This window comes from Pyrus communis, chromosome 15 (genome assembly GCF_041283825.1).
Source record: "Pyrus communis isolate YQ-2024b chromosome 15, ASM4128382v1, whole genome shotgun sequence".
NCBI lineage: Eukaryota > Viridiplantae > Streptophyta > Magnoliopsida > Rosales > Rosaceae > Pyrus > Pyrus communis.
The window spans coordinates 32,001,114-32,128,105 of NC_142579.1; the positions used below are offsets into that span (position 1 = coordinate 32,001,114).

At 36.7% G+C, this 126,992-nt stretch overlaps 12 protein-coding genes, 2 long non-coding RNA genes, 1 other non-coding gene and 3 pseudogenes across 48 annotated transcripts; 13 read left to right on the plus strand and 5 right to left on the minus strand.

Annotated features, from left to right (window-relative positions):
• Positions 1–16,620: 16,620 nt before the first annotated feature.
• On the plus strand, positions 16,621–17,786 carry LOC137747154 (ethylene-responsive transcription factor WIN1). The gene is made up of 2 exons (XM_068487555.2): positions 16,621–16,835; positions 17,004–17,786. The coding sequence occupies exons 1-2, from the start codon at positions 16,756–16,758 to the stop codon at positions 17,635–17,637; spliced, it is 714 nt and encodes a 237-aa protein (XP_068343656.1). The 5' UTR covers positions 16,621–16,755; the 3' UTR covers positions 17,638–17,786.
• Positions 17,787–18,253: 467 nt separating this feature from the next.
• LOC137720384 (small nucleolar RNA Z107/R87) lies at positions 18,254–18,347 on the plus strand. Its single transcript, XR_011066508.1, has one exon. It is a non-coding gene; the product is annotated as a small nucleolar RNA Z107/R87 (small nucleolar RNA).
• Positions 18,348–21,397: 3,050 nt separating this feature from the next.
• Positions 21,398–30,169, plus strand: LOC137718365 (uncharacterized). Of its 11 annotated transcripts, none has more exons than XR_015957255.1 (8): positions 21,398–22,036; positions 27,858–27,950; positions 28,274–28,378; positions 28,526–28,869; positions 28,996–29,123; positions 29,200–29,424; positions 29,562–29,679; positions 29,825–30,169. XR_015957255.1 is itself a non-coding variant. In XM_088686834.1 (8 exons), exons 2-6 carry the CDS (start codon positions 27,939–27,941, stop codon positions 29,242–29,244), a joined length of 411 nt encoding a protein of 136 aa, XP_088542960.1. In that variant the 5' UTR covers positions 21,398–22,036; positions 27,858–27,938; the 3' UTR covers positions 29,245–29,424; positions 29,562–29,679; positions 29,825–30,169. The 11 variants fall into 11 exon arrangements, 3 of the variants coding, with proteins under 3 accessions (XP_088542960.1, XP_088542958.1, XP_088542959.1); XR_015957256.1 differs by having other exon boundaries at positions 29,223–29,424; XR_015957252.1 differs by having other exon boundaries at positions 28,526–28,650; positions 28,771–28,869; positions 28,996–29,424.
• A 665-nt stretch (positions 30,170–30,834) lies between these two features.
• LOC137719154 (phospholipase D alpha 1-like) lies at positions 30,835–35,281 on the plus strand. Of its 2 annotated transcripts, none has more exons than XM_068458403.2 (4): positions 30,835–31,104; positions 31,191–31,374; positions 32,268–34,161; positions 34,637–35,281. In XM_068458403.2, the coding sequence occupies exons 2-4, from the start codon at positions 31,276–31,278 to the stop codon at positions 35,068–35,070; spliced, it is 2,427 nt and encodes an 808-aa protein (XP_068314504.1). In that variant the 5' UTR covers positions 30,835–31,104; positions 31,191–31,275; the 3' UTR covers positions 35,071–35,281. The 2 variants fall into 2 exon arrangements, with proteins under 2 accessions (XP_068314504.1, XP_088541217.1); XM_088685091.1 differs by having other exon boundaries at positions 30,890–31,104; positions 31,188–31,374.
• Positions 35,282–37,015: 1,734 nt separating this feature from the next.
• Positions 37,016–37,765, plus strand: LOC137732391 (flavonoid 3',5'-hydroxylase CYP75B138 pseudogene; annotated as a pseudogene).
• A 3,186-nt stretch (positions 37,766–40,951) lies between these two features.
• LOC137742570 (flavonoid 3',5'-hydroxylase CYP75B138 pseudogene) lies at positions 40,952–41,707 on the plus strand (annotated as a pseudogene).
• Positions 41,708–45,038: 3,331 nt separating this feature from the next.
• LOC137730817 (amine oxidase [copper-containing] gamma 2) lies at positions 45,039–48,598 on the minus strand. Its single transcript, XM_068469803.2, has 4 exons — positions 46,902–48,598; positions 46,564–46,677; positions 45,658–46,208; positions 45,039–45,561 (listed from the first exon to the last, which is right to left on the minus strand). The coding sequence occupies exons 1-4, from the start codon at positions 48,207–48,209 to the stop codon at positions 45,351–45,353; spliced, it is 2,184 nt and encodes a 727-aa protein (XP_068325904.1). The 5' UTR covers positions 48,210–48,598; the 3' UTR covers positions 45,039–45,350.
• A 263-nt stretch (positions 48,599–48,861) lies between these two features.
• Positions 48,862–56,808, plus strand: LOC137730810 (phospholipase D alpha 1-like; annotated as a pseudogene). The gene is made up of 5 exons (XR_015956513.1): positions 48,862–49,231; positions 50,121–50,680; positions 51,562–51,567; positions 54,557–55,884; positions 56,280–56,808. The product of XR_015956513.1 is annotated as a phospholipase D alpha 1-like (transcript).
• On the minus strand, positions 50,088–54,558 carry LOC137730826 (uncharacterized). 21 transcript variants are annotated; one of them, XR_015956505.1, is made up of 6 exons: positions 54,078–54,558; positions 53,319–53,980; positions 52,882–53,220; positions 52,682–52,727; positions 51,344–52,584; positions 50,088–50,579 (listed from the first exon to the last, which is right to left on the minus strand). It is a non-coding gene; the product is annotated as an uncharacterized LOC137730826 (long non-coding RNA). The 21 variants fall into 21 exon arrangements; XR_015956504.1 differs by having other exon boundaries at positions 52,682–52,783; XR_015956493.1 differs by lacking the exon at positions 52,682–52,727 and having other exon boundaries at positions 50,088–51,081; positions 51,344–51,419; positions 52,017–52,055; positions 52,370–52,436; positions 52,882–53,980.
• Positions 56,809–59,958: 3,150 nt separating the features above from the next.
• Positions 59,959–60,955, plus strand: LOC137718476 (uncharacterized). The gene is made up of 2 exons (XM_068458037.2): positions 59,959–60,329; positions 60,434–60,955. Exons 1-2 carry the CDS (start codon positions 60,152–60,154, stop codon positions 60,676–60,678), a joined length of 423 nt encoding a protein of 140 aa, XP_068314138.1. The 5' UTR covers positions 59,959–60,151; the 3' UTR covers positions 60,679–60,955.
• A 4,976-nt stretch (positions 60,956–65,931) lies between these two features.
• LOC137746096 (uncharacterized) lies at positions 65,932–67,837 on the plus strand. 2 transcript variants are annotated; one of them, XM_068486163.2, is made up of 3 exons: positions 65,932–66,063; positions 66,457–66,613; positions 67,357–67,837. In XM_068486163.2, exons 2-3 carry the CDS (start codon positions 66,462–66,464, stop codon positions 67,523–67,525), a joined length of 321 nt encoding a protein of 106 aa, XP_068342264.1. In that variant the 5' UTR covers positions 65,932–66,063; positions 66,457–66,461; the 3' UTR covers positions 67,526–67,837. The 2 variants fall into 2 exon arrangements, with proteins under 2 accessions (XP_068342264.1, XP_068342272.1); XM_068486171.2 differs by having other exon boundaries at positions 65,938–66,063; positions 66,460–66,613.
• Positions 67,838–68,619: 782 nt separating this feature from the next.
• On the plus strand, positions 68,620–72,847 carry LOC137709028 (uncharacterized). Its single transcript, XM_068448175.2, has 5 exons — positions 68,620–68,938; positions 69,426–69,685; positions 70,403–70,493; positions 72,327–72,402; positions 72,506–72,847. Exons 1-5 carry the CDS (start codon positions 68,877–68,879, stop codon positions 72,557–72,559), a joined length of 543 nt encoding a protein of 180 aa, XP_068304276.1. The 5' UTR covers positions 68,620–68,876; the 3' UTR covers positions 72,560–72,847.
• LOC148690868 (uncharacterized) lies at positions 70,999–72,333 on the minus strand. The gene is made up of 2 exons (XR_015957313.1): positions 72,179–72,333; positions 70,999–72,069 (listed from the first exon to the last, which is right to left on the minus strand). It is a non-coding gene; the product is annotated as an uncharacterized LOC148690868 (long non-coding RNA).
• Positions 72,848–87,004: 14,157 nt separating the features above from the next.
• Positions 87,005–90,647, plus strand: LOC137707665 (EIN3-binding F-box protein 1). The gene is made up of 2 exons (XM_068446577.2): positions 87,005–87,391; positions 87,938–90,647. Exons 1-2 carry the CDS (start codon positions 87,367–87,369, stop codon positions 89,854–89,856), a joined length of 1,944 nt encoding a protein of 647 aa, XP_068302678.1. The 5' UTR covers positions 87,005–87,366; the 3' UTR covers positions 89,857–90,647.
• Positions 90,648–94,165: 3,518 nt separating this feature from the next.
• LOC137741804 (CBL-interacting serine/threonine-protein kinase 24) lies at positions 94,166–98,766 on the minus strand. Its single transcript, XM_068481524.2, has 14 exons — positions 98,066–98,766; positions 97,800–97,862; positions 97,573–97,644; positions 97,356–97,463; positions 97,171–97,245; positions 96,971–97,024; positions 96,684–96,809; positions 96,219–96,308; positions 95,807–95,929; positions 95,458–95,577; positions 95,225–95,341; positions 94,964–95,020; positions 94,785–94,859; positions 94,166–94,564 (listed from the first exon to the last, which is right to left on the minus strand). The coding sequence occupies exons 1-14, from the start codon at positions 98,225–98,227 to the stop codon at positions 94,469–94,471; spliced, it is 1,338 nt and encodes a 445-aa protein (XP_068337625.1). The 5' UTR covers positions 98,228–98,766; the 3' UTR covers positions 94,166–94,468.
• A 12,488-nt stretch (positions 98,767–111,254) lies between these two features.
• On the plus strand, positions 111,255–113,202 carry LOC137743318 (uncharacterized). The gene is made up of 3 exons (XM_068483188.2): positions 111,255–112,406; positions 112,502–112,674; positions 112,775–113,202. Exons 1-3 carry the CDS (start codon positions 111,780–111,782, stop codon positions 112,968–112,970), a joined length of 996 nt encoding a protein of 331 aa, XP_068339289.1. The 5' UTR covers positions 111,255–111,779; the 3' UTR covers positions 112,971–113,202.
• Positions 113,203–114,723: 1,521 nt separating this feature from the next.
• On the minus strand, positions 114,724–116,350 carry LOC137747810 (equilibrative nucleotide transporter 8-like). Its single transcript, XM_068487973.2, has 2 exons — positions 115,734–116,350; positions 114,724–115,571 (listed from the first exon to the last, which is right to left on the minus strand). The coding sequence occupies exons 1-2, from the start codon at positions 116,221–116,223 to the stop codon at positions 114,877–114,879; spliced, it is 1,185 nt and encodes a 394-aa protein (XP_068344074.1). The 5' UTR covers positions 116,224–116,350; the 3' UTR covers positions 114,724–114,876.
• Positions 116,351–119,115: 2,765 nt separating this feature from the next.
• Positions 119,116–124,258, plus strand: LOC137742482 (uncharacterized). Its single transcript, XM_088686074.1, is given in 9 exon segments — positions 119,116–119,546; positions 119,873–119,931; positions 120,490–120,647; positions 121,050–121,260; positions 121,817–122,128; positions 122,239–122,325; positions 122,702–123,281; positions 123,284–123,321; positions 123,440–124,258. Coding segments are annotated over 9 exon segments (2,163 nt in total). The 5' UTR covers positions 119,116–119,269; the 3' UTR covers positions 123,881–124,258.
• The last annotated feature ends 2,734 nt before the right edge of the window (positions 124,259–126,992 follow it).

The following is a 126,992-nucleotide window of genomic DNA, read 5'->3' on the forward strand; positions in this document are numbered from 1 at the left end:
TAAAAGTGAAAAAAAAATTTCAGTGTGGCATTCAGTAAGATGATGTTACTAATACACGTATAATAAAAATAAGTGACTGAACATATTCAAATGAGACTAATTTTTTTGCACCAATTATTAATGCATAAATAATATTTTAAAAAAATAAACAAGTTCATACCATTTTTATAACAAAAATATTTATAATTCACGTGTTATTACATAAATAATCGATCGCATTAAAATAATCATTCGATTAGATATGGAAGGGCCTTCTTTTTGGTTGGGTGTTTTGGTGGGGCTTGTTATGCTAACTTATGACGCATGGTATAATTCCAAGAGATATGCCTTATCTCGTTGAGCAAAGACAAAGATTGAATTGGTAAAAAAAATCCACGTGACTGGTAGCCAGTGAGTAAAATCCGTGCCATGCCATTGCCAGCGTGTCCTAGTCGACAAACAGCCCAGTGGACATGTCCAATTTCGTACATCAAAATTAAATGCTGGGAACTTTTATCCTTGGAATTTTCGGCTTCGTGGACGAGATTCGGATCTATCTCCGGGATATTCTTCACTTCTGAGTCCCAACTCTTGAGTTTATAGCTTGGAAGTCATGGATGTTGAAAATTGTGGTAGAGGCTTCGCTTTTTATTTTCTTTTTTATTTTTGTTGTCCTTTTTATTCTCCATGGTATATTCTACTATATGTACATTTTTTAACCGTTGTTGCGTATTGAACTCATATAGTTTTCGATCAAAAAAAAAAAAAATTATACAGTTAAAAGCAAATAGTTACACATAGACCTGTCAAGAAATTAGATACTGACTAATAGGATATGAATAACATTAATAGAATAAGTTAACTCAATTTAAATCAGTGTAACGTATAAATGATTTCTAGACTTTTCTATCCAATCAAGTTTGAATTTTTCTATCTTGTAATTTAGTTTGGTCTTTGAAAAATTTGATACGATGTTCGTTAACTCAGTAAAGAGGATACGACCCTGTTTATGAGAAGTTTGTTTGATTATCGTATTGATTTTGGTCGACCCATCTTTCTTAACAAATCTAATTTAACACAAGAGATTTGGTCGAAGTTTGTTTTGTATATAGTTTTGATTTCGCGACAAAACGCGTTAAACAATCTATATAACATTGTAGGATTGTAGAAAAGACATTGTTAGACTCCCTATATGTAAAAAATCATGCTTCATTATATGATGATGTGATATAGTTTCATTTTATAAAACGTCATAATCTAAACTATTTGTAAAAAATATGAGGTCAAAGTTACAAGCAAGTTGAGGAAAACCCGGATAATGGAAAGAAGTAGGAGGGCCTTGGGCATATTCTCCTTTGGGTTCCCTAGAGATCCCATCCCATGTATGTCACGAGCTTACCCACGCAATTCAAAGCCGGTGCTCGTTCCAATTTTTCTTTTATTTATTTATGTTTTTATGTTTGCATTATTTTTTTTTTCTATCCTCAATTGTTTATTTTCCTATTACAACTTATTATACTAAATTTTTATTTTTTTTTTAAAAAGGGAGACAACTAGTGGCAAGTCACGGTTATTTATCCCTTTTGGGGATCGAGAAGACTTACAGGGATATTTCAGAACTTACTATACTAAACTCAATCAAAGAAATTATGAAGAGATTTGAGAAAGTGAGACAATCTCGCTAATACAAGGCATCTTCCTACAACCTTAAAACTTTTGTTTTGTTCACTTCGCAAAATTGTTTGTTACCAACCATGACAGCCCAAGTCAAACTTTTCTCTTTTTTGGTTTTCTTTACAGCAATACATTTACATTATTAGGTAAAAATTGGAACTAAACCATACAATAAGTCACCAAAAATTATTTGGTATATGTAATATGTCGAACTTCAAATCACACACTTACAAATGAATAACAATATCACTAAATCGTAGTGAAAGTGACTTTTTTTTATTTTATTTTTTATAATAATAACGGTGACTGGTAAAAAGTAAAAACCATATATAAAGTACCCAAAAATGGAATAAAGCTAATGTTCAAATCACTAATTTATTTACTAATTAGCATTTGTTTGATATCATTCTGGTCATTGGAATTTAGCCCAACTACTCCAATTTTGGTCAACTTGAGAAATATTTTATGATATCTTAGCAGAAATCTCACGTCAATGCTTCAGCATCTATAGGGAAGATTTTCAGGATATTCCTAAATCCTAATTGAATAAATTAAAAAGTTTATATATGTGAACTGTTATTAACATTTCAAAATTTTATTCTACATTTCTGATAAGCGTAATTTTTTTTACTCATTATATAAAATTTAGAGTACAAAATGAAATTTTTGTAATGCTAATAACAATTCATTTATATATTTAATATATACCGTAATGCTTTCATCTAACGAAACCGGTCCAGCAATTGATTCGAATATGGGCCTTCAACCAGTCCAACAATTCAGGCACTTCCGCGACTCTACTACAACACTCCTACGAAATGGGCCAGAATTCATTCTCATAATAACCTAACTTTTGAGGGCAAACAATGAACAATCCTACAAACATAGTCCCCTTGAAACGAGAAGTGTTTTGAATGCGGTTGTTCTATGCGACTACTCATTCGTGAAGTTAGAGTGCTACCATTATCTTGAGTATTCTTCTGATTGAATTAGAATTCGGTTATTTGATGATATGATGGGAGTTATACTGGAATTATCTGTAAAACTCTTTAAACTAGTTTTTGAAGTGATCCATCCCCTCATGTTATCCAAAAAAAAAAAAAAAAAGTGCTACCACATAGACTGATTAACTGTTTCATTTCCTTGTGAGTGTGCTACAACATAGAACAAGCAAAAACAAGAAAAAGCACTTCTCGCTTAATGTATAAATTATTAAGTATACATTAAGCGAGAAAAAGCACTTCTCAGCTTTCTTTGTGATTAACTGTTTCACTTCTTTGTGACTGCATTCAAACACTTCTCGCTTAATGTATAAATTATTCTGAAAAACAAGAAAAAGCAAATTTTATTTTTAATTATCAATGGGATTATCATTTGGGAAAATTGGCTCCTAGTTTTTTAGAACATACTTGACAAGTTGGACACCGATATATACGGTTCATTGTGCCACAGATTAGTACGCAGTGCGGAATACAACAATAGAAACTTTGCCTTCGAGAGTGAACACTGACCATGTATTAGTGGCTGCATGGTGGCTATAGATTTTGGACACTAAAATCAGCCTTTAATGAAATCAAGAGACATGCAGATATTAAATAGTGCGTTAGTTACATTGTCTTAAGCTTAATCAAGTAGTCCTCCTTTTTTTTTTTTTTTTTTTTTTTTTTTTTTTTTTTTTTTTTTAAGGGGAGACAATTAGTGGCGAATTACAGTTATCTACGTCTTTTTAGGTCCGGATGAGACTAGTTAGAAATTTCATTCCATCCTTGACCATGATCAAGCAGATTCACAGTTTACAAAATATCAAACCTAAGACCTTCCTTTTTTTCCTTTAGCTACATGTATTTAAACTTGGAAATTTTGAAATTAGCCCATTATTCGTATGTATATATGTAAGATTTGTTTGATTGAGATTAATGAAAAAAGAGTTTTCTTTGTCTTAATCACGACTAATTAAGCCTGCCAGGCTTTTACTCCGACTTCACTCATGGAAGCTCTCTTGGTATCAAAAATGTCGTTTCATATACAGGGCCGGCTTTAAGAATTTGGGGGCCTTAGGCGAGTTTTTGAAGTGGGGCCAGAGTTCTCTCACTCCTAACCCTTTGTACATTGACATATGTAAAAAAAAAATCACTAAACACATGAAAAGTCTATTTCTGCATCAAATATCATTCAAAATTAATATTAGAAAAAAGAAAGATATACAAACATTATTCAAATATTACCCTTCTCGCGTTTTTAGATGCAAATGCACTTATTAAGTTTACATAATCTAATTTTTCAACCAATTCAAACCAAAAGAGAAGTCCCTACCCAGTACGCTAAATTCCAATCATTTTTCTATTGTTACAATGTTGTTACATTCAATAAATGAATGAATGGTTGGATTACAAAGACAACATCTTATAGCTAGGGAAATACTAGAGTGAAGAGGATAGTAATTTTCGTATATGCGCCTAGGCGGACGAGGCGGATTTGAATAATTTATTATATTTTATATAACTAATTAATTTGAACATTAAATAATATCATTTCTCAAAAAGGTGAGAGTTTTAGCCTTTTAGGTAGATAATAAAGATATATGTGGTGTGATCTTAAAATAGGGTAATAACATCCCATAAAATAAACATAAAGGTGATATTTAAGAGAGAAGCAAAAAAAGTAAAAATAAGATGGTGATGACTATTTAAAAGGGAGAAGACGTGCAAATATAAAAGAAGATGGTGGGACCATCTTAAGTAAAATCATGCAATTAAAATGATGTTGGGAATAGGTTGTCTTCTTCCTTGCACGAGGCTGACCCCGCAACAAAAGATTTCCAGATTCCTGCGTATATAACCCCGCATAGCTCCCGTTCATCTCCGTCCAAACCTACCTAGCCGCCTCAAAATTGGGGGCCCTTCCAAAGTGGGGGCCCTAGGCGGGCGCCTACTCCAGCTATCCTCAGGGCCGACTCTGTTCATATATACTATGTTATCTTTTATAGCTACGTATCACATTGGAGTTTTGGGATCGATATATTCTTGACATCGGACCTACCTTCGAAAACACAACTGATCGATCAGGTCTTTTTCCTAAGTGGATGACCTTACTTTTCCTGCAAATGTCATTTAAAATATATATGATCGATATTTTTTTTTATCTTGAATTACTTATAAATTTAATGGAAAATAACATATTTTTTGTTCTTATATATTAGTAGGCTATATACATACTAATTATCCATATGTAATATATATCAAGACCGACACAGTAGATGAAGAGTTAAGAAAATGGACAAAATTAATGGATGGGAGAGAGACTTCGAATGACCAAGTGATAAGGTGGGAGGTGGTCATTCGGCCATCCCTTTCTGTTTAGCTAGTTATGGCTTGAACTGAAATGCCTCCTTATGTCATGTTAATTTGGTGGTGCAAACCCTAGAAAGTTGAAAACGATCCATGTTCTTGTTAGGAGTACAGTGTTGTGTGGATCATTTTTGTTGATGTGTCTAACCCATGTCCTGCTCTTTTTACATTTCCTTTGTCTGGTGCATCTGAAACTAGTCCTAGAAATTAGTATGTTAACATTGAAAATGATGAATATAAAGTATGGAAGATGCATAGTCGTGCACTTATACAGTTAATTACTGCCACTTTGTCACATGTTAACATTGAAAACGATCCATGTTCTTGTTAGGAGTACTAGTTCTCAAGATCTTTGGATCCGTCTTAAGGGACATTTCTTTAGAGTCTCTAGGACAAGTTTATTTCAAACGAAGTTTGATTTACAAACCATTAAAAAAAGGCTCAAACTCTTGTCCTAGTATTTGCAGAGAATTAAAAAGGCTAGAGACTATCTTTCTACTGTAGGAGTGTATTTTGAGGATGAAGACATTGTCATTTTGGCTCTTATTGGACTACCTCCTAAATATAACACTTTTAAATGTGTCATAAGAGGCAGAGAAAAGGTTATCTCTTTGAAGAAGTTTAATCCCAATTACTTGCAGAATAAGTTATTATGAAGCCAATACTAATGAAGGTCTAACTTTCAGTCCAGTAACACCTCTTCATATGGGTACCCATTTAATTCTGGTCAATCTAACTATATATGGATTCAAACCTTACAACAACAAGAACAAAGGCAAGGGAAAGTTCAATCAGGGCAATAGGCATAATATGCCTAAGCAGCCATATCACATTCAGACTACGATTCTTCCTACTCCAAATGGATAATACTTTCCTCCTTCTTTATTAATGTTACATAATTTTATTGTGCAAGCATAATAATTTGAAAAGTTTGTCCTCCGATAATCTTTAAAATCAACACTAATGGTTCGTGGAATGATTGGTCCAAACGTGGAGGTATTGGGGTGGTGATCTGGAATGATCAAGGTGTGTTTGTGGCGGGTTTGGCAAAAACTTTTGATCATATTGGCTCTTCTCTGGTTAGTGAGGCGTTGGCTATTAGAGAGGGTATTTTCTGGCGACTCTAAGGGGTTTTCAAAACTTCATTTTAGAAAGTAATTCTCTCTAGATTGCGGCAGCACTTAATGAATCCTCAATCAATTTGTCTATTGTTGATGCACAAAACCAGTGAGACTTTGGAACAACGTAAAGTGTCAAGTTTGTTACCTTCGCTCGATTGCTTCGGTTACCTAGTGAAGATAATATGTGATAGAGATAAGGAAGCAAACACAAGATGTACGTGGTTCATCCTAAGTTTGCCTACGTCCATGAGGTAAAGGAGTTCTCATTAATAATGAAGGGTTTACACAATATATAGGTTCAAACATAATCATCATTAGTGGATCATAATGATGAGTTTAAGTACAGTAATGGCATTCGTCTTTAATTGTAGGAGAATAGTCTTCTTTTATAGTTGAAGAGAGTCTCCGACTTTCGTCCGCGGTTGATGTGGAACTCTAGGAGCTTTATTCTAACGTTGATACGTGTCATAATGTGATTGGCCTCCTGGATGGAAGGAAACTTTTGTGCTTCGGCATGGGTGCCTCAGCATGAATCCCTTAGTGGGTTTCTGAAGGTATGAAGTTGACTGGTGCTTGGTAGTTCCGGGATTGGTCAAGTATGGTACAAATAGCGATCCTTTAAGTTCCCGGGTGAGGAAATCTTCTCAATTGGGGACTTGAAAAATCCAAGTCATTGAGTAATCACGAAACTTATGAGTATCGAACTGTAGTAGCATATAGTAGGAGTCCCCCAGTTTCCAAGCGAAGATGATAGCCGAAGTATTCTTGAGTCATTGAAGAAAAAAGACTTCAAAGATTCTCTCCTTTTTTTTTAGATGTAGCCCAAGTATATATATTTTTTTCTTAAGCCCAATTCCTTCTTTCTTTTTTGTGAGAAGAAAAATATGTGGTTTACGCCTTTTCCTTTGTGTACATAGCTTGAATGGTTAAAGTTAGTCATAGGAATGATTTTGCTTCACAATATCTTGATCAAGAGTGTGTGAAGCTTTTTACATGTTGTAGTGTTGAAGCTTTTTACTTTCGGCACATAGCTTGAGTGGTTGAAGCTTTTTCTTTGGGCACATAGCTTGAGTGGTTAAAGCTAGTTGTAGGACACCATAACTTGATTTTGTTTCACACTGTCTTGATCAAGAGTGTGTGAAGCTTTTATCATGTTGTAGTGTTGAAGCTTTTTTCTTTGGTCACATAGCTTGAGTCGTTTAAGTTTTGTAGGTGAACCTTTATGCTTGAAGCTTTGTAGGTGAAACTTTTGGGTTGAAGCTTTGTAGGTGAAGCTTTAGGTTGAAACTTTGTAGGAGAAGCTTTTTGGTTGAAGCTTTGTAAGAGAAGCTTTTTGTTGAAGCTTTGTAGGTTAAGTTTTTTGGTTGAAGCTTTATAGGTGAAGCTTTTTTGTTGAAGCTTTGTAAGAGAAGCTTTTTGTTGAAGCTTGGTAGGTGAAGCTTTTTGGTTGAAGCTTGGTAGGTGAAGCTTTTTGGTTGAGGCTTTTTAGGTGAAGCTTTTTGGTTGAGGCTTTGTGGGTGAAGGTTTTTGGTTGAAGCTTTATAGGTGAAGGTTTTTAGTTGAAGCTTTATGGGTGAAACTTTTTACTTAGGCACATAGCATGATAGTTGAAGCTATTCCTAGAGCACCATAAATTGATTTTTCTTCACAGTCTTGATCAAAAGTGTACGAAGCTTATTACGAGTTGTAATGTTTGTATTGTTACAAAAGGGAAATGTCTAGAGCAGATGCAAGAGGGTTGAAGAGCTTGATCTTTGTATACCATGCATTGAAGCCTTTGTTGGCTTGTAATAAGACTTTGTTGGTGACTATGACCTTTGTTGGGTGTAAGGGTTCCCCAGCTGAGTTAAGTTAAGCTTGCTTATCACCCTTTTGAGTTGTAAGGCTTGAAGGTTTTTGATTATTTGTGAATGCTAAGAGTTCACATGTACAAGTTGTACCACTCATCACCTAGTTGGTGGGAAGAATGGTGAGTTGCTGAGACAAAAATGTTTATTAATAGTACTAGTTGTACTCTTCATCGCCTGATTGGTGATACGAAGGTGAGTTCCTTCGTTACCTAGTTGGTGATAAGAGTGGGAAGTTGCTGAGAGTACGGGTTGTACCTTTCATCATTTTGTTGGTGATACGAAGGTGAATTCCTTCATCATGGTTGGTGAAAATAAGGGCAAGGTGCCGAGGCACATTGTAGCAAGTGTTGTATGACAAAAAATATGTTGACATCCCTTTGAAGCTTAGTTGGCTTATGTATAAATGTGTTGAAATGTATGATGTTTATGTTGATTGACATGAGTGATGCTTATGAATGTTTTGCTATGCATGAAGGAATCCATACTTTGGATATGTGAACCATGTTGGTTGTAACACGTAGTTTCACTTACTTTGTGTCAAAGTATGCATGTTGAAGTTCTGAGTTAGAGTATAGAAGTATATCAACGTAGACCAAGTGTTCTAGTGTTAGGAATATAAAAAATTCAGACGAAGTTGTCTAAATTTCCTCTTCATTAAATATTTGCTGAATGGCTTGTGTTACGAAAGATCTCAAACAATTGAGGATCAAAACATTTATAATGTGTATGCCTTCTTATAATAGCATTTCATTCAGCACCTAGTCCCCCCTCCCCCCCAATTTGAAAGAACGAGGCTTGACCCTATGGTCATAATAGTTGAAGGTACGTTCACCCCTGGTTGTCTTGATATGAACCTTTATCCTTCTTTTAGTAATGAGCTTGCTGAGAGTAAAGATCATTCCTTTTACCAAGAGACAAATAAGTTTGGTGACTTAGCGAGTAGCTAAGTAAAGCAAGAGATGATGCAATGAGTGTCTGAATGACCAAAACCTCCTCACTTGGTAGAACTTGACTTCTACTCCTCACTTGTTGATAGGGGTTAACCATAAGAGGGTTCTCTTGGTATGTTATTGTCTCGGTAAAGGCATGATTGTAAGCTTGCATCATTACCTCAGAGTAAGTCTTCCAAGTGTTAACATTGATCATGTACTTGAAGAAGCATTCACGCATGTTTACCGTGAAGGCCATAAGTGTTGTTTTATCATCTGCCTCAGTGCAACGAGAGTACTCGTGGTTGAAGTGACTGACATAATCAAGCAATGACTCGTCCGATTTCTGACGAATGGTGTATAACTCATCAGCAGAGTCTAAACGGTCGGCTTGGAAAATGTGTTGAACCATGAATAGTCTTCTTAGCTCAGCAAAAGAATCCACAATATTAGGTTGAAGACGACAATACCAATTGAGAACTCCACCAGAGATAGTTGAGGGGAAATGAGACATTGTTCTTCATCATTGTGTCTTCGATATGCCATGGTAGATTCGAAGATGTAGATATGCTTAATTGGATCATCCCTCCCATTATACAACTGTAAGCCAAGCTTCTCTTTAGTTTTTCCTTGTAGATGGGTGCAAATGATCCTCCTTATTAGAAGGCCTGGCCTTGGCTGATTCCAGTCAAGTATTTTGGGCTGACGATCGGCTTTCAGCCTGTTCACTTCTTTGATGAGCTACAAGATAAGGGGGTCCTGAGTGGAGTCAGGCACCACTAGAACTCTTCTTCGTAAGTTTTCCTCATCTTTTGAAAGTAGGAAAGTTTGGTCAAATGACTGTTGCCTTTCCCTGGATTCATTGTATTCGTTTCTAAGACGTGTCTGTTGAAAGTCTCCTACACCTACTTATCCCCTCAAAGGCTTTCCGTTTCTTTCCTAGATTGGGGGCTTTTCTATGTTGTGGTAGGGGACTAAGCCCTTCAATGACCTTTAGGTGTTTGATCCTTGAGCTTATGTGGATGGTGTTTTCTTGACACTGCCTCAAGAAGTCTCAACAGTTGTGATAAATAGCCTTCAATCATTCCACTCATTCTGCAAGAATGTGCCTCCTTCCACTTCTCATGCTTGGGGTCAAAGCAGTTGGGTTTTGCATTAACCAACACATTTAGTTCGCTTCTCATTAAGAATATCCATGTTGAAGACCGGTGACCCTCTATGTTGGGGGGGCACCTAGATGATGGTTAACATCCACAAGGGTGATGGGCTCGTGAGATTAAGTTTTCTTATACTCGTAAAGCATCTCGAAGAGTTTCTCATACTGTTCTTGGATGATCTCATTCTTCATTGCTATCTTGTTGTTCTAAGCCTCAAGCTCTTCGACCTTAGCTTGAAGAGTAAACTTCTTTCTTTCCTTCATTCGCCATTTCACACTAGGCATGAAGGGGTGTCATTTTGCGTGCTGTGGCTTCCTTCACTTCCCATGTTGGAGAGGGATGCCTGATCAAATAAGAGTGTATGAACAGTGGAAACCAGTTTGACAAAGCTAGAGAGAGTATGAATAATTGTCATTCCCACAGACAGTGCCAAATGTTGATGCACAAAATCAATGAGACTTTAGAACAACTTAAAGTGTCAAATTTGTGACTTTCGCTTGGTTGCTCTAGTCACCTAGTGAGGATAATATGTAAAGAGATAGAGATAGGGAAGCGAACACATGATGTTTGTGGTTTATCCTAAGTTTGGCTACGTCCACAGGGTAAAGGAGTTCTCATTGATAGTGAAGAGTTTACAGAATACATAAGTTCAAGCATAATCGTCATTAATGGGTTCTAATGATGAGTTTAAGTACAGTAATGGCATTAATCCTTAATTGTAGGAGAATGATCTTCTTTTATAGTTGAAGAGAGTCTTCGGCTTTCTTTCGCGGTCGATGTGGGACTCTAGGAGCTTTATTTTGAAGTTGACAAGTGTCATGATGTGATTGGCCTCCTGGGTGGAGGGAAACTCTTGTGCTTCGGCAGGGGTGCTTCTGCATGAATCCTTTAGTGGCTTCCTGAAGGTATGAAGTTGACCGGTGCTTGGTAGTTTCGGGATTGGTCAAGTATGGTACAAACATCTATCATTGGGCATATTATTGAGGATTCAAAGGCTCTTCTTACCTCAGTCACTGGAGCTATTTTTACTCATGTCCATTGCCAAGCAAATGGTTGTGCCCACCAACTAGCGCGCTATGCTCTTTTTTCAAATTCCAATTGTACGTATAGGATCATGTCCCCCCGGACCTGATTTTGGATCCTCTTTTGGAAAATATTTTGATTTAATGGAAATAAAAAAAATTCCTTTTGATTTTTCAAAATTTAGAATTCCTGCTTCCCGCCGGGATAAAACAAATACTCATGGTGAAATCAGTAGACACGTACAAAGAACACACTAAGCTGTTGCTGGCATGGATCATGTCATGACGTGAAAATATATGTGATATCTTTGGACTATATTACAACAGTTTAAATGCATGGATATGAAGATCGAACAGAAAAAGTATTTGAAAAGGTCATACCATATGGAAGTACACAATGAAGCACATGGAATTTATAAGGCCTCGTGATCATGTCCCATCAATGCATGCGTTCAGGAAGCACGCAGTTATATATCCTACCTACGTAGCTAATTATTTCCATTTAATTTTTCAGGTTACAAAACAATATGTATATACAGTGGGGATCCCGAATTCCAATATCTTGGGATCTTAGTGTAAAAGCCTTTAAAAATTTCGGACGACGTGGTGCGCCGGGGACAGGTGGTGGTGGTGCGCAGTGGGGTTATACCATGAAAGCTTACGTTGAAAAATTATATGAAGAGCTTTAGAAAACCATAGAATCTAAACGCTAGCAGAGAGAGAAAACAAAGCTAAGAAAATGATTCTCATTATCATGTTTTGGATCAATCCCATTGAGAGAAAGAACACTTTAATCAACGAATCAGTACAAATAAGTTAGTTTAGTAACTAACAAACACTATTTTTAAGTTGGCACTTGACTAACAGTGTGTATACTAACATGGAATAAGAATGGAGGGTCAATAAAGCCTTGAAGGCTCGGATGTGTAGTGTTAGATTTTTTTTTAAAGGCGTAGTTCAAGACGACGTCATTTTGGTCAGATCATTAAAATAAAGAAGAAGAAAACAACTTGATAACAACCCAGGCAAGCTATTGAGGATTGCTACCGAATTATGCTAATACCCATTTAGGTATTTCATTGAACACTTGTGGGCGTCCTCGAGTCACAAACCAGACGGCCATAGTGTCCTCCGAGTACCTTCCCAACCATTTTTCCAACTTCCATAGGATCTTGGGACCAGTAGTTACCTTAGTGGATCTGCCACTGTGTGTGCGCGCGCGCATGCATTGTTGAAAGTATGTATGTCACATCCAGAAAAGAATGACCTTGCATGCTTATATATTTGGGCTACTTTTCATATTATCAATGACTTTATAATGAAATCTTAACTTTCTTCACAATTTAGAACAGATTGTCCCGTGTGTGAAGCATGATGGCCACATGTATTAAGGAAAATTTAGTTGTAAAAGATAAAACTTAGTTTTGATTTTTGTTGAGATACTTTGTAATAGTTTTGGTAGTTAGTGTTAGTTAGAATGTGTGGTCAACACTAGTGTTAGTTAGAATGTGTGGTTAACACGTTTGTGGTACAAAGGCCTTGTACAAATACAGTTGTAATATTTCCCCATTAACAAGTGTTCAGTATCACCCGATTTGAATTGTCTATATATTGAGCTTGAAAATTTGGCACACGTGAAGGGCGCGTCGAGAGCATGAATTCTTTATTGAAAAATTAAGGGACCTTACATGTGCTTATAAGTAGCTAGGCTAATTTTCGTACTATCAATTGATTTTATGGTAAAAAGTTAACTTTCTTCATGCATGTGTGTGTGTGTGTGTGTGTGTATATATATATAGAGTGAGACCGATTATGATCATATATAATACCTGGTTCACATATCAAAATTCTCCATAAAATAAAAGCTGAAACATTATTACGTACCATATTGCATGTGTGTAATAGAAAATCAAAACCTAACCACCGTTTTTATATTATTAATTTTTTAATTACAAATAAGAGTTCCGAATTAAGGATCTCTATAGTACTTCTGCCCTTCACCCTCTATACATCCACCATTTCTTAGTTTGATCGTGGAACCTGAACATATGTAAGCCAAAGATGCAAGGAAACCAAGGACTAGTAATGATGAATTAAAAAGTGATCTTCATCATGTGATTTCATTTCAATTTGTAGATCTATCACGATCATACATTAATTTTTAATTTGTTTATGTACTTATTTAACATTTTTTTTATTATTTCCCAATTACTCGCGGTCTTGCATTAGATCCATGTGTTTCGCTGTTTGTGCCACCTACGTCTTCCAAAATCTTAAATATGAAACCTAACACAATGGGTGAAGAACTTTAATCGGCCATTTAATGAGTTAACGTGACGTTTGGAATTGACATCTCCACCGTATGTGAACCTCTTTTTATCTTACGTCCACCTCAATTCCGTACGGTTCCATCCTCTCTGTTGTCTTGGACTATTTGCGTATGGCCTCTGTTGCTGGGCACTGAACTTGTGCGCTCGGCAGTCGGCAAGGGTTGCAGTACCACACTCCCCAGGAAGAGTGCCAGTTATTATTGGGTTGAGACTTTTTAAGCACCTTTTTAGGAGATGATTGTGGTATACTGTATACATGTACCAATTTTATGTAGCAGGTATTTTTTGTAATGTACCAAATAGGTATTGAATCATCGTTGGAGCTATATATTTACTATATAGAATTTCTTATATATATATATATATATATATATATATTTTTTTTTTTACTTCCCTCATTTTGTTCCAAAATACAAGAATTTTATACAGTAAACTTGATCCCCGCAAGAGCCCTCTCATCTTCTCCCTACAATATACGAGTAAACCCTATCATCTCTAGACGAGAAAAAATAGAGTATTAAGTAAACCATTAAAAGAAGATTTGGATCTCATCTGGATCCTCTTTGTGAGGATTTTAAAAATTCTCATAATCTATATGTTCATCGTAAATTATGTGATTAGAAATTATTTAAATTTTTTTTATCAATTCAAACTTTCCATTATGGCTGACACACAATTGTAGTAAATTTGTTTTGTTTTTTTTTTTTTTGGGTCAGTACAATTAGGGGGCGTTTGTTTGCCCTCACTAACTCGGACTGAACTGGACTAGCTATTAGTCCAATACTGTGTTTGTTCCATACTGGGACTAACATTAATGAGACTAAAGGGGACTAGCATGGACAAAACCCTTCACTAAGAGGTCTTAGTGAGACCCCCCAATAACCATGGGACTAGCTAAGACTATCCTCTATTTCTCATCCTTGTCATGCTCAACGACCACTCCCGACAGACTCCTCGTCATTGCCGGTCACCTAGATCAATCTAACTTCCCGACTCTCTTTCAGATCCATTTCACAACCAACTTTCATATAAAATATACCAAATTGAAGCTGGGAGTGACAAGATTACGATTTTACTTGAATCGAGGCCAAAATATGGTCGAATGTGGCCGGAAAATGGCCTGGAAGTCTCGGCCTGTTTGGGCTTCTTCAAATCCATGACAAATTCGAGCATGCAAAGCTAAGATCTCGGTCCAAGGGTGGTGATGAATTTTTTTGGCGGTGCTAACTTCATCCAATTTAATGAGGGTTGGCCAAAAAACACATCGGGAAACCTGCAACTCGTCGGGAAAATTGGAGCCGTGAGGTTCCGTTTGAACAACGCATAGCTAGATAGGGAGGAAGGACAGAGAAATAGAGACTGGAATCAATAAGGAGTTTGACCAGGAATGAGAAAGAGACATGAATTGAGAGGTCTGAGAGGAAAAAAAGAGGAGAGGGTGGGACAATGAGAGAAGAGGAAAAGAGTGGGACGGAAATGGTAGGAAAAGATGGAGAAAAAGATAAGATCATAATAAAATATTAATAATTTATATATTAAATAAAATAATATTAGAATTTGTTATTATCCAGCTTCTTAGTCCAATACTGCACCAAACGCTTTACTAAGTTAGTCCAGTTTAGTCTAGTCTAAGTCAGTCCAGCTTAGTCCTTGAAGCTAATCCAGTCCGAGATATATAGTAATTGTACTACGTACAACAATACAATTAGTTATCCAGACACTGCAGACTGTACACTGCCTGCAGTTGTCGCCTGGATTTAATTAGCTGTCAGTTTCAAAGCTGAAAATCCGAGGCTCATCAGTGTAACTAACTAGCTACACTACATACGGAAGCAGACTAGCAGAGAGGGTACAAGTTAGTTAATATCGCATCGACATCGATTTTTATTCGATATGCAGATATGGGAGATGGACTGAATGTTAAGTCCTAATCTGAAATCTGTTTCCTATCATTTCAAAGCATGCATCCATCGACCTTTTATTGTTGAAAGTTCATCATGACTGTTCACTGATGCGTCGATGTGTTTCTGAATATTTATTCACGTCCAGTCCTTCAATTTCATTTTTCCAGTCAACAAACGTGGAGATAAATATCTTTTGTTGCGTTTGTGCATATATTTATTTATTAGATAGTGCTATTTATATAAATATTTTTGTTTTTCACACAATTTTATCAATTTTTTTATCGAATCAAATAAATTGAAGAAAAGTAATGATAAAAAATTAACAAATGTGTATAAAAGGTAAAAGTAAGTGTGAATAAAAGTTTTCCGTATATTCTATGTAGTTCATTCATGCAATAGGAGGTTCAAAGAGTTCATTTTAAAGGGAGATTATATTAACACATCTCAAATTACTTCTCCCACATTTTTTTAATTTTTTAATATTTTTCTATTAAGTGTTAATGGTGTGTAGAAAATATTAAAATATTAAAAAATTAAAAAGGTGTGAGAGAAGTAATTTAGAATGTGTGAATATAATTTCTCTAGTTAAAATCTTTATATGAAATTAATAGTGGAGGAAGATATTACAATAAGCCCCAAGTCCACGCAGTGTCAAAGTTAGAGTCTAAATAATATGTACCAGTAGTATATATATCAAGTGACGGAAAAGTTACAATAAACTAGCTACTTAGCTAGAGAGACATGATATTAATTATGAACATGGAATTTGGACAATATATATTTAGATATTTTATGATTACTGTTTACATATTATTCATTCATGCAATTATTTGTTGAAAATGCCCTAAAAACTGTACTTAAACGAATTATTGACATTTAATTAGTTGAATTGAGAAAAGTCGTGAATCAGGAAAGAAAAAGAAAGAAAATGTGTGCGAGCTAGTTGATTTGATTCCTAATATTGAGCCATTGCATTACATATTTATTTTATTAGTGGACATTTCCGATACTCAAATTTTAATAAACATACAAAAACAACATCAAAATAATTCATGTATACTCACTACATGTAAAGAAAAATATGTCAATGTGCAAGTCGCTTTAGTCTTGAGAGAGAGAGAGAGAGAGAGAGAGAGAGCAGCCGGTGGACAAGTGAGGAGGGAACTGAGTATTTATGAGAGGCTACTGTATTATGGAGGTTGTAGTTGACAAATTAATTACAGAAGCACTGCAGAACGTACATATATGCTGGGCTTAGTTCGCCGACACCATTGCATATAGCCTCTCCTCCTACTCTTTTTATTTCTACCTATATCTATCATCATATGTAAGCTCAAATTTTCTGCACTTCTCTCACCTCTCAATCGCCCTTTCATTCCTCTCTCTCTCTCTCTCTCTCTCTCTCTCTCTCTCTCTCTCTCTAAGTTCGATAAACAAACAAAATGGTGCAATCAAAGAAGTACAGAGGCGTCAGGCAGCGTCACTGGGGCTCTTGGGTCTCAGAAATCCGCCACCCAATACTGTAAGCAACCCTCACCAACATATATGTACCATTTGGTTATTTCTTCTCAACCCTCACCAACCATACATACATACATACATGCATGCATATATATATGTATGTACGTATATGTATATATCATCTACATATAATACGTACATTCGCGTGTGATTATGGTGACTACTGCAGGAAGAGAAGGGTGTGGCTAGGGACGTTTGGGACAGCTGAAGAAGCTGCCCGAGCATACGATGAAGCTGCCGTTTTGATGAGCGGACGAAATGCCAAGACCAATTTCCCAACATCTATTACAACTCAGAGTAAGAGTACTCGTGCCACAGTAGGATCATTCGATCACCCAAAAACTAGTAGTGGTGACTTGGATTCACCATCCGGACCGAAGGGTTTGTCGGAAATCTTGCATGCCAAGCTAAGGAAATGCAGCAAGATACCATCCCCATCCATGACCTGCCTGAGGCTCGACAATGAGAGCTCTCACATTGGAGTGTGGCAAAAGCGGGCAGGTCAACGCTCTGATAACTCCAATTGGGTCATGACTATTCAGCTTGGCAAGAAGAAGAATAATAGTAATGTTGATACTAATAATGCTGATGATCAGAGTGTTGTACCATCACAGCTAATGTCGAATTCAGATCAGTCGGTTTCGATTGCAACATCATCAGAGACGGCGCCCGAACTCATGGCAGAGATTGATAAAGAAGAGAAAATTGCGTTGCAGATGATAGAAGAGCTGCTTACCAGAAATTGCCTAAGTCATGATTTATCATTTGGAATTCATCAAGGGGAGGAAAAAATTTATTTGTAGTAGTACTACTCTTATTTAATTACTAGCTACTTGTGTTTGTTTGGTAAAATTAAGAAAGTATAGTGTTATATATAGACTTTTTTTATTAGCACCCCACATAATGTTGAATGCATCCCACATTGAAATTTAATCTTAAGTGGTTTATGTAACCTACTATGCAATGACAATTTCGACCTTATGAGGTTTAAAGAAAATAAGAAATTTCTAAATACACCCCAAATTACTTTTAACGTATTATTTATTTTCTTCAGCTACCAAGACCCCTCTCACCCTCCACTCCATTGTTGAATAAAACTCTAACTATTGAAACTATAAACATGTTGATTGAGAAAAAATTTAACGAATGGAACACGATATCAATATTTCGGAATTTTCACATGAGGTAAAATTTCATATTTGTCATTGTCTTAATTATTCAATGACATCGGTAATTATTTAAGTCTGCTTTTGCTTTCCATACTACCCAATTTCATAGGAGGCCAACCCAGCAACGCCTTTTCCATTCTTATTCATCTTTTGGGGTTTACTTTTGATCTGTTAGGTTCCTCCTAGTTGCCATTTTTTAGTAGAAATCCTTTTTTGTTAGCAAAAGGCTTAAAGAGACAAAGAAAAGGAGATTGGCTGTGATGACCTAATGAAATTCAAGCTCAACAGACCGGATTGTAGAATTCTCTTTTTAGAGAATGTTAGGGTTTTAATCCTAAGTCAATTTAATTTATAAAATTGAAAATGAGTATTATAAGATTTGAAGAATATGGGATGTATAGAAAATGTGGGGTGTATGTGGAAAATATTAGGTGTATGAGAATGTGGGGTGTAAGGGTATTATGAGAAAGTATGTGGTGTGTATTAAAAAAGCAAATATAGGATGTATTAAATATGTAGGGTCTAATCAACAATATATAGGGTGTTAATAGAATAAGCCTATATATACCTATCTAAATAATCTATACACACACAGAGGTAATGGGAAAGATAATATATTTAATTATGTAGTCGTCAAAAGGGTTAAGTGTAATAATTGTAACCCATTAGTGTCCAATTGTTTTTAGCCATCAACTGCATAAAGGGTTTGGATATTTATGTGCCAAATTGAGAATAATAGATCACTATCAATTTCTGTTCTTCTTGATCACGTAATTGATTAATTTCTTGGTTATTCAGTTTGTTTGTTTATTAATTTTTCTCTTGTCTTCCCCACTCGAATAAATCATTATAAATAAGTTAATTAAAGTTCTGATTAGTCGTAAGTGGTGAATTATCTTGATGCATAAGCTTATATAAGGTCTTTATATTCAATCCACCACGTCATGATGAGTTCAATTCTCTCTTACCTTATTGTCGTTTAGATTAGTAGTATCATTTTTAATTAAAAAAAAAAAATCTGATTAGCCAGCTTTGGAATGATTCTATACATACCTTTATTAGGCTCTATATGTTTCTCTGTGCTTGTTGATTACCCTAATTTTTGGCATGTTCTCCTTGTATGTATCATGATTAATCTTTTTTTTTTTTTTTTTTTTTTTTTTTTTTTGAAAATTAACGGTCTGTTTGATAACTATTTCGTTTTTTATTTTTAATTTATATTTTTGGTTTTTGAGACATGGAAAAAATATATGCGAAAAAGGATTGATAGGAAGGAGGAGAAGAATAAAGAAGAACGAAATGACATAAAAAAAACTTGAAAGTGCAAACTTAAAATAGTTTTGATTTTAGATTTTTCGTTTTTTATACCTTCCACTCGCACATTTCTTCTATTGTTCTATATCGCACCCAAATCCTTCCTCCACTCTTCTTTTGTTTGTCATTTTCCCTGTAAGTATATATAGCTCTCTATTTTGTATCCCAATCACAACAAATAACTAAATAAACAAAACGAAATTATTATAGAAACCAGCCCTAATTTATGTAATTATTAATTATGTACATATTTTTTCTTCTTCATGGGAATATATTAATATATTATGATCAGTGCTTCTGCCCTCCATTTACGTCTTCCACAAGAAAAGCATGAAATTAAGACCTTTCTAGGGTGTGCATATGTCGAGTGTTGTAATTTTCTGCTATTCTTATATCTCAATATTGTCATCGTAATTAATTAACTCTGTCGGCTGTTGCATTACCGTCACTTTCTACTCTTTTTTTTTTTTTTTTGGTAAAGGATGTTCATAAGATGCCATGCACACATGATCGTCTTAACAATATTTCCCAACCAGATATTTAGTTAACATCATTAGTTATCCATCAAACATATATGTTGCAGTTGATTAAGAAAGAAACATCATCAATGTTTTGTACGACTAGTGTCATGAACTTTTCTATGAAATTTAGTTGACATCATTAGTTATCCGTCAACATATATGTTGCAGTTGATTAAGAAAGAAACATCATCAATGTCATGAACTTTTCTGTGAATCGATCGAGCTTCTAACGTCAAACTCTTACGTAATAGATTTTTCGGCATATTTGAAATACCGTTATGTGGTGGTATATATAGCATGTAAAAAAAAATTATAACTCGTGCATCATTTTTCAAGTAATACATCCTATAAATAGGACATATCAACATTGTCGCCCGCTCATCTTGTTAGCCCTAATGAGACATGCATTCATGCATTATGTAAATTTGTAATTAGTTACTGTGTACAGTTTGTTTATCAATTTTCCTACGTAAAGATTGTAAATAATCGTAAGTTTCCAAGGATATATGAAAATTATGAGATAAATATATAATATAGTGCTGGCCTCAAAAGTGCAAACTACAAAGTATGAAAGTGATCGATGGAGACTTCAAATAAAAGCCATTTAGTACGTAGTTGGTTTGATCATAAATATTTCTTTGCTCAAATTTCTTTATATCTTTGAAACTGTCTTGTTTTCTCTATATATGGGGTCCCCACCTGGGCTCTCACCACATTTTTGTAAACTAATTATCAACGATGCATGATTAAATCACATTTCGCCCTTAATTTATTACTTATAAAATTAAATTAGCCGATGAATGCTGTTTTAGAGTCCCACATTCTTTCTTTTCCCTTTCTTGTTAAGCAAGACTACACCAAATATCTTTCAAATTTATCTTCTTTTGTTTTACATTACTTTTCTTTCTTGAATGGTAAGCAAGCATCGTTAGATATTTTCTTTTTCATCTCGTGTCACAACTAATAGCAGAAAGAATTGGTGGGAACAAGAACATCAATGTATTCATTTGTGTCTATAAATGGCGAAGGAGAACAGAAATTGGAAATTAACTAAAAAAGCATGTGGTTCAATATCTTAGTGGATGAAATGTTGAGTTTTCACTAATCTGTCCAGCTTCGAAACTCCCCTTCCTCTAAAATATTGTAATACTTTCGAACCCCCACCTCTTTTCTTAACAATGATAATTTTTTTTTTTTTTTTTTAAAGTTGACTAAAATAATAATTTGACAAATCTCAAGTTGAATTATTGATTATTCAAATATTACCAATACATCATTTAAACACCAACGATATATTGATTGAATATTGACAAATATGAATTAAATATTGGAAACAATAAAAAATTGAAAATGAATCATTTCAGCCGAATTCTCAAGCTTGTATCTATATCACACTAAAAACATGACCCACATGACATCAATTCAACATTCATATAAACAAAAAATAATGTCATTTGTTAGGAGAAAAAATAGTAGTCAACTTGATTGTTAGATGGACAAAGAGACTATTAGCCTAAACTTTAAGAATTACTTTATCAACTTTTTAAAAGATATGGAGCAAAGTGTGTAATTCATAATAAGTAGTTTGGGCCTACCCAAAACTGGACAGAGAAATTTGGACCCATAAAGGATGAAAAGACAGATTTGGGCCTACCACTTGTGCCCTTTAATCGTTATTAAATAGCCCAAACTTCCTGTCCTATCTGGGTCCGAAGCTACATTCATGACGTGGCCCACGTACAGCCTACCATTCAACGGTAACTACCATTCTTTCACAACCCGCGAAACTGAGTCAGCACCGAGTTCAGCTACGACTCGTCACTCCCCACCCCCCTCACCCTCCTCATTCCCCTTGACTCGGTGTGAACTCGGAGTCCGCCATGCTCAAAGGCAAGCTCAAACTCCTGGAAAAGGCCAAGCGCGTTTTCCCGGACCGGATTGGCAGCCTGGTCGCGGGATTCGAAGACAAAGAGGAAGAAAATGATGGGTCCGACTTGGTGTTCGAGTCGGGCGAGGAGCTGGAGACGATTCTGCCAAACGGGTGCGGGTCCGGCAGAGAAAGAGATTGACGAAGACGATGAGGATTTTGATGATGAGAAGGTGGATAGGGAATCGGATTTGAGGGTCCGGCAGAGACCCGAAATGGAGGTGTCGGGCTCGGTGTCGTTGTTGGCGGCCATTGCCTCGGATGATAAAAGGTCTGATCTTGCATTTTTATTTTTTATTTTATTTTATTTTTTGTAACTAGTTACATTACTGGTGTATTTTTTTTTTTTTTTTTTTTTTTTTTTGGTATATAAGAGACATTTTACTTAAAACTAATCTAAGTGTTACGAAGGGAATTTGAACTCGGATGCATAGATAAATATATTAACTATAGTTAACATATGGCTATGTCCACTTCTCTATGGAAGGTGTAACTTTAGAATATGTAAGCCGATATTTAGGATGAAGGAAAACAGTAGTACCACACTCGGAACCTTTGCCTTTGTGGGTTTTGTTTGAGTTGCAATAAAAAAACAAGACAATGTTGATAGTTTATTGATCGTTGTTACCTACATTTCTGCAGAAACCATATAGATCATGTTGTTAAGAGTACATCCTCACATAGCAGCAACGTATCAAAACCACCACCAAATTAGATTCTTACTTAGTTGTTAAGCTTGTGATGTGTAGTGATTAGTTATTTGTATTATGTTGAGTTGGCACACATATTTGGGATATGGTATTTATGTATAAATACCTTATGTATGGTTCTGTTGAATGAATGAATAAACACAATTATATTTCTCTCTCTAGAATTCTCTCCTTCTCTCTCTATAACAGTTTTCCCTCTTTGGATTCTGAGTTTCGTTTGAGTTCTCAGAAACAAAACCGTGAGGGCTTGGTCGGGGCCCAAAGCGGACAATATCGTGCTATGGTGGAGTCGAGTCTAGGATGTGGTGGGGACCCAGGCCGGGATGTGACAATTGGGTATCAGAGCCAATCCCTGACCGGAAGTGTGCCGACGAGGACGTCGGGCCTTAAGGGGGGGGTGGATTGTAACATCCCATATTGCCCATAGAAGTGAATCCTCTAAGCCTTATATGTATATTCTCATCTCTACCTAGCATGAGGTCTTTTGGGAACTCATTGGCTTCGGGTTCCATCGGAACTCCGAATTTTAACGAGTTTGCGTGAGAGCAATCCCATGATGGGTGACTCATTGGGAAGTTCTCGTGTGAGTTTCTAGAATTGTCTAACCGACTCTGATTCGGTGCTTCCCTCTCTTCTTGAAACTTCCTAGCGTTTCTTGAATTTTCTTACCTCCCAAACAGATTGCTGCTTCTCTAATCTCAATCCAACAAATCTTGATATGACGACTGCTGCAAACTTCTCCAATTCTACTTCTCAACCTCCTGCAAACCCTAATTCCCCAGCGAATCTCCCTCACAATGACATCTCCAACCTCTCGATCATGTCAATTGGATCGATTTCCACTACAAATGTCACTGGAATGGTTCCGACGAAGCTCAATCGTCAGAACTATATCACTTGGCACAGTCTCTTCATCTCTGTCATGAAGCGTTTCACGCTTCTTGGACTCATCAATGGCGAGGACCTGTGTCCTCTTAAATTTGTTCAAAATTCCACTGGCGAGTGTGTGCTCAATGATTCTTTTGAGGCCTGGTGTGAGCGCGATCAAATTCTGACCATTTGGATCAACTCTACGCTTTTTGAAGATCTTCTTCCCTTGACCATTGGCATGGAAGACTCTCGTTCTCTTTGGCAATCTCTTGAACAACGTTTCTCTGGTGCTTCTTGCACACATGTTCACAGTCTTCGATCGAAGATCCACACGATTTAGAAAGGTGATTCTTCCATGACCGACTTTCTGAATTCAATTAAAGATATCTCTGATAAACTTGCTTTTGCTGGTAAACCACTGTCTGAATCCGATCTTGTGGCGTACATCTTGTCTGGACTACCTGATGAATCTGAGTCGTTTGTTGACTCTATTGAGACTCGCAATGAATCTGTGACTGCTAATGAACTTCATGGTCTCTTATTGAGCAAAGAAATCTCGCTCCAAAAATGTAAAACTAGAGCCTCTTCCTCATTAACTGCACCATTTCATGCTTATGTTGCTCAATCCGCCAATTCTGGAGACATCTCGAACAGAGGCAACTGGAACAATAACAATTTTCGAAATCGGAATCGGTCTAATCAGAATCGTAATTTTGGGGGAAACAAACCTAACAACTGGAACAACAACAATTCCAGTGGTATCCTTGGTGCTGGTCTTTCTCGCCAAAACTTTGGTCAATCCTCCTTCTCTGGTCGTTCTGTACAATGCCAGCTATGCCTTCAATATGGTCACTGGACTCCCACATGCAATCGTCTCTCTCAATTTACATCCACCTCAACAAACACTTTCACTCAAGCTCTCACAACAATGTCTGCCATGACTTCTGTTGCACCTCCTAGCTATTGGCTCACTGATAGTGGTGCATCTCTTCGCGTCTCACTTGATCCCTCCATACTCAAGTCTGCCATTCCCTATTCTGGAAGTGATCAACTTTTTGTTGGTGATGGAAAAGGTTTGTGCATTTCTCATACCGGTTATGCCCTCATTCACACAAAAAATGCTTCTTTTCAATTGAATAATGTCCTTTTAGTTCATCATGCATCACATAACTTGTTATCTGTTTACAAGTTTGTCTATGACAATTGGTGTTCCCTGACATTTGATCTTTGTGAGTTCTATGTCAAGGACCTAAGAATTGTGAAGATGCTTTTCTAGGGCCCCAGTGAAGGAGGCTTGTACCCCTTCTACTGGAATGCTTCCAATGGTGTTTCTGGGATTGCAATCTCTCATATTGCTCTAATAATTGCTAAGGCTGACATCCATATCTGGCATCGAAGACTTGGACACCCTTCTAGGGGAGTTTGACATTTTGTTATGCATAAGAATAATCTCCCTGTAATTGGTTCTGTTAATAACTTGTTAATGTGCACTGCATGTCAATTTGGGAAAGCTTCTAAGCTCCCATTTTCATCTTTACCTTGTACTTCCACTAGACCACTTCCACTTCAGGTTCTCCACACTGATGTATGAGGTCCCTCTCTCACATCTTCATGTACTGGTTACAGATTTTATCTAATAATAGTGGACAATTTTACTAAATATAGTTGCCTTTATCCTCTATATTTCAAGTATGATGTATTCTCTACTCTCAAGACATTTCTTTTAAAGATTCAAACTCTTCTTGACTTCAAAGTTCAAAGTATAAGATCAAATACAGGGGATGAATTCTTGAATAAGTCACTCCAAGGTTTTCTTAATGATCAAGGCATCACCCATCAGTTGAGTTGCTCTCACACTCCTGAGCAAAATGGGTGTGCAGAGAGAAAGCATCGACATGTTGTTGAAATGGGCAGAACACTGTTATCTCAAAGTGGTTTACCTGCAAAGTTTTGGGTTGAAGCTTTTCAAACTGATATCTATCTCATTAATCGGTTGCCTTCTCAATCTTCTGTGATCAGTCCTTGGGAACTCATGTTTCATGCTTCTCCTAAGTATCACACACTGAAGACTTCTGGATGTGCTTGCTACCCATGGTTATAGCCTTATTTGAGCGACAAATTGGACTCAAAGAGTAAACAATGTGTTTTTCTAGGTTATAGCTTAAATCATAGTGGCTATAGGTGCTTGGATCCTATCACCAATAGACTATACATCTCAAGACATGTGGTGTTTGATGAGTCCTTATTTCCTTAAAAGCATCTTTCTTCTCTGGTTTCATCTGAGCAATCATGTTCACAGCAGCAATCCGATCCTCCTATTTCTCTTTCTCTTCCATTACCAGTGTCACATTCTGAGAAACAAACAAAAACTGCAGCTTTCAATTCTGAGCAACAAAATACATCTTCTCATGTCCAAATTTGATTCACTCTCTAGCTACATCTTCTAGCACAGAAGCATCTCCCACTACCTTATCTACATCAGATTCATCTCAGTCATCATCATTCCATCCTCCAACTCTTGTCAATAATCACCGTATGATTACAAGAGCAAAGGCAGGTATTCATAAACCCAAGGTGTTCACTGCTACTAAACACCAACTCCCATCTTTAGTTGATTCTCTTACCAAGTTACCCACTACTCCATCGACTTTTCTCCAAGGCTCTAAGCACTCTCACTGGATGAAAGCTATGCAATCTGAGTTCCAAGCATTGCAGTCCACTAGAACTTGGGAATTGGTTCCTAATAATTCAAATTACAATCTTATAGGTTGCAAATGGGTTTTCAAAGTTAAGCACAAAACAGGAAGGCTTGGACTTCTTAGAAACCTTTAGTCCAGTTGCAAAGCCTACTACTATCAGGATCTTACTCTCCATTGCTGTTAACTATGATTGGTTTATACATCAACTTGATGTAAGTAATGCCTTCCTCCATGGTCATTTAAAGGAAGATGTACATATGATTTAGCCCCCTGGTTCTGTAGATCCTTCCAAACCTCATCATGTCTGCAAGCTTAGGAAATCACTCTATGGTCTTAAACAAGCTCCTCGAGCTTGGTATGAAGCTTTCTACAATGCTATTCTTTCTCTGGGATTCAGTTCATCATATTATGATACCAGTCTCTTTATTAAAAGGGATACTTCTATTACTTTTATATTGGTCTATGTTGATGATATAATCATCATTGGAAGTTCAACTATTGAGTGTCAATCTACCATATCCAAACTGCAAGCTTTGTTCCCTGTTAAGGATCTGGGAGATATTCACTATTTTTTAGGCATTGAAGTTCAAAGATCAACAAAGGGCTTGCTTATGCATCAGTATTAGTATGCATTAGACTTGCTCAGAGAGACAGATATGCTTGGAACTAAACCTTGTGCAACACCTGTGTCTACTTCCAAACTGGATCACTTAGGCACACTATTATCTGATCTCACTCATTATAGGTCCACAGTTGGTGCTTTACAATATCTAACTTGGACCAGACTTGATTTAGCCTTTGTTGTCAATCAAGTTTGCCAATATATGCATTCTCCAAGAACCATTCATCTATAGGCAGTCAAGCGCATCCTGAGATATCTCAAGGGCACTGTTGATTCAGGACTTTGGTTCACTAAAGGCACTCAATGTCTCATTGCTTGGTCTGATGTAGATTGGGCGAGTTGCCCTGTGGATAGAAGATCCACCAATGGCTATTGTGTGTTCTTAGGTCCTAATCTAATCTCTTGGAGTGCTAAGAAACAAGCCACATTTGCTAGATCATCAACAGAGGCTGAGTATAGGTCTCTTGCAAATACTGCTGCTAAGTTAACTTGGGTGTGCAAGATTCTGCAAGATATATCCGTCCCTTTGCTCAAGACACCGATCATCTACTCTGATAACAAAAGTGCCACTGCTCTTGCATTCAATCCTATTTTTCATGCTCGAACCAAGCATGTTGAAATAGACTATCACTACATCCGAGAGAAAGTTTTACTTGGTCATATTGGTGTACAACATGTTACTTCACTTCTCCAAATTGCAGATGTTTTCACCAAGTCTTTGGTTGCTGATCAATTTGCTGCTCTTACTTCCAAGCTATTAGTTTGATCACCTTCCTTCAACTTGAGGGGGTGTGTTAAGAGTACATCCTCACATAGCAGCAATGTATCAAAACCACCACCAGATTAGATTCTTACTCAGCTGTTAAGCTTGTGATGTGTAGTGATTAGTTATTTGTATTATGCTGAGCTAGCACATACATTTGGGATAGGATATTTATGTACAAATACCTTATGTATGGTTCTGTTGAATGAATGAATAACCACAATTATATTTCTCTCTCTCTCTCTCTCTCTCTCTCTCTCTCTCTCTCTAGAATTATCTCCTTCTCTCTCTTTAACAGTTTTCCCTCACTGGATTCTGAGTTTCAACACATATCGGGCATTACAATTTGTTGTTTGTATTCTTCTTTTATTCTTTGTCCAGGTAATTTTCTGCTTTAGGATTTTTATCTATTTTTCTTTTCCAATTAGCTTTCTCAGCCAGAGATAAATTTGGAAAAGTTACAGAGAAGCGCTCGCTCTGGGCTTCCGGATGGAGGAGTTTTGCATGCAATGACGTGGAAGGTACTGACTTTGTTTCACTAGCTGCTTCTGCAATGTAAACTTTGTTACTGTTGTTTTTTTCTACTAGATTAACAAATCTTAAGAGTTCAGACCACAAGTATTACTTAGGAAAGGGTTCCTCAGTCTTGGTTTCTGAGGTGAATGTGTTGTTTTGTTTTCTATGCGTATGTGTATATCATTGTGTGTGTGTGTGTGTGTGTGTGTGTGTATTGATTTTTCAAACCTTTGAACAACAAAAGGCTAGCGATGACAAGTAACTTGTTGACTGATAATTTAGATGCGTGTATATATTTAATGATTGTCCTTACATTTCATGCACACAGCTGCTTTTGGGTTATCTACCTCCTTCCTGGGATTTATGGGAAAAAGAACGGATTGAAAACCGACAAAAATATGCCAAGCTTAAAGAGGAGCTCCTCCTGAGTCCTGTAAGATGCTCGCCAAGTTTCCTAGTGAACAAACTGTACAGTAGCAATTTATTTACATAGGTTTATATTTTACAGAACAATAGCTATTCATCAGAAGCAATAATTTTGTTAGTGTTTATTATGCACTAATCAAAATCTTGAATCTAGGCAGTCACAAATCACCACGAGAAAATTTGGTGATTTCAGTTATTGCAATCGGCCTGCTGACGGCAATGTTGATGCACCGCTGAAGCGATATGAAATTTCCGAGGAAGATCACCCTTTAAGCCTTGGTAAGGCTAGTGTTTGGCATCAATACTTTCTGTTAAAATGCCTTTTTCATTATAAGGCTGTATCTTGGCTGCCTTCGGTACGATTAGGTGACGTTAATCCTGCTACATGTTTATTTATAGCATACAGAGATTGTAGAACAGATAGACCGTGATTTGAAACGAACACACCCGGATCTGAAATTCTTCTCGTGGGATTTATCATTCAGTGGGAAACACAGGGTATACGATTCCCACAAAATAAAATATTTCTTAAGTTAGCTCCTTGTGTGTGTTTGTCTCACATGTCCAGCAAATAGATGACTGACGGTGTCACTAACTCGATCTTTGCTGCATTTCCCTTTTAAGGAATCAATGAGAAGCATTCTTCTGCTACTTGCAAATTAAATGCAGCAATCCGCTATGTGCAAGGCATGAGTGAGGTCTTGGCGCCAATATACCATGTCCTTAGTACTGACACGAATGAGCAAAATGCGGTAAGAGAATTGCCTGGAAACATTTAAATGTTTTTGTCTTATAAATGTTTGACATAACTTGCATATATTGTCCAAGTGTAAAAAGAAGCAAAGCTGCAGGATGGTTTCGTTCTGCAGGTAAATGCAGAAGCAGATAGCTTCTCTTGTTTTGTTCGACTCTTGAGTGGCTCAGTGGATCACTTTTGCGAACTGGATAACAGTGCAGTTTGTATACTCTGTGCTCTCTCCGCTTGTCAGAGTTATTGAAAGCCAACGGTGAGGAACTGTGGAAGCATCTTGAGTTCAATACAAGTCTACAAAGGTAAAATTATATCAGAGCGAATTACAAGATTCAGTTTAACCATTTTTTCGCATTTTTGTGGGGAACTAAGATGCCATTTTCAACAGATTGTGTTGCGCCTAACTTCGTGGCTTTTTAAAAAATGCCCTCCCTTACAGGTGAAACAGCAATACTTTGGATTCAGATGGATCACATTACTACTTACACGAGAATTCAACTTCCAAACCATCATGAGAATTTGGGATTCACTACTGAGCAGCCCTTTTTGGTGCGCAGGTATATCTCCCTCCCCATCTCTTTGTGTGCTAGTAACCCAGTAGTCAGTATGGCAATCAGCTTTCCTCTTTTTTTTTGTCAATTTTAGTTTGATGATGCGCCGTTATGAACAAACACTGATTTCTTCAAAAAACAACTTCTGCAGGATATGCTTCTAAAAATTTGTTGCGCAATGCTGCTATGCATGAAAAGTAGACTGTTAAGTGGTGATTTTGTGGCAAACTTAATACTTATGCAGCGCTATCCAGATATTAACATCGAACATCTTCTCCATGTAGCTCGGGATCTTAGTTATGAACCCATCTTCATATCGTTCGTCTTTGTCCCTGTAAATCCAATACCAACACGCACGATTCTGTACGCATTTTTCACTTACCGGTTCGTAAAGATGAACAAAACAACTGTTGCTTTAGCTAATTTGTGGCGAACAATTCTCAATGATATGGAAAATGTTTTGCAACCTGCAGCCAATCAGGCTGAATTTCATGAATTTTCAGATGCATGAGTATCTCACAAACGTAATCAATTAATTAAGGCTGGTTGGCTCGCTCACGTCCCTGTAAGAACAATCACAGATTGACCCTCAAAATCAGCTGCAGAAAATTAATTAATTTGCAATTTGGCACCTTAAATAAAAGCCTTTGTGATCAACTAGAAGGTTTATTTATTCATGTTTCCTCAACTTGGCATGTTTCCGTCAGTTGATTTGACTTCTAATTAATTGGATTACGAATTTTTTCATAGACCTCACATTTTTTTATAATTAAATTTTATGTGTTAAACACAAAGAAAACTCGGAATTGAAATAATTTTGATACATCATATTTCAATAAACATACAAAAGTCAAGAATAATTTCAGATAACAGGTTGACACAATGAATTGTATCACATAATTTATATGATCACGCGGTACAATTATCATACCTAATACATTTTAGAATTATGGTACCTAATACGTTTTCCATCAAACTAATCACCTTTTTCAGCAACCTATTTGCTGTTAAGAAGCCTCAAAATTTGAATGCGACAGTTAGGATAGAATGTTTATCCAAAATGGTAGTCAAAACTAGAGCAAGTTTTGAATTTTAAATACGAATTTAACGTAATCTCCGCCATTTGATAACATGCTAATCCTATTGCGTGGCTGTTTACCTGCACCACCACTGCATATCTTAGTATTTTTATTCTGTTCACAATTGTTTCGAACGCAACCACTCCAAAATAACAGAAAAATAAAACGAAACCACTCGGAAATATACGCATACATTATCTTCATTTTTCTCCACCATGCTTCAATTCAGACTTGTTTCATACAATATACCCATATATTAATATGATGTCTGTATATATATGTAGACAATAATTTCAGGAAGTGACAACTCAATACAATCTCATTTGTTATTTTTCGTGATTTGGTTTGACTTGTATGTTCTTGGTCTCACCTTTTGTTCCAAAATTTAGAACTTCTTGTTCCTTGCGAGGTAATTAATGCTTCATTTTTGTTCAGCAGCATAAAAGATACTTGTGATTTAGTTGATTGCCGAATCTGCTAGCTAGCCTGTGTTCGATTTGCGGATACAGTTCTAGAGATCGATATGGCGGCGAAACCAGTGCTACTGCATGGAGTTCTCCATGCAACCATCTACGAGGTTGACAGGCTCATGGCTGGTGGTTGCTGCATTTTCTTCTGCAAAGTATAAATCTGTTTGTCCCTTTTCTCTCTGAATTGTGTTGTTTATCATGTTATTTCAGTTTCTAATTTTTCCTTCTCAAAACTTGATGATCAAGTCATAATTTATTTTTCCTTTAAACTTGTTTTGCTTTAGATTCATATATTATTATCTCTAACAATTCAATCATGATCCAAAAATTTCTAATTATTTTCTTGTACAATAAATTATTATGGCGTATTCATCGTTAGTTTTATTTCCGCATGAGAGGTGATAGTAGCATATTCCGACGAATCATTTCTTCAAAAAGAAGAAGAGTATATGTGAAAACACTTATTTGAAATATCACTTATCAAATTTGATTGTGGAATACAATTTTTTTTTGAAGAATTCTCCATGATATAATCGAACTTCCATGTTTGGCTGTGTGATTTCGTCCTGCAAAGTGGCTGCAACTACAGTAACATTTACTGTATCTGTATTCCAACTTTCAGGGGACCATCATCCTAATTACAAGACATTTTCAACCTTGAGTCAATAATGGCATCTTGATCTATGCCCATAAATGACCCGCAAGTCGCCATGGCATTATTGATTTTTATGATAAATTCTACTTGATTTTGGACTCATGTGATGCTTGACCACTTAAATTTCATTTTGCGACATTTTACTAACTAAACATTTTGATTTGTGCTTAAAAAGCTCGCCGTTAGTTTCAGAGCATTGTTATCGACACTCTAAAAATGTCATATGCACTTCTTTCTATTTAAATTTTATCTTGGTACTTTCACAATTTCAGACAACAAAAAAAAAAAAAAAAAAAAAATCCTCAACGGGTTGTGTGACCTGCTTTGACTTGCTAAATGTAATGTGAGAAATCTAACTTCAGTAAATGTCATGATTCAATTTCATTGCAGTTTCTTGGAGAGTCAGTAGGGTTTGGGAAAGGTTCCAGACTCTATGCAACAATTGATTTGGAAAATGTAAGAGTCGGACGAACTAGACTGCTTGAGAACTCAACGAAAAATCCCCAGTGGTGTGAATCTTTTCATATTTACTGTGCACACATGACTTCAAATGTTGTTTTCTCCATTAAAGAAGACAATGCTTTCGGGGCCAAAGTGATCGGAAGGGCTCACATGCCGGCTGCAGAACTCCTCAACAGCGAAGTAGTAGATAGATGGGTTAAGATCATCTATCACAACAAACCTCTGCATGGACGTTCGAAAATTCACGTGAAGTTGCGTTTCTTTAACGTAAACCAGGAGTCGAATTGGTCTCGTGGAATAAGAAGTCCTGAATTCCAAGGAGTTCCATACACATTTTTCACTCAGAGGAATGGTTGCAGAGTTACCCTTTATCAAGATGCTCATGTCCCTGAAAATTTCACCCCACAAATCCCTCTTGCTGGTTCCAAGTGTTATGAACCGCACCGATGCTGGGAAGACATTTTTAATGGCATTTCTAATGCAAAACACTTGATATACATAGCAGGTTGGTCTGTATGTACTAAAATCACATTAGTAAGGGACCCAAAGAGGCAAATCCCGGGAGGTGATTTGACCCTCGGAGAGCTTCTTAAGAAGAAGGCAGATGAAGGAGTGAAAGTCCTAATGCTTGTGTGGGATGACAGAACTTCAGTGAAGTTGCTAAAGAGAGATGGAGTGATGGCTACTCATGATGAAGACACTGAAAGTTACTTCCACAACACAGCAGTTCATTGCGTGTTGTGTCCCCGAAACCCTGACAACGGGAATAGCATTGTCAAGGATTTACAGGTGTCCACCATGTTTACGCATCACCAGAAGATTGTCGTGGTGGACAGTGAATTGCCTAATGGAGGAGGGTTGGAAAAGAGGAGGATTGTGAGCTTCATTGGTGGCATTGATCTTTGTGATGGAAGATATGACACACCTTCACATCCCATTTTCAGGACTTTAGACACAACACACAAGAATGATCTCCATCAGCCTAATTTTGGGGGCGCTTCGATCACAAAAGGTGGTCCAAGGGAGCCTTGGCACGACATACATTGTCAGTTGGAAGGGCCTATTGCGTGGGACGTCTTATTCAATTTTGAGCAAAGGTGGAGGAAACAAGGTGGGAAGGACTTGCTTGTTGAACTCAGAGAGCTTGATGACACATTTATGCCACCATCTCCGGTTATGTCCCCTCAAGACCATGATACATGGAATGTTCAGCTGTTTCGCTCCATCGATGGAGGAGCTGCATTCGGATTCCCTGACTCCCCCGAAGATGCTGCCAGGGCAGGCCTTGTCACCGGGAAAGATCACGTGATTGATCGAAGCATTCAGGATGCTTACATCAATGCCATTCGGCGCGCAAAGTCTTTTATCTACATCGAAAATCAGTACTTTCTTGGAAGCTCTTTCGGATGGCATTCAGATTATGCTACCCTTAAAGTTGAGGAGGTTGGTGCTTTGCATCTGATCCCAAAGGAACTGTCACTAAAGATTGTTAGTAAGATTGAAGCCGGAGAAAGATTTACGGTTTACATTGTGATGCCAATGTGGCCAGAGGGCATCCCGGAAAGCCAAACCGCTCAGGCAATGTTGCATTGGCAGAGGATGACGATGGACATGATGTATAGGGACATTGTTCAAACTCTCAAAGTCAAGGGGATTGAGGCAAACCCTAAGGATTATTTGGCATTCTTTTGCCTTGGTAACCACGAGAAGAAGCTACCCGGAGAATATGAACCTCCGGAAAAACCAGAACATGGATCAGATTACAGTCGAGCACAACAAGCAAGGCGGTTCATGATCTATGTTCATGCCAAGGTGATAATAGGTAAGCCAATCTTATATCACATTCTTCTTAATTAATTATTCTAACTTTTAATTTAACTTAAAGAAAACACGCATTGAGAAAATCTCACTTCTACTCAATTTTCTTCAGTTTTGTTCCTTTTTATTAACATAGTTGATTGTTCTAAGGGTGTAGAATCATCAGGTAGAGCTTAAAATTTAGATTCTAATCTTGGGTTGGTTTATCATTTCGAGTTTAGGTTCCAAACTTCATATTCGCCCCAAATGTAATACTTAAAACCTGAAATCAAAGCTCCAAAGCGTGATTATGAACTCTAAATTATCAACTCTTTTTCAATAAACGGATCAAAGTAGAACAAAGTTGATAATAAGTGAGATTTTCTCGAAACATCCTTTCTTAAAGAAAAAGTGGACGTCCCTACAATAGAATCATGGATTTGTATGCAGGACAAACATATACTGATTCAAGTGTTTGAAATGCGTTGCATAATTTGCAGTTGATGACGAGTACATAATCACTGGGTCCGCAAACATCAACCAAAGATCAATGGATGGAGCCAGGGATTCGGAGATTGCCATGGGGGCCTACCAACCCTATCATCTATCCACCGGAAAGCCAGCCCGGGGACAAATTCATGGCCTCAGAATGTCATTGTGGTATGAACACTTGGGCCTGCTTAATGACATCTTTCTTGAACCACAAAATGTGGAATGCATAAGAAAGGTGAACCAAATTGCAGACCAGCATTGGGACCTTTATTCATGTGACACATTGGATGGTGACTTGCCAGGGCATTTGCTTAGCTACCCCATTGCAGTTACTGAAAATGGAGAGGTCACAGAATTGCCCGGAACAGAATTTTTTCCGGACACCAAGGCTCGAATTCTCGGGTCGAAATCTGATTTGCTTCCTTCAGTCCTCACGACTTAGGAGTAAAAAGGTTTCTTCTCATTGTAAATATGTGTTAATATAATAAGAAGTTACCTTACACAATTACAAAAGAAAATTACCGTAGATCGGATAATTCGCTATGTTTTTATCACAATTATTATTTTTATTAGCTACATATGTGATTGCAACATAAATTTGATCAAATATAATTTGTATCTAGTGGAAATTTTGATGCTTGTATTTTATCAAATTTCACTCTCTTAGTCTCTTTCTTTCGCCCTCTTCCCCACCTACCTCCTCCTCATAAATTTGTCCTTGCGTTATATTTTTATTATTGATTTCCCTCTCAAATTTCCTTTTATTTTGGTTGAAGTTGGCTTTAGTTTTCAACATCACTTCTTTTGTTGATAAGAAATTTCGAAGATAACTATTGGTTTTGATGAGTGAGACCATCTTCATGAACACCCTTTCACATCTCTCCCTCTCAAAAACCCTATTGGAAAAAGAACATGAACATATTATCAACAACCATTTTTACAATTATTGGGATTTGATATTTGCCTTTGGCACCATTAACATTAACACTTTAAAGGTGTTGCCAAAAACTTTAACACTTTAAGGTAGTCCTTCGTTACTCTTATGGTAATACTGTCACGTAATGAGTGAGATACTCACATGTATATTTCAAATCATAAAATTGAAATAATACCGTATTAGATTTTTGACTTGTCTTAATTCCTATTCAAAAAAAAATTTATAGTCTAATCATATATTGCATACAGACGGTCGTTTACAAGAATTTCTCACTAAATTAAAAGAAAAGTGACTCATATTCATTATCACGAAAGTATTTGAATCTTTGTCAATCATCTATATTAGGTTAAATATGTTGCCCGTGCTATCTTCTCATATCTTCCATTTTTTCTCCTCCTTTGAATCGCTGCCAATATAATCCAAGCCAGATATGCTTGTTCCCTATCTTACTCAAACTATAAAAATATAAAATAATTCCTAACCAGTTATGTTCTGCATAATGTTGTTTATGTAGTCTTCTTCTATCCCATATTCTAAAATTTGGCCAACATCCAACCACAATCCAAGGCCTTTTGCTTATTGGCTTTTGGGAACCTAACAAGCCACACATGTAACATTCTGACTGAGTAATGTTAACTGCTGAGGCATGCATGTGCTTGCTGCAAGCTTCCTACATATTTTATTTCTTAATTTTTTTTTTTCATCGAAGCTATGAGAAAAACTAACATCGCGCGGATATATGATTATTGTGGTTTTTTATATCAATAATACACAAAAACACTGTTATGTGATGTTTTATATAATTAATATAAAATACCATAATGATATTTTACTCATGTCATATAAGTTGCTTTCAAGCTCAAAACTTTTAAAACTCTATTGGCGCTCAGTCGTTTTCCTATCTTCAACTAAATCTGACTATCAACAACTCCAATATTTTGGCATGGAACGGCCTGACATGTCATGCATGACGACGGCTGCGTATATCAAAGAAGGAAAAAAAAAAAAAACCTAATAATTGAGCCCCATTATCTCAAGCTCCATTATATTCAAGAGTGCAATCCACCACTCTTCATTTCATCTAGGTCCAACAAATATTACCCCATTTCCTGCAGCATTTTGACTGATTTACCACATCAAACTCATCAATCACGATTCACAAAACGAGCCTCTTTCGGAAACAGCATCTTGATCGTTACGTCTTTTGTGTAGGTAGGAAACTTGAAACTTTATGTGGTTAGGTATTGGTGTTAAGAGGGTGCATTGCACGCAGCTACCATTCCATATTAATACTCACATTGCCTAAGATTGTGGTTATGTATTGGTAATTGTACTCTTGTACAAAGTACCTAACCTCCTACCTGTATGAAAGTTACTTTCCACATGAGGATTCGTTTTCCCTAGTTTCCAGAGAGCCAATTAGTACAGTAACACAACTTTCCATGGACAGGATATGGTGGTGGGTGGGACTGACACTTCCTCCAACATAACTGAGTTTGCAATGGCTGAAATCATGAACAAACTAGATATGATGGAAAAAGCCCAGCAAGAGTTAGAAGGCATAGTTGGCAAACACAACATTGTAGAAGAATCCCACATCAACAAATTGCCATACTTACAAGCTGTGATGAAAGAAACTTTGCGCATGCACCCAGCCTTGCCTCTGTTAGTCCCTCATTGCCCAAGTGAAACATGCATTGTGGGATAGTACACCATTCCAAAAAGATCTTGGATTTTCATCAATGTTTGGGCCATACACAGAGACCCTTCGATTTGGGAAAACCCGTTGGAGTTCAATCCAAAGCGGTTCTTGGATAGCAAATGGGACTATAGTGGGAAAGACTTCAACTATTTTCTATTTGGGTCAGGCAGAAGGATATGTGTTGGAATTGCAATGGCTGAGAGGATGGTGATGCATTCACTTGCTACACTTTTGCATTCTTTCGATTGGAAATTGCCAGAGGGAGAGAAGTTGGATCTTTCTGAGAAGTTTGGGATTGTGTTGAAGAAGAAGATACCTTTGATTGCCATCCCAACTCCAAGGTTATCGGATCCAGCACTCTATGAGTAGAACAATGCTGCTATCAAATTCCTTATAATACTTCACTTGAAATAATTAATACCAACTTAAGCCCAAAAATATTTCTTGAAAACTGCATGTTTACGATAATGTTCTATTGTGAGATATCGATATATATATGTGTGTGTGTGTGTGTGTGTGTAGATTATGAATTTATACCAAACTTATGTTCCTAGAAATTTCTAGGTATAAGAGCATTTGTTATTGTGTGTGTGTGTGTGTGTAGATTATGAATTTATACCAAACTTATGTTCCTAGAAATTTCTAGTTATAAGAGCATTTGTTATTGAAAACCTCAAGCTGATGTCCACTTTCTACGGTTTTCTTTTCTCAAGCATTTCCAGATTTGACTTGTTTTATTCTTCTCTGTTCGAATGATCAAAAGTGATATCTCAAATTGCTGAAGTCTGAAGGATAGGACTAATTCCCAGTGAAACACGAAAAATTACAATAAAATTGTGATATTGAATCGCCTAGATATTAGGTTGAGACGTTGGTATCTCATTCTCTTTAAAGAAATTCAAGGCCACTGTGGTTTAACAAAAGTTCTCGAACCGGTGCAGCAGTATATATCCTAACTTGCCCCCTCCAGAATATAATAGTCCAACTGTATCATCATGTGACTAAAACCTAGCTGCACAAAAAGGAAGAGTCCACAAAGACACCCTTCAGTGGCCAATAAGTAAAAGATGGAAAAGATGGAGGCATGAAGAACAATAGATGTAGAGGAAAATGCTAGTGGGATGATAAATAAAAATATGATGGAGAAAATACTACTAATTATTGTTTATTATCACCCTTAAGTGAATAGGGTAATAAACCGATACTTAACAATAATAAGAGCTACAAGAGTTACAACAGGTGAAAGGTTAAAAGACTCCACTTAATTCCGTACTAATAACAAATAACGACAAACAAACTTAACTCCCCACTAGCAATCAAATAATTATAATTATAATTTATTTATTTAATATTAAAAAGGATTTTTATAACAAATGACCCTTAGAATTGGCTCATCCCAACAAGATGGTCCTGAAATTGAAAATCGATCAATATTGTCCCTAAATATGGGTGCTGCAAATCAATGTAGTCATCCCGTTAGTATTATGTCAAATAATCTGTTAGTATGTTGATGTGACATATTTATGGACCCATATATCCTATTAAATTGCAACACGTGGATTATATCAAGCTATTATTTTTAAGAATGATCAAAATTCTAAAAACAATAAACCTGAGTAAATAGAAAGAAATAAACAAAAGTTTAGTCATTCTGGCTTTTAGGATCTCTCGACTCTCTAGTTCCTTCCACTGTTTTTGATCTTTTGGATCGTAATCGAAGAACCGATTCTCCCTCAGACTTGGTCTCATCTTCTCCTGGTTTTGACCATGGTCAATGGAACAAGAGGGGTGATGCTAGCATGTGATTAAAATTTTAATCTCATTTTGTTATGAATCTTATTGATTTTGGTCTTTTCTGACTTATCAGACCAGATTATGCATAGATAATGAAGATTACAGAAAATTGTGGTATCTCTATACCTATGGGATTACTGGCGATGTCTAAACAAAATAATAATAATAATAATCTTGAAAATCAAAACTGGAAATTGCGAGTGGGGGGTCGTGGAAGAATGTGGGGCGCCAGGGAAGGGAAGATGGGTGTGCGCAGATGGAAGGTTCGATCGGAGAGGGGGGGGGGGGGGGGGGAGGAAGAAAGAAAGGGGAAGGCGTGAAGGCGTGAAAGAGGGAGAGAGAAGTCACCACGTTGTGGGGGACTTTGGCAGCTTTGAGTGGGTTGGGGTGCTTGGGGAGGGATGGGAACGGCAGCTTTAAGTGGTTGGGGTGGCTGTGGCTTGCTGATCCTTCCTCTTTTTTTTTTTTTTTTTCCTTAAAGCTTTGGAAAAAGAAAAAAAAAAAACTCATTTCTATTTAAAAAATAAAACATAATCCACATGGTGCATTTTAATTGGATGTATGAATGCATACATGTGCCACATCAACACACTAACAGATTATTTGACAGGATTCTAACGGAATGACTACATTGATTTGCAGCACCCATATTCAGGGATGACATTGATTGATTTTCAATTTTAAGGACCATGTTGATGAGATAGATAAATTTTAAGGATCATTTGTGATAAAAACCTTATTAAAAACGCACCAACAAGCTATTTAGTACTACGATTTAGTAATATTCCTCCTTACTTGTACGTGAGAAACTACATTAGTATGGCAAGCTCATTGTAAATATTAGCTTTACTCCCACACCCCCGTACTGTAGATACTAATATTTGTTGAAGAAAAAAAAAACAAAAAATGCACCAACAATTATTAATTAAAAATTGAAAGGTAAAGTTTGAAAACTCAAAAAATATAACTTTTAGATTTTGGTTTGTAACTATGAAACAAATATGCAAACAAAGTGAAAATGCAAACAAAGTGAAAACCAAAACAAAGCCGATACGGTAATCATTTTCAAATTGGAAGTTTACGCCTACCCAATTAACTGCATATGATCCACTATCATTTTCTAAATGAACGTTTGTGGCTACCCAATTAAGTGCATGTGGTCCATGAGAGTCTCCATGGTTTTGTTGTCTGCACTATTTTCATGTTTGGATTTACAATGTCGCTGTCCCTTCGAAGCTCATCTTTCATCTCATCCGTTTATTTTTTCCTACATCATGATTTCTTCTTTTCAAAAAGGTATGTACATGACAAGTTTGTGGATAAATTCGAGTTCTGTATACCCGAGTTTAAAAAGAAAATGGAAATTTGAAGACCATCCAATAGTGTTTTTTTTTTTTTTTTTTTTTTAACAAATGATATTATTAATATCTACATTAAAGGGAAAATGAGTGTGCTTACTCTCACAATGGGCTAACGATAACGTGGTTCAAATTCGCTTTTGGCGAGAATCGAACCTAAAACTTATCACTTACAAGTGAAGAGGAATACTATTAGACCGTGGTACTAAGTAGCAAGACTGTCCAATAGTTTAACCTCCAAATTCGTAAGTTTTCATTCAATGTTTTTGTGTGCATTTGGTTATGTCTTCCCTTGAAACATTATGCATTGAGACAATCTCAAATTTAATCTCACCTATTGACATGGTTGATTGTTTTACAATCTACGTTAAGTTTTTAGCCTTACATTGGCAGCTAATCGCTTAGATTTTAGGTTTCAAGTTTAGAGTTTTCAGCCCTACATGTATGGAAGTTACTTTCCACACGAGCATTTATTTTCCCTTGTTTCCTGAGAGCCAATTAGTACAGTAACACAATTTTTTGTGGACAGGATATGGTGGTGGAAGGGGGGACTGACACTTCCTCCAACACAACTGAGTTTGCACTGACTGAAATCTTGAACAAACCAGAGATGATGGAAAAAGCCAAGCAAGAGTTAGAAGATGTAATTGGAAAACACAACATTGTAGAAGAATCCCACATCGACAAATTGCCATACTTACAAGCTGTGATGAAAGAAACTTTGCGCTTGCACCTAGCCCTGCCTCTGTTGGTCTCTTTATTGCCCAAGTGAAACATGCATTGTGGGAGGCTACACCATTCTGAAAGGATCTTAGATTTTCATCAATGTTTGGGCCATACTCAGAGGCCCTTCGATTTGGGAAACCCGTTGGAGTTCAATTTGGAGAGTTTCTTGGACATCAAATGGGACTATAGTGGGAAGGACTTCAACAAATTTCCATTTGGTTCAGGCAGAAGAATATGTGTTGGGATTGCAATGGCTGAGAGCATGGTGATGCATTCACTTGATACACTTTTGCATTCTTTCGACTGGAAATTGCCAGAGGGAGAGAAGTTGGATCTTTCTAAGAAGTTTGGGATTGTGTTGAAGAACAAGCTTCCTTTGGTTGCCATCCCAACTCCAAGGTTATCAGATCCAACACTCTATGAGTATAACAATGTTGCAATCAAATTCCTTAAAAATACTTCACTTGTAATAATTAATACCAACTTAAGCCAAAAAATATTTCTCAAAAGCTGCATGTTTACGATAATGTTCTCTTGTGAGATATCGGTATATCAATTATGAATTTATACCAAACTTTTGTTCCTAGAAATTCCTAGGTATAAGAGCATTTGTTTTGAAAGCCTCAAGCTTATGTTCCTCTTTCTACGATTTTCTTTTCTCAAGCATTTCCGGATTTGACTTGTTTTATTTATCTTCTTTGTTAAAGTGATGAAAAATGATATTTCAAATTGCTCAAGTCCTAAGGGTAGGACTAATCCCCAGTGAAACTCGGGAAAGCTAAGTTACATGGAATGAATATCAAGAATCTTCTTGAATAGAATTAGTCGATGCCCCTATGAAGACGATTTTGAATAAATTGTTTCAGTAAAAAGGTTAACATTAGGATTTGGAGGTAACTTGAATGTTGTTCAATGAATCTATTTGTTGGTTTGTATAAAAATAGATGTAGCATGATTAGGGTAAAAATATTGTTAGTCGACGGGCGGCATTATTTTTTTATTTTTTATTTTTAAACAAACGATATTATCTTCACAGTGGACTAGTAATAATGTGATTCAAATTTATCTTTAGCGATAATCGAATCTAAGACCTCTCACTAACAAGTGAAGAGAAATACCACTGGGCTATTGTACTAAGCGGCAAAACATGCTTAATTTATTTCTACTCAAATGATACCACTGAAATTAGTATCTTTGATGTTATCAATAACTAGAAAAAAGAAATGGGAGCTTTAAGTTTAAGGGAGTGTATTCTATATGACTCTTAAGCCTCGTTTGGCAACTCGGACTGTACAGACTATTTCAATCGGATAGGACAAATAGTCTAATACTGACTAAATTAGTCGGGTTGTCCATCGGATAATACGTTGGACTATAATTATTTTTTTTAAATCACATAATAATTGTTGTTAAAATGAAAAAAGGGAGAAAAACAGAAGGAAAAAAAAAGTAATTAAATATCATTAAGACAAAATTAAAAAAAAAAAAAATTAGAAAAAAGGGAATGTGAAAAACCCAGGTCTCTTCCCAGCGTGTCTTCCTTTCTTCACCATCTTACCCACGCTTCAAATTCCACCCACCCATACGAACCCACTTCCTCATTTCTTCAATCACCCAAAACCCACATCGATTCACCAACCAAAACAACTACTGATTAAATTGAAGATTCAAATTGATGAAGAAAAGAAATCAATTCGTGGCATTGTCCGAGTTAACCGGAACCGTAGGAGCTGGATCCAACGCTGTTGGCAACGGAAGATGATTGAGCTGCAAAGCTTGTTGTTGTTGACGATCGATTGGGCTTCTTGATCTCAACTACCTCTTCGTCCACATCGTCGTACTTTGACGTCGATGGCTGAAATGTGACGAAACAGGAAGCGATTAATAATACCAAGCTTTTGGGTTGTAATAATTGTTCAGTGTCAGCCGTACTAAATTTGATGGATGGTATAATTAAGCAGTGCTTATTTAGCATGAGAGTACACCAAACAATGGCTACTGTATTATTAATCATATCCGGTGCTTAATATGACATGCCAAACTAGGCTTTAAATTCAAGTGTATTCAATCTTGGTTTTGTTGGAGACTATACAAGTCACCCTGTATTGAATAAAGATTTTTTACAACTTTTAAAAAGTCTACAAAAATCTTGTAGTATTATATTATGACTTTTTTACCAGCCTACAAAAGTCTAGATGTACAATATTTCATTCATTTTAAAGGATTTTAAAAAGGGAGTTTTAACGAAACCCTTCACTTTTAAAGAAAAACCACATTTTTACCTTTAGTTGGTACTATTCATTACACATTTATTTGTCATTTTTCATTAAAAATAAATTTTTTCGGACTTTTCATTAGTTTTCCATTTTAAAAAAGTCATGGACTTTCAGAGACTTTGATGTGTTTTATGGTATACTTGTTGTCATAATAAATCCAACCTCTCCTCCTAAATTTTTTATGGATTTTGTTTTATTACTTCTAATGATTACTTCACCACCCGCCATGATGCAATAAGAATCAAATATCTCCACTTCCGCAACACCATGTCATCACCATTGATGCCGCTACCGTCACAATCATCTCACTTCTTCTACTAGCACCTTGTCATACAATCATCACCGTGTCACATGCTCCTAGGACCATATTTATGCCTCCACCGATACAACCAACATGATCGCCACTTGAAATAATACCATGTTCACTTGCCCGCCACCACCACTCCCTCCACTACCTCTACTACCACTACATTGTCACAACCATCATCATCATAACCTTCTACGACCACTTTATCGTCGCCACCCCCACCTATGTCTATTGACACTGCCATCATCGTGATAGCCACCTTTACTTCCCTCTTATACGCCCATTACCACCACCACTACCCCCACCCCATCCCCACTCCACCCCCACTCCTCCACCACTCTAGCACGATGTTAGAAACACACAATTTACAAGAATTTGGAATAAAAAGATATAATGTTTTTGGGTTAAGGATTCTTTCATATGTCTAACAATTTTGGTCATATCAGGAAAAAGTAAATTACATAAGTGTAACATTACTTACTCCTAATTGGTTTCTTAACCAAAAAAGAGGAATAATTATTACAAAGTTTGTTAAATTCTCTTGACCTCTAAAAAAAAGGCGAGCATTAAACTCTCAAAAATATATAGGAGTTTATCAAGAAAAAGTGTGGATTTCAATAAAAGTCTATGAATTCTACAAAAGTCGTATCACATAAAAAAGGTTGGAGCTCTACTCTTACAGAAGAATTTTCATGCAACAGTGATGTTGGTATATCTTAGTCGATCACGTACTACTTTATAATATATATTGTGTATATATAGGCATATCAATGTTGAATATAAGTTCCACATTGGGGAATTAAGAAAATAAAAAGCGATATACAAGTTTATGATTCCACTGTTAATAACATCGATACATTTTGTGATAAAATTCAACACCATAATATTAGTGTGGTTAGGAATGGATCAAATGATTCGTCTCTTTGAATTTCTGACAAATCGATCGCATTATTAGAAAATATAAAACTTGAGATATATTTGGAAATTTAGAACTTGAGACCTTGTCCAAGTAGGTATATGATACCACTAGAAAAATCAAGTATGGAGGTAGGCATACATAGAAATGATGGTACCATTTAGACAACCCTAGGTCATCACCATCATGTTAACCTGCCGAAACAGCCGGTCTGTCCATTTTATTCCACCACGTCGCCACCCAAAGGCGGCATACTTCTCAGTTACGCAACAACAATGACAAAATGTAATGGATTATACATATTTGTTTCGTTTTCATGAATCTTTGACGAACTATAATTAGTGTAATTAAAGTGCTTTTAGAAATCTCTAAGTCATCAGATTTCACGAGTTCATTGTCACACAAGCTAAAGCTAATCAAATTGATAAACTTTTAGGCATATGTTCCACCACCATCACCACAAATTACATACTGGAATTGAACAATACATATACAATGCAAGATCATTCCACTAATTTCTTTTATTTTCGGGTCACGTCGCTTTTGTACGACTTGTAAGTTGTTACATACTTATATACATCAAAGCTAATTTCATAGAAAACCCCAAAGTAGGCACATATGGAGGAAACTTTTTATAAGAAACTCATTATAAATACATCTTTGAGGTTAAAGCAATGGATTTCATGTGGAATGCGCTCTGCCTTAATTAAGCTGAAGCAGCAGCCGTGCAAACGGGTAGATCTGTGGCAACATTAGGAGGAGTCCGAAGTATGGGGTTACTCTCAAAGAAATTGACAGGTTTGATATCGAAGCTAGATGACACAGTTGGCATTATAGGGAAGTCTTCTTGACAGGGTATGTGATGAAACCCTAATGTGTACCAAACCACAATATCCTTGTTCTCGATTGGTCGGTCCCTACAATATCAAAATAAATTGAATTGTATCAACATTGTGTACATGTGATCAGTAAATTCAATGCAAATAAATGACCTAACAGTAGTATGTACGTACCTGTTAGACCACACGGCAAGAGTATCTTCGCCCGTGCTTTGGTCTACAAACAACCCACCAGCCCATTGTTCACTCCTATTGTATGGGGTAACCCAAATTTGATTGTTTGTAAAAGCACCTCTCCTTTGGGGAGGATCGTCAAGATCAAGCAAGCTAGCAGCAGTGCCACCGGGAACCAACTTGTACCCTACAGGGTTTCCAACCCGTGTCTTTTTCGACGGGTTGATCATGTGGAATTCGGACGGGTCGTACAGTTTGAGCTTAATCTGTGCATCTTTCTCAGTTTTGGCAACGGTTTTAGTAGCTTTCAAGTAGCTTTTCCTGGGTGATTCAGTTGGGGAGTTAGACTGCCTTTGGAGATTCACCTTCATAAAGGAGTTATCTGAGCCGTCCACGTCCATATCAAGATGAAATGTGACGTAATGATCGTGAATAACGCCAATAACGTTCTCCGACAAGAGGGTGCCATAGAGATTCTCTTGGCTAGATGAGACTTGGTTCATGTTCTCATAGGAGGTGCCTTTCACCATCAAAATGCCACTAAGTCCAACCTATATGTTTGTTGCACACACGTATTATATGTAGTATTAACAATCTTAAAATACAAAATATTATGGTGAATTTCCATAAAAATACAATAAATCATAGGATTAGTCTCTCGGCCATTTCTATTTATTCAAGCTTGTAAGATTCATAAATAAACGACCACAATCAGAGATATTCATGCTTGTGAGACTCATAAAGTAGAAATAACCACAATCAATCTGGTGATACACCATGCACTATTAATCCTAATTACACTCTAAGAGAACATATATATATATATATCAGGATTTTAATCAAACTCAAAAGGAAACATAAAATGCAAAAATGATTGTAATTATAGGAGAAGTAATCACCACTAACCTTAACTCTGATTAGTCCGTCTGTTTGGAACTCCCAGTCGATGATATAATCATAGTTAGCGACTGATGCTGCCATTCTAACTACCAATGTCACCTTTGGCCTCACTTCCCTAACCTGTAACAACGCATTATTTTTGTACTAATTATGTATTATCATCGCTAATGCTATTTACTTGCATAAAACTGATGCACTTGCTAAAAACATCATAATATACTAAATATTTTGTTTAATAGAAATGAAATTGCTCGTGTAGATGAGTCTTACTTAATTCTATTCAAAATATTAATAATGTAACATAAAACTAATAAATACGATACATGTAACATTAAGTTCCTTACCTCCATGCCCGTTATCGGACACTCTGTGTGCCGCCACCCGATATCGCCCGTATAGCTCTCGAATATGCAAACCATGTTTGATCGGACGTATGGTTTTCCATCAGCTGCCGCAAACACAGCATCCATATAGTAGGCGTTACGCGGACAATCGTTAAGCGGCTCCAGAGGCATTGCCTGTAACCCGAACCCGTATTCACCGGCATCCATATAGGTCTTAAAGTACCACGCATCGGTGGGGTCCATGTAAGGCACAAACAACTCTGACGTAAACCCTTTGTACATCACATCCCTCAGCTCCCCGGTATCCGGGTCCCAGACTTTGGCCCGGGATACGATGACGCCCGCCCTGGCGTCAGGCTTCAAGTGAAATTCCCAATTTGCCCATTTGACCAAATGATCATTTTCTACCGTAAAACTCGGGCCATCCGGCTGTTCTATAGATATGGGCTTGATCGGCTTTTTCACTTGATTGGACCTTTGGGCTGAGTACCTATAATCTGTATTGGCGGCCTTTGGTATGGGGATGCTCCTGCCCTTATCCGAAATCTCCACCACTTGTTTGGTGTCCAAGTCAACGAGAACAGTTAACCCTTCGATCGGACGCATGTAGAAGTTCACAGTATCTTTGGTGGAGTAGCACTGCACCTTAATCAACCTCCTGTTCTCGTCCGCCCCGCCGTACCACCCCGTGGAAAGCGGGAGACACCTCAGGTCCGCCAGATCGACCCCGCGCTCGACGATCGTACGGTTGAAATCAGCGTTCTTGAGGGGGCTGAACGTGGCAGCGGTCAGCTCCTCCAGCGTCATCGTCGGGTAACCGTAGTGGGAGCCGGTCTCGTGAACGGTCACCTCGGACGTGGTCAGGTCAACGGTTAGCACGAGCGACTTGCTGTCGACACGTGCGACGATAGAAGCCTTTCTGGGGAAGAGAGGGTCGCCGTGCTTCCATCCGAGGACGAGGGACTTGTCGGGCTCCTGGAGCTCGACGGAGTGGAGCGCGTAGGCGGAGGTGGAGTTGAAGAGCGCGTGGGAGTTGAGGATGGTGCGGACGAAGTTGAGTTCTTGGATGGTGAGGGGGTCGAGAGGGTGGTGGGGGGTGTCGGAGCTGTGGTCTTTGAGGCGGCGCGTTGGGATAGGGGGTTTGGATTGGATGCGGTTTTTGGAGGAGCACCAGGCGGAGTTTGTTGTGCAGTCGAGGAGGTCGGAGACGTAAGGCGGCGCGTAAGGGAGGTGGAACCAAGTGAAGAGGAGGACTAGGCCTATGCAGAGGGAAAGGGAGAAAAAACGCAGGAATCTCCGACCTTCCATGGATTCTGTGTTTCAGAGTTTGAGTGAGAGCGAGAGTGAGAGAGAGATCGTGAGTAATGACAAGCTAGCTTACAACTGGGTTGAAATAGAGGGCAGAGCTGGCTACAGGATAAGCGCCGATGACAAGAGGAATATTCCAAACAAAAAGATGAAAAATATTATAGAATCAGAAGGACCAGGATTCTCTCCTAATCTAATGATCTTCATGATCAAAGGATGTGGACCGTTGGATGAAAATTTAACGGTTACAAACAAGAAGCTCTTTTAAAATTATAATAATTATAACCGATAGATTTTCGTCCAACAACCTAAATCCCTTCATCATAAGGATCTTCATCCTTAAATTAGGAAAGGAACCTGATCCGAATCAGAATATGCAAAAGTCGATTGTTGTGCATACCGATCACCCACGCACTTGTTCATATACTGCACGGTGACGTAACGTAGCCTTCTTGGCTATCACAACTTTATGAATTTTCGAGGGCTGAAATCATTAAAACTAAACATTGATAATTCATATTTATTATAAATTGATTATGTTATCAATAAAAAATTACATATCAATCAAATCTCAAAAAATTAAGATAATGTGTGTTTCTCTATTGAGGACTTAGCTATCTTCACTTATTATTAACGAACTTTTACCGTTCGAATGATTATACATTTACCCTTTATCAAAATGTTCATGTCCCTGAAAATTTCACCCCAAAAATCCCTCTTGCTGGTTCCAAGTGTTATGAACCGCACCAATGCTGGGAAGACATTTTTAATGGCATTTCTAATGCAAAACACTTGATATACATAGCAGGTTGGTCTGTATGTACTAAAATCACATTAGTAAGGGACCCAAAGAGGCAATAGCGATTGAAACAAGCTGCTAGCTAGCCTGTGTTCGATTTGCGGATACAGTTCCAGAGATCGATATGGCGGCGAAACCAGTGCTACTCCATGGAGTTCTCCATGCAACCATCTACGAGGTTGACAGGCTCATGGCTGGTGGTTGCTGCATTTTCTTCTGCAAGGTATAAATCTCTTTGTCCTTCTTCTCTCTGAATTGTGTTGTTTATCATGTTATTTCAGTTTTTAATTTTTCCGTCTCAAAACTCGATGATCAAGTCATAATTTATTTTTCCCTTAAACTTGTTTTGCTTTAGATTCATATATTATTATCTCTAACAATTCAATCATGATCCAAAATTTCTCATTATTTTCTTGCGCAATAAATTATTATGGCGTATTCACCGTTAGTTTTATTTCCGCATGAGAGGTGATAGTAGCATATTTCGACGAATCATTTCTTCAAAAAGAAGAAGAGTATTATGAAAACACTTATTTGAAATATCACATATCAAATTTGATTGTGGAATACAATTTTTTTTTGAAAAATTCTCCATGATATAATCAAACTTCCATGTTTGGCTGTGTGATTTCGTCCTGCAAAGTGGCTGCAACTACAGTACCATTTGCTGTATCTGTATTCCAACCTTCAGGGGACCATCATCCTAATTACAAGACATTTTCAACCTTGAGTCAATAATGGCATCTTGATCTATGCCCATAAATGACTCGCAAGTCGCCATGGCACTATTGATTTTTAGGATAAATTATAATAATGCTACCTGATTTTGGACTCATGTGATACTTGACCACTTAAATTTCATTTTGCGACATTTTACTAACTAAACATTTGATTTGTGCTTAAAAAGCTCGCCGTTAGTTTCAGAGTATTGTTATCGACACTCTAAAAATACCATATGCATTTCTTCCTATTTGAATTTTATCTTGGTACTTTCACAATTTCAGACAACAAAAAAAAAACATCCTCAACGGGTTGTGCGACCTCCTTTGACTTGCTAAATGTAACGTGAGAAATCTAACTTCAGTAAATGTCATGATTTAATTTCATTGCAGTTTCTTGGAGAGTCAGTAGGGTTTGGGAAAGGTTCCAGACTCTATGCAACAATTGATTTGGAAAATGTAAGAGTTGGACGAACTAGACTGCTTGAAAACTCAACGAAAAATCCCCAGTGGTGTGAATCTTTTCATATTTACTGTGCACACATGACTTCAAATGTTGTTTTCTCCATTAAAGAAGACAATGCTTTCGGGGCCAAAGTGATCGGAAGGGCTCACATGCCGGCTGCAGAACTCCTCAACAGCGAAGTAGTAGATAGATGGGTTAAGATCATCTATCACAACAAACCTCTGCATGCACGTTCGAAAATTCACGTGAAGTTGCGTTTCTTTAACATAAACCAGGAGTCGAATTGGTCTCGCGGAATAAGAAGTCCTGAATTCCAAGGAGTTCCATACATATTTTTCACTCAGAGGAATGGTTGCAGAGTTACCCCTTATCAAGATGCTCATGTCCTGGAAAATTTCACCCCAAAAATCCCTATTGCTGGTTCCAAGTGTTATGAACCGCACCGATGCTGGGAAGACATTTTTAATGGCATTTCTAATGCAAAACAGTTGATATACACACTACAAAAAAATATGGACATTGCACACTAAATTATCTGTGCCCTTTGAGGCCAAAGAGCCCCAACATATGTGTTTATAGACCAATAGTAACAGTGCAGCAACTAAGTTTCTATATGTGTCCTCTATGGGCATCACCTTTGATCAAAGAGCACAACAAGATATGCCGTGCTAAAAATTGTAAGCACAAATAAAGGTCCCTTTGTGCCCAGTTCTGACAAAGTTGTCAGATGACTGCCGCCACCCATGTTAGCACATTTATTGTTACTGTGCCCTATATGTCAACTATTTAAAAAAAAAAAAAAAAAAAAAAACACCGAAATCACCTACAAAATTAAAACAGCCCACAACCGCGAGCAGCTTCAAGCCAAGTAATTCTTTCCTTGAGAACCTAGATAATTAGTAAACTAACATTACTAGCAAAAAAGATGTACAAAACAACAAAAGTTTGGACAATCATTTAGGTTAAGGTCAAAAGCAGTGATAAATCTCAAAGCTATGACATTAATTTCTAAGAAAGATAGCAAGTGTCGGCAAATACACAGAGAAACTACAGAGACCACTTGGAAAAAAAATATCATAAATGTTCAGAGATGCAGCACATACACTATTCACAGATCAAGCTTTAGATCAGTGCAGGTAGATGAATATACCTTTCTTTCCTCAGATCTATGAACTTTGAGATCTCCGCATAGAACCCAGTATTGACAGCCCCTGCTCTGATAGCCTCTGAAAAATGACCATGAGTAGGAAATACACCGAGCAGTAGAACAAATTATCATATTGGATATCGCTGAAAAGGATGGAACTATAAATTTAGACTACCAAGACGCTCTTAAAACATCATTTACACAGAGCAACAAGAAATGAGTATGTAGTGGCTTCCAAATTTTCAAATTATGATTCTTTATCTCTATCTCATGAGTTGTTGTATATCCTTCCTCCCACAGATTAATCGGTGTAATTCTGCTATGCATACATGCACTTGTTTGTGATTGAAACATAAAGACTTTTGCCTGAAACTTTAGAAACATTCTTATATGGATGGCAAGCAATCCTCACACAAATTAGGACATACAAATAGAATCCAAAGTCCCAACAATATAATTCTCACTCTTTCAAATGTGAAGAAATAAAGAAAGAAAGATGCAGAATATCTCAAAATATGCCATTTCCTACAACAAATAACAAACCCGAATTTAAAGAACTTAGGAGATTAGTAGTTGGTCTGGAGTTTAATTGATAGAACACATAAGTGTAATGGAAACAAATTATAAACCTTGCGATGGGCATCAGAATTAACTATAAGATATAATCAAACTTTACCTTAATCTGAAAGCGCAAAACTTTATATAATACCCAGGCCTGTTAAGGAAAGTAATCTCAAACCACGTAAGCAGACATCAAGAAAAACCCAAACTTAGAAAGCTACAAAAAGGTCTACACATTGGAATAAGAAAAAGAGATTTGGTACAACTATCAGGCCCCAAACCGTTACTGTGGATGTTTACAAATTTAAAATGCAGCCCTGTTCACTAATTAACACTCAAAATTTAATGTTTCGCATGTTCCGATTTAATGTAGTATCAAAAAGGTAGTGCAATATCTTTAATTTGGCAACTCAACATAACAAAGTCAAATATAATTAAGGAAATAAAGATATGCAGAGATGTACTTACACAGAGAGCGGAGCAATTCGAGACCTACACTTAGATTCAAATCTCCTCTTCTTAGAATTAAGATGTACTGCATCCAAAAAATTAATGACCTCAAAAATGTTAAACTACATATTCAGAACATAATAAAAGAAATCTGAAATCAGAACTTCAAAAACATAAACACTTAACCCATATTCCTTTCAAAGTTTTTTCAAATTTGTCTCAGATCCTGTTTCCTATAACACCACAAATATGCCAAATAAGTACTCTACTTAAAAATTAAAATCTCATAGAAATTTGAAATCAAAATTGCTCAAAACATAAACACTTAACTATATTCCTTTGAAAGTTTCTACAAATTTCTCTCAGATCCTGTTTCCTATTAACACCACAACCATGCCAATTGAGGAGATATGATATCAACATCCTTTCCATCTAATAATCAAATGTAATAGAAGACGAGGCATTGTAAAAAAAAAGCAACAACTAAATGCTCATAAGACAATGTTGTAAATTAGTACATTTATGCGTACACACGAGTATATATGACATTGAACCTCAATTTTCCGGGCGGCCATAACCGTATATGGAACGTATTAAATCAGCCGAATGCTTCTGGAGAAGACCATTGCCAAGTTCTTGCATCAGACCGCTCAGCATTTATACCAATGTTAGAGAGTCCTGTGAGTAGGAATACCTAACTATATCCCAATGCAACTTATACTTGTTAGATACCGCCCGAGGCTGCTTCATACACATGTCATGAAGCTACAAGATATTCGGATGTACATCTTGTCCCACTCGAAGCCACAAATCATGTCCCTACCTACGACTTCGCTTCTTTCGTATTGCAGAAGTATCCCAAACAAAATCTTTCCTTGCATCAGTAAAAAATTTGATCTGATTTGGTTTGTGAATTAAAAAAATAATAATTAAATAAACATGACATTCGAAAAACCATCAGGATTACCTTCGCTCTCCTACACGATGCTAGAGTAGCCAAAAGGAAATACCAAGGAAACATACCATACTAAGAAGTACATAAACCAGGCAAGAAATTGAAGTCAAATTGAGAAAGCAACTCCACATTACAAGGAGCAAAGAAGCAGAACCCAACCCGATAAAGGATCGAAAAACTCTTACGACGTAGTCCTGCCAATAAATCGACAACAGGATAAACAGCCTCCCTGTCCTGGCGCACTCACTGCACAGCATCGGCCAATGCCGGTCTACAAAAATCCCGATTTCATCTCCACACCCACCGATTGCAGTTCGCTATCGTGAATAAATGTGTTTCTGTGACTGCAGCCATTTCCAAGCTTGTCTAGACAACCCTATATCCTCCATCACTACAAATATGAGCTTGTGAGTTCAGCCAGATTATAGTCGAATACAAACCCTGCTATCTATAATAATATCTTCGAAACTGAAATTGGTAAGAACCCAAACTCCGAGATGCTAAATCATCAATGAAGTCCATGGAACCGAGAGCAACCTAAATCCAAATCCGCTAAAATATCAAGCTGGAAAGGGGAAAAATCAGCTGAAATTCACGGGTTTGGAGTAAGGTAATAGGAATTTCGCCAAATCCTTTCCAAGAGTACTAGTTTGTCGCCCCCTTCGTACAAGAGCCTAGAAATTAAATAAGGCAAATAATTAAATTGAAAATTCAAAAATTAAAAAAAATTAAACGAAAAACTTACCCGTCAACAAAAAGGAAAAAACTAACACATCGCTCCCAGAGTGACCACGACTAAATCTCAGGTCAAGTATGCATGGTGTGCCATCGGCTAGTCAAGCAAGAACACGCGAGTAGGCGGCCAGTCTAAGTGAGTAGATCTTGGATCGACTACGAACAAACGGAGGTGAAGTTGATGATGGAAGCAGCGCCGAGACGTAGAAAGAAGGTCCATCGATTATTAGAGAAGGAAAGTCGACATTTGTGACCAGGAAGTGAGATGCGGCGAGACCTCCTCGAAGGAGCCAAAGAAGAATCCAGAGTGAGAGAGAGATAAGGAAATAGGAAAAATTGGGAAAAAAGTAAAGTGAGGTTTGGTTGGATTGGGAAAGGGATACAGGAGAGAGGCGGGGGAGGATTGAGGGAGAGAGAGAGGAGAGGAGAACTGTTCCGCTCTATTGGCGCTTGAAGGGACACAAAGTCTTCATTTGTGTCCTTAATTTTGTACCCAAAGGCCATTTTTCTTGTAGTGACATAGCAGGTTGGTCTCTATGTACTAAAATCACATTAGTAAGGGACCCAAAGAGGCAAATCCGGGGAGGTGATTTGACCCTCGTAGAGTTTCTTAAGAAGAAGGCAGATGAAGGAGTGAAAGTCCTAATGCTTGTGTGGGATGACAGAACTTCAGTGAAGTTGCTAAAGAGAGATGGAGTGATGGCTACTCATGATGAAGACACTGAAGGTTACTTCCACAACACAGCAGTTAATTGCGTGTTGTGTCCCCGAAACCCTGACAACGGGAATAGCATTGTCAATGATTTACAGGTGTCCACCATGTTTACGCATCACCAGAAGATTGTCGTGGTGGACAGTGAATTGCCTAATGGAGGAGGGTTGGAAAAGAGGAGGATTGTGAGCTTCATTGGTGGCATTGATCTTTGTGATGGAAGATATGACACACCTTCACATCCCATTTTCAGGACTTCAGACACAACACACAAGAATGATCTCCATCAGCCTAATTTTGGGGGCACTTCGATCACAAAAGGTGGTCCAAGGGAGGCTTGGCACGACATACATTGTCGATTGGAAGGGCCTATTGCGTGGGACGTCTTATTCAATTTTGAGCAAAGGTGAAGGAAGCAAGGTGGGAAGGACTTGCTTGTTGAACTCAGAGAGCTTGATGACACATTTATACCACCATCTCCGGTAATGTCCCCTCAAGACCATGATACATGGAATGTTCAGCTGTTTCGCTCCATCGATGGAGGAGCTGCATTTGGATTCCCTGACTCCCCCGAAGATGCTGCCAAGGCAGGCCTTGTCACCGGATAAAATCACGTGATTGATCGAAGCATTCAGGATGCTTACATCAATGCCATTCGGTGCGCAAAGTCTTTTATCTACATCGAAAATCAGTACTTTCTTGGAAGCTCTTTTGGATGGCATTCGGATTATGTTACCCTAAAAGTTAAGGAGGTTGGTGCTTTGCATCTGATCCCAAAGGAACTGTCACTAAAGATTGTTAGTAAGATTGAAGCCGGAGAAAGATTTACGGTTTACATTGTGATGCCAATGTGGCCAGAGGGCATCCCGGAAAGCCAAACCGCTCAGGCAATGTTGCATTGGCAGAGGATGACGATGGACATGATGTATAGGGACATTGTTCAAACTCTCAAAGTCAAGGGGATTGAGGCAAACCCTAAGGATTATTTGGCATTCTTTTGCCTTGGTAACCACGAGAAGAAGCTACCCGGAGAATATGAACCTCCGGAAAAACCAGAACATGGATCAGATTACAGTCGAGCACAACAAGCAAGGCGGTTCATGATCTATGTTCATGCCAAGGTGATGATAGGTAAGCCAATCTTATATCACATTCTTCTTAATTAACTATTCTAACTTTTAATTTAACTTAAAGAAAACACACATTGAGAAAAGCTCACTTCTACTCAATTTTTCTTCAGTTTTTCCTTTTTATTATTTCGAGTTTAGGTTCCAAACTTCATATTCGACCGAAATGTAATACTTGAAACCTGAAATCAAAGCTCCAAAGCGTGATTATGAACTCTAAATTATCAACTCTTTTTCAATAAACGGATCAAAGTAGAACAAAGTTGATAATAAGTGAGATTTTCTCGAAACATCCGTTCTTAAAAAAAAAGTGGACGTCCCTACAATAGAGTCATGGATTTGTATGCAGGACAAACATATACTGACTCAAGTGTTTGAAATGCGTTGCATAATTTGCAGTTGATGATGAGTACATAATCATTGGGTCCGCAAACATCAACCAAAGATCAATGGATGGAGCCAGGGATTCGGAGATTGCCATGGGGGCCTACCAACCCTATCATCTATCCACCGGAAAGCCAGCCCGGAGACAAATTCATGGCCTCAGAATGTCATTGTGGTATGAACACTAGGGCCTGCTTAATGACATCTTTCTTGAACCACAAAATGTGGAATGCATAAGAAAGGTGAACCAAATTGCAGACCGGCATTGGGACCTTTATTCATGTGACACATTGGATGGTGACTTGCCAGGGCATTTGCTTAGCTACCCCATTGCAGTTACTGAAAATGGAGAGGTCACAGAATTGCCCGGAACAGAATTTTTTCCGGACACCAAGGCTCGAATTCTCGGGTCGAAATCTGATTTGCTTCCTTCAGTCCTCACGACTTGGGAGTAAAAAGGTTTCTTCTCATTTTACTATGCTAAATGCATTGTAAATATGTGTTAATATAATAAGAAGTTACCTTACACAATTACAAAAGAAAATTACCGTAGATCGGATATCACAATTATTATTTTTATTAGCTACATATGTGATTGCAACATAAATTTGATCAAATATAATTATCTAGTGGAAATTTTGATGCTTGCATTTTATCAAATTTCTCTCTCTTGGTCTCTTTCTTTCGCCCTCTTCCCCACCTACCTCCTCCTCATAAATTTGTCCTTGCGTTATATTTTTATTTTTGTTTTCCCTCTTAAATTTCCTTTTATTTTGGTTGAAGTTGCTTTAGTTTTCAACATCACTTCTTTTGTTGATAAGAAATTTCGAAGATATATAACGACTATTGGTTGTGATGAGTGAGACCATCTTCATGAACACCCCTTCACATCTCTCCCTCTCAAAAACCCTATTGGAAAAAGAACATGAACATATTATCAACAACCATTTTTACAATTATTGGGATTTGATATTTTTTGGCACCATTAACATTAACACTTTAAAGGTGTTGCCAAGAAGAAAAAACTTCTAACACTTTAAGGTAGTCCTTGGTTACACTTATGGTTATAGAGTCACTTGATGAGTGAGATACTCACATGTATATTTCAAATCATAAATTGAAATAATACTGTATTAGACTTTTGACTTATCTTAACTCCTATTCAAAAAAAATTTATAGTCCAATCATATATTGCATACAGACAGCTATTTACAAGAATTTCTCACTAAATTAAAAGAAAAATGACTCATATTCATTATCACGAAAGTATTTGAATCTTTATCCATCATCTATATTAGGTTAAATATGTTGCCCGTACTATCTTCTCATATCTTCCATTTTTTCTCCTCCCTTGAATCGCTGCCAATATAATCCAAGCCAGATATGCTTGTTCCTTATCTTACTCAAACTATAAAAATATAAAATAATTCCTAACCAGTTATGTTCTGCATAATGTTGTTTATGTAGTCTTCTTCTATCCCATATTCTAAAATTTGGCCAACATCCAACCACAATCCAAGGCCTTTTGCTTATTGGCTTTTGGGAACCTAACAAGCCACACATGTAACATTCTGACTGAGTAATGTTAAACTGCTGAGGCATGCATGTGCTTGCTGCAAGCTTCCTACATACTTTATTTATTAATTAATTAATTTTTCATCGAAGCTATGAGAAAAACTAACATCGCATGGATATTTCATTATTGTGGGTTTTTATGTTAATAATACACAAAAACACCGCTATGTGATGTTTTATATAATTAATATAAAATATCATAATGATATTTTACTCATGTCATATAAGATGCTCTCAAACTCAAAACTTTTAATACTCCATTGGCCCTCAGTCGTTTTCCTATCTTCAACTAAATCTGACCATCAAGAACTCCAATATTTTGGCATGGAACGGCCTGACATGTCATGCATGACAACGGCTGCGTATATCAAAGAGAAAGAGAGAGGAAAAAAAAAAAAAAAAAAAAAGCCGTAATAATTGAGCCCCTTTATCTCAAGCTCCATTACATTCAAGAGTGCAATCCACCACTCTTCATCTCATCAAGGTCAAACAAATATTACCCGATTTCCTGCAGCATTTTGACCTGATTTACCACATCAAACTCATCCGTCACGATTCACAAAACAAGCCTCTTTTGGAAACAGCATCTTGATCGTTACGTCTTTTGTGTAGGTAGGAAACCCGAAGCTTTATGTGGTTAGCTATTGGTGTTAACAGGGTGCATTGCACGCAGCTACCATTCCATATTAATCCTCACATTGCCTAAGATTGTGAAAGTGACAAAAAGTAATGCTGTGGAAGAGTTAGTCCCCCTACTTTCCCATTTTCCAAGCTAGCAATTGACGTCACCATGAAACTTTCTTCCTCATTTGGCATTGCCGTGCGGTGCACAAGCAAAAGTTGCTTGCCGGACCACTCATCACAGAGAGAGAGAGAGAGAGAGAGAGCGACAAAGAACCTATCCCCCCCAATAAAAAGACACATTCAATTATACATAACAGATGTCAGTTAGACTAGTTTGTGAGAACAATGTGTTTGTCGTTTGGTATTTAAGTTTGCACTTTTTCCCGATAAATTATGGTACATCAAAAAATTGATGATCACGTTTAGAGCTGCTTCTAGAATCACTAAAATATTGCTAGCAAAAAAAAACTTAAATGGTTTTGGCAATGGCGGAGTTAGGAATTTTTTATCGAGTGGGCTAGCTTGAAAATTTACATTTTTATAAATAAAGAAACTTGATACCGTATTTTTCATATTATCAGCTAGCTTAAAAAAATTCAGAAGGTGAGCCAAAATTTTTTGTAATTAAACAAATACTTGTTCAATTTCAAACAAATCCAAACTTGTACATGTACAAGATGCGATGAGAAAAATGATGTATGAAAAAGAGATGGTTTGTAAACTGTATTATATAATTTTATATAGTTAAACCTAGAAAATTCGGATTAATGACTAAATATACGATGGACTACATTCGAAAATCAATCAAAATTACATGTAATATTTTATTTTTCACCGGAAGCTACCTAAACTACAGCCCACAGCAGCCCTTAACCTAGCTCTGCTAGTGGGTTTTGGGTCAAGCAATTCATGAAGAATCACCTTTGAAATATTTTTCTATGAAGCCCATTTATTTTTGGGTTTTATCACAAAAAATAATGCTAGGTAGATTATCTTTTTAAATCAAATTTACAACTTATGTGTTGTGTTACCAATAGAAAATAACTCACACTAATCAACACTTAATTATCAAATCATCAACAACCACGTCATATGATTTACAAAATTTTATTTAAACAAATCGTCTCCATGGCATTAACATATTACAAATGGTCTTTTATGTTTTGATAAGTCATTAGTTTGATCTTTTATTTTATGCTTCAAACCAGAAATACATATAAATATTGTAATCAATCTCATAATTTAATATCGAACAAAAGTAATTATATGAAAGCAGTCCTAAACAAACCCGTCTTGTGAAAAAAAAGGAAATTCCACATTTATAAAAATGCCGACATTCACAAGTGAAAAAAGAAGACAAAAAAAATCAAAGAAAAAGAAAGAAAAACTCATGACCATTGACCAATGGCTGATTAAAGAAATTTAAAACAATAATCATATTCACATGTTGTTCTCCCACTGCAACCACCATAACTATTTATCTCCCCCTCGCCCCACTCCCCCCCACCCCCTCTCCTCTCTCCCTCTGCCCCCATTATATTATACCACGATTCATACTCCCACACTTGTCTCTCCTTCTTTCATCCAAACTCTACTTCTTTCTGCTTTCTGTTTCTTTTATCTGCCTCCAAATCCCAATTGGGTTTTCTGTTTCTTCCTACTTCTTGGTTTTCTTGCAGAAAAAGATCATGTCTTCAGTGCTGGGCTCTCAAGGGGTGGTTTTGGCCACCGCCATGGCGGTTTCCGGCACCGTCATCCTCCTCGCCCTCCGCCTCCAGAAGTCCCTACCCAATTCTCACGGATACCCAGTTGATCAAATTACCCATCAGTCCTCCCCTCAAATTCTACGATCCTGTATATCTTCTGGTATGCTTAACATTCAATCCTCTGTTTTACTCTGTTTTCTGTGTTTCAAGGATAATTGGGTAATTTCATACATGTCTGACTTTCTTTTGCTGGTGAGTTTGCAGATGGAAAGAAGAGGAGGAAGAAGAACAAGAGGGTGCACTTTGCAGAGGACGTCGTGGATCCGATTGGAGACAATCAGGAGTTTAGACGGCAGCACCAGATAATTCCCACTGCTTTTTCCAAATCTCCAACTTCTTCTGCTGCAACTTCCCAGAAATACAGAGGATCAATGCCTGCAAACCGGGCGGCTCTGTACAATGGAATTCTCAGGGATCGTGGCGGTCACCGGTTGGCCTACTCCTACTGATTAATTCCCACATCTTTTCTGTATATTTTTGGGGTTGATTTTCTGTAAAGATCGAATCTTTCTTTTCTTTTTTTTCCTTTAATTTGTACAAATTTTGGTTTTGTTCTTTTGCTGATGAGAAGTTAAGTAGGTTGGAAGGCATATTCGGAATCGTATGCAGTGATGGGTCCCACAGGTTTTGGTTAGTTGCTGCCGTTTTATGTTTCTTCTTGTAACATGATTGGGTACATGGCGGAGTCCCTGTTAATACCAAAATATTTGTTGATATTTTACAAAAGAGTTCTAGTATGTTTCGATGTATGACATTGAACAAAATAAATGTTTTGACATGCAGTTAAAAGTATTATAATATACCTTATGTCGGCGCATGCTAGAAAATTTCGAAAATTTGATTCTTAATTTTTTTGAGATTTTTATAGGCAACTGTGAAATTTCAACAAAGACTTAAACCTTTTTGCATCTATTGGTATCAAATATATAGCAACCAAGAGATGGAAAAGAAATAGTTGAATTACAAATAGTCTGGCAAGTTCCAACAATGATGATGACAAATTCAAGTGGTCATATTGCTATGTGTTAAGGTTTTCTATCCCATGACTTGGATGGCTTCTAGATAACTAAGAAACCTTGACGTTAGGTAAAACCTTTCATCAGATGAACTACTACAAGAAAGAAGATAAATTCGACCGAAGACTTTAGAGGCCATTACAAGACAGCTCGACTGGGAAGTAGTATATCTTATAAGAAAAAATTAGGTGTTAAGTGTGACTATGTGTGACATGGGTTGGTGGTTAGGACTTGAGAGAAGACTTTATTCATTCCAACATGTCATTCCTACTTACATGCTAAACACTTTCACACTTGGTGTAGAAGGTTGACTTCTTTTGTTGCTTAGTTTTTAATGAATTATTTATGCATACGTGATAATTCTTTATTTGCTAATGGAGAATCACAAGCAATTCTTTACACATACATACAATATTAGAGAGAGAAATCAAACTAATAACTTTGAGCGCAAAATAAACGATTTTAACCAAGTGCGCTGTAATTGTCTGCCCACAACTCTGCCAGGGGCTGACCGGAGCTCTCAGTAATGTCTGTACGCATGCGAGAGTACATGCATAGTGTGAACACAGCCATGTGGCTGGATGCTTCCTCTGTCAATTTAAGGAAGACTTTTGCGTATTTGACCTAATGAAACCTTGGATTGGAAGCAAAGCCAACTGTATGCGTAACTAAACAGAAAACATAAAATTATTGCCTGATCTTCATCTTAGCATAATTAATTGATTCCCAATCAACGTGGACATATAAATAAAATGTCATTAAGCCCGATTAGTTTGACCAGTTATGCTTTAACATGTTATATACTCGATTAATACTTCGTATATTAAAGCGTCATACGTTTTAACTTAAGCATTGTGTAGATTTTTCTTAAGAATACGCATGAATATAAAAGCAGCAAAACCCTGTAGAGTAGGTTAATCAAGCAGGATGGGCAACTGAAGTTTTTTCCTTGTGTGTGGGCTCGCGGAGCGTGTCCCAGACCAGATGTAATATGTCCCCGTCCTTTTTCTACGTTTTTTAATATCTGATTTGTTTTAGTCTGTTATTAAATTACAATTTGCCACAAACTAGCTACTACATCTCAAATATCCAAAGTTTTCGTTACTGAACCTACTCATTCGAGTGTCACCAATGAAAATTGAAAACCCAAGGTATTAGGGTTTTGATTGGACAAGTCATTTGTCAAAAGCCTGCACTAATGCATGAGCCAATCCTACTTCTCCATTGTAAAAGATAAAAAAAAATGCTAATATACGCAACGTAGTAACATTCTCGCTGTAGTCGGTTTCTCATTAATACGAGTCTTTTATATACGGCTCACATGCACCGTGACATCCTTTGTGTTTTGTTTGACTTGATGAATAATATTGAATCAATTTGGTTTGACTGAATTATACCTTAATTAATCCACTTCAAAAATTATAAATTGAAGGAATATATATGTACGTACCATTGATTCCTTCGCGTGTACAACAAGAAATGGAGAATGGTCCCGGTTCAATTTTGGGACCAAGGTCAGTGGCAGGTCAAAAATGGAGATTCCGTGTGCAAATGAGCTAAATGTGAGTACAACGTATGGATCGAACAATAATTGGAAATAGAGTCGTAGATGTTTCGAATTAGACTGTATGTTGTAACAAGTTTCGTGAATATCTGTCAGTTCAATATTATGCAAATTAGAGCTCTTACATTTTTCACATCTCCAACACAATATATATTACATGCATAGTAGTGCTCAAACGTTAATTCCTTACTTGATTTGTCAGTTCACAATGTAATCTCATGATCTGAGGACCTAAAAATGGAAGTTCATAACATGGATCACATTTTTTTAATAGTCAAACGAGCGATGAATGTTGTATTATCTTACTAATTGGTTAACGTTTTATGGTTATTAATTACATGATGCCATGTATAGTAGTTGTGATGATCATATGATAAAAGACATATAGTTAATGGTTCACTTGGATTGGATGAGCAAAGCCCCAATTATAGATTCCAACTTACTGATACAATTTTATCTTCAAAAGCGAGTCACGTGTTGGTCACGTGCCAGTATTTGATGACAAAATAAATGAAACATCTAATGTGACAGTGATAGGTTAATTTGTTAATTTCAAATAGTTTCAGGATTAATTTATCATAAAAATAATTCAAATATCAACTTCAACTTGAATAATAGTTCTGGAAATCAAACGATACTCCTAAGTTAATGGTGAAATTGTATTTTACTAATATACAGTGGAAGATGACCAAAATACATCACAATATTTGTCCATTCACCCATCAACAGCGCAGTAAAAAAGGAGCATGACATCTGCAAAATTTATATTAGATGCTTCCTCCATCAACTTTCTCAGTGACCTCATTAACTTTATAAACATTTTTCTATGTAAAGTGTAAACCACAAAGGCGAAAGAGAGAGGAGAGGCTTTCATCTCAGTGGTCCATGGCTTGCTCTTGGCCCTCCATTTAGTCAATAAAATGACCCACTGCTTTTGCTTTAATTAAGTAACTTTCATTAACTAAATTAATCTTAATATTAGTATTTTAATTGCAACAATGTGCTCATAATTTCGTGGCTCTGCCATAATGTACTTTAATAAAATGATGATTAGTAGGAAGTAGTCGAACAACCATGCTATATTTTTCAACAAATCAGATGCCAACATGTTTAATTTAATATATTAGTTGAAATGACTTCTTGTAATTTGGCATATTAGGTGGGAAAAGGCGAAAGCTAGCTAGGAAACTTCGTCTTGTCCAAATATGGGAACCAGAAAATCAATAAGTTTTTATAGGCAACGAAAATAGAAATTACATAGTGTATCATTTTACTTGTTAAAAAAAAATTGTATTTTTTAGTTACAGCACATGATTTTTTGTTACTCTCAAACATTTGCGAGAGGGGAAAGCAGTTGCTGACAAATTAGCAATTTTGGACTTCTCTCGTCTTCTCTTGTTTGACATGATGCTTCTTCTATAAAGATTCATTTAGATTTGTTGGTCATATCGAATTACAGGTTTATCTTATCTTCTTAATGTGTGATTTCTTTTTTATCTAATCATTTTGGATTTTTCTTTTTGTTTTGTTGCTTAACTTTCAGTTAACCTTTTAGGTTTTATTTTAGAGATGTTTGATCCTATGTCTCCCCCTCTTTTACTTGTATTTTCTTTTTCAAGAGGAGTAAAGTTTATGTCCGTTCTCTTTTTTGGTATTTTCATTTAAAAAAAAAGTAAGGTTTATGTCCATCCTCTTTTTTTGGTTTTTATTTTTTGCTAACTTTTTCGTCTTTTCATACCAATAAAATTCTCTCAAAGGTTCTTCCAAAAAATAATAATTTACTTATTGTAAAAGTAAACGATATGATTCGTATGTGATACTTTTAAGTTATATTAATAAAATAATAAAATAGACTTGATATAATTTGAGTAAAGTAAATAAGAACCACATGTGATGATATTTTGAATAAACCAAAAAATTGTTGATTGAAATCAAATCAGTTTGTCACAACTAAAAGTAGCTTAATTATTTAACCCCAAAAAGTAGCTAAAGTAAATGTATTTTTTGTGTAGAAGATAAGGATCATGAGCAAGCAGTGCTACCAGTAGTGTTGATAATTAGTTAATTAATTGAAGTTAAATCCTCCTAACTTCTTTGATTAGTGGCCATGACGTCGAGGGTTCAATCATACTCACAAGTTAATGTTGGAACATCCCTAACATATACAAATATTCTTTTAGATTCCGCAAATCAAACGCATTTGTTTGTAATTTGCCAGCAAATTTTATCCATCCAGCGGAAAACATTTAACCAATTAACTCGTGTTCTAATCATGCTTGTCAATTATTTGTTTATTATCTTTGATTTATTTATTTTTATCATTTAGCCTCCCACGTTTTGTTTGTTTCTGCCATCAACTTAAGACCATTGGCCACAGTCAACGATCATGGTCATCTACTCATGGTGCCTCTCTAAACTAGAGTGCTTCAGAAGTGAGATGAGAAGAGGGGAAGAAGTGGTGGAAGTTTTTTTTTTTTTTTTTTTTTACTATTTAATATATTTTTGACATGTTTACTTTAGAATGAAAATTGAAATTATGCCGATTCTTACATTTTAAATGTTTGCTAAATATTGGTGTTGGAATTGTTAAGATTCATGATTTTTCATGTCACATGTTTAATAGTGAAAAACATAATGTGAGTTTTATATCCAACATCTTAAAAATAAGGATCTGATCAATTACAAAAGGCTAGTTAATCCCATAGCGATTCTTTTTTTTCCATTTTCTTATTCGACAATTATGCTAACAAGTAGCTCATGGTTAATTATCAATTTATTTATTTATTTATTTGATAACTAAACAGTCTCCAAATCAAGTGAATTTTTTTTGACAAGGTCTTTAGATGATAAAGATAATGATTAATTTTGATTATAACATTTATGCAATAAAATATTGTCACATTGTCACATTATTACTAATCCATTATGAGGTTTAGCCTAATCTCTCATCGCTTTAGTATAATAGTATCACTTGTTTAAAAGAAAAAAAGAATGGCAATGTCCCTTATTTCAACAAAAAAAAAAAAAAAGAGTTTCAAGTAAAACATGGGCCTTATGAAAATGATTTGAGTCCACCACAAATTGGGCTACACACTAGGCCCAACATACTTAGTTCACGGAAACAGAAGTTTTACACTCTAGCACGCAGACAAGACACAGAAGGAAGAATACGAAGAAGAATCAGTCACTGACACTGCAGAAAAAGAGAGGCGGTGCAATTTTTTTAGCAGCCAAACGCCGCCGTCAGCCACCAGGTACTTGTCCTCCATTGATGTACACAGTTACGTATAGAAGTTCAGCTGTTAATTATGCTTAATTCACTCCGCTAATTACATTATTTTACAGTAATCATTTCTATATGCTGCTAGGGTTTCTTTTCTAAATTGGTCCCCTTTCAGAACTTGGTATTTAGGGTTTTACATTTCCAATCCAAAAGTCAGCATCTTTATTGTTAAATATAGATTGTTAATATATTGTGGATTGGGATGGATGCAAAATCTGAAATTGTGACTGACTGCTCTGCAAGCTGCTTGTTCAATTCGCAATTTGGCAACCATTTTCTGTTTCAAGTTACGACGTCGCGAGCACGATTGGGTGGGTGCTGAATTTGATGGTTTGTTAAATATCTGTTTCTCTGTTTTTATCAGTAGCCATGAAGGTGCGTTCATCTGTGAAGAAGATGTGTGAGTTTTGTAAGACTGTGAAGCGTCGTGGGCGTGTTTTTGTGATTTGCACAGCCAATCCCAAGCATAAGCAAAGACAGGGCATGTCGACATTGGCGTATGAAGGCACGGTGTCCTCCGTGTAAGCTCCCTTCATGCATTCATTTCTCTTCTTTTTTTTTTAGCATTTGTATGTTTAATTTGACAATTTTTTTCTATTGCGCCTAGTTTAAGGGACAAGTCTTATATAGAATCTCGAATGTTAAGCACCCATATTATAAGAAAGAGCAATACTTGTTTGTCGAATTTGGTGTCTCTCGCGCTCAATCCAAATCTTCCATAAAGCTGCGTTACCCTTGCCTATTGTAAACTTGTACATATTTCATTCTTTCGTTGGGTAGTTTAACAAAGTGATTCTTGGCTTGGCATAGACACACATTTAAGCACACAAAAAGAAGCTTCCTAATTCCTACTATATGCCGGCAATTTTTATGGAGTGAAGGATTTAGGTTACTGCCCTCTCTAATTTTTGCTCGTGAGCTGGTAATTTCCATCTTTTACACCATTTTATCTAGCTTGAATGCGCCGTGTCTAGTCTTTCATGCGAGCTTATCTATAATGATAATTTTTGTTGATAGGAAAATAGCTGTTGATTTGAATTTTTCATTGTTCTGATCAAATATTAACAGAGATATGTGCAAGGATTTTATACATTTCAGAACATGTTACTAGTTGCTGTAGAATTCTGTTATGTTGGGTGGTTTTTGTTTCCCGCTTCTCGTTTTATTCTCTCTGTTACAGTAAAGTATCAATTTACTAAAGAAATCTGATGTGACAATGGATGGATTTCCGAATTTTCCAGTTGAATGTTTGCATCATTTTCAGGTTTGCGGAGACTAGTTCCAAGCTGGAGAACAACTCTGGTCGCACCTTGCAGGCAGGTTTGGCCTCTCTGATACCCAAAAAGCCAGAACCCCCTATGCCCTCTATGCCCACTACGATTCTCGGATGGAGGGTGCGCCTGGCATCCATGCTGTCCAGAAACACCAATTAGCTTCAAAACTTGAAACCGGACGACAGCGAACTTGATCCAAGTTTTTAGGTTCTTTTCTTTGGTTATGTCATACATATTCAAATTGTTATAAGCTATTCTATTTTCTCTTCGATTTTATCGTTTAGTCTGATACCGCATAATTTAGTCCGTGTCTCCCTCGCTTTCTGGTATGTGTAAACTTGCCGTGCAAGAGATTTTAATGGCAGCGACCTTCACCTGCTCGATTTATATAATTCCGGAATGGGATGCCTTGAGTTGTAAAGGACGCCTTTTTCGGAATCAGACGGTATGAAAGTGAGACATGGTTTGGAATCTGTATGTTGCTAGTTTTCGTATGTCATTTCAAAAGATCATATGGAACCAAAATTTTCCTACTTAAAGTTGAAGATAATGAAAAGAAAAAATTGTAACTTTAGAAATCATGCAGGCAGGTCTACCAGCTCCCGTTCTTAATTCATATCCAAAAGGCAGAGGCCCCTCTATGTGTTTCTTATTTGACAAAAATCAAAAGCTAAAATAGCCAATTATGCATGTTTCTATAATACTCGCACACCTAAACGCTCTAAATAATGCATCACAACACTTCTTATTAAGGCGTTTAATATTGTTCAACAACCAAAAAGAAGCAGGCGTTGATCCGGGCAATTGGTTAGGGTAATTTGTCTGCACGTTCAAGATCAGTTCACTCTCACGTTTGTGATTGTGACCGTGTTAGTAATGGGACCTAATTGTTCGACATCCTTTCGTTACAAGCTGGTTTTACCTATGTATTCTTAACAATTAGTATCTGAGCCTAATTTTACCATGCAGTAAGATTCAAGCTTCACAGAAGGAAACCTATGGATTAAAATAATCGACGTTAATGATGCGTGGATTTATGGAGTCATTGAATGTTGGTAGAGTGGTCCGACGAGGAAGTTGAGTACGAAAGCGTGGTGAAATGTCTTAACATTCCGTCTCCTTGCACTCAAGTTCGATTTATCTCCCGTTAAATAACTCAAAACGACGTCGTCTCTCGTCCCACCAGTCGACAACAGCGCACACGGTTATCAGAACAAAACAAGTGGGAAGAAAGAAACCGCAACGCCCAGCAACGTATTTAATTAATTAATTTCACTTTTTCAAAAAAAAAAAAAAAACCTTGATCCAAAAGCTACCAATCGAAAACAACTGCTTCCCCCACTTCTTTTTCACGTGGAATTTCCCTCTCACTTTCTCACCAATTCGATTCCCAATCTTCCCTGTAAATCCGGAAACCCTAACCCTCCAAATTCTCATCAATTCTTTCGCGGATGAAAACCGATTCCTAGCCGTTGAATTTTCCCGGCAAAGCTCCAGACTCAGGAACTCAATGGCGGCGACGCTCAACACCTCCATGGCGGCCTGGATCCGCCACTTACTCGCTTGCATGGGGTAAGTCTTCGCTTACACTTCACGGGAAATTATCTGCCATTTTTGGTAGTTATTTGCATTTGGGTTCTTCCAGAATCTGTTAGTTTTGGAAGGTTTGACTTGTTAACCAAAATCTGTTATTTTTGGAAGGTTTGACTTGTTTCTGACTTGGTTGTAGACTTGTAGTAAAGATTTTGACTTTCTAAGTGTGGAAATAAGTATCGGATTGAAAGTATGTCAAGTAACAAATTTATCATCTGGGTTCTGAAAATTTGGGACTTTATTGCAAGCTTAGATTAAAAAGTAGTTCAAAAACAAGAAATTTATGATACGGATTTCGAAAATTTGAAGAATTTTTGGTAACAGTGGCATGCTCATCTGGTGTACTGAGTAATTTTACCTCAAGATTTATGCATCTAAATTTGTATTAAAAAATCGATGGTGTGTAGTTTGTGTTTTGGTGGAGTTTATTCTGCAGTGTGCTTTAACCTGGGTTTTAACAGAGCAGTGGTTGTTTTGGATGCTGCACTAAACCCACACCAATTACTGCTGTCGATGAGCCTTCGAAGGGATTGAGAATTCAAGGGCGAAGTGTTAAGAAACCGGGCATCTCGGATGACTTTTGGAGCAGCAGTACTTATGATTTGGACAATAGTGCCGTTCAATCCCAGAGAAGCATCTCATCCATCAGCACATCCAACCAGACCCTCAACTTTGGCAGTGTGGCTGGTAGTAGCACAAGCAGCCAATCCGACTTTGTAAATAATGGCAAGTTTTTGTTGTATGTTATTTACAGCATTCTTATTTTGGTCTGGTAATTGTGCATAAGTATTTCGCAGCTTGCCATATTGAATTAATACCAACAAAACAGGATCTGTGTCGTAATACATAAACTCAAACTGTGTTTGATAATACTTAGTAGTCAAAGACATTTCTGATTTTTTTATGTTTCTTTTTGGCAAATATATGCTTGTAAATACCTTTGGTGCTAACATGTTTGGCCCTAACTGAGATGCTAATAATTTTCTTCTAAACGTAGAGGCCTGGCTAAGAGAGAAACGGTGCTTGAGAAAAACTGGGAAGCAATGTGAATAGAATTGGGATGAGATGTTTCACGAGGGGAAATCTTTTTTATAGTTGAGTTACAAATTCATTAACTGGTGAAACAAAGGTTTCACAAATGAATGTTGACACAACCAATTAACTTCACATAAACCTTGGCTTTAACATGTGTGTTAGGTCATGTAAATTTTAGAATTTGCGAAGTATGTTTTTATTATATGTGAAGTATAGTTGTTCTTCTACATCTTGTATCTGTATATAACCTTACGTTTGATGGCCATGCTATGTATTATCTACTTATGGTGCTGGAACTTCTTTTCACCTACCCTCACTCTAATTTGGTATCATCAGTATTCATGCCCTTGTGAGCTTTCATGTTTGTAAGTGTATAGGTTATTGACTTGCAACATTTCGTAACTACAGGTCTTGTTCTATGGAACCAGAACAGGCTTGAGTGGATCGGAAGTGGCAACCCTAGGAATCAAATTCCAAAAAGTCGGGAAACCAGAGTAAGGTATGTTACTTGTGCTTTTATAACTTAGGTTGTGACTGCACTCTGAGTCGGGGTCCATTAGTTTTGAGTAATGTAAGTGCATCCACTGCTTTAAATCAAAGTAATGACCCTTGTTGTTTAACTAGTTTGCTGAAGCTACTCTTTTTATTTCTCTTTAACTATATCATTTATCCCTTTTAGCTTAATACTTTTGATAGGATTTTTAGGTACCTGCGCAAAGAGGTTAAAATCACTTTAAAATATTTGCAAGAGTACAAGGTTATCATAGTTTAGCAGCTCAAGTAAGGTTGTTTTCCGCAGGGATTATTTAAAACAATTTATGAAAAACCCTAATCTTAGTTAATTATTTGCAAACAAAGATTGGAAAATGTTGATTTTGAATTTAAAAGTAATAAAAACGAATTTTAATAAAAGTAATTTAAGAAAAACAACTAGTAACCAATTAAGAATAAATCAAATAAAAAAGAAAAGGTTTTGAGAAATAAATTTGGAAAAGCACTAGGGTTCAGCCGTCACCTTAACAATCCTATGTAGTTCTTCCAATTACTTATAAATTACCCGTGCATATTTTGAATGTTAGGTTTTCTATATTCTACTTGGAACCTCCAACATAGAACGTGTATCTAACATGCAACCCGTCCGGACGTTCGGATCAAATATGAACATGAAAGACTCATTAAGTTTTATGAAAACCCTTTGAAAAACCATGCAACCCTTAAGACGTGGTGTTCATCTTAAGTGAAATTACAATTATTAATCACAAGAAGCCAGCGCCAATTTCAAGGAACCTTCCAACCAAAATTGCATCAAATTACTTTCTAAATGTCCTAATGGTCTCGAATCACTAAGACACTTAGATAGTTTAAAACAGTAATTAATAATTCAAAACATGCATGCATAATATCATAAGTAAATTGAAAAGAAACTACATATTCTTGCTAAGGCTCGAGGCTTCGCCCTAGCACAAGAACTTAGTTATGAACAATCATAATAAAAACTAAAGAAAATATTTTAACTAGGAAAAGGATTGAAAACACCTTGTAGGTAAAAAGTCTAAAGTTCTCCAAAATAATGCTAAATTCTCTCAATGTTGTATCCCCCCAGAACCCTAATGGCTAAAAAGCCTTATTTATGCTACTCCAAATCAAAACCCTCATAGAAAAGGTTTTTTAAAAACTAGGAAATAAAATAACGAAAGGATAACTAGAAATTACATTCCTATTCTGACTAGGAAATCTGCCCATCAAAAAGATAGCCACGTTTCTGGACCTTCAGGGCTCTAAAACAGGCCTAAAACGACTCAAACTAATGATTAGGACATCCTCTTCAAGTTCCAAGAAGAGGCCAAGTCCAAAATCCATCATCTTCCAGCCCAAAAGTCGCAAATAAGCTCTGCAGCCCAATCTGCCAGCACTGTGCGCTGGGCATAAATTAATTCGCCACGATCAGATGCTTCAGGATAAAATTATGAAATTTTGACACAACCTTCTTGACAGATTCACGAACCCGCTTCAATTGGAATCACTCAAAAATTCCACCGTTTGATTACTTTATGCTCGAAACAAGTTTGCATGTCCTACATTAAAAACAAATAGCAAAGCATCAAAATCTCACCAAAATAATAACCAAAATATACCAAGAATAGGGAATAATATATAATATAAAATCGACTCATCAACTTTTACCATATTTGCTGGTGAATTAAATGATCTCATGAATGGCGGAAATCCCGTAAGCAGGTGTATCTAGTAGACATATTTTATTTAACTGTGCTTTGCATTTTAATTTGCCTTGATCTTTCTCCCAGTGGTCGACTAACTATGTCCTTTGCAGTTGGAATGCAACTTATGAAAGATTGGTTGGAACCAAACAGAGACAGTCACCTTATGCGCAACGCATTCCTTTGTCTGTAAGTCTTCGTTTTCCTTTGGTGGGAATTCTGCTTGATTTTTTGTATTGCATTTAGTTAGTTCATCATCCTGTTGTAATGCTAATTGGGTTGGTATTAACAGGACATGGTAGAATTTCTCGTGGAAGTATGGGAGCAGGAGGGTCTGTACGATTGAGTGAATACCAGAATCCGCCTTTTAACGTGAGGAAGATACTTTTGTCTTTGTAAATCTGAGAGGTGTGTCTAGATGGACGGGGCAAAGAAGGAATTCGATACAACGACCATATGTTTCAAGTTTAACTGTAATATTTTCATCCTTTCTGCTCCCTTTTGTAACCATGTAATTGTGGAAAATGTCGTCTGCCACGCATAACTGAATACAGAAGCAGCAGTTAGCTTTTCCTTGTGTGAATACAAAAGTTAAAAAAGAGGGTTTCAAAATATACACCTAGATTCATGGTGATCTTTGTGTCCATAATGTTTGTTCGTTTCTTTCCTTTTCCCAAATGTGTATCCATTTTCTTTCAGGAGGTGATTTTCGCACTATTTTTCTCCTCCTTTGCACCGCCATTTATTTTCGGCTATTGGATTGAACGAGTCAATAGGTAAATGAATAGGGGTGTGGAGAGATGGAGCGTGTGAAAATTGTTTCGCTTCTTTTTTCCGTGCGTTTCTATTTCTAGGTGGAAAAGCAACACTGGCTCTTTTTCTTCCTATCTTTCTTGACAATCTTGTTAGGTCTGTATTAAAGTTAACTATGACCTCACAGCCGGTTGGACGTTTTTGGAAGCCAAAACTCTTTGATGCATGTATATTAGGAAACTTCGTTGCTTTGCTGGGTTTGTTTTCCATGTCGTAATTCATGGAATTTCAATGGCTTGGTGTTGATGTAGATGCCGAAAACAATATGAGATAGACTTTGCTTGCGTCTGAGCTTTTTCCACGTGTTTGTCGATAAGCCGTGACTTCTTGAAATTCTAGAATCGATTGGTTCATAGCATGAATCGAGATCTTTGGTTACTGCATCTATGTTGACGTGGATGTCGGAAACAATATAAGATGGGGAGTGATATTCACACACCCATTTTTACTTTGTTCACACCGTTGTTAATTTGTGCCCATTTATCTTCTTCAATTCGTTCAATTTGATGGCCGGAAGTTAAGATGATGTGTGAAAGGTAAAAATAGGTGTGTGAATAGTAACACCCTATAAAATCGAAAATTCTAAATTAGTTATGGACCAAGATATTCATGGTTGTTGAATCCTTAGTCAAGGATTCATCGACTAAAGATCTAACGGTCATAGACCTCTGTTCATGTCATGGGCCGGACTCCGTTTGTATTAGACTTAAATGGGATCGTGTTGATTTAGATCCCTACAAGTGTTATAACCACTCCCAGTGCCTCATCAAGATGTGAGTCGCCCACACCGAAGCCTCGTAGACTTCGAAGAAGGATACTTTCGACATGACCTAGCCTCGTAGACTCAATTGCGTGTCTATAAATCCGTTTCGACCGAACAGTATTATAAATAAATAAACCTTGTTCTTTATGGTTAGATAAACACTAGTGGCGAAGCCACATGAAGGCGAGGAGTGGTGGCCACCACTCCCCTCATCGGAAAACAGGACTGGAGCTATGGGTTAGCCCCTCCCCTTGTCGAAACACTCACTGGTTCAGCTCCTCCTGTGGTCCGCTGTTCTCTGCGCACAGCATACTGCATTTTCTATTTTTTAAACATCCAAGCCAAACTAGTAAAAAAAAATTGAAACAACACCGTTTGTACGTTTTGAAATAAAAAAATATATATATTGGGGGGATCGTGTGTCCCCCTTTCACTCTCGGAGGCAGATTGTCTGCCCTTCTGTTTGGGTGCCCTTCCCATCCCCTCCTATTTGTACGGTCATAGTTAAGTCACGTCAACATTTTATATTCTTATTGCTTTTTGTCTTATTATCTCTATAAAAAAAAAAATCAATATAAGATGCTGACGTGGCTTAACCGTGACCGCACAAAATATGAGGGAATGGGAAGGGCATCCCAACAGAAGGGCAAACAATCTGCCTCCTTCACTCTCAATCCCTCTCAGACTCTCAGTGCTGCCGTGTCCCTCCCCCTTTTGTTTTTTCAACCTTTCTACTAGAGAGCACATCAAAGCGGCCCCCCAAATTCCCAACAGCAACAGAAGAAATATTTTTTAATTGGAATTGAATTTTCAACCTTGAGAGATGCTGACTTTGGGGACTTGCTTGATGATGTACAAAAGTTTTGTGAAGAACATGATATTGTCGTTCCTAACATGGAGGATTTGCATTTCGTACCTAGAAAATCAATGAGTAAAGCTCCAAGACTCACAAACTTCCATTACTATCGTGTGTACTTTTATTTTCAAGTCCTTGATACGCAATTAAAGGAATTGAATGATCGTTTCAATGAGGTAAACACCGAGTTGCTTCTTTGTATGGCATGTTTGAGTCCCGTGAATAATTTTGCATCTTTTGACAAAGCAAAAATTATTCGTCTACCCCAACTTTATCCTCAAGATCTTGATGGTATGGACCTCATGAATCTTCCAATTCAACTTGATAATTATATTCACGAATGAAGATGCATAGTGAGTTTTCATTATTGAGAGGAATTGGCAATCTTGCAAAGGAGTTGGTGAAGACCGGGAGGTGTGCAAGCTATATGTTAGTGTATAAACGTCTTACATTGGCTTTGGTGTTACCGGTTGCAACCGCTTAGGTGGAGAGAGCTTTTTCTGTTATGAAGATTGTGAAAACACTATTGCTTAACAACGTGGGAGATCAATGGTTGAGTGATAGCATGCTTGTTTACATCGAGAGTGACGTATTTGCTTTTATTGATAATGAGCCTATTATGCGACGTTTTCATGATATGAAACCTCGCCGGCAACAATTGCAATTTGTTTGTATTGATAAATTATGGAAGACATTACTATATAAAATGATTTGGTTGTTGCTATTTTTTTAAACCTTGCAATCTTTTAACTTCTCCCCTTCCCTCGTCAATTCCTGACTTCGCCACTGATAAACACATTAACTTTACTAGGTTCGATGCTCAACTTTACTAAGTTCGATACTCCTAACAGGTGAATCTACTTGACTGTAATCATGAGCAGAGTGAAATTCCCCATAGCCTCTCCAAACCCAAAAATAGTGAATAATTATGGCTTGTCACCAATTGTCCACTTTCTAAAAAAATTAAAATAAAATAAAAAATAAAAAAATAAAAAACCGTTAACTTCTTACATGTGGGGTTAATGTCTGTCAAAAGGGAAGAAGCATCTGCATATTACCGATTCAGTTAAACTTGTTCCAAGTGGTAGGTTTGTTGTTTGCTAAATCATGAATATATTATCTAACTTGGCATCCGGGCCTCCGCACAACAGCTGACGAATGCCCTATTGAATATATTCAAGAGTTAAATATATGAATGCAAAGAACTACTTCACCAAAATGTGAACTGAATATTTATTTGAATCATAGATTACGTGCATTTTCTATGAACAAACCAGAAGAGAAGACAGAGCACTGAAGAGTAAATATTTATTTGCATTTTTGTTCAGATATAAATTTCATGAGGTCAGTCACTGCCATTAGTGCCAAATACATTCGTATACAAATAAAAGCTTACATGGATTGCATGATGCATGCTGCCAAATTAAGCTGCCATTACAGAACCTCACCCTACCTCTCTTTGCCCCCTGCACCCACCAAAGGGTGGGCATGCACAATTTTTAATATCTAAATGACTAAGAACTCACCCACCAAAGGGTGGGCATGCACAATTTTTAATATCTAAATGACTAAGAACCATTGAATCAAGTCTAACCATCAAATATGTTTCAGCACTGTATCTTATATAGTGCCTAAAGTTATACTTACCCACTGACGGGCGGGCAACTAAAGAAAACACCAAGTTGCAACTTATAATTTGGTTCCATGTTTATGACTTTATGGCACCCCCTTCCACTTGGTTCTGAGTGAGGGAGAAAGTCTTGCTTTTTTGAAAAGTAAGCCCTACAAAACATATCAAATTCCCAATGGGTTCACATACATTTTCTTATCTTTTTTCATCCCTTCATCTACTCCTATGAAAGGAGGAACAAACAATAGGACCAAGTTGAATTATATAAATATATCCCTCGTACAATGCATGTATAAAGACAATACCAAAAAGGCTACCACTTCAGATATCTTGAATATCCATATTAAACGTACGTAGCATATATTTCATAGTTTTTTTATGACTATTTATGTTAGTATTTCCAAGTCATAAAAGTCCGCATGGATTATGGCAAAGACTTGGTAATAAAAGAGAAGAGATCCTTCCCGGATCTTTTCCACTAAGCCTACCAGATCAAGTGATCCGGGCATTTGAAATTTCATTCAACGGTCACAAATTATTATAACTTTTAAGGGGTTAAAATAGGTAGGCTGTTAGACGAAATTTCAAAAGTTTGGATCACTTAATCCGATAGCCGTGGTAGAAGAGATCCGGAATAAAAGGAAAAAAAATTAATTAAGACGAAAATTGTCAAAGATGAAGACTTTAGAATAGCAAGATCACTGAACATATATTCCATATCGTCAACCAACAAATCCATTAGACTGGATCATGTCCGCTTTCTTGACAAAATTCTCAGTCTTAAAATATGAATATTAATTTTTATAATATCGATACCAGGAAATTGGGTTGAAGATATACCACGGGTTAAACATAATTAGTTATCAAACTCGTCACTTTTTAAGGATTCATTTGGAAGTGTTTTTAAAATGAATGAAATTGCTTTTACACAAAATGTTTATGGGTTCCAAAAGCATTTAAAGAACATGAAACACTTCAAGTGTTTTTTCAGAATTCACTTGCATTTTCATTAAAGATTAATTTCAAAATCATTTTTACAAAAAATATTTTTATTCATTTCGAAAGCAGTTTCAAACGAACCATAAGAAACAAACATGAATTTAACTTATCAAAAAAGAAAAATATTAAAAGTGGACTAAATTGAGACATTCTAAGGTGCATGAATCGTGTGCCTACCTTTACCTTTCTCAACCTTTTTCATTAGAGAATTTGTGGGCAAGCTAAGTGGATGAGATAATTCCCGAAACTTTTTTATTAATGTAAAACATCTTTGATTAGTAGAAATTTGTGCACGATTAGGGTTTATTAGCTGGCGATGGCATGCTGTGCATGGTTGTCTCTGCAAGGTATTGAGAGCGGCGCCTGGTATACCATTACCAACGCTGACCTAGGGTTTTACAGCCTTTTGCCTCGTTGGGTCAAGACGGCAAGTTGGCAACCATGAGTACGCACGTAAACAACTAGTCCTAATCGAATCTGATTACAATACGCCAAGTTGATCAAAAAATTTAAACCCAAACATTTTGAAAAAATAAAAAAATAAAATTCATTCTCTTTTTTTTCTTCCTAGGAGATTAGAGATGGTACGGGTACGTAACAAAAGATTGAAACAGAATTACAGAATTGGACCGGATACAAATCACAGACATTCTAAGAAAAACCAAGCATGCATTTCGATACAAGCACTGGGTGGTTACGTGAAGAACTTTTACCTACAAAGGTAAATTAGTACCCGATGACTTTAATTTTTTTTAATAGTCCAGACTATATATTCAGTAGTTTGAAAAATAAATGGTCATAATTGAATTAAAATTTTTTTTTTTTTCTTACTTAATAATTTTAATGGATAACAAACCGGACTATTCAATGGTTCAGGCTGTTGAAGACAAACCTGACTCTAGTTTAGGTAGCAACATGTAGAACAATTCGAAGAACAAATCAAAAAAATATTTATGGGTTTCTTTTTTCTTCTTTTTCCTTCTTTTTCTGGATGAGATTTGTGGAAATTCATTGGTGGAGGAAGGTGCATGTACAGTTTAGATTCTGAACTTTTGAATTTTGCATTGAAATTTCAGGGTATTTTTGGTGAATTAGATTAATACCCTAGTCTTCTTTGTCTACCAAGTTTGCATAACAAGTGGGAGAGGGTCCAATGTTTCTAGCCTTGCCATCAGGTCAGCCAAATCATATTCAATGCACATTTTCGACGTAATTGTAAATAACAAAGAAAAAGAAAGGCAAAAATGCTTGCACCCTTTAAAACATTATGTCGATGTTAGAATCATCTCTGAGATTTTAGGAGTTCTGTGCAAAATTTATAAAAAGGCTTTTCTTTAAGATGGTTAAAAAAAAAAAAACTAGGAAAAAACAAACTTTAGCACTCACTGATTGCAAGTTTATAAATGCCATTTATAATAAGTAAAACGAATTACAAACATAGTGTCACATCCTGACCCGGGCCCTCACCACATCTCGGGCTCGACTCCACCGTAACATGATATTATCCGCTTTGGGCCCCTACCACACCCTCACGATTTTGTTTATGGGAACTCACACGAGAACTTCCTAGTGGGTCACCCATCATGGGATTGCTCTCGCGTGCTACTCGCTTAACTTCAGAGTTCCGATGGAACTTGAAGCCAATGAGCTCCCAAAAGGCCTCGTGCTAGGTAGAGATGAGAATATACATATAAGGCTCATTACCCTGGGCGATGTGGGATCTTACACATAGCCTTCACTAAATAATCAAAATCAGTTCAATATTAAACAACCAAACAAGAAAAAAAAATTTCAAAACTCTAACTTTATTAAAATTTCACTTAAATATATAACATTATACAAATAAAATTGAAAAATAATATCATTTTTTAGGGTGTTATCATTAGCACTCAAAATATATCATTATACTCCATATTTTTATATGTAGAAAGAAAACAATTACGCTTATAAAGAGTGCGCAATGAGATTTTTTTAATTTTATTTTTTAACAAACGATATTATCTACAATAAGGGATGGTGAAGCGGGCTAAACCTCACAATGGACCAGCCATAATAATGTAGTTCAAATTCGCCTTTGGTGAGAATCGAATCTAAGACCTCTCACTTACAAGTAAAGAGAAATGCCAAAAATTTCGAGGACTGTCAAATTGGAGGCCCTATGCGCATAAAAATATGGTAATATTATTTAGACACATCAAAATCAAATAGTATAATCTAACCTGGTTCATCTTACTTAGCACAACAAACCAAATCAGTTAGTTGCCCACACACATCATTTTCGGCTTAAGTTCACTTTCATGTCACTAATTAAACACAATCACCAACTTTTTGTTTTTTGGTTATAAACAACTAATCCAAGTGAAAGCCTTTTTGTTTTAATATAAATCTCAAGGCTCAAAGCATAAGATTTAACCTTTTATACTAATCTACATTAAGAAATGGAGGAGAGTGCGTAGAAGGCAAGGAGTTGAAAAAAAAAAGATTTTAACTATTAGGACAATTCATAATTTGTAAGATTGATCTGGGATACAGCAGGAGCAAACACATGAAAAAGATTTCTCTTTAGTTATTTAGTTTAGAGTATATTTCGATCTATATTAGTTATAATACAATGAGCTGCTAATAGTAGTTATACAACTTATACTTAAATGGCCACTCCACCAGTTTTAATTTGAAAGTGTCCCAAAACTGAAAAAAATTATAAAAAAAAAAATTTAAAAAAAAAAAAAAAAAAAAAATGAAGAATCAAGTGGATGGAGAGAAAAGCTTATTAACTGACAAGTGATCATGTATTCATGTGGTTGTGGTTGGCTGTCAGCTGCGTGCGAACCTCATTAGTTAAAACTCAAGTGGCCAACATTTTACAAAAATCAATTGCCTTGATATCAACTTATAACTTAAAACCATTAAATTCGTTTATTAAAGTTTAAAAATGTTAGATTGGTTGCTAGTAGTTAATATTTGTTGAGCAGCACTAATCTCTTATAAAATGTCCTATCTTCCTTCATATTTACGTGTTAAAACAGCTAATGTTAGAGTATTTATAATCCTACGAAACTTGAAGGATAATTTATGATGTATTTATGCAATATCTGTCAATGTATAATAGTCAAAAGCAGCTAATTTGTATAAGAAATTCACAAATAAAATACGAACCAAAATTTAAGAAATGTATAGCAAAATACCATTGGCTAATGTATTTCTCTCATAACTTAAGAAAATTAAAGAAATGATAATCAAGCATCATTTTTATCTTCTTATACGGTCATGTTTAATCTCGTTCGTTGTTTCTATTTAATTTCCAATAATAAAAAATAAATAAAATGTGTAAAAAAAGAAAATGATGTATGATTCTCATATCCCGAAGAAAATACTGATTATCCAAGCAATGAAAAAGGTTGGTGAATAATGAAAGAAGAAATGGTCGGTACGTAGACATTTGCTGAGACTTAAAGAAAAAGAATAAACCTATCGACTTTAATCAGAAAAAAGCACAAATGGAAAAACCGGAGGAAAGAAAAGCCAAGTTTTGGAATTTGCATCACCTCTAGAGACTTCGAAAGCGATCATTATATTTTTTAAAAGCCTACAAAGTCTGAAAATGTTGTTATTTTTTAGCCATGCATTGGACCTACAGACAATTTCCTAAATTATTTTTATATCAAGTTCATTGCACATCCTCACACCTCTTTGCCCAAAACAAGAGAACCAGGTTGAATATGACATCGGTCACTCTCACTACGCCCATATTTCCTTTCTGGCTTGGAATTTCTTTTATCCAAGTCTACCAGCATGTATGTGTGACTCATTCTCTTTGGGAAACAATTTTTGACCACTGCAGGTTGACTTGCATTGTTGGAGTGGTTTGAAGGCTACTTGTCAATGCGTGTGAAGATTTACCCCTTTTTCTTCAGTGTTTTGGATTTTAACCATGGAAAATGCTATTTTCGCTCCTTTTTTTTTTTTTTTTTCTTTCTAACTTTGGATTAAATAAATAAATAAAAGAAACATAAATAAACAATGGAATGAGTGTAAAGAAGAAAATAAAAGTGCGGAAATCATTTTTCATTTTTTATATGACAAGACTAGACAAAATATTCGATTAAGTAACGTTTAATGGTAGGTTAAAGATTAAATTTACTCTAACATCAATGTTTGATAAAAAAATAATAATAATAATGAAAATGGTTTAAAAACTTTGAGTTTTAAAGATAAAGACAAAATAAAAGGTAAAATGAATAGTATCAAGATTGAATTTTTAATGTAAAAATGTGATTTTTCGTTAAAATGAACAGTACCAAAAGCTTTTCGTTAAAGTTCCCTAAAAAAAAAAAAAATCTCTTGTATAACATTGACATCCTAATAATCTAGTTTTGTTTTTTTCGTTTTCTCCAGGAATTTTTTATTTTCTGTTAGTTTTAATATGAATATGTACTTAAGAATAATGTTAGGTAGATCAATTTTTAAACCAATTTTATAAATCATGTGATGTGTCACTAATAATAAATAAGTACATTAACAAACATTTAAGTGATAATGTAATCGTCAACTACCAAGTCATATGATATACAAAATTTAATCTAAATAATTAAGGGAATTGTTAAAAAATCTCATTCTACACTCCAAACTTTCTATATTATGAAAAAAAATACACTTAACAAAAGTGTATAATAAAATTTTTAAAATTCTAATAACATTTCCTATAATTAATCTCTCTAATATTACTCTGTACTTAAAATTCAACTTTTGTGTATCAAATCATTGTTTGTTCATGCACGGTATTATGAATGATATTATCACGTCAGTCCCACATAAATATATGTAATTGATTAGACATGCCACCACACTCAATAATGATGCGTCCAAATTATAGTGGTCCAAGAGGAAAGTAATTATGAATTTGTTTTATGGAAGGAAAAATTAATTAAGGGGGATTTAATTATGGAAAAGTAATATCTACATACTTTTTTTTTTATTACAGCAGTTAGGGATGAGTTTGGTTTCAGTCCGTTCGAGTTTTTATTAAAATTGAAAACCTAACCTGTCACATCCCGGCCCGGGCGGCACGATTTCCCGGGCCCGCTCCACCACCATAGCACGATATTGTTCGCTTTGGGTCCCGACCACGCCCTCACGGTTTTGTTTTTGGGAACTCACGAGCAACTTCCCAGTGGGTCACCCATCATGGGAATGCTCTCGCGCACTACTCGCTTAACTTCGGAGTTCCCATGGAACCCGAAGCCAGTGAGCTTCCAAAATGCCTCGTGCTAGGTAGAGATGGGAATATACATTTAAGGATCACTCCCCTGGGCGATGTGGGATGTCACAATCCACCCCCCTTAGGGGCCCGACGTCCTCGTCGGCACACCACGGCCAGGGTTAGGCTCTGATACCAAATTGTCACATCCCGGCCTGGGCGGCACCACTTCCCGGGCCCGCTCCACCACCATAGCACGATATTGTCCGCTTTGGGCCCCGACCACGCCCTCACGGTTTTGTTTTTGGGAACTCACGAGCAACTTCCCAGTGGGTCACCCATCATGGGAATGCTCTCGCGCACTACTCGCTTAACTTCGGAGTTCCCATGGAACCCGAAGCCAGTGAGCTCTCAAAAGACCTCGTGCTAGGTAGAGATGGGAATATACATTTAAGGATCACTCCCCTGGGCGATGTGGGATGTCACATAACCATTTTAAGTCTTCAACGCTTCAATACCTAACCATTTCAAAATTGAATGGATTTTATTAATGCTTAAGTGGCATATGGGGGCAACATAACACCTTTCTTTGATTTTTCACTTGCTTTTTTTATATAGAAAAAAAATAAAGAGAAATCATGATTAAAACATTATTTTGATTATCTGCTTATGAGAAAGGATAATACTAGGAAAATTAAATTTGTAAACGTTGTTTTAGAAACTAAAAGATATGGAAGTTGATAATTAGTTTATTACTTAAACGTTAATAAACGTGTTCATTCTTAGCACATCATTTAGTTTATAAACTTTATCTTAAAAATTTAATCTCCATAACATTACCGTTTGAGCAAATGTTTTTATCTGCTTGCCCTGTGAAACTAGAAGAGACAACAAAACAGAACATTGAGGAAGCGTTGTCGCGGACATCGTAAAGGAGGTGTCGCAGACAAAGCAGAGTGAAAGTGAGGACGACCTGGACGAGGAGGTGTCGGCGTGTTGCCGTTGCAGAGTGACAGTGAGGACCGAGGAGTGCAGGTAGACCGTGCAATGATAACAAACATTTAGGAATTAGGAATTAGGGTTATTGGGGTAAAAGCAAAACAACGATGTTTTAATATTAAATTAAATTCGGTTTGGTTCAGTTTTGAAATTATTAAAATAAAAATCGAACCAAAAGATTTTTGTTTGGTTTGATTTTTCTTCAATATGTTTTTTTGTGTTTCAATTCGGTGTTCCGTTCAATTTCTTCCGCTTTGATCACCCACCCCTGACAACAACACTCGTGATTATTTATAAATTTTAGTTGTATAAACTGAAAAACAAAAATAAATAAAAATGTACAAACAAACAAAAAATATGTAAGAAAATTATATCCTTTAATTACGAGGCAGAGGCAAATTTACTCTTTGCTGATGATAACTCCTCAAGGTTCAACACTTCCTGCTGCTTTTTTCCCTCTCTTCGAATTTTTGTGTTCCCTCCTTCATAGTCATCAGTCAAAAGTTTATCTTTTATTGTATTGTATGTATAATTGGTTTACTTGGGACGGTTCTCCAATTACCAGACATCCACCCTTCCTCTCAATTCTGTGTGATTTATTTATTTATTTATTTTTGGACAGATTCTGTGATTTATTATTATGTAATTTTTGACTCATACTCTTTTGGCTCGAGATTCCAACACTTGTCTCTTAAGTCTATTTAAACGCGCTATTCCTAGATGAATGAACCTGATCATCAAGTACCAATTTCACAAACAACAGAACATGTATAAATGTATATTAATTAATCTAAACTAATTTCCAAACTTATAATCGAGCCAAATTAGCAAGTATCAGTGTATTCAGATTTAGTTTTATGGAAAATACGATATTTATTAAGATGTCAATAAAATACGTATAGATAATAGAACATAAACAAGAAGAGAAACTCCAAAAAAATATTGCCAAAACTTTCAATTCGGAGCAAGAAAATAGAGGCTAGCATTATAGAATAAAAGAGAAAAAGATATAAGCATTCAATAAAACTATCTTCAATCAAGATGTCTGATACGTACCATGTCCCGTGATTCCTCACACTAAGTTACCTTGCGCTGCTCTCCAACTCCTGAGCGTTGCTCTCCAACTCTTGATCTTTTGCAGTTTTTTTTTATTATTTATCGTGTACTTTAATCGTAATTAAGGTGAAATAATTTGATCCTCTAACACAATACTGAAGAGTGTGATTCAGAAATTGAATCATTATGCTTTGTTTGGTGATTGAGAAAATGAATAATATATAAATGTATAAATCCCCAATTTGCGATTAATAGACAAGTGTATAATCCTCAATTTGCTTTTAACTTGTGTGTTAACCAAGGGTGGGCAATTACGTTATGTTTAAAGTTCGATCTACCAACGTAAGCAGCAAGAAAAGTTTAGAGTTCAATTTTTCCTAACATAACAAATAGTTGGAATCTCTAATGCAATCAAGTCATAATTTTTGGTATACGGAAGAGGAGAGGAGCTTTCCTATCTCCGTTGTAAAGCCGTTACGACATAAATAGAGAAAGTATATTCCCCCAACTAGGAAAATACACAATTTCACTATACCCATGTATTTAGCTATGTCCACATACGTGGTAATCCAATTTAGACATATTTTTTCTATCCAAATTAGGAGAGGAGCGTCTTTATCCTCGTTGCATATTAGGGAAGATTTATCCTAGGAAAGCACACAGATTCGCTATACCCATGTTTTTAGCCATGTCCATGTACATCTAATCATACAAATGTACCAACATAAGCACTTGCTAATTACCTTTTAGTCTCATACTAATTTTGCTATATGAAATTGCCATTTGCACAAGTTGTTGTAAACCCGTAGTTCCATTTTTTGTTCATTTTCTCTTTTTTAGGGCATATTTCTAACTAAGAAAAACTTGTTGGATTCTTTATTCTTAATACAAATGGTCTGTGAAAAAAATACCCGAAGAACTAGGTAACAAATGTCAATTAGGCCAATTAAACAAACCAGCATGCTGGTCTCATTGTGCACAAATTTGTATCTTATTTTTTCGTATATCCGTACATTAGAATAATATAGAATATCGCTTTGTGAAAATAATCAATACATATTTCTTTCTTTTTTAACTAGCCTTCACTCACGCGCTCACACGCGTGTAGAAGACATTTTTTAAATCACGACGTGCTATGCGCTACTTACACATTTTAAATGTATTTATATACGTGAATTGACAAAAGAAAAGTTAAATATTGTAAGTAAATGAATAATCTTAGATTATGTTAGAAGAAACCCTTAGTGTAGATAATATCGTTTGTTAAAAAAAAATCGTTTGACAACTAATTTAATCACATTATTATGCGCGTGCGAAAAACCTTTTTTATAACCGACATTACACGTATATGAAGATGTTTTGAACGTGCTTAAAAATAGAGAAAATAATATTTAATGAACAAATTATAGAATCGCATTATTGCTAGCCTATTATGAGGTACTAATTATAAAAAATAAAAATAAAATTGTACAAAAAAAATTTAATTATTAAAAAACACTGTTAAAATGATGAAAATACCCTTACCACATTTGATGTATTATTTTGGATTGCTTTTGAAGTTTTTTGTTTGAGGGGCATTTTTGTTCAATTATTTTTGCTGAAGCTTGTGACACCAAAAAACACTATTTATTGGGCTTGTTGGCTTTATATATACAAGCTTTCATGCACACGTTCAGGCGCTTGCAAAAAACATTTTTTGAATCATGGCATAGTACGCGCGACTTACACGTTTTAAATATATTTATAGGCGTAAATTGACAAAAGGAAAGTCAAATATTTGAAGTAAATGAATAATCTTAGATCATGCTAGAAGAAACCCCTCATAAACCAATTAAAGCAGCTGAATCCACATAATAAAATCGGTCTCTATTGAATTTATATTAAGAATAGAGAAAATAATATTTAATAAACAACTGATTGAAAGACATTATTGATTGCCCATTGTGAGGATAAACCCACCCCCTTAGTGTAGATAATATCGTTTGTTCAAAAAAAAAAAAAAACAACCATTTGACAACTAATTTAATCACATTATTATCCGCGTGCAAAATATTTATTTTATAACCGGCATCACACGCCTCTTAAAATGTTTTAAACGTGTTTAAAAATCAAGAAAATAATATTTAATGAACAACTGATTAAATCACATTATTGCTAGCTTATGTGAGGTACTAAATATTTAAAAAAAAAAGTACAAAAAAAATTAATTATTAAAAAACATTGTAAAATGACAAAAATACCTATGTCACATTTGATGTTTTATTTTGGATTGCTTTTGAAGTTTTTTATTTAAGGGGTATTTTTATTTAATTATTTTTTATGAAGCCTGTGACACTAAGAAGAGAAGATACGGAGGGAAAAAATTTGAGGAAAAACATCGAAAATAAAAATGTCATAAAACAAAAAAGGAAAAAAAATAAAAAAATAAAAGGAATGCCGGTTTCCGGTTTGGAGGTATTGGGCTGGGGGGAAGTGGTTAGAACAGGGGGTGACTGGTATTGAGGAAGGATACAATGCACGTAGCAGAATCAGATGTATGAGAGGAGAGAGAAGGAGAGAGAAAGAGAGAAGGTGAGAGCGACACCTCCGTACTTCCCTTTTCCCCATATAATCTTCTCCCAATGACACATATATACCCAGACTCCCCCACACCTTCCCACATTTCAATTTCAACACGCTCTTCCTCTTCCTCCTTCTCCACCTCCATTTTTTTCCCTACTTGCTAGGGTTCTTCCCCAAATGCTCCGTGCCCTCATCGCTCTAATCTCAACGCTTTTCGTCTTCGACTTGTTTGCTTTTGAAATCTCTGGATTCTCGTGGATTGTTACGAGCCCGCGACCATGCCTGCCCTCGTTAATTCTAGTGGTGAGTCTCTGTTTTTTTTTCTTTTCTTTTTGCTTTTAATTATGTGGGATTTTGATCTAGTTTTGGTGAATTTTGGTCAGTTGCTTTTATGGGTTTTGTTAATCTTGGTTTAGTTTAAATGGGTTGGTGTTAAAGTTGTAAACTTTGTATCCAATTCGTATTGATCTGTATGTTCTATAGCTTTAATCTTTTGGTCCCTTGGTGGTTGAAGAATGCTTAGATTTAATGGCTGGTTGAATTTTCAAATGTCTTAAAGTTGTTGAAGATCTTATGTAGTGTGCTTTGGATGTTTGTTATGTTCAGAAATCTCATACCTTTATGAGTTTTTAGGGGAAAAAATTAGCTGAGAAATCCCAATCAGGAGTATTGTAGATTCAATAGGATTGTATAGTAAGTTACATTGAATGGTAATCCTTACAAATTAAATTCAATAGGAAAGCCTGTAATTTTGTTAAGACTTAAGATTTGGCATGAAGAATTTCTGGTTTTGAACGAATTTGTGGATACTTGTAGCTGAATTTAGTTTTTGTTTTTGGGTTTTTCCAGGTGACGATGATTTCTACCCTGGGGGTTCTTTTTACTCAAATCCCATGGATTTGGGTTGCCTGTTGTCAATGGGCTCCCATGTGGATGTGTATTGCCCTCCTAGCAAGCGGGCGCGCATCAGTTCCCAATACGCCTCTGGAAGGAGCGATTTTGAACAAGTTAAGAATCCGTCAATCAACGTTCTTCCCGATGAATGCCTCTTTGAGATTTTCAGGCGCCTCAAGGGTGGTAAAGAGAGGAGCTCTTGTGCATCCGTCTCTAAGAAGTGGCTTATGCTCTTAAGCAGTATCCGGAAGGTTGATCTATGCAAGAGCCCTGTTGTCGACAATTCCGATGACGCTGAAATGATCACTGGTGATGAAGATCAAGAACAGGAAAATGATGGTTTCCTCACAAGGTGCTTGGAAGGGAAGAAAGCAACGGATATTAGAATTGCTGCTATTGCTGTTGGAACCAGTAGCCGTGGAGGACTAGGAAAGCTATCGATCCGAGGTAGCAACTCATTCCGTGGAGTTACCAACCTTGGCCTCTCGGCAGTTGCTCAGGGATGCCCTTCTCTCAAGTCTCTTTCATTGTGGAACATCTCTTCCGTTGGTGACGAAGGCCTGATTGAGATTGCTAAAGGATGCCCTTTGTTGGAGAAGCTTGATCTTTGCCAGTGCCCTTCAATTTCCAACAAGGGTTTGATTGCAATCGCAGAGAACTGCCCAAATTTAAATTCTTTGAATATCGAATCGTGTTCAAGGATTGGGAACGAGGGCTTGCAAGCTATTGGAAAGTCTTGCTCCAAGTTGCAGTCCGTATCTGTCAGGGACTGCGTTCTTGTTGGCGATCATGGAGTATCTAGTCTGTTATCATCAGCTTCTTCCGTGCTGATGAAGTTAAAGCTTCAGGCTTTGAACATCACGGATTTCTCTCTTGCCGTGATTGGACATTATGGAAACGCTGTTACCAATTTAGTTCTCAGTGGTCTCCAGAATGTTAGCGAGAAAGGTTTTTGGGTCATGGGTAATGCTCAAGCTTTGCAGAATCTGGTTTCATTGACAATCACATCATGCCGGGGAACAACAGATGTCAGTCTTGAAGCCATTGGCAAGGGATGCACAAGTTTGAAGCAGATGTGTCTTCGCAAGTGTTGCTTTGTATCCGACAACGGGCTGGTAGCTTTTGCCAAAGCTGCAGGATCACTTGAGAGCCTGCAACTGGAGGAGTGTAACAGGGTGACACAATCGGGAATAATTTCTGCCCTCACAAACTGCGGAGAAAAGCTGAGATCTCTCACCTTAGTGAAGTGCATGGGAATCAAGGATGTAAGTTTAGCAGTACCTATGACCTCTAGTTGCAGATCACTTCGATCCTTGTCCATCCGAAACTGCCCTGGGTTCGGTAGTGCTAGCCTGGCCATGGTAGGAAGGTTGTGCCCTCAGCTACATAATATAGACTTGAGTGGTCTATATGGAATGACAGATGCAGGGATTCTCTCACTTCTCGAGAGCTTGGAGGAAGGGCTTGTCAAAGTGAATCTTAACGGATGCTTGAATTTGACGGATAAAGTTGTTGTGTCGTTGGTTAGTCTGCATGGGGAAACCCTAGAGGTACTGAATCTTGATGGGTGCAGGAAGATTACTGATGCAAGCTTGGTGACAATCGCAAACAACTGCTTGTTTCTTCGTGAGCTAGATGTGTCGAAGTGTGCAATCACTGACTCTGGCCTTGCTGCCCTTTCTTCCGCAGAGCAGATCAACTTGCAAGTCCTTTCCATTTCTAGCTGTTCCGAAATCTCACACAAAAGCCTCCCTTCCCTGAAAAAATTGGGCCAGACCTTGATGGGGTTGAATCTCCAACATTGTACTGCTATCAGCAACAGATCAATTGAGCTGCTTGTGGACAGCTTGTGGAGATGTGATATCTTGGCCTAATGAGGAACAGAACAATACGCCTATATAGCGAAGGAGAGAAGCAGATATGAAGTAGGGGTAAGATCAAGAAATCAATGGAATTCGGGTTACATTCGGCAGTTCTTAGATGTTAAGCTCACACGGTCAGTCCACACGCGTATCCACGTTCTGCATACATAATTTTTGGTCCATTGGTAGTGGCCTTGCCGGTAGATAAGCGGCTTGGTTGTTTTCCAGGGGGACTTTGGCAGATAATCATCATTTTTTTGCAGGCTTTCTCAAACGGGAAAGCCTGTTTCCGCTGTTTAGCCTCCCATCAATGGGAGGTTGCCTCTCTTCACCGCCATGGTTCCCCTAGAATACAGTCCACCAACCGCTGATATAAGGTGTTTCCACTTGCGTTCGGTCCTCTTTTTGTTCCGCTGGATGGTTTACGTGGTGTTTTTAGCTTCGTCCCTCATTCCTTAGTCGGCGTGTTTGATTAAGCTTTACATATTTTCAGTCTGATGGGAGTCTGTTGTCTGAGATCTTAGTTTTCGTTTGTGTTTATGTTTACGGGCTTGCACATGTTTACGGGACTAGTTTTCCCTTTTCATGCGCATATGTAGTGTTTCGATGCTTTGTGCGGTTCAAGGGATGGGGTTTCTCCTGCGTTTTGGGCTTCGTTGGTGGCAGCGACTCCTGTCGTTCTGCCATGGCAACCTTGTTTTAGGGTTGTTATTTTTCCCAACCAAGTCGTAGTTTTGCAGGTTTCTCCATGTTTATGAATTGTACTCTGCACCTACTAGTAATGTAATTAGCTTTTTCCTCTATTTATGTGGGATGCATTTCTCTTATATACACGTGATTGATGATTCTCTCTCTTGGATCTTATGTCCTCACCACTAAGTTATGAAAATTGAAAACCAAAAACAAAAACTGAGGCTTATGGTTTTGGTTTTGGTTTTGGTTTTGGAAAAGAATGGTGATAGTAAGTAACTCATAGAGAAATGACTTGGTTTTGGTTTTGTATTTCTTTTTTTTTCTCGTCTCTATCCGTGGTTCCACACGATTGAGAGAGGCAGCATGCGGCAATGGTACACAGATTCTCATAAGCGTACACGGGTGGTGCACCTGCCTTAATTTTTTTTTTTTTTTTTTAAACAAATGATATTATCTACGATAAAGAGGAGGGGGTTGGTTTAGCGTCACGAAGAGGAGGAAGTTGGTTTAGCATTACAACGGACTAGCAATAATGTGATTCAATTTCGCAATCGAACTTAAGGTTTTTCACTTAAAAGGAACATCACTAGACTATAATACTAAATGACGGTGCACCTGCCTTAATTAATTTGCCTAGTAGACATCGAAATGAATGTCATTTTATACACAGATGGCTTGTTGTATCTTTTTTTGGATAAGGATTCTCTCTTCTTTTTCTTCCTTCCCTTCTCTCTCCCTGTTTGCACGCTCAAGATTTCATCTTTATAGAGAGAAAAGAAAAAGAAAGAAAAAAAAAATGTAAGAGGAGAGGGAAGAGAGAAAAAAGAGGAAACAGAATCTCCATCCATCTTTTTTTTTTCTCGTCTCCGTCCGCAGTTCCACCCGATCGAGAGAGAGGCAACATGCAACATCTGTACTTACGATTCTCTTAGGGTAAACGAACGGCGCATGTGCTCTGGTTAGTTGACCGAATTCACTTTTAAATGAATGACACTTCATGAGATTTTAGAGGGCAACAGTTGGAAACTTGGAGGTGGTGGTGGTGGTGGTATCTCCTTTGTTGTTTACAATGAAGACATGGTGGTGAGGTGAGGTGGTAGAAATGTCAGAGTGATGCAACTGGTGACTGAGTAGTGGTTGAGCTACCCAAGGTAGTGAAAGCAAGCAAAGCAGCCATCTTTTCTGGTCTGGTGAAAGAACGGCATATGGCTACAGTGTTGATTCTTTTATCATCTGAATGACTCTTTGTCCTTATGTATCTCTAAGCGAAACTTGGGTAAAAATGTCCAACTAGCGCAATTAGATGGGATCAGGTGCGGTCGAATGAGATTAAAATATATTCGTGCTAAAAGAAACTTTAGTAGGGCTATTTAACTAACGCAATCGAATTGAATGAAATCACGTGTGGTTGATAAGATTGGAACATAAAATAATCTCATGCTTTTATAAGATACGTTTAAACGCGTGATTTGTGGTAGGGGGATTGATAGCCCACTATTGCTGCGTCCTCTCAGCATGTGGTTCTTCTGAAGCCTCAGATGTTGAGCAGTTAGACTGTCTCTGTGCACAGAATCTTCCCTGTTTCTAGACAAAGAAAATTATTAGAATTCCACTCATGCCATTCTTAATCTTATAAGAAAACACAGGGATTGATGAGGCCTTTTGAGCAAATTGTTGTTTCTCTTTCGCCCTCACTAAAATAAAAATTTATAGTATGGTCGATGTCGTCTATAAAGTACACCAGAGCATACTAAAAGATCGTCGTTTATCACAAAAAAAAGAAATTAAAAAAATAGTTCTTTTCTTTTTTATGGCACACCACTGCAAAATGTAAGTTTATCTGTGCAACTCCTGGAAGCATGAGCATGAGCTCTTCACTTTTGAGTTGGTACACAGTTCCTCATCAATCAATGTGATCATGGTGATTGGCATGGCAATTAATGCAAAGTTTACAACTTAAGAAAACTTGGTAACACCCTGTGTAGAAAATGCTTTTAGGTTTTAAAACCTACTATCTTCCAACTCTCTGCGGAGTTGTATATCTTTAGCTACTTTCCATTCACATGGGGTCAAGATTTAGCAGAGAAATTTCAGCGGGATTGCTGACATGTCATATTTTACACTAGTAGAATTAATATGGGGTCGAATATATTCATGTTCTTGCTAGAGTTGTCTTACAAATAATGTAGTCAGACTGTTCTACTGAAATTTTTTACGAAATTGAAGTTCATATATGTTATTTAACAGAGAAGAAAGCAAATGGGGATACGGGGTTTGCATGATGAAAAGGTGGAGGGGCAATTGTACACCAATAATTTGTAAAAGAAGGCAAGGAAAAGTCAATTTAGGCAGAAAAACTTGTAACTTCAGTCATTCACACTGAAACCTAAAGTCAGATAAACTGCCAGTTTGCTCCAGAAAAAAAGCTTAAAAAACAATATCATCCTTCCATCAAAACTCAGAAGATGCATTGCTTCAGCCAGTGATCAAAGTCACACTCATAAACCATAGCTGCTGCTTCTTTTCCTTTTCCATTGATGGCTTCTTTAAGAAAATGCCCAAATGGGTTAAGGATCACAGTCATTATCTTGTTTCTCACATTCTTTCCTTCCATTTCAGGTAACCGAAACGAACCCATTTAAGTCGAGACATCACTCTGTTAAAAAAGAATTGTTATTAGCACTCCAAATTAGTTGTCGTGGACTCCTTCTCCATCATGACAATTCTTTTGGTGTGTGAATAACTGTTCCTCCTGAATATGTATCTTGGTTCTTCTAATTATTTTCTCCCTTGAAATGTAGCTGAGTCAATGTTGAAGAGAGATGGTGATCAACGGTTAAAAAATCAAATGAAGACGGTGCTGGGATCGAGGCCGCCGCAATGTGTGAACAAATGCATGAGTTGCAGGCCTTGTACGGCCACTCTGGTTGCTTCTTCACACCACAAGAGCAGTAATCTCAAGGCAACAACTTATCAAGGAGATGAGAGCTATTATCTCCTCTCATGGAAATGCAGATGCGGGAACAAGTTGTTCCATCCTTGAATATATTAGATTTTAGTTTAATGTAACGATGTTTCTACAAGCAGCTTGTAGCTTAAGTGATTAAGAGCATTTACTTGTGTCAGAGATCGTGCGGTCTTCTGACTCGATTCCACCTTCGCCAGATATAGTTTGTATTCTAAAAAATCAAGTTTCAAGGAGTCCCTGCTTCCTATGTACTCAAGCAGCTATGATGTTGATACAAAGACTTATGAGCTCTGGAGTCCTTCCATGGATTGCTCTTTAATATTGAGGCAGGGAAGCCCTTTGGATTGTTGCTGCTTTCATTGTGATTACTTGAAAACATTCATTTGCACAGAATTTTGGGTTGGATTTCCATTAAAATCATTACAATATAACTCGACGAGATTCTTTGAGTCTCGTCGGTGTATATAATCATATGTTTGTGGCTCTCATCAATACCCATATAGCAACATAACTCAACAGATGAAACTTTGAGAAATTCTCGGGTGCCACGAGTTGTATATAAACATATGATGTGATGAGAAATAAAAACGTAGTTACACATATACATTTAGTGATAGGACATACTTTCTAAAGTGAAAATGTCGATGCAAGAGAGAATACTTGTTGAAAACATTAAGAAACTGCTGTAATGGTGGACAAAATGAACAATCTTCACGATTTATACATTCTGCGAATCATGTTCGGCGGATAATAAATACATGGCGATATCTCTCAACGGAAATCAGCTACATTTTTCTTCTTCATGTTTTTAGGGTTAATAATATCGAAACGACAAACTTACAGAACAAAATTACAAGCAAATACAACATGTGAAGGACACGCTAGCTTCAGAACATGTCGCTAGAGAAATAGCCTTCCTTTGTTGGTCTGCTCACTGATTTGATTCACACCCAAGGAAATGGATCAGCAAGCCCTTGTTCTAAGAAGATTCGAACTATCCTTACCCTCTTTTGGGTTCCAAATAATATCTTTTAATTTGGCACAGAAATTCTTGTAAAACTGCAAAACGAACCGTAAAGAATCACAGGAAAGATAAATTAACTGATGCGAGTATGCAATCTTCAAAGAAATATTGTACAAGGAGAAACAAAATACGAATCACGGAATGCTTTTTTGAGTACTTGAGACTCGTCAAACGATCACATAGTGTAGCAGCCAAGTATGACAGGCAAACAACAACGAACTAGAATTGAATTTATGGCATCCACTAGAAGCTAACCTTATGATATTCAAGAGTATCTCCGGCGGCCTTTCGAACATCTACCATGAAAAGGGATGGTCCAACTTCATAAACCTATATGCAAAAGATAACGATCAAGTTAAATAGTAGTTGTACTGAATCCAGTCCTCCTTTGGGAACATAATTACAGTGGTTATGCTGACAATCTTAAAGATTACCTCGAGGACAACTGCAAATTGTCCCGTCCTATTTGCTGATATTCCTTCAAGTCTTGTCTGCGGTGCAAAAATTCAAACACGAAATTAAATGTGATGTTAAATAAAAGGTGAAAAAGGAACCAAAAGATTTTCAGGTAGCATCATCCAGAGTACACACTAGTTTCCAATACAAAGTACTAGGGTAACCCAACCAATCATACTCAAACCTCAACTAAGAACACTAGTCAATGTTGGACATCTGAAGCCGAGGTGCAATAATACCTTGTAATTGCGCGTATGGACCTTGAGACTCATTGATTCTGCAACAGCTTCTACATTTGAAATTATAATTTGAGCTGGTTTGCGGGAAACAAATCGGGTTTGCCGATTTACATAATCCTGCAAAAGGTAAGAGCTTTATAAGTTTTAACAAAATAATAAGTTAAGGGCTGGCCAATAATTGGGCAAGGGAGTAAATGTGTGGCAGCACAAGTGCTGAAAGTATACAACCATACCTGTCTTCGGTCAAACAATGCGGATAGATTTAGCCCTTGGGATAGGGTAATCATCTCGAACGCATTCATTAACAAAGGACCACCATCCTTAATTTCTGACCGCTCCGCTATATATTGATCCTGTGACATAATACCAATAGTGTAGAAATACTTTCTTCTTTAGTTATGAAATAGACTTTGAAATGCATAAACTATGCCAATTAAATACGTCTCTGCAGACATTAGGTTATCACTAGTTTACCGCATCCTACTAATCTGTACTTCACCATAACGTAAATCACAAAACTTTACAACTATGCATTAGAAGATTTCTTAAAAAGTGTATAACACAAAAGAAACATTAACCAACCTCAATATCCTCAAAGACTGCACGAACATCATCCAAGCTTACTTCCTCATCTTCTCTATATTTGACAGGAGCATAATTTTTCTTAAACCATGGATCATTTCTGATGACATCAATCCGAATTCGCTGCATTAACACATGAACCAGTTAAACAAAGTTAGGAAAATCCTTAACACTCCAAAAAATGTAGATTTTCTTTTTTCTTTTCTTTTCCTTTAACTGATTGTAGAAACCAGTTTTTTCGCTCGATTATAACGCATACGCTATCGCCGTATGGCTTCCAAAAAATTAGAATTAATTTTATTAATACTTGTATAATGATGCTGAATTTGATCAATAAAATATAGTGTGAAGTTAATCATATAGACCTTTAATCAATTGGCAAAAAAAAAAACTAACATCTGAATATACTCACAGTTTTAGGATTGGGATCAAGTATCTTATGTATCAATTTATTTGCCTTGGGAGAAAACCAATATGGACAGGAGAACTCTGCTGCAGTAATCTACAGACAAGACAACAAAAGAGTTAGAATCTCATACTCTCTAGCAATATCCACAGAGTCCATATAAAAAAAAAACATTGAAGGAATGACGGGAGGGACCAAATCCGCATTCCTAAGGGTCATAAAATTATAAATGTGTTCTGGATCCTATCTTGGTTGCATTGTTGATACTGTTATACAGCATTTTCAAGTATGTGAGTAGGCATGCAATAGGATAGTTACAACATACAAGACATCTCAAAGGCACAAAACAAAACAAAAATTAAGTTCCTGTGCAAAATGTTTGAAATAGTGAAGGAAACCATTGTGTTAGACATGAACATTCCAAACGTTGTATAACCATAATTCTTACTAAGTAGAACAATGTAAACATACTTTGCTATAGAGGTTATATAGATTTGTCTCATCAAATGGGAGGTATCCAGCCATCAGAACATACAGGATGACCCCACATGACCAAATATCAGCAGCAGCTCCATCATAACCCTGATCGCCGAGCACCTGTTGGGCATTGGTAACAAAACATATTTAGCATAAGATTTTGTTCTCTCCAGCTGACTTCTATAATTATTGTTTTTTTTGCACAAATTATGAATTGACAAGATAGCTATCTCATCAAGTGGAAGGTGTGAATACAGCAGTGAAGTTTCTAGAAATTTTACCTCAGGAGCAACATAGTTTGGGGTTCCACATGTGGTGCGAAGAAGACTGTCCCCCTGCTCAAGGATTAGGAAACACAGGAGCATTGGTCAGAGAGAGAGATGAGGAGAAAAGAAGAAAGGGTAAAGTACAAGAAAATCATACGCATAAAATTAAAATTCTCAAGTGTGATTGAATATTAACATAACAAGATCATCCTTACTTGCAGGGGCAATGCACTTAGTCCAAAATCAGAAACCTTCAAATTTCCATAAGCATCAAGGAGAAGATTTTCGGGCTGTAAATGTACATCACAAGGAAAAGAAAGAGAAACTATTAGAACCACAGCACTGTATAGAAGCCACAAAAGCAATTGGAAAATAGCGCCAACAGAATATTGGTTTGCACCTTCAGGTCTCTGTGGTACACACCCTTACTGTGACAGTGGGCAACTGCATCCACAAGCTGTTGAAAGTATTTCCTGGATTCATTTTCAGGAAGCTTTCCTTGGTGAACCTGTAGACAAAAATTTAATTGTTAAAATTTTCTAACATAACGACACGCCTATAGGAATGTAAGTGTACTGATTATAATGATGGTCCGAATCTTGAAGAAGTAGCCTTACAATTTTATCAAACAATTCTCCTCCAGTTACAAACTCGAGAATTATAAATATCTTTGCTCGACCAGCCAAAACCTAGAATTTCGAAGGGAGAAGGCATAGAGAAACAGGGCCAAATTAAAAAATGAACATCAGCGGAGATGCCAAGACGCAAATATAGCATACAAATTTCCAAATATTCACAGAAGTCCTCGGAAATGAGGCATTAATTCAGAATGGCATAACCATACCTCATGCAGCCTTACTATATTAGGATGCCTGACAATCTTCATTATTGATATCTCTCTTTTAATCTGAAACATGAATAGAAGTTAGCCTACTCCATAAACACAACGGTTTTTATAATATACACTAATCTAAAAAAACTATGAACTGCGGATATGGGGATTTGAAGTCGGGTGCATATGGAGAGCGCATCTGTTCTGTCCAATGTGGCTACGCTCACATCTGCAATCCCAGACACAATTATTTAAGGGAAGAGAAAAAGGTGAATCACCTGATCAACCATTCTGTGCTTGAGAATGGTGCTTTTGGCCAAAATCTTCATGGCCACGCTTTCGCCCGTCTCGCAGTTCCTCGCAAATTTAACCTTGGCGAATGTCCCTTCGCCAACCGTCCGCCCCACCTCATACTTCCCTACCTTTCTCGACTTGTTCATTGTCGTCTCTCTGATCTCATTTCCCACAAAAATCACAGAACCAAACTTTCCGATTCCCGGAAAATTCAAACTAACACGATCAAGCAACACAATTTCAGCTTCAATTTCTCCCAAGTTTTCAAAAATAACACCAAATTAGAAGAAAACTCGATCAACCCAAGTTCCAGTGCTCTTAATTAAGCATGAAAATCGAATCTTTTTCAATTAAATTCAATTAACACGTAACTGATGAACCATAAGACGTTGTTTGGGTGCTGAATGATCAGTGATGGATCATGGAGCATAAACAGAAATTGGGAAATTCAATTCGCGTGGCTGTGATTTGCGGCAATTAAAATTCACCACAAATTAATCGGGAGGTGGAGAACCGGAGTGATATAGCACATTCCGGCGAGGCAATTATCGGAGAACGAGAATATTGTCGTGGATAGACGCCGTCAGGCTTTCAGGTTCCTCCGAGTCCCGTGACTGTCGTCTTTGTTTTATGAATGTTGCAGATGACGTGACGTGTACGAAAGTTTTGTAATTCATGGCCCACCAAGTGTTGTGTGTGTGTATATATTATATATCACTTGTTTTGTAATATAATATTTTTTAGGAAATGTTATTGTCATTTTAAATTTCTTATTTTACATTTCAAACTTTCTATATTTAAAAACATAAAATTGAATCATCATTATTTGTCATTTGACGTGTCTCTTAGTTTGATCAATGTGAACTGAGTCAGACAGAAAGATGATGGTTTGGCGAAACTGGTTTCGTTTGAAAATATTTTTAAAATAAATCAAAGTGTTTTTAGGTTTCAAAGTACTAGAAGTGTTTTTTCAAAATTCATTTGCATTTTGATTAAAGATTGGTTATAAAGATATTTTCACTAGAAAAGTTTTCAGATATTTTAAAAGCATTTTCAAATAAGTTTTACTGTTGAACTTTGAGTGTGTTGTGTTCGAAGAACCTCCTCATCCAAGTATTCAATTAGGGTTGCTAGGAATTCTGCTATTTGTGTAAATCATTTTAATTGATGAATATTTTTTTGTTTAGCGTTTTGCTCGGCCTTTGAGCCTCCTTGTAACTCAAAAAAAGGAAATTATACATACAAAAAACATTTAATGAGATAAACGCATTATTTAACATGGCATAATACAATCCAAAAAATGAAAACATCGATTTTATTTTGTTTTATTTGTAGAAATGTTGAGCTGGATGTAATCGAACGAAGAATAACTTGGCTAGTTCCCAAAAAAGTCGTAACCTTTTTCGTTTTGTTCATAGAAAAAGTCGGCGCGTTTTAGTTTGGCTACTTGTTTGGGAGTAAACAATTTGTCAAATAATCCAAACAAACATATAACTTTAAAATGGAGGTGATAAAAGAAGCCACCGCGGAATGACTCAGCAGTTAGGACAAATTTCAAACTCGTATTTCACACTATTCGTTTTAAATTCGATTTTTAGTATTAGAATCACACAATGATGATTAAAGGAAAGCTAAAATGTCTCTATGAGTTTTTCTGATTCAAATAAAAAAAATAAAAAATAAACTGTCATGACTTCATCACCAGTTATTCTCTTAAAAAAAAAAAAAAAAAAAAAAAGTAATGGGGCTGACAAAGATGAGAAACTACTTGCCACATATGTAAAGTTATATTGATGTACACAGCTAAAGTATGTAGTTTGATTTTTCTTCTCAATCGAGATTATTTCAGTGTGTTTTTTTTTTTTTTTTTGTCAAACGATAGATTTTGTCAGATTAGATGTTAGATTAGCCACCATCAGGTTTTTAGATTATTTTTTTGTTTTGACTTCGTGAAATTATGTAAGTTAAGGTGAACAAGTAATTAGAAAGACTTGCATGCAGGTTTTTAATTGTTAATAAAATAAATAGCTTGAGTTAACGTATGCTAATTAAAACATTAATTTGAGGACTACAAGCAAAACTATTTCGCTACCACGATGGAATAATGATAGACTCTCATGAGCTTACCACGTGGTGTTTATTTCTAATTTTCTAATAGCTAGATTATTGATGAAGAGTGCTGCTCAAACAACTCACATATCATATTTTCTCACCTGTTTTTTTTATGAAAATTTTAAAAGCATGTTTAATTTTGTGTAAAATGACTTTTAAGTCCTAATAAAAAACCATAAGAACAAATTCTAATGACATATTTAACATGTATTTCCAAATCAGATCTATCTCTAATTCTCTATGATTGATAGAGAAAGATTTGCAACCGATATGGTGATCTTAGCAATAATCTCAAAAAGTTTGAATTATAGTTCTTGATATTGACGGTCTTTATATTTGGATCATGGGAGGAGAGAAAGAGAAGAAGAAAATGGGAGGAAAAAATTTGGTCGGCAGCAAGGAGAATGATGGCGGGTGCGGTGGTGAGTTTGGTTGTTGTTGGCTAATGAGCTCCACCGCTATGTGGTTATTGAATTTGTGCTTTTTTCTCCATCTTCAATTTTTGTTTTAAATTTCAAACATAGGAATATTTAGGAACAACAGAGGATGGGAAAAGATGATTAGGTTTTTTTGCACTTTTTACGGTGGGTGGATAAATAAGACAAAAGAGGTGGGTCTAGCAACTATTTGGCAACCATTTAATTTTCACTTTTTTTTTTTTTTTTTTTTTTTTTAACTCAAATCTTGTTTTATATTTACTTTCAGTTTTCAGGAAGATGAAAACTAAAAATAAAAAAAATGAAACTCAAGACAAAAGGACACAATAAAGGTGTAAGTGAATAGTACCAGAAATGACTTTTCAAGGTAAAAATGTCTTTAACGTTAAAAGTGAACAGTACTAAACGCGTTTCATTAGGATTCCCAAAATTAAAAAAATAAAACAATAAAAATAACCAATTGACACACGGGCATACGTACGGCAAGTGGCTAATTTTTTTTAAAACCTGAATATGACAACCTAACTAGTTGGATAGTTTAACAGTTACGCACTTTCATAAAGAGAATGCACAAGTTCCTCCGACTTTATTTTTCACATATAACAGCAAACGTTGTGGGATTGATTAATGTCACATCCCAGCCCGGGGCGGATTACTTCCCGGACCTGCTCCACCACCGTAGCACGATATTGTCCGCTTTGGGTTTACCATTCCCTCACGGTTTTGTTTTTGGGAACTCACGAGCAACTTCCCAGTGGGTCACCCATCATGGGATTGCTCTAGCCCCCTTCTCGCTTAACTTCGGAGTTCCTACGGAACCCGAAGCTAGTGAGCTCCCAAAAGGCCTCGTGCTAGGTAGAGATGAAAATATACATATAAGGATCACTCCCCTGAGCTATGTGGGATGTTACAATTAATCACTAATTCGAGCTTAATTATCGTTTATAATTAATATCTCGAATAAACAAAGATGACGAGGTTAAGTAGATTTCAAACAACGTTGTTGCCTCGGGTCAAGGAGCTTGAGGGAGGGGGGGATTTCCAGAACTGTCGTTGGTCTTGGGTGCCCATATCAGCTAATGGTGCGGCGCATGAGCTTGCGTCGGTTGGTTTTTCGGAGATGAGTGATTCAGTTTGGGTCGATCGGCCCCTATCTTCATTGATTTATGTTTTGCACAATAATGGTCTTCCGTGTCCACATTAATTTCGTTGTGATGGTGTTTGGGGTGACACTTCCGCTCGGTGAAGGTGTCTTTATGTTGTATCCCCGTTCACTACTAGTTTGCCTTCTTGGTGTTTACCTCTCAGTAGGCTTTTCTGTTCTCGTTTGGCTTCTGTGCCTTGGTATGTTATCCCTTGCTTCCAAAAAAAAAAAAACACGTCGCAGGCTAGCGCGATATTTTATGCATGTCTCTGAGCCGGTAAACAAACGGGGGGCCTTTTCACTTGAGCATCCCGGAAGTCAGCGAGAGAATAAGCTTGATCCTTTGGGCCGGGACACGTGTAGTTTTAATTGGAATAGTTCAACCCTGGCCCAACACAATCACAAGAAATTTTCCCCCTTCATTTTTGGTGCATTCGGGCTTCTTTGTTTGTGATACTACTTTTGTTATGGGAGAAGACACATATTCTACTTCTTAACTATTATACAAATTTTATAATCGAAATTGTTTAACTTTTTAATTTTGATTTAAGGATCATTCTTATAAATTTGAATCAGAGATCGTTTAGTCATCTAAATTTATAAAATAAATTAAGGGTATTAGCATCAAGTAATATATTCATAATGAACAGCCCAGACATATTTGAATGACTAAATGACATTCGATTTGAATAATTTTTGTGTAGGGATGATCTTGAAATGAAGATTATGAATTGAAAGATTCCGATTATGGAGTTTATAAGGAAAAGATACGTTATTCGCAAAATGTGAGATATGTGTAGTCCCCCCAATAGGAGAACACGAGTATTATTCTTACTTAGGTTAGTTCATACCATTTTTTTAGCGATATTTTAGTGCTTTTTAAAAAAAAAACAAATTCTAAGATAATTTAATTTAAATTCATCTGAACTATGAGGAGAAGATTCGAATGAACATCTCATATGCAAAGACAAATGCTTTTGACCAACTGAGCTATAAGGAAGAGAAATTTAAAATAATTTGGTGCGTAGGAGTAGAACATTATTTTAATCCAATCATATATATAATCAAGGGAGTTTTAACGAAAAGTCTACGGTACTGTTCACTTTAACGAAAAACCACATTTTTACACTAAAAAATCAATCCTGGTACTATTCACTTTACCCTTTATTTTGTCTTTATCATTAAAACTCGAAGTTTTCAAGTTCTTTTCATTAGTTTTCCTTATAATCAAGTGGGAAATCTAAAGCAATTTTTATTGTTATCATTCAAGCATGATGTTCCAATGGTTGCTAAACAATTAATATTTAATCAAGGATATGTCAGACATTTAAACTTGTAACATTGACATATTCATATGAGAATTTTTTTCATTATTGTGCAAATCTTATAAAGCAAACTATGATTTTAACATTATCTCATCACTTTGAAATGTAACAACAATCCCAGTTAAATCCAAAATATGTATGTGATATGATTGTAAGCCAACAAAAATATCATGAAGATAATGTAGGAATTTAGCAAAACAAAGATAATGAAGGATAAAAAATACCTTTTGTTATATTTATTGTTCGAAACCCTCCAGAACAAAAGATGACAAAAAAGAAAAAAGAAAAAAGGAAAAAAAAAAAAAAAAAAAAACTTTCTCTTGAAGCAAACCGTGTATGCATGACACCTGAAATCAGAAAGTACATGATCGTAATCATTTAAATTACAACCAGCCCTAAACAGACTTTAGAAATGAAAATGAGGTGGTTGCCACTTGGCAACATCCTCCCATTCTTATTGGAGGATGCAATGAGATGAAAGATACAGATTTCTCCCATAATCTACAACCTACAATCTTGACCTCTAGATATTGAACCAATAATCTATCCAAATGTTAATTCTCTTTTCCCACTCTACCTGAAGTATTGGCCTGAACATCAACACCTCTCATTTAGCATACGGACAATTTTCTCCTACTGGATAGCATATTTAGTTGTTGTGATCATAAATTTTGATAACAACTATATTGCAAAAGAATAAGCTTACACATAAGGTTACAATTTGATTTATACAGAAGTAGTTAATTACATTATTTGAAATGAGTCACCTTCGAATACCACTGATACTTTGGTTCCATTTGCCAAATAATGGTGTATTTATTTGACACAATTGAATGACTAAATGACATTCGATTTGAATAATTTTCCCCCTTCTTTTTTGGTGCATTCGGGCTTCTTTATTTGTGATACTACTTCTGTTCTTGGAGAAGATACATATTCTACTTCTTAACTATTATACAAATTTTATAATTGAAACTGTTTAACTTTTTAATCTTCATTTGAGGATCATTCTTATAAAAAATCATTCGAATCGGAAATCGTTTAATCATCTAAATTTACGAAATAAATTAAGGGTGTTAGCACCAAGTAACATATTCATAATGAACAGTCCATTTATTTGACACATTTGAATGACTAAATGACATTCGATTTGAATAATTTTTGCACAGGGATGATCTTGAAATGAAGATTAAGAATTGAAAGATTCCGATTATGGAGTTTATATAAGGAAAATATACGTTATTCGCAAAATGTGAGATATGTGTATTCCCCCAGTGGGAGAACACAAGTATTATTCTTACTTAGGTTAGTTCATACCATTTTTTTAGCGATATTTTAGTTTTTTTTTTTTTAACAAATGCTAAGATAATTTAATTTAAATTCATCTGAACTATGAGGAAAAGATTTGAATCAACACCTCAGATGCAAAAACAAATGCTTTTGACCAACTGAGTTATAAAGAAAAGAAATTTAAAATAATTTGGTGCGTAGGAGTAAAGCATTATTTTAATCTAATCATATATATAATCAAATGGGAAATCTAAAGCAATTTTTATTGTTATCACTCAAGCATGATGTTCCAGTGGTTGCTAAACAATTAATATTTAAGGATATATCAGACATTTAAACTTGTGACATTGACGTATTCATATGAGATATTTTTTCATTATTGTGCAAATCTTATAAAGCAAACTATGATGTTGACTTCATCTCATCACTTTGAAATGTAACAACAATCCCAGTTAAATCCAAAATATGCACGTGATATGATTGTAAGCCAACAAAAATAACATGAAGATAATGTAGGAATTTGGCAAAACAAAGATAATGAAGGATAAAATACTTTTTGTTCTCAAAATATTGGGTAAGCCTAGTGATAGATGGTGGATAAGGTAGGAGTTTGAAAGATTTATTGTTCGAAATCCTCCAGAATAAAAGATGATAAAAAAGAAAAAGAAAAAGAAGAAGGAAAAAAAAAAAAAAAAAACTTTCTCTTGAAGCAAACCGTGTATACATGACACCAGAAATTGGAAAGTACATGCTTGTAATCATTTAAATTACGACCAGCCCTAAACAGACTTTAGAAATGAGATGAAAGATATAGATATCTCCCATAGGGTGTTAGAGGATTATATTACGGCCTGAGTTTGATTTGGTTGTCTGCTTTCGATCTTGAGGTCTATATTTTGTAATCCCCATCACACAAATTAGATTTTAAAATTCACATCTCTGTCACTCTATTTTCTTCGCTTTATATCTCTTTCACTATACTTCTTAAAAATATGCTAATTAGATGTCTCTCTCTATCTCTTCCGTGGAATGATTAGGGATCATTTTGTTCATCATTCTACTTCCTAACTTATGCAAGTGGAGTCTTCTAACGTTTATTTGGTTTCCAATACCATGTTTGTGACAACCTACAATCTACAATCTCGACCTCTCGATATCAAATCAATAATCTATCCTAATGTTAATTCTCTTTTTCCACTGTACCTGAAGTATTGGTCCGAATGTTATTCGCAAAATGTGAGATATGTGTATTCCTCCAATGGGAGAACACAAGTATTCATTTGAACTATTAGGAGAAGATTCGAATCAACACCTCGGATGTAAAGACAAATACTTTTGACCAACTGAGCTATAAAGAAAAGATTTAAAATAATTTGGTGCGTTGGAGGAGAACATTATTTTAATCTAATCATACAAATAATCAAATGGGAAATCTAAAGCAATTTTTATTGTTATCACTCAAGCATGATGTTCCAATGGTTGCTAAACAATTAATATTTAAGGATATATCAGACATTTAAACTTGTAACATTGACATATTCATATGAGATTTTTTTTGGGAATATTCATATGAGATTGAAATACATTATCGTGCAAATGTTACAAAGCAAACTATGATTTTGACTTTATCTCATCACTTTGAAATGTAACGACAATCCCAGTTAAATCCAGAATATGTGTGTGATATGATTGTAAGCCGACAAAAATAACATGAAGATAATGTGGGAATTTAGCAAAACAAAGATAATGAAGGATAAAATACTTTTTTGTTCTAAAACTATTGGGGCTAGCCTGGTGACAGATGGTGGATAAGGTAGGAGTTTGATAGATTTATTGTTCGAAACCCTCCAGGAAAAAAAAAAAAAAAAAAAAAAAAAAAACCTTCTTTTAAAGCAGACCGTGTATGCATGACACCTGAAATCGGAGAGTACATGTTCGTAAACGCTTAAATTACAATCAGCCCTAAACAGACTTTAGAAATGAAAATGAGGTGGTTGCTCCTGCTATTCTTATTGGAGGATGCAATGAGATAAAAGATACAGATTTCTCCCATAGGAGTGTTAGAGGATTCTACGGCCTGAGTTTGATTTGGTTGTTTGCTTTCGATCTTGAGGTCTATATTTTGACTACCACCCATATGCATGTAATGCCCATCACATAAATTGGATCTTAAAATTCACATCTCTGTCATTTTATTTTCTTCACTTTATATTTCTTTCACTGTACTTTATAAAAATATGCTAATTAGATGTCTCTCTCTATCTCTTCTGTGGAATGGTTAGGGATCATTTTGTTCATCAGTCGACTTCCCAACTTATGCAAGTGGAGTCTTCTAACGTTTATTTGGTTTCCAATATCATGTTTGTGATAATCTACAACCTACAATCTCGACCTCTCGATATCAAACCAATAATCTATCCTAATGTTAATTCTCTTTTTCGACTCTACCTGAAGTATTGGCCCGAACATCTACACCTCTCATTTAGCATACGGACAATTTTCTCCTACTGGATAGCATATTTAGTTTTTGTGATCATAAATTTTGATAACAACTATATTGCAAAAGAATAAGCTTACACGTAAGATTACAATTTGATTTATACATAAGTAGTTAATTACATTATTTGAAATGAGAGTCACCTTCGAATACCACTGATACTTTGGTTCCATTTGCCAAATAATGGTGTAGGTGGGAGAAATGCAGACAGTGAGAATTAATTCCAAATCAAGCCCATATTTGAGAGTTAAAAGAACATTACCACTACTTCATACATCTTTACGCATAAAATACAGTTATTTTATTTGTATGTGATTTATCACGTGAATTTAAAAGTTAGTCCAAATTTACCTAAGAGAATTGTTCATAATAGTATCGCTCATAAGTGCGTGGGTGAATCCGAGTTCTTGAACTAGATAGGGCATCCCATACATCAATGGTTGATAGACACTACGTATAAGTGGGTAGAAGTGTGAGTGGGTTAAGAATAGGGATGGGCAAAATACTTACGATTATGAGTAACTGCGGTTACCCGGTTATTTAAAATTCACGGTTACGGTTATAGGTAACCGTTTAAACAAAAAACGGTTATGGGTATAACCGTTTACCTGTGAAATTTAAATAGGTGGTTATGGGTATTACCCGCGGTTATAAACGGGTACCCGTTTAACCACGTATTGGTTCAAATGAACATTTTACCCTTGCCTTCACTTGCTTATATCTCCTTCGTTATAATTTCGATTTGCGAACAGTTTTTGCCTACGCATTGGTGGGATCGAGCTCTAATATACTTAGTGTGATCCCGAAATATTACATGATTTGATAAAACTTAGAGGATCAGGTAGAAAACGAAATCCGATCATGGACATGCTGTTGAGAGTTGCTTCCAATGGAGTCAAATGACTTGTTCAGAACTTTACTTGAATAAGGGCATTAAACATGGTTATTATAATCCAGACTACACGCCAGGCCAATAGCATTGGATTTCTTACTAATTCACCTTTCTTAAGTAACTTGCAGCATACCCTACAAACTCACGACATTCCCATCTTATTCCAATAAGTTTTGAGGTATAATGTGCAAATTGTAGGGCACATATAATGTTCCCTTCAACTAACCTTCACAGGAAAGGGCAAATAAGTTTCGTAAGCTTAAGGGGAATGTTTCAGAAAAAAGAAAAAAAAAGAAAAAAAGAAAGTAACTTGCAGTAATTAATAAGATGCTTGAATTGCTTGGACCAAGTGTAAAGGTGGATGTAGTTGCAAATATCGTTCGCTCTATAATTTCAATTATTGCAGTGGTATGAGAACTTAAGAGATTGAAACACGGTAATGCATGTTAAATGTATTTATAAATGAGTAAAAAAAAAAAAACGTGTAGATGGGTAAAACAAGGGTAAATGGATAAAAATGGTCAACGTGTTAAAAACGGGTAAATAGGTAAATGATTAAATAAGTATGTGATTATGGATATGGGTAACCGTTTAGAAACGGTTAAGGGTATGTGTATAACCGTTTATGCAATTATCGAACGAATAAACAATTATGTGGTAATGACTTAAACGGTTATGGATAAATAATTGTTGTTACTTGCCCGCCATAGCTGTTGTTCATCCCTAATTAAGAGCGACGAGAACATCCCTATGGTGGTGGTTGTTGATTGATTATGCTGCTGAGATAACACAACAATTGACGATTGTGAATGTACAATTAAGTTCTACCCATTGATTATGCTGCTGAGGTAAGACAACAATTGATGATTGTGAATAAACAATTAAGTTCTGCCCATTATATATAATCAACGGTTGTGATAGCGTCATGCATGCAAACAACCCCCAGCACAGCGGCATGGGCAAGCATTGTGGAAAAGTCATATTTAACCTAATAATTTTGGACCACCGTTGATTCACATGACGTAAAAGACTTTGTAGTAACCAGCAAGGGCCGCACACTACACCCGACGTACATGTGTGCATGTACAACCAAGTCCTCTCCTCGCAAGACCGTCACTTTTCAAGTGGTGAAAACAAAAATTAAAACATTTTGCTAAAAATAAAATTCACATACATGTATATTGTTATAAGTAAGTTAGATTATTCTCAATAACAATCTTTGCATAAAGACGAAGCAAGAATATTTGTCAAAACACTCGGAATCAAAAACGAAATGACGAAAGAACAAGTACACCGGAGGCTGAAAAATATCTTCGTCATCTCCAAATGACAAATTTACCCTTGACAGGGCAAGTTGGCCGCACTCTCTGACAAACAAGGTTCTTCCATAGTTCCATGGGATAAACAAATCATGCAGGGGAGCTGAACAATCAGTAAGCCCTGCCTATGACGTCATGACCAGGCCTTCAACGGCACAGCTCTACCCTTGAACCCGATCGTGGGCCCGTGAGCTCCACCCAGGATGCAATACGGGGCCCAGCTAGAGCGAAGACTGGCCGCTAAATAGGTCCAGTGGAAAAATCATGCCATCCTTCGGCTAAACACACCCCCCCCGGCCCCCCCCCCTCCCCCACCCAAAAAAAAAAAGGTACATAATTTTAGGCAAAACAATAAGGGTTAGGGCATCCTGGATTAAATCCCAACAAAAAATAATCTAAAACAAAAAATAAGGCCAACTAGACTAATTTAATTGCCAACATATCGTTGAATCTTTGGGTATGGCGAGCACGAAAACACATCCAACACTAAAAGAACTTCAATTAAAGTATGATATGTATTAGGTTTCGTTTAAAGTTGTCTTTTTTCATGATCACAATGTGATTAGCCTATTATTTGGTGCTTCCCATTTTTTTTTTTTTTTTTTTGGTAGACATAGCCACATGAAGTTGTTTTGAACAAATTGTTAGATGAACCAACTTTTGATCTAAAAAGCAAATTATTAGGGTTTATTGATTGACTTCTCATTCTATTTTCTCAAGTTTTTAATCAATACAGGAGAGATGATTCAACTGCAGAATATCTTATAATCAAGGATGGTAGAATCATCAAATTATTCACTAAATAACGTGCTAGTGTACATGTCAGTATCTTCTTTGTTCGTAATTAATCAGATTTAAAGTATAAAGTTTAAATCAATTGGACATTGGCACATTATCTAATGAACAAATTTGACGTACTTAGTACTATTGTAAATATACTATTGGCTACCTTTTTGTCAAACGAGAACATACATGTGAAAGAGTTATTGTGTGGTACTATAATACATTCACATGTATAACTCATCTTAAGATGAATGAATATTTATTGATACTATAACTTAAAATAGGAAAGTATTAATAACTTCATCCACCATATCATAATACATGGACTAAGGACTCGTTTGTAATTGTTTTTTAAATGGCTGAAAATGCTTTTCATGAAAATATTTTGGGAATCAATATTTAGTAAAATGTAAGTGAATTATGGAAAAGTACTTAAGAGCTTCTTATAAAAAGCACATAACTGATGTTTTTTGCAAGAAACACTTTAAGTGCTTTTGTTTCATACACATTTTTTTTTTTAAAAACGTTTTCAGTTATTTAAAAGCACTTTCAAACAAATCCTAATTATATGCAGCTGCATTTAAGACTTTTATTAGCACACAATAGTTTTTGTGATTGTCATGAACAAGTTGAATAAGTAAAAAGGAAATGCATCGTCGAAACTCTCACGTTCACAACCCATTTTTTGCAAGCAGATTGATGATGTGCAAGAATAAATTGTTAGGTTTTGTTGATCTTTATTTCTCATTTGGTTATCCATCACCCCAAATGAAACTACTATTGGTGGTTGCGAGGAACAAAAGTATGCAGCTTTACTAATTTATGTATCTACTGATTTTAGCAATCTTATCTAAAATTAAGCTTGAAAAAATGTAGCAATTGCAGGCGCATACCAAATGGACTTTTCCTTTTTCCTTATTTATACTTACTTTGAATGGGTATGTAGCAATAGCCATTGTTATTGTTATTGTAGAGTATTAAGCGCAACTTTGCTCACCCTTAAATTGTCGTTAAATTAGTCTGATTTAATTAATTTAAGACATGAATCTTGAAATTTAAATTTATTTAACAGTAATTTATGAAAGGGTGCGCATCACCCTAACTTTAGGAGGTGAGAAAAAAGAGTATTGTCGGTCATGTGATGAATATTTTCCATTTCAAGTTATAGTATCAATATATATGTACTCATATCGTAACACGTGGACTGATTATATCGTGACTATATTTCTGTACTAGATGAACAAAATAAATAAGGAAAAAAGTTGATCAAGTGCAAGATACTTGGTTAGGTTTTTCTTGACTTCATCCCCTCATTGGTTGTCCTAACTCCTAACTTTTTACAATAAAAACAAATACGCAAGTTTCCTAATTCTTGTACCAACTGATTTTAGTAGTATTTCCCAAGATTAACCTTGACAAAATATAACAAATTGAGGTGCATTAGCATATGGAGAGGATCAAATTACACATTTTTAGGGTTTGCATGAGCTATTCTTGCGCTGAGGATCTGACCAAACAAATCAAAATTCCAAAAGCCTAAAATCCCTAAACAGCCCAGAAAGCAGAAGCACTTTTAGGCTTTTGCTTTTAACCAAACCATACTAACAAACGCGTCCTTACACTCCCTCGCACCATCTCACATCACTCCACTTGACACAGATACAATCAACGGCTGAGATCTCATCCGTAGCCCGCTCTTTCCTCTTCTATATATTATCTTCCCATTACTGTCTTCTTTCTCATCCTCACCTCTCGCCTGCAAAATTATCGAATTCCTTCACAAGCCCAGTTTCTCTTCCCCTCAAAGTTTTATTCTTTCGGTTCGAATACTCGAATTTTAAAGTCTTTTAGGAGTCTGAGGTTTGGGTTTTTCTCAGACGCAGATTTTAACAAGAAAATATGCTTCTACGTAGCTCATCGACGCCGGTGCCCAACTCATGGCTGCAGTATTCCAAAGATTCAACATTTTTCGATCAGCAACCGGAAATGGTGCAGCAAATCCAGAGAACTCGCTCCGTTACCCTCTCGGCGTCGTCGCGGTCGCCCCTTTCGCTGTCGCCGATCAGCGACTCGGGTAGGAGGTTGACCCGGGCGGTCTCCGAGGACGATCTCAGAGATTTCATGGTGGCGCCGCCGAAAAGAAAGTCCTTCAGCATCCCGATGGATGGGTTTGAGGAGAGAGAGGAGCAAAACGAGATAAAAATGGAGATGGGTTTTTCTGCCTCTGGGTTGGGCAGAACGGCCTCCTTGGGATTGGCGGAGTTGGAGAGGTGTGAGGCCGGGTTGAGGGAGGACAGGAGGTTGCTGAGCGATTTGGAAGGGGGCGGCGTTGGTGGAGGAGGCGGCAAGATCTGCGGTGGTAATGGCGGAGGGAGTGGTGAATCGGACGACGGAGATGATGAGGGCAATGGATTTTGGGAATCGAATCAAGGCGGTGCGAGCACCGATTTGTACTACCAGAAAATTATTGACGCTAATCCTGGAAATCCCATGCTCCTTGGCAATTATGCTCGCTTTTTGAAAGAGGTATCCAAATTCGTACCAAAATCTTTAAATGTAAAGACAAAAGATTGAATCTTTATTGAAGCTAATGATATTTTGTGATGGGAAAATTTTTACAGGTTCAAGAGGATTTCGGAAAAGCCGAAGAGTACTGCGGGAGAGCAATTCTGGCGTGCCCGAATGACGGAACTGTTCTGTCAATGTTTGCGGATTTGGTATGGCAGATTCACAAGGATGGTCCAAGAGCTCAGTCTTACTTTGACCAAGCTGTTCAAGCTGCCCCCGATGATAGGTAATTCGCCGGAGATATTGTATCTAAATGTGTCGATAACATGTTGGTACGTTTTGTGGATCAATTGTTCTGACTGTGTTTTGTGGATTTGATGGTGCAGTTATGTTCTAGCATCATATGCCAAATTTCTCTGGGACTCCGAGGAGGAAGACGAAGAGGAGGACGAGGAGGAGGAGGAGGACGAGGAGGAGGACGAGGAGGAGAATCTGAAAGAAGGGGGGAATAACAGAGCGTCGCCAACCAATTTGTTTCCTGGAATTCCTCCTTCACCACCTCCATTAGCTGCTGCTGCATAGTTATATATAGAGAGATATATGTATCTATATGTTCAGAGGCTGACCTTTCTGTTTATATTTTTAAACTTTTGAAACCTTTTTTTAGTGATCCTTTGGCTGCAGCTGGGGGTGAGAAATTGGGTTGTGTTAACTGACGGCTCTGTTTTTGTTTTCAAGATATTTTTCTAGTCATATCTATGTAAAAGAAATGTAACAAAAATAAGTGACGAAATGGAGTTTTTTGAAGGCATAACTCTCTCTCTCTCTCTCTGCAACACTGCAACATTCCTTAATCTGGATTTTCGGTTTGATTCGGAACCCTCTTAAGCTTGAAGGAGACGCTCGAATCGACTTCATGCACGAACGGTGGAAAGATTAGATATTGAGTGCTGAGGATACTGTCTAATTTGTTAATAATAACACAAATCAAGTTCTTAATCCAACCCTAAAAATGGAAAATGCCTACTGTCCTTCCGTCATTTTTGAAGGATATAAAATCCAGAGTTATGGCCATGTCTCCCTGCCCCCAAACGGAACAAAAGGGTCTCCTCTCGAACAAGAGCCATGTCTGGACCTCTATCTCCTAAACCCTTATACGGAGGAGTTGCAGGCTGCTGAGGCAATCCACCAGGCGCCCATGCTGGTGGAGCTTCTTCCTTCTAAGCACAATAGATTTAGAATTTGAGGAAGTCGATGAAGTCCTGGAGTAGGATCCACAAGAACACCATGGAGTGGAGAAAGATGGAAGGCCTGTGTATATTGAGAGACTAGGGAAAGTAGATCCCACAAAGCTGATGCAAGTTACACCCGTGGACAGATACATAAAATACCATGTCCAGGAATTCGAAAGAACATTTGATGATGGAGGACAAAAATTAGATTATTTCACATGCACTAAAATTAAAAGAAGGAAGTGGCGAGTAATCGAGAAAAGTGATTGGAGAACTGGCGTGTTAATAGATTATTTGCTGCTGCCATATTCCGAAAGTTGATGCTTTGGATTTTTTGTATCGTTCGGATTGACTGCAACTTTGGTTTGGTATCTCGGTGATGAACCAAAGTTGTAATCCTTGTACGCTTGTGCTGCCAAACCAAAGTCGCGTCAATCCGGACGATACTTGTGAGTTGCCGGAGTTTTTAGGAGGGACCTGTACTTGTGCTGATCAGGGAGGCTGTATGGCTTCGGATAAGGGACTGTGGAAGGACCTGGAGATATTGAAGACGGTTAAAAGGGTGATGAGGAAACTTGGAACTTAAGTCCGAAGAGAAGGGATGTGATAACGCTCCAATGGACCATATCAAGCACAACCACCTTCATCCGACCATATCCATTATCATGGCTAAGTCTAACGCAGCAGATGGTTTTGCTGAGCATGATGCCTGCAAAACTTCAGCTCCTGGGTTTTGAGTGTGCTATGACATTGGTTATGTACGGGGATTGGTAACATGCCAAGACGCTCACTGATTTCACCTTCTACTCCAGTGCCGTCTACTGATGATGCAGCGCGCAAAAGCCAGGCGCCTTTACAGCCTGCGTTAGCCTTTTAGCAGATCTTGTCAAGAAGTAGAAGAAGCAGAAGGGATGAAACAGTATAAATTTTCCTGTTTTCCCGTTTACCACATGTATGTAACAGTACAAATTTAACTTCATTGATAGGACTAAATAAATTTGTCGTAAAATTTCTTGTATTTTACTTAACAGATATAGTTTTGATCGAGTTGAATTATCAAAATTTTGAGTTAGTTGAATTCATTTGTGTGAAGTAAATAAATCTTGGAAGGTGGCAGAGGCAAGTTTTCGATTCATTTGAGCAGAACTACTGAACTGCACACCAGGGCTAAGTCAAAGGACTACGAAAACACTTGATACAAAGTCACGACTTACATATCCATTGACAGGGTTCTTAGCATTTCTAACAATGGAACCTCATAAAATCCAGAACCACCCAAGAACCGAACCGCTAACCAAGCCAACTCCAAGGAACACCACCATTACAATTGCAGACAGCTCTGCTTCTGAAACCGGAACAGTTTTCGGAACTATCATCATGAGAACACTTGTCAGATAACCATTTGTCAGTCCAAGCATAAATGTGAGAGCCACCATTGGAGTTTCAGCTTTCAGCCATGGAGGTCCATGGAGGCAAGCAGTGAAGATTGGATAGAATAGGAGCCTTGTAATGCAAGCCAATGTTGCCCTTTTAGTACTTTTTAGAAGATAAACTGCAGTCAACGATTTTCCCACTAAATCTGCAACATTGTACACTGTGATCAGCAAAATAGGATACCAATCTTGAAGAAGCTTGGATTCGAGACTTTCGGCGATAAATCCAGGGAAAATCGACAGAGTCACTGTATACGTTACGAAAATCCCAAAAGCTGGCATGGGGACTTTACGTGCTACGTCCCAAAATTTTGGTCTTGCGCAAAAGGGTTCGTCTTGAGCAAGCCTGCAGTGTTCCTGTACGACTGTCAGCCTGTATAACAAGTTGCAGGCAAGGATGCAGCACAGGAGGAATATGGTGCTGATGATGAAGTACAAATTCGCGCTTGTTTGTAGTCCTTTCGGGGTTTGTGGAAGCATTGCTTTGGTTGAAATCCTCAGCAGAGAAATTATCACACCTGCCAAATGTACAATTAGAAGTGAGGTTTTCTCAAGGCATCCTGTTTTTATACGTTATGCATTTAAGAAAGCACGATGTTCTGCACGGATCAGAACAATGTTGGATTGGAAAAGTAAAGCATGAAGGTGTAACTTTGTGTACATAGCTTATAGCTAGTTACCTGAAGAAGCAGTTCCTGCAAAAACAGCTTGCATGTATTTTTTCGGAAGCTTGCCGGCGGATCCCATCAAGCTTCCTCCTACCAAGCCATCGGCTATGCCACAAACTACAACTGATGCAACTGTCACACCATAATCCGCATTAGCTCTCCCGCTCGAAAGCCAGCCCGTAACTGGGGCTACCATTAACGATAGAATAAACAGAGAAAATCCCAAGTTGAGTCTCAGCCGAGGACTCATCTTCTCCCACCAGTTACTCCAGCTCATCATCACGAGCAATACGAGCAACGAAGAGCTCATATAGGCCACAGAGAAGACCTTCTCAACATGTTTGGTCGGATAGAGACGTCCAAAGTAATCAACGGCGGTTATGAATGCATTCCAAGGTAGCAAACTGCCTGCTCCCAGCAAGAAATGAATAATGTAAGCAATCTTGTACGCATCTCTTGGCTCAGCTTTATATTCAACACTAACCTTCACTCCACCTTCCATTTTCTGAGCTCTGAATCGCCTATTGGCGTAGGTCGGACTTATTAAGGCACCATTTCAAAGCGCGATTGAACATCGCGATTTGACAAGGTTGGAATCTCCAAAGCTTGATAGGTCCTAGCTGTGGCTAAACCGAACCAGTTAGAATGCTTTGAGAGAGATAAACACATGGTCGTGTTCTCATTTTTTGCCTGTTGGGCCATCTGGCAGCTCGAGCTACGTGCTTTCCTTGACTCATGGATTTGATTGATGGATCTGGAAGCAGCATCAATGTGGCTATCTCATTCATGTAGTAAAAAAATTAATGCTGAGTAGGGACAGCAATGGATGGGTGGTAATATTTGGGTGATTAAAAACAAAGACACTGAAGCTTTCCCAGAAATTATGTTCCTCCCCCTTGATATTTTCTGATTTTTACAACTACAACAACAACAACCAAACCTTAATTCACTAGGTGAGGTCGGCTGTATGAATTTTAGAGCGCCACTGCACTCAGTTTTGTGCCAAGTCTTCTGTTAGCTCCAAGTGAGAATATAATCAAAAGATATAATTAGTGTGGGAATATAATCACAAAATATAATCATGGGTTTAGTTATACTGTTTAGGGTTCAAAAAGGCCCTCATTGACCATGAAACACTGATAATTATCACCTATTTGAGTCTTATCATTGCTTTCTAAAGTAGCCTAAAAAGGAAATTCATTGAAGGAGAACCAAAACCTGTTTCTATCAAGAGATTTAAGCATGATCAATTGATCGATCGATGTTAAATGTGAAGCCGAAGAAGGGCCTGTATGCGTGTCCTTGGTGTCACATTGTTGATTTGGATTAGCCACCAACGAATTTGATTCTGTTCTTCTATACTGTCAGGGATTCATTTTCATTGGTGAAGCAAAATCGATCATCTTTTGGGTTCCACTACCAGTTGCTGTGATTCTAGATGCTTCTGTACAGAAAGTGGCAGAGTCAGAACATAAGTACTACTCAAAAATTACCATTCATCCCACACTTACATATGCACTCGTACGATTTGACGCAGCAAAGGCAACTAGTTCAGCCTCTCAGAAGAACTGTGGCAAACAAAGTTTGTATTGTATTATACCAAGCTGCTAAATAGTTTGCATAAACTCAGCCCAACTAGGCTTGTCTGAGACTGTTTGTGGAAGGGCTAGCTAGGACTGGTTTCTGAAAGCCTAAAACGCTCATGACTATGTCTGGAAGAAATTTTTTAATATACTTCAGAAAACGATCACACTTTTAATAGCAATTTTGACGTGTTTCAAAAAAAAAAAACTAGTTCTAGTAAAAAAGCTTATTAGCGTAAGTGTTTCTTATGGAATTAATAACAAATGAGCCCTCATTGAATATCCCATCATGAGTCTTTCCACTAACGGTAAAATTCGGTAAACATGAGTGTCTAGTTCTAAATGGGTACCTAATGACCATCCTTTTCAGGCCATCTCCAATAGAGAGGGATAAAAGTTCAAAAGTCGAAAATGATCTGATTTGCTCAAAAAATTCATGTTCAATAAATGGCAAGACTGTAATTCTATGAAGCCCACTATGACATTATTTGGCCAAAGGGGCATTATGCTGGCCAAGTGTAGCCCCTTCTTAGCCCTTTTTTTGAGGATCGACTTCTCTGTTGTAATAATTGATTCAAATTCAACACTTAAATTTGAAAACATACAACGGTAGTTTAATTAAATTAACGACTAAATTTAAAGTATAAGTTTAAAACTAATAAATTATTGAAAAACTATGTTTAGTCTATTCGATTAAATATAGTATACAAATATAACTTGATACTGGTTATTTAAAAATAATTCTTTGCAAGACTGTAATTCTAGATAAAGCTGTTTTCAATCCTTTTAATTGAAGAAGACGTAAAGTCTTGAATTACGGCTCCAATTAGAATAAAGGTGTACTATACACAGGAACCACATGCAACATTTGATGCCAGATAATAAGAAAGATGCTCTGCTAAAAGTACAACCATGATTAGGGTTTTGTGTTGTGTTTGGCAAGTATGCACTTCACTTTGCTTGGTAATGCACACACACACTTGACCAGATGTTGACTTTGAGTTCAAGATTTTTCTCTATTTCCAGAAAGTGAGAGGGCGTTGTGGTGTACCATTAAAGAGTAAAAGGCCATTGAGATTGAGTTTTTGGCATCGGATTTGTAGGAGATAAATGAGATTGGTCTTTTGGTCGCCACAATCAACCTAATGTTAGACATATCGTTGAGATGGATTAACAATTAAATTAAGTTTCGCCGTGGATTACTTGAGTTGGAGAATAACTTCTATTTTTATAGCCCGAGCATGTCATTACTAAACGGAAGCGAAGCATATTCATTGTGTCGCCTCACTATGTCGTCTTGTATTAATAATATACTACTAAACGGAGAAAGACTTAAATATGACGGTGTCCGGTTATCACAAGTGTCCCAAACTATCATTCTTCTTGAATTGTGATATGGATAGACATGAATACATGACTTGTAATGTGAATAGACATGAACACATATACAAGCTGGACTGTTATACTCAAGCGAGTAACAATATTGTGAGTAACTGAAGGGGTGTGATATCTACATACATTTTTTTACTTCTCACACACCCTTTTAATTTTCGGCCATTGGATCAGATGAATTGAAGAAGATCAAAGGCCAGAAATTAACAAACGATGTGTGAGAAATAAAAAAAGGTGTATAAATAGCACACCCCTAACTGAAACTGAGGTTGAATTGAACTCCAAGTAACTGGATTTACTTGGTTTGATTAAGAATAGTTGATCCAGTTCTCATTCCTTCTCTAATCTTCAAATAAGAAAACATGTGATATTAGATCTTCACATAATAAAAACATCACAGTCTCAATAAAATCCCAACCCCCCTAACATATTATTGAAAAAAAAAAAAAAAAAAAAAAAATAAGAAACGAAGTTTCCAAGTTTCCGCTTCTCATCAGAGAGTCCACGTCGGATCCACCACAAAGTCAGTGGAAAGCACACAGAGGAGCAAGCGAGAGAGTGAGAGAGAGACCCATGGAGACCGGCGGCGAAACGGCGCGTTCCTCAGGGCTCTACGGAGAGAGAGGGGCAGGAGGGAAGCTGAGGAAGCCGCCGTCTCGAAAGCCGAGTACGACGCCATATTCCCGTCCGCCTTCGAACGAAGCCGCGCGGGGACAGCGGCGGTGGCTGTCGGGTATTGTCGATCCGGCGTATCGGCTGATATCTGGAGGCGCCACTCGGCTCTTCCCCACCTTCTTCTCCAAATTGAATTCCGTCAATGCCCTTCCCTCGCCCAATGACCAAAGTCACGGTCAGCCCCAATTTTCTCTCCGTTAGGGTTTTGAACTTTGTTCTTCCTAATGTTTTTTTATTTTTATTTTTAAATTATTTGTATTTGTGAGTTTATGGGTATTTTATTAAATTAAGTTTATTACTTTATACTTGGACTGATTAAATTGGGTTTGTGTGCTTTGCTTAATTGATTGGATTACTCCTTAATTCGATTATTGTTGGTTTCGGCGAAATTAGTTGGATTGAGTAGTTACTTTGAGTTGTTTTTCAATACCCTTTTACTGATTACCGTGAACATTGTGGATTGTTCTTTGGATTTTAACTCAATGAGTTGCTCTGATGCAGATGAGCAGCACACGGAGTCGGAACAAAATGCTATTGGCGATCGTGAGGACAATGCCGATGTAAATGTGAGGCTTCAGTCATTTGAGATCAATTCAAAGTACCACATGGGGTTGTATTTTGTGGATATGTATCAACATCAGTTCCTGCTGTTTCTCAAGTCACATTGCGCTTTAGTTTCGGTCATTAGTATAGCTGTTGTAATTTTTTTGGGTTGCACATACGGACAGTGTTTTTGCTCTTCAAACCGTAAACTTATGTTCTAGCATGTTGTTCCATTCATGTTCATATACCTGATTCTTTCGTGCAAAATTTTATTTATGTGATTCATGTTTGGATGACATTAAGAATTATTCAGAATTCAGAGTCGTTAAATTTTCCTCTTTTCTGTTATGTGGTGATAGGTATAAGAAGCATATTCTCATTGTTTTTTCTTCCTGTAGTGTATATCAAGAAGCATTTAGTTAGATTATCTTCTGATTGCTGTAGAGATACCCAGTTTTTTGTGTGGTCTTCTCTACAACTACGGATAGGGATAGCTATGTCTTTAATTGTATATGATTTGCCCAGAGTAAAATCATTTCTCATATTCAATTCTTCTTTGGCGTTTATCTTTGCAGAATGGGATCTCCAGAACAACTGAAATAGTAGGCCCCTGCAAAAAAGCAGATAGATTAATAAGTGGTTCGGATTTTGAAGGGAATAAGAAGACTGACCAGTCTGATGATATTGGACTTTCTGAAATTGAGCAGTTATTGAAGGGGAAAAAGTTTTCTAGGCAAGTTATGCATGTGATGTATTTATTCCATTTATGATTATAGTTATGCATAAGACATTGATTTTCTAATAGTTTGCCAGTAAGATGCTAATGAGTCATAATGGTGGAGCTTGTTTAGATGAGTGTTTAACATGATTAAAGTAATTTGTTATAAAAAAAAATGTAAATAAAGTAGTTCTTTCCTACATAGATTGCGTTAATGAAGATTTAAGAAACCTGTTTCTGATATCAAAACAGTTTCCACCATTATATAGTGACATAGAAATTCAAGTTTCTCTTCCATTAAAAATCGGGTTGCAATTTCATTCACTGCGGGCACTCATGCATGCAGTCATGGTCTTGAAATGCATTGTCTTTCCAGTCTTTTCTTTCCCTCTCGAAGCTCATTTTATTTTTCTCCAGGGATGAAATCAATCACTTGATGGAAATTATACAGTCGAGGGCTGTTGAACCTCCTACTGTGGATCACAAAAAGAAAAACCAAAGCTTTAGTGCTGCTGAAAAAGCCAAGTGGCCTTTAATTACAAATGATATTCCAAAGTCATCTGAAGAAAAGCAGGAAGACTTGAATAAAGCTATTTGGCCGACCTCAACCCCTCTACCGCAGTCAGCTGTGAGTGTCACTGTCAACTTGCTTTGTTTATTCAATGTCATCAGGCAGAATCAATTTTCGTTACATATTTAAGTTTATGTGAAATTGTTAATTTGCGCATTTGTCCTCCACAAGAAATGTTTGTTCATACGTACTCAGTCCGCTTGATCTCTGTCATTTCAACGATCACTACCAATATTGGTGGATGAAATTTTAGGAGAGATTAAAAGATTATTCAATGGATAATTGCATGTCCTTTTGAGTGGTCTAATGTAGTTTCTGTTGTTCAATGATTTGCCCAAACTGTTTTTATTCTGTTTAAGTCTGCATATCTGTGAAAAATAAGTTTTTTATTTTTTTATTTTTTTTTTATTTTTTTTATTATTTCTAATGAAAAGAAAAAACTAAGTGTCTAATAGAACTTACCAACATATTTTTGTAGATAAGTATTAACTTCTTAAATAGCCGAATTGTGAAAACACCTTCCATGTACATTGATTTTTTTTTTTTTTTTAATATTTTTGTTTCACTTGGTATATATTCTTAGAGGAATTTATTATTTCCCTTAAAATTGCAGATACAAGATCAGGTTGGTGCTTCACCTGTTGAAATTGCAAGAGCATTTATGGGAAGCAGAAATTCAGAAATTGATCCTTCGTCTAAGAATGCAATGTCAAAAGATGAAAGGGCCACACTGCATGGAGATGAGTTCTCTTCAAAACCATTTCTTCCAGCACCTTCTTATAAGCCATCGGCATGCTGGCCTGGTTCTATGGTACAGGATCAGCGTGATTATTCAACCCCACAGACTGAAAGAGGCAGATTTGGCCTTCATAATCTTCCTCGAACTCCTTATTCTAGAACTATCTTTTCAAAATCCAAATCCAAGGTATGTCAAAGGTCTTGATACTTGTTTTGGTTTCAAACATTTTGATTTTAGTAGTCATGCTTCATGCTTCATGCTTCAGATGGTAATTGTTCTTTATTGCATGTCATCAGCTAACTCAATTACAAGGTGGTAATGACAGAACCCCAAGAACGTTGTCTACTCCATTGAAACAATCGCAGACTCCTATATGTGGGCAGGTAAATTTACATATCAGTGATCATTGCCAATGGTTAATTTACAAGTATTGTGGATTACTTTATCAGATTAGGAAATTGAGTTCAAGTTAGTTTTTGGAATCTCAGAACGTGTTTGTTAGTTGCTGGTGCACGCGTGCAAATATGAATCTTTCAATATCTAGCTTACATTTATAGCCAAGTTTATAATGTCTATTCTTGCTTTTATAATTAAAAAAATGAATGCATAATAAATACTTAAATACATAATCTCCAAAAGGATGAATCACAGATTTTAGCATCACTATGTAGTTTTACATGATAATTGACATTCTTATAATCATGTTTTTGGCTCCCGACTTGATTGTTTGTGTCTTTGTGTTTCAATGCATTGGTGAAGCCAAGGGGTGATAGATTGGATGGTGGCTATGGATCAGCTGGACCAGTTCGCAGGTTACGACATAAATCTGCTGCACAAAGTCCTGCCACAGGGTCTCTGTATGTTCACTCCTCTCCATTTGGGCCTTCACGGGTGGTGAACTCCAGTGCTACCAAAGGCTTCTTGCCTGCTGCCAAGAATTTTGAACTTGGAGGATTAAGTGGCAACTCCCAAATCCAATCATCAGACAGGAAGTCTTCCAGCTTTGGTGTGCCAACTGTTCATCCACAGTCTAGCCTGAATGCTAGGACAATCTTGGAGCACATTGATAGAAACCCATCCACTCCGAAAGATAAGTCAGAAGAGTTAAAGCTAGCCTTTGCATGGAAGAAAACCCCGTCTTCTGGTGTTTCTTCAGTCATCCAGAATGGGCATGATAGCTTACCACTTGGAGGGTTCAATTCTCGTAAGCTCATAATTCATGATTACCAGAAAAATTCTGCTCATGAGAATGCTGACAAGGGGAATTCTCTGTTTAAGATTCCACCTGTGGAGAACACTGTAAAAGCCACCACTGTTGCAAACAATATCCCCGCTGGTGATGGGAGGGTGGAAGATCTTTAAGCAAGAGTACAGATGAGGTGTTTATTTCTTACATTGCTTTTTGCTACTGCACCCATTGTCTGAAACGCAATATTGCCTTATGGTGATAGAGCTATACGATCATACCGAAATAGAGCTAACTTAACTAATTTGCAGGATTTTCCGAAGATTGCTCCAAATGTCGTTGGCTCTGGGGTGCTAAATCAGCAAAACAAGCCTGCATTTCAATCTTTACAGGCTAAACGCGCGTTTCCTTCAATCTCTGTTGACAAGCCTGAATCAAAATGGGCCCTTTCTTCTGGTAGTAGCTCTGGCTTCACTTTCCCTGTCTCTACATCGTCTGCAGTGTTTTCTGAACTACCGACACCATCCTTTATGCCATCTTCCCTGGCAAGCAGTCAGCATCAGCCAAAAGAAGAAGGAGATGCTGTTCCTACTTACGATTTTGGATCCAAGAAGTCCGATCCCCTTGTGTTTGCATTCCCTTCAACAAGTGCAGAAGTTCAGAACGATGCTTCAGATATCAAGTTCAGTTTTGGATCAGATGAGCCAAAGTTGTCTTTCGGTTCAATAGGCAAAGATGCCATCTGCTATTAACTAACAGGAAGACGTATTAGCACTTCTTTTCGAGTATAGGTTTAAGATTTTCGCAAGGGTTGTCCACGGTGTACTTCAACCCATGCCTCATTGTGCACCTTGGAATTGGGTGAAAGCAGGACAAGTAGTATAGCAAGTTTGCATTTCCCTTGCTCAAATAGTCCAATCGTGAATGAATCGGTGGATTCTGGCTAGGTCTCCTTGGTTATTCATACCCCTACATGTTTAGTACCTTGTATTAACATGAACATGTGATGTGAGAGGTAATTATATAGAGACATACGACCGGTTATGTGTTAGAATCTCTCTGGCAGGAGTGTTGAATAATATTTTGAATTCCAGGATTCCTACTATAAATTTATGTGTAGTTTATGTTAACTTTTACGCGGTTTAGATTAGATTTCCTTAAACTCTGTCGAGCGTGTGTATCTGGTCGTTAAATTCAGCAATATGCTATACATTTGTGTGCTCTAGAGTTTTTGAACCAGCAGCAGTGTAAAATGTAATGCGCTTCAAATGGTCCTGCGCTTCGTCGCTCATCCATGTTTTTATAATTCTGAGTGCTGTTTGGTGCATTTTGAGGCCATGTGAGGTCCTCTTTAATACGAGTCTCCGAATTATTTTTAACGGTAGATTAACTTACAAGTTTAAAATGTTTCTCTTATACTTAATCGAAATCCTAATCTACAAAATAAAAAAATAAAAAAAACCAAGTAAAAAAAAAGAAGCAGCAGTGTTCGAATGTGAAATCCCTTCGAGAGGCAGAGCTGCTTCTACAGGCAAAAGCTTTTCCGTTGCGATTCAAAATTCAAGCATCTCTCATCCCAGCAGAGCTAAATCATATGAAGGCTTTCGTACATGTTTTCCAGGATTGTTTTATTGATCCTGTTTAACATCTTCAATTGAATGTAAGCAATATTTCTGTAAGCATGAAAAATATTTGGTTATCTCAAAGCATTTGTTACTCATTTGCTTCTCAATCCTACAAAATTAGATGGAGAAGATGGAAGAACTATTTTTGAAGGCGTGAAACCCTGGTGGAACTGTGGAACACAATTACCTCTCTCCCGTTGGAGTTGATTTCACTTCTTTTTTTTTCCTTAAACAATCAATATTAAGGGGAGGGGGTGAGCTTAGCCTCACAATGGACTAGCAATAATGTGGTTCAAATTCGCTTTTGGCAAGAATTGAACCTAAAACCTTTCACTTACCAATGAAGATGAATACCACTAGACCGTACGTAGTACTAAGTAAATTTACTGTTAGATTAATCTGAGAGCTCCTATTAAAGATGACCTCACATGTTCTCAAAATGATGATCTTAGGTGAGCAGCACTGTTCTAATTTTATGATATGATTGCACAATCAACATGCATACATGGTAGTTGAATTGAAGCACTCATGACTCACAACTGTGTGTATGTTACCTAAATACAAAGATAAATTATGCTAGCATCACTCGGCTCGTGAGTGACTATGGGTAGTTGATACGTTCAGCACGGTATTTTAAAAATTCCTGCTTAGGCAATAGGTGGCCGGCCATCATCATGATTAATTCAAAGACATTTAAAAATTAAGAAAGGGCGTCCAGACTCGCTTAGATACCCGCCTAAAGCGCAACTCTCATTTAGACATAAAATTTATAATTTTCATTTTGCATTTTATTTTTTCAAGACTTGTTAAATATTTGGATGAACACTCATTATAATAAATTTAAACTAAATTTGTTATATATAAATTAATTTCTATTCACATTGAAAATATACATAACTGTATTGTGATATAAATTGCAAAATATAATGATATAGATTTTAAAGTATTAGAATATACTAAAAATATGAGGAACAATCATATCTTCACCTAAACGCCTAGGCACTAGACCTCTGTCTGCTGCCCGACTAAATGGCTTTTAGAATCTTGGTTGAGAGAGAGAGCCACTAACATCAATTGCTTATAATCACTTGCATACTTGTGGATGACTAAGGCCTGGTTTGGTACTGAGGTGATTCTGAAAAGAGCTGGTATCAAAAAAAGTTGGGAGCTATTTTTGTGTTTAGTAAACATTCAGCTTTAGTTTTTTTTTCACAGTTTTGGGTGAAAAAAAGCCAAAAACAAGAAGCTACAAAACCCAGCTTTGAAAAACTGGCTTTTTTCACATCTGTTTTACATAAAAGTTTACCAAACACTATAATACTACTTTTTTTTTTTTCAAAAGCACTTTTACAAAAAAGTTTATCAAACACTCTGCTTCTTTATTTCACAGCACAGCAGAAATAATTTTTTTTCAAAACACAGCAATACCAAATCAGTCCTAATGCTTGTGAATGACTGTGGTCCGATGATGCAGTCAGGAACTTGCCCTTCATCAACGACCCACATCCACTCTCGCACGTGTGGACAAGTGATGCTATGCTTTCTGACAGACTTACGTGTCACAGTTTTTTACCACACACATTGGACTGTTGCGAGATGGAGAACTTGTTGTAAACGAACAAATGCATTTCCAGACACAGAACATGATGCCATAGGAATCACATCTTGCCTCCATTTTTTGTATTGAAGAAACTTTAGTCGTAGTTAGACTTCTCTCCTCTCTCTAATCTTTTCAGCTTACTAGCCAGTCACTCACTCTCTGGGGCCCACCTTCGTGGTATTCAAACTTCATTGAGGACACCCGCATTCCAAACAGGAGAGTGAGAGAAAGAGAGCGGAAGGGAAGGGGGGAAGTCAGAGGTGAAATGACGTTGATTTGATATGACAGACATGAAATTGACGTTTCAGATTCTAAATGTCAGAAATGGTGAAGGGGGTCAGAGCAGAGCAGCAGGACACAGCAGCAGCCTCTCAGCCGTATTACTCTGCCCACCCCACCACCACGACCACCATATTTTACTATATATATGGGTATATATACATACATACATATATATATATATATATATATATATATATATATTTCCCTTCTCCTTTCTTTTCAAAAAAACTAGGAAAAAAGAAACTTGCCAGCTTGTGAGAAATCTACCGTAACCCACTTCAAGATCCGCAGGACATCCGATGGTCCCCTCCTCAATATCTATCACCCCAACCCTAGCTACTTCAACGTTCACTCCCT

Bases quoted from the DNA above. Each gene is read 5' to 3' on its own strand.
- LOC137747154 (XM_068487555.2), top strand. From the start codon at position 16,756: ATGGTGCAATCAAAGAAGTACAGAGGCGTCAGGCAGCGTCACTGGGGC. The intron at 16,836-17,003 runs GTAAGCAACCCT...TGACTACTGCAG, and splicing joins GAAATCCGCCACCCAATACT to GAAGAGAAGGGTGTGGCTAG.
- LOC137718365 (XM_088686832.1), top strand. The intron at 28,379-28,529 runs GTAAGATGCTCG...GAATCTAGGCAG, and splicing joins AGGAGCTCCTCCTGAGTCCT to TCACAAATCACCACGAGAAA. The intron at 28,651-28,995 runs GTAAGGCTAGTG...TTCCCTTTTAAG, and splicing joins AGATCACCCTTTAAGCCTTG to GAATCAATGAGAAGCATTCT.
- LOC137719154 (XM_068458403.2), top strand. From the start codon at position 31,276: ATGGCGGCGAAACCAGTGCTACTGCATGGAGTTCTCCATGCAACCATC. The intron at 31,375-32,267 runs GTATAAATCTGT...ATTTCATTGCAG, and splicing joins GCTGCATTTTCTTCTGCAAA to TTTCTTGGAGAGTCAGTAGG. The intron at 34,162-34,636 runs GTAAGCCAATCT...CATAATTTGCAG, and splicing joins TCATGCCAAGGTGATAATAG to TTGATGACGAGTACATAATC.
- LOC137730817 (XM_068469803.2), bottom strand. From the start codon at position 48,209: ATGGAAGGTCGGAGATTCCTGCGTTTTTTCTCCCTTTCCCTCTGCATA. The intron at 46,678-46,901 runs GTAAGGAACTTA...GCGTTGTTACAG, and splicing joins GTCCGATAACGGGCATGGAG to GTTAGGGAAGTGAGGCCAAA. The intron at 46,209-46,563 runs GTTAGTGGTGAT...ACAAACATATAG, and splicing joins ACGGACTAATCAGAGTTAAG to GTTGGACTTAGTGGCATTTT.
- LOC137718476 (XM_068458037.2), top strand. From the start codon at position 60,152: ATGTCTTCAGTGCTGGGCTCTCAAGGGGTGGTTTTGGCCACCGCCATG. The intron at 60,330-60,433 runs GTATGCTTAACA...GTGAGTTTGCAG, and splicing joins ACGATCCTGTATATCTTCTG to ATGGAAAGAAGAGGAGGAAG.
- LOC137746096 (XM_068486163.2), top strand. From the start codon at position 66,462: ATGAAGGTGCGTTCATCTGTGAAGAAGATGTGTGAGTTTTGTAAGACT. The intron at 66,614-67,356 runs GTAAGCTCCCTT...CATCATTTTCAG, and splicing joins GAAGGCACGGTGTCCTCCGT to GTTTGCGGAGACTAGTTCCA.
- LOC137709028 (XM_068448175.2), top strand. From the start codon at position 68,877: ATGGCGGCGACGCTCAACACCTCCATGGCGGCCTGGATCCGCCACTTA. The intron at 68,939-69,425 runs GTAAGTCTTCGC...TTAACAGAGCAG, and splicing joins CACTTACTCGCTTGCATGGG to TGGTTGTTTTGGATGCTGCA. The intron at 72,403-72,505 runs GTAAGTCTTCGT...TGGTATTAACAG, and splicing joins CGCAACGCATTCCTTTGTCT to GACATGGTAGAATTTCTCGT.
- LOC137707665 (XM_068446577.2), top strand. From the start codon at position 87,367: ATGCCTGCCCTCGTTAATTCTAGTG. The intron at 87,392-87,937 runs GTGAGTCTCTGT...GGGTTTTTCCAG, and splicing joins TGCCCTCGTTAATTCTAGTG to GTGACGATGATTTCTACCCT.
- LOC137741804 (XM_068481524.2), bottom strand. From the start codon at position 98,227: ATGAACAAGTCGAGAAAGGTAGGGAAGTATGAGGTGGGGCGGACGGTT. The intron at 97,464-97,572 runs GTAAGGCTACTT...TTTTGTCTACAG, and splicing joins GAGAATTGTTTGATAAAATT to GTTCACCAAGGAAAGCTTCC. The intron at 96,810-96,970 runs GTAAAATTTCTA...AATGCCCAACAG, and splicing joins CAAACTATGTTGCTCCTGAG to GTGCTCGGCGATCAGGGTTA.
- LOC137743318 (XM_068483188.2), top strand. From the start codon at position 111,780: ATGCTTCTACGTAGCTCATCGACGCCGGTGCCCAACTCATGGCTGCAG. The intron at 112,407-112,501 runs GTATCCAAATTC...AAATTTTTACAG, and splicing joins ATGCTCGCTTTTTGAAAGAG to GTTCAAGAGGATTTCGGAAA. The intron at 112,675-112,774 runs GTAATTCGCCGG...TTGATGGTGCAG, and splicing joins CAAGCTGCCCCCGATGATAG to TTATGTTCTAGCATCATATG.
- LOC137747810 (XM_068487973.2), bottom strand. From the start codon at position 116,223: ATGGAAGGTGGAGTGAAGGTTAGTGTTGAATATAAAGCTGAGCCAAGA. The intron at 115,572-115,733 runs GTAACTAGCTAT...TACATTTGGCAG, and splicing joins TGCAGGAACTGCTTCTTCAG to GTGTGATAATTTCTCTGCTG.